This window comes from Ranitomeya variabilis, chromosome 5 (assembly GCF_051348905.1).
Source record: "Ranitomeya variabilis isolate aRanVar5 chromosome 5, aRanVar5.hap1, whole genome shotgun sequence".
NCBI lineage: Eukaryota > Metazoa > Chordata > Amphibia > Anura > Dendrobatidae > Ranitomeya > Ranitomeya variabilis.
The window spans coordinates 244,923,656-245,067,834 of record NC_135236.1 but is presented as its reverse complement, the minus strand read 5'-3'; the positions used below and the strand labels follow the sequence as shown (position 1 = coordinate 245,067,834).

Here is a 144,179-nt window from a genome sequence, read left to right as displayed (position 1 = left end):
AGTATTCTGTCCTATCTTTCCCTATTTAGCTAGAGTGGCCTCTTTTGCTAAATTCTGTTTTCTGCCTGTGTGTGTCTTTCCTCTCCTATTCACAGTCAATATTCGTGGGGGGCTGCCTATCCTTTGGGGTTCTACTCTGAGGCAAGGTAGTATTCCTATTTCCATCTATAGGGGTATTTAGTTCTCCGGCTGTGTCGAGGTGTCTAGGGTTTGTTAGGCACACCCCACGGCTACTTCTAGTTGCGGTGTTAGTCCAGGGTTTGTGGTCAGTACAGTTTCCACCTACTCCAGAGAAAGTTTCATGCGGCTCCAAAGTCACCGGATCATAACAGTTACTGCAGTTGCTGATCAGGCTGCTAGCGTTTGTCCACTGCCACCCCTGCTCCGACATTATCCAGTTTTCCGTTGCCAGACAAGTTTGCTGGTGAAAGTAAGCTGTGTAGGGGATTTGTGAGCCAGTGTGCTATACATCTTGAGCTCCTGGGTGAACATTTTCCAATGGGGGTGGGCTAAGGTGGGATTTATTATATCCCTCCTGTCGGACAGGGCGTTGGAGTGGGCTACGCCGCTGTGGGAGCGTGACAATCATGTGGTGCAGAGTGCTCCACGGTTCTTGAGCACTCTGAAGCAGGTCTTTTTGGGATCTCGTGTCACACATGATACGGCGCTCCAACTGCTGGCATTGACACAGGGTTTGGTCAGCCATTTTGACTCCACTTCCGGACTTTGGCATCTGAGCTGGAGTGGCCGGATAAAGATCTCATCCCTGTATTCTGGAGGGGACTAGCTGACCATGTGAAGGATTCCTTGGCCACTAGGGAGATTCCTGCCACACTGTAGGAGCTAATAGCAATATCTACCAGCATCGACCTTCATTTTATCGAGTGACGATTGGAGCGAGCCCAGTGTAGGCAGAGGTTTCGGCTGGCTCCCACCTTCACCAAACCTCTGGAATCTCCGGCCCAGGCGTCTGAGCCACATGAGACCATAGAGGAGACACGAGCTGGGTTTAAGTCCCGGACTGCTCGTGTACTCAAGGTTTGTCCTCCCTGTCAGCAATCGGGACATTATGCCAGAAAATGTCCCCAGCGGTCGGGAAAACATCAGCGTCTAGTGGTTGTAGGAGGAGGTACACTAGACACTGTGACGTTTTCCTCCAAATTGTCCTTCAAGGGGAAAATTACCATAGGCCCATCCACTCTTACGGTAGAGCTTTGCGTAGATTCTGGGGTGGAGGGCAACTTCATGTCTTCTGCCTGCGCTCCACGGCACGCAATACCCCTGGTGATACTCGCCAAACCTGTGACCGTACGAGTGGTGAATGGGTCACTGCCCTCACAGATAACACACCAGACCATCCCATTTACTCTTTCTATGTCACCTGTTGTGAATTCCGTTCTCGGGCTCCCTCCTGTGGTCATGAGTGGTACTGTGTGAGTTCTGTTCTTGGGCTCCCTCTGGTGGCTTTTAGCTATACGGCTGGTCGGTAGCTGGGTTCCAGCTGCCTCGTTTTCTGCTATGCTGGCTCCTATTTAACTCCACCTGGATCTTTACTTGTTGCCTGCTGTCGTTGTATTCAGTACTGGTTCTGGTCTCTCTTGGACTTCTTTTGTGACCTGTCTCCTCCAGGAGAAGCTAAGTTTTGCTAGTTCATGTTTGCTCATTGTTTCCTTGAAAATGTTTCTCAGTATATGATGAGTTCAGTCCAGCTTGCTTATATGTGATTTTCTCGCTTGCTGGAAGCTCTGGGGTGCAGAGTTGCTCCCCTCACATCGTGAGTCGGTGTGGGGGTTCTTGTTTTCTCTGCGTGGATAATTTTTGATAGCATTTTATACTGACCGCACAGATTCCTTGCTATCTTCTGACTATTTAGTGTTAGCGGGCCTCATTTGCTAAAACCTGTTTTCATTTCTACGTTTGTGTTTTCCCCTTTACTCACCGTTATTATTTGTGGGGGGCTGTCTAAACTTTGGGGTAATTTCTCTGAGGCAAGTGAGGCTTTGCTTTCTCTCTAGGGGTAGCTAGTTTCTCAGGCTGTGAAGAGGCATCTAGGATTTTAGGAACGCTCCACGGCTGCCTTTAGTGTGTGTTGATAGGATCAGGGTTGCGGTCAGTAAAGTTCCCACATCCCCAGAGCTTGTCCTAATTTCTGTTTACCTATCAGGTCAGTTTTGTGATCCTAACCACCAGGATCATAACAGTACAGCAGGCCACTAAAGTGTTAATGCATCGCAAAAGAGGGATAAGAGAAGTCCTGAGTTCATTTTTTTTCCTCTGCAGTGTGTCTAGCCTCTCTCCTCCCCTTAATCTCTGGGTGGTTCAGAATTCAGCTGCATATATGGACATTCAGAGTCTGTCTTCTAGTGTGGATCATCTTACTGCAAGGGTACAGAGCATTCAGGATTATGTAGTTCACAGTCCTATGTCAGAACCTAAAATACCAATTCCTGAGTTGTTCTCTGGAGATAGATCTAGGTTTTTGAACTTTAAAAATAATTGTAAATTATTCCTTTCTCTGAGACCTCGTTACTCTGGTGATCCTGTTTAGCAAGTTAAAATTATTATTTCTTTGTTGCGTGGTGACCCTCAAGATTGGGCATTCTCCCTGACGCCAGGAGATCCTGCATTGCTAAATGTGGATGCGTTTTTTCTGGCGCTTGGATTGCTTTATGAGGAACCTAATCTAGTAGACCAAGCAGAAAAGGTGTTGCTGGCTCTCTCTCAGGGTTAGGATGAAGCTGAGGTTTACTGTCAGAAGTTTAGGAAATGGTCTGTGCTCACTCAATGGAATGAGTGTGCCCTGGCAGCGATTTTCAGAAAGGGTCTTTCTGAAGCCCTTAAGGATATTATGGTGGGGTTCCCCACGCCTGCGGGTCTGAATGAGTCCATGTCTTTGGCCATTCAGATTGATCGGCGTTTGCGGGAGCGCAAACCTGTGCACCATCTGGCGGTATTTTAAGAGCAGAAGCCTGATTCTATGCAATGTGACAGGATTCAGACCAGAAGTGAACGGCAAAATCACAGACGTCAGAAGGGGTTGTGCTTTTACTGTGGTGATTCTGCTCATGTTATCTCAGATTGTCTTAAGCGCACAAAAAAGTTTGCTAAGTCTGTCACCATTGGTACTGTACAGCCTAAATTCATTTTGTCTGTTACTTTGATTTGCTCTCTGTCATCCTACTCAATTATGGCTTTTGTGGATTCAGGTGCTGCCCTGAATTTGATGGATTTGTCATTTGCCAGGTGCTGTGGTTTTATCTTGGAGCCTTTGCAGTTTCCTATTCCACTAAAAGGAATTGATGCTACGCCATTTGGCCAAGAATAAGCCTCAGTACTGGACTCAAGTGACCATGTGCATGACTCCTGCACATCAGGAGGTGATTCGCTTTCTCGTGTTACATAATTTGCATGACGTTGTCGTGTTGGGTCTGCCATGGCTGCAGGTCCATAATCCAGTCCTGGATTGGAAAGCGATGTCTGTGTCAAGTTGGGGTTGCCAGGGGATTCATGGCGATGCTCCTTTGGTGTCAATTGCTTCTTCTACTCCTTCTGAAGTCCCTGAATTTTTGTCGGATTACCAGGATGTATTTGATGAGCCCAAATCCAGTGCCCTACCTCCTCATAGGGATTGTGATTGTGCTATAAATTTGATTCCTGGTAGTAAGTTCCCTAAGGGACGACTTTTTAATTTATCAGTACCAGAACATGCCGCTATGCGGAGTTATATAAAGGAGTCCTTGGAGAAAGGGCATATTTGCCCATCCTCGTCCCCTTTGGGTGCGGGGTTCTTTTTTGTGGCCAAGAAGGATGGTTCTCTGAGACCCTGTATAGATTATCGCCTTCTAAATAAAATCACGGTCAAATTTCAGTATCCTTTGCCACTGCTGTCTGATCTGTTTGGTCGGATTAGGGGGGCTAGTTGGTTCACCAAGATAGATCTTCGAGGAGCTTATAATCTTGTGCATATAAAGCAGGGCGATGAATGGAAAACAGCATTTAATACGCCTGAAGGTCATTTTGAGTACTTGGTGATGCCTTTTGGGCTTTCTAATGCCCCTTCTGTGTTTCAGTCCTCCATGCACGACATCTTCCGTGAGTATCTGGATAGATTTATGATTGTGTACCTGGATGATATTTTGGTCTTTTCTGATGATTGGGAATCTCATGTGAAGCAGGTCAGGATGGTATTTCAGGTCCTGCGTGCCAATGCCTTGTTTGTGAAGGGCTCTAAATGTCTTTTCGGAGTCCAGAAGGTTTCCTTTTTGGGCTTTATATTTTCTCCTTCTATTATTGAGATGGATCCAGTCAAGGTCCAGGCTATTTAAGACTGGACTCAACCTACATCAGTAAAGAGTCTTCAGAAGTTCTTGGGTTTTGCTAATTTTTACCGTCGCTTCATTGCTAATTTTTCTAGTGTGGTTAAGCCTTTGACAGATTTGACCAAGAAGGGTTCTGATGTGACGAATTGGTCTCCTGCGGCCGTGGAGGCCTTTCAGGAGCTGAAACGTCGGTTTTCTTCGGCTCCTGTCTTGCGTCAGCCGGATGTTTCTCTTCCTTTCCAGGTCGAGGTTGATGCTTCTGAGATTGGAGCAGGGGCTGTCTTGTCGCAGAGAAGCTCTGATGGCTCTGTGATGAGGCCATGTGCTTTCTTTTCAGGAAAGTTTTCGCCTGCCAAGCAGAATTATGATGTTGGTAATCGGGAGTTGTTAGCAATGAAGTGGGCATTTGAGGAGTGGCGACATTGGCTTGAGGGGGCCAAACATCGTGTGGTGGTCTTGACTGATCACAAGAATTTGACTTTTCTCGAGTCTGCCAAACGGTTAAATCCTAGACAGGCTCGATGGTCGCTGTTTTTCTCCCGTTTCGATTTCGTGGTTTCATACCTTCCGGGTTCGAAAAACGTGAAGGCTGATGCCCTTTCTAGGAGTTTTGTGCCTGACTCTCTGGGAGTTTCTGAACCGGCTGGTATCCTCAGAGAGGGGGTGATTTTGTCTGCCATCTCCCCTGATTTGCGACGGGTGCTGCAGGAATTTCAAGCCAATAGACCTGACCGTTGTCCACCGGAGAGACTGTTTGTCCCGGATAGATGGACCAGTAGAGTCATTTCCGAGGTTCATTCTTCGGTGTTGGCGGGTCATCCTGGGATTTTTGGTACCAGGGATTTGGTGGCTAGGTCCTTTTGGTGGCCTTCCTTGTCGCAGGATGTGCGTTCCTTTGTGCAGTCCTGTGGGATTTGTGCTCGGGCCAAGCCTTGCTGTTCTCGTGCTTAGGATTGCTTTTGCCTTTGCCTGTCCCGAAGAGGCCTTGGACGCATATTTCCATGGATTTTATTTCGGATCTTCCAGTCTCTCAGAGGATGTCTGTCATCTGGGTGATTTGTGATCGTTTTTCTAAAATGGTCCATTTGGTGCCCTTGCCTAAGCTGCCTTCCTCCTCCGATTTGGTTCCGCTGTTTTTTCAGAATGTGGTTCGGTTGCATGGTATTCCGGAGAACATTGTGTCTGACAGAGGATCCCAGTTTGTGTCCAGATTTTGGCGGTCCTTTTGTGCTAAGATGGGCATTGATTTATCTTTTTCGTCGGCCTTCCATCCTCAGACGAATGGCCAAACCGAACGAACTAATCAGACCTTGGAAACTTATCTGAGATGTTTTGTTTCTGCTGATCAGGATGATTGGGTGACTTTTTTGCCATTGGCTGAGTTCGCCCTCAATAATCGGGCTAGTTCTGCTACTTTGGTTTCACCTTTTTTTTGTAATTCTGGTTTTCATCCCAATTTTTCCTCAGGTCAGGTTGAGCCTTCTGACTGTCCTGGGGTGGATTCTGTGGTGGATAGGTTGCAGCAGATTTGGAACCATGTAGTGGACAATTTGACATTGTCACAAGAGAGGGCTCAGCGCTTTGCTAACCGCCGTCGCTGTGTGGGTCCCCAACTTTGTGTGGGGGATTTGGTATGGTTGTCTTCTCGTTATGTTCCTATGAAGGTTTCCTCTCCTAAGTTCAAGCCTCGTTTCATCGGTCCTTATAAGATTTTAGAAATCCTCAACCCTGTGTCATTTCGTTTGGACCTCCCAGCATCGTTTGCCATTCATAATGTGTTCCATAGGTCATTGTTGCGGAGGTATGTGGTGCCTGTGGTTCCTTCTGTTGATCCTCCTGCTCCGGTGTTGGTCGAGGGAGAATTGGAGTATGTGGTGGAGAAGATCTTGGATTCTTGTATTTCGAGACGGAAGCTTCAGTACTTAGTTAAATGGAAGGGCTATGGTCAGGAGGATAATTCCTGGGTTGTTGCCTCTGATGTCCATGCGGCCGATTTGGTTCGTGCCTTTCATTTGGCTCGTCCTGATCGGCCTGGGGGCTCTGGTGAGGGTTCGGTGACCCCTCCTCAAGGGAGGGGTACTGTTGTGAATTCTGTTCTCGGGCTCCCTCCTGTGGTCATGAGTGGTACTGTGTGAGTTCTGTTCTTGGGCTCCCTCTGGTGGCTTTTAGCTATACGGCTGGTCTGTAGCTGGGTTCCAGCTCCCTCGTTTTCTGCTATGCTGGCTCCTATTTAACTCCACCTGGATCTTTACTTGTTGCCTGCTGTCGTTGTATTCAGTACTGGTTCTGTTCTCTCTTGGACTTCCTTTGTGACCTGTCTCCTCCAGGAGAAGCTAAGTCTTGCTAGTTCATGTTTGCTCATTGTTTCCTTGAAAATGTTTCTCAGTATATGATGAGTTCATTCCAGCTTGCTTATATGTGATTTTCTCGCTTGCTGGAAGCTCTGGGGTGCAGAGTTGCTCCCCTCACATCATGAGTCGGTGTGGGGGTTCTTGTATTCTCTGCGTGGATAATTTTTGATAGCATTTTATACTGACCGCACAGATTCCTTGCTATCTTCTGACTATTTAGTGTTAGCGGGCCTCATTTGCTAAAACCTGTTTTCATTTCTACGTTTGTGTTTTCCCCTTTACTCACCGTTATTATTTGTGGGGGCTGTCTAAACTTTGGGGTAATTTCTCTGAGGCAAGTGAGGCTTTGCTTTCTCTCTAGGGGTAGCTAGTTTCTCAGGCTGTGAAGAGGCGTCTAGGATTTTAGGAACACTCCACGGCTGCCTTTAGTGTGTGTTGATAGGATCAGGGTTGCGGTCAGTAAAGTTCCCACATCCCCAGAGCTTGTCCTAATTTCTGTTTACCTATCAGGTCAGTTTTGTGATCCTAACCACCAGGATCATAACAGTCGCCATCCCATCAGGAGATTATCTCTTTACTGGTCATTCCCGAGGGAAGTCCTGTTAGACTCTTCCGCCTCACCACCCCTATGACTGTCCTATTGACCTCTTGCCTGGTGCTGAGCCTCCCCTGGGTCGAGTCTATCAGTTATCTCTCCTGGAGATGGAGGCAATGTCTCAGTACATCCAGGAAAATCTGGCAAGAGGATTCATTAGGAAGTCAGAGTCACCCGCAGGGGCTGGGTTCTTCTTCGTGCAGAAGAAGAACGGAGAATTACATCCCTGCATAGACTACAGGGGTCTTAACACCATAACCATTAAGAATAAGTACCCTCTACCACTTATATCTGTGCTTTTTGATAGGTTGCGGGGGGAGAGGGTATTTACTAAGCTTGATCTGCGGGGTGCTTACAACCTGATTTGCATCCATGAGGGGGATGAATGGAAGACGGCAATTAACACCAGGGATGGGCACTATGAATACCTGGTGATGCCCTTCGGGTTCTGTAATGCTCCTGCCATTTTCCAAAACTTTATGAACAATATCTTCCGGGATATGCTCACCACCTCGGTTGTAGTCTATCTGGATGATATTCTCATCTACTCTCCAGATATAGACTCCCATCGGAGAGATGATTGCAAAGTCTTCGACATCTTACGGGCAAACTCCATCTATGCCAAGTTGGAGAAGTGTGTGTTTGAGCAGGAGTCCTTGCCTTTTCCTTGGCTATATCAGCTCCACCCGGGGGTTGGCCATGGATCCTGCCAAGCTACAGGCTGTGATGGACTGGCAGGAACCCAAGCGGTGCAGCGCTTTATGGGGTTCATCAACTATTATCGCCAGTTCATTCCCCACTTCTCAACCTTGGTTGCTCCCCAGGTTGCCCTCACCAAGAAGGGAGCTAATCCCAAGTTGTGGTCGGAGGAGGTCTCCAAGGCCTTCCTCTCTATCAAGTCACACTTTGCTAGCGCTCCCATTTTACATTGCCCCGATGTTGATAAACCATTTATCATGGAGGTGGATGCCTCTTCTGTTGGTGCTGGAGCAGTCCTCTTCCAGAAGGATGCTCAAAGTCGGAAGCATCCTTGCTTCTTCTTTTCCAAGACCTTCTCACGGCAGAGAGGAATTATTCCATCAGGGACAGGGAGCTTCTAGCCATGTAGTTGGCCTTTTCGGAGTGGAGACACCTCCTGGAGGGGGCTCCCTATCCTTTCCAAGTTTTCACCGACCACAAAAATTTGGTATATTTACAAACCCAGCGGCTAAACTCTTGCCAGGCCAGATGGTCCCTGTTCTTCTCCCAGTTCCACTTCACCCTCCATTTTCTCTTCGGGGAGAAGAACACTTGTGCCATCGCTCTCTCCCGCTCCTTGGTGTCATCAGAGGAGGAGGAGCCTCGGATTATTGTCACTTCTGAGAGCCTTAGAACTGTATCTCTGGTTTCGCTAGAGTCTGTGCCTCCAGGCAAGATTTTTGTTCCACCTAATTTGCAACCGGAGGTTCTCTCTTGGGCCCACTCCTACCGTGGGTGGAGTTCGTGCTGAACAACGCCATAGCCGACTCCACTGGGCAGACCCCATTCCTCCTTAACTATGGCCAGCATCTGCGGATTCTGGTGCCTATGCCCGTGTCTTCCGCCAACTCCAGGGTGGCAGACTTGGCTGTAGAGGCATGTGACATTTGGGACCACACACAGGATGCCATCCTGGCCTCCAAGGAGAGAATGAGGGTCTCTGCTGATAAACATAAGCACCCCGCTCCGACCTTTGCTCCTGGCGACTTAGTATGGCTCTCCGCCCATAATATCAGGCTGTGAGTTGAGTCCACTAAGTTTGCACCTCGCTACTTAGGCCCCTTCAAGGTTCTTGAACAGGTTAACCCTGTGGTCTATCGTCTGGCCCTTCCTCCGCACCTGGGTATCACTGACACCTTTCATGTCTCCCTCCTAAAGCCAGTTCACATGTCCGAGTTTTCTGAGTCATCTGCCGGGACATCGTATTCGTCCACGGACGAGTACGAGGTGAATGCTATTATGGGGTGTAAGGTGGTACGTGGCAAAAAATTCTATTTGGTGTACTGGAAGGGTCATGGCCCAGAGGACAAGTCCTGGGAGCCTGTTTAGCACCTTCGGGCTCTGCAGCTCATTGCTGCCTTTGAGCGTAGCAAGGCCCAAGGAGGGGGGTAATGTTGCCACAGCAGGTCATAGGTAATTACTTCACTGACATTTCCCTGTCTCTGTTTTGTGACTATTCACTTGACTGATTGTTATTTTTTTGATACTTTTCACCTTTAGTAATTATTTCAGTCACATTTCGTCAGCAGGAGTTTTTTTCATTTCAATCCCTTCTACAAATACCTTGCTGTTGGCACCATCTTGTGGCTAACTCTTGTGTATACACATATTTTTACCTTTTTGTTTTTGGTATTTATCTTATTTACCTCAATAAAAATATTCTTTTAATATATTCCATTTGTAATTTGGTTTATTCACACCTCTTTTTTTATATGATTACTGTATCTAATTAGCAGCGACCGCCAGTGCGGCGCCGTGCGCATATAGTGCGCTTTCCTGGCACTCCTCTCCATGAGTCACCCACCTCTGCTTCCAGCATTGATATCACAGTACAGTCCTCGGGTATCTGAGTCTCATCAGGATCAGCTCCAAGCCCGCAGGTTAACGCCTGGTGATGAGGATCTAGATTCTGCTCGGACCCTACTTCGTCTAGCCCCGGATCCAACTGAGAAAAATTTTGGGAATCGGTACAGATACTTTCTTCCTCTTGAGTTTGTGAATCTTTGGAGCAAACCTGTGATATCCATGGAATAGAATATGTAAACAGCTCTGCTCACTCTCCCATCTGTGGTTATCCACAGTCGTTTGGGCGGTTGTAGAGTTGTGATGTGGGGGAAAACAAGAGTGAATGGGGTGCCACCTCTGAGGACTTTACTGTTTGAAATGCTTAAGTGGAGGAAGAGGAGGACAAGCCACTAGATACAGTGCTTGCCATCCACTGGAGCACATGCTTTTTCTAGCCCTGGCTCTCAAGGTGTACCACTGTGCGGCTGCCAAAGAAAGGAAGTCAAGTAACCCATCCAGTAACAGCAGTTGGCAGTTGTGTTTGGATAGGACTAGCAGTTGTTTGTTCAGTAGAAGTTTCAGTAACATTACCCCCTACCCAAGTACACTTTGAAATCGAAGCCTATTCCCCCTTCCACCACAACCTCATTTTTTCCCCCTCATGTCCCTTCTTTTAACTAGCTGTTTCACAACCTTAGGCCCAGACCTGTCTGTCACCTGTCACTAAATTAACAATCAGTATTTATTTGCTGAGGTAGTGTGGCTGGACCACAGAATTAGTACAAAAGATTCATATGCTGAAATGTGGACTTTTGGCTTGACCACACAATTAGCACAAAGAATTTATAAGCTGAAATGAGGACTGGTGCGGGGACAATAAAATTTGCACAAAGGATTTATAGCCTGAAATGAGGACTGATGGCTGGACCACACAATTAGCACAAAGGATTTTGATGCTGAAATGTGGTCTGGTGGCTGGACCACACAATTAGCACAAAGGATTTATATGCTGAAGTGGCAACTTGTGGTTGCACCACAGAATTAGTACTCCAAATTTATATGCTGGAAGGTCAATTTGAGACTGAATCCTATCTATCTGAACTATGTGAGAAAACACCGCCTAGCTAACTATTTGACTACCGGCAGCAGCAACCTCACTACTCGATTAGTCACAAAATGGTGCTAAAGCCATATGTCTGCTTTTTATATGGAGGACATGTGACTTCGGCAGCCAATGACACAAACTCTTGTGTTTGGATGTTGTAGATGGTTTCTGCGCCTTGATTGGCTGCAGGAATTTAAAAAAATAAATAACTGTCTGCTGCTTCTCAGACTGCTTCCTATCCCCTTTCATCATCAAACATGTCCCCTCACTCATCATACAGCACCAATATCCTAGCCAAAGTCCTAACAAAAGCATTAGCGGAAACTAGATCATTTGCTGAATATTAGCCTTATCTTGCTGATTTTGAGGAAAATGCTTGGGAATCCGAATGTGCAAGGTTTGTGCCGAATTTGAGATTGGTGAACGTTTTCCAAACAAGTTTGCTCATATCTATACAGTACGACTATCCTTGCCAAAGTCCTAACAAAAGCATTAGTGGAAACTCGATCATTTAACTAACTTTTGCAGAATTTTGCCAATTTGGGGGAAAATGCTTGGGAATCTGGACACAAATCCGGATGTGCAACGTTCTAATTTGAGAATGGCGAACATTTTCCGAACAAGTTCGCTCGTCTGTAGTGGGATATATTCATTTTTTGCATCAACTAATTTGAGTAAAATTGAATATTTTGTAGTGAAAGTTGTATTATTAACTTTACTTTTATGTTAAAGGTTAAAAAAATATTCTATGAAACGGACTTGTCAATATCTGGGATATTGTTCTTGGGTGCAGTGAGATAGTTATTAAAATCTATTTTCAAAGGTGTGTACTCATTTATCCTGAGCACTGCATATATAAACATAATATTAAAAATGATCTAATCTTTTGAACTTCCTCTCAAAAATTTGATTCACAGCATATAAAATCACAAAAATTTACAGCTAATCCAATTGTCCAGAATGCAATACAAAAAGAAAAACAACCCGCAAATAGCTCTATTGCGTTTTTCTTTTTGGATTGCTTTATAGTTGACCTCATTACTTTTCCATGGCCAATTAGGCTTTATGCCCTGAATATATGTACAGTGGCTTGCAAAAGTATTCACTCCATGGCATTTTTCACGTTTTCCTACCTCACAACCAGGAATTTCACTGTTTTTTTGAGACTTTGCATCAGTTCATGTAAAGAACAACTGTGAACATTTGTTTTAATTTTTATTGTGAAGCAAACAACATACAGGTTTTGCTCAAGAATATCACTGTATTTCTCACTATCCATCTTCCTATCGACTAGGACTATTTTCCCTGTCCGTGCTGCTGAAACACATCTCCACAGCATAATGCTGCCACCATCATGTTTCACTGTGGGGAGGGTGTTCTTGGGGTGATGAGCTGATGGGGTGATGGTTTGGCGCCAAGCATACTGTTTAACTTAGTGGCCAAGAAGTTCAATCCAGGGGATCATCAGAGGTTGGGATTTTTTTTTAAAGGCCAACCCTGACTTGTACTTCTCGACATATTTGTCCCTGACTTGTTTGGTCATCTCCTTTGTCTAGTTTGGTTAGTGGTGCCTTTTGCTTAATGGTCTTGCAGCCTCTGTGGCCTTTCAGAAAAGGTAAATACTGTATGTACATGCAGACAGACCCTGTGACACTTAGATTTTACACAGGAGGACTTCGTTTCACTAAGCATGTGACTTATGAAGATGATTGCTTCACCAGAAATTTTTAGGGGCTTCATAGAAAAAGGGGTGAATACATATGCACATGACAATTTTTAGTTATTTGATCTTATACATTGTATATATGTCAATATTTTTCTCACTTCACTTTATCAACTTACACTATTTAATGATGATGCCTCACATACAAATTGCATTACAAAAATATTTAAACACGGGTTGTATGTAACAAAATAGGTGAACAGCCAAGGAGGTGAATATTTTTGCAAGCCACTGAATATACACTCTGGGATCTCCTACTATTGAATCCAGCCCTCTTCAATTCCATCTATGCAAGCACAGCCTTAGTAATGTCCAGGTGAGCTCCTCAGAGCAAAGGATGATAACCTGGTATTAACCCAAACCCCTTTTAATAGTACAGTGCACTGGTAGAATTTTCATGTTTTTGTTCAAGAAAAGATCAAAAAATTATGCCAAGTATGCCTCTTTGTCATTTTTGATTAAGCATACCTTTCTGTGAAAAATATTGACTTAACCTGATGGTGTTGCTGTTCAAGATATCATCCTGCTGTGAGTAAAATGAGTAGTGTGCCATACACACGGACAATTGCTGGTACTCATTATGTCCAAGTACGAAAAATCAACAATGGTCATGGAAATAACTTGAAACAGATAAAAGTAATTTTCAATTTACTGAATATCAACTAATGAAAATCAGATATTGGCTTTAAATAAGTAAATTAAAAAAACTATCAAAAATGGCCTGGACAAAAATGCTGGCACCCTTAGAAAAGTTTGAAAATAATTTGTCCATAGGAACATGTTAAACTAAAGTGTGTCCTGTAATTAGCATCATTGGTGTCTATGAAATTGTAATCCGTCTGTCTGCCTATTTAAAGGGTGAAAAGTAGTCACTGTGCTGTTTGGTATCATTGTGCATACCACACTCAACATAGAAGAAAATTAAGGAGAGAATTGTCTCAAGAGATTAGAAAGCAATTTAAAGTCAAACTTGTTAAAAGTAAAGAGCAATGGTTTTTTTTTCAGATGTGATATGCAGTTTTTGGCAGTTTCAAGTTATTTCAGTGGTTGTGGTTTGTGGATTTTTCTTACTTTACCAGAAAGTTTCAAAAATATGTGCTCCATGTGTGTACATTCCATAACACATTCTGCTGCTTCCCCACTAATGCACTTTCCGGAAGCATGGGAGGCAAATTGTGGCATGCACACGGCAGTATTGCTGTCTGAATGACCGGTGCCAGTAGTGGTGCTTCTGCTGATGCTTGCATTTTTAGTTGTTGTATGAGTTTTTCTTTTTTACACTACCCTGTCCATTATCACTTCCACTTTTTCCCATACTTTTTGTATAACACTATAATTAAGTTTGACAATCTTTTATACCCCAATTGAGACTTTGCCAAAAAGCACGTATCAAGAAATGCTACCTAGGTACATACATAAAAAGCACAAGATGGGAGCAAGTAGCAGTATAGCTGTGGCATATACAGTTGTTAAATTGGACTAAAAGCTCACAGACACAAAAAGAGGACTTAAAAATCCTCCAGAAAACTGAAAAAAATCACAGAGAAAAAAGCAGAGATGCCCACCTGTCAAAGCCTCCAAACAAATGCACTAGCAGGGCACATCGGACCCGATTAATGATGGCAAAAACAGAGGTGCAAAAAAATACCGATGAAACAACCACTTTCAATCCAGTGTTGGCTGTTTGGCATTAGTGCACAAAAAGATAAACGATAATAGTCTGTATGTGGCATTGTTCACACAGGCAATGCAGAGCATCTGGTTTACAGCCTATTACTAATGCACATACAGGCGGGCCGCCCAGTGCTACAAAATGCATACTGTGTGAATAGAGGCCTACAGTTTACAGAGCCATCTTGGTCCGACTGCGCCCTGCTAGTGCATTTGTTTGGAGGCTTCGGCAGATGGGCATTTCTGCTTTTTTTCTCTGTGATTTTTTTCAGTTTTCTGAAGGATTTTTAAGTCCTCTTTTTGTGTCTGTGAGCTTTTACTCAATGTTTAGCGTTAGGACTGGCAAAATGTAAGGACCCTTGATGCGGGTTGCCGGCTTACGTATTGAGGCCCCAATATAAACTAATACCTTACATACATTGATATGTGTTTTTTTTTGCATTTTATCTTGCAGGGCGCAGTCGGTGGGCATCCCTGCTTTTTTCTCTGTGATTGTTAAATTGGACTAGTAAAGTAGGTGGACAAAGACTGACAAGCAGTTAAACGTTTACATTCCAAAAAAAAATTCAACAAAATTTAACTATAAAAATGGCAAAAAAGTAAATCCTAGTTACATGTCCAAAACGCCAGCTGTAACAGTGTGCTGTATTAGTGTGACATGTTAGGATGTAAAGTCCGTCTCACTAGTATAATATACAGTATATACAAAAACAAATATTTTGCAATTCTTAGGGTCCGATTCATAAAATAATGTATAAATATTGATCGGTCGCGCTATTAGCTGGGCAGATGGCTTGTAGGTGTAAATACTGCTAAGTTTCCACCTAGCAATGTTTTAAATGCAGGAAAAAGTTAACATACAATGTATAAAGTGGGTGCAGGTTGATTGAATTGACGGAATGGGTTATACACCATGTAGTTACACTGTCCGACTGATTTCTGTGTAGACTCCGTGCTGCTAGAGAAAATATCCAGCTCACAAATGGAAGTGGGTGGATGCAGAGCATAGAAAGTCACAAAAGTACAGAGACTCAGAAGGACCAATAAGCTAACCAATGGGTTTTGTGGAGTACACGGCTCCCCTTCCTCAGGTGACAACCCTTCTGAGTCTCTGTACTTTCGTGACGTCACACACCATCTCTAAGCACTGTCGACCATTTTTCCTGCTGGTATCCAGGGACGCTACGGCCGGGTGCTCCTGGCTCTACAGTTGCATTTCCTGCTTCACATATAAATCCAACAATTCACTTGCTACGCTCTGCATCCACACACTACCATTTGTAAACCGGATATTTTCACTAGCAGCACGGAGTCTATACAGTATTAGTCAAAGATTCTGTCATTTTAATCAACCTGCGCCCTCTTTATACATTCTATGTTAACTTTTTCCTGCTGTTATAACATCGCTAGGTGGACAGTTAGCAGTTTTTACACCTACAAGCCTCCTGCACAGCTTATAAGGCGACAGATCAATATTTTTATATTATTTCTTTCTCTATTAGTTTGGATTTACCACACAGAATCCCAAATATGTATGCAGCATATTGCTTCTCCACTCCTCTATTTCCATATTATAGGCGCTGGTGTTCTTTGTTTTTAGCTCGATTCATAAAATCTTTTACCTATTATTGTAGTAGAATTTCTGGCGAGACCCACACCAAAGAGAAGAGGCACCAAATTAATTCAATTAATACGGCAGTTCAAACTCAAGTAAGCCATAAAATAAGACTGGCAAAATCAGCCCGTCCCTACGTTCATGTCAGCCTTCTGTGACTTGGGCTACTTTCACAGTTCCGTCTTTCAGCTCCCATCAAAATCCGTTGATTTTTGAGAATGCAGGATCCTGCATTTTCCCATAGACTTGTCTTAGCGACAGATCACGACAGATGGCCACACATCGCATCCGTCGTGCGACGGATCCGTCGTGTTTTTGAGGACCGTCGTTTGCAAAAAAACGTTCAATGTAACTTTTTTGTCTGCGTTGGGAAAACACGTAGCGACTGATCCTGCATCATACGTCATTCACTAGAATGGAAGCCTATGGACGCAGGATCCATCGCTGACCATCACACACTGGAATCCAGCGACTGTTACAGGTTTTCCCCTCTGAGCATGCCCGGAAGGATTTTCATGTCCGGGAAAAAAAGCCAGCCTCCCTCTCTCTCTCTCTCGTCCCCAGACATTTATTTTCCCGGAATTTGTGGACGACGCATCCATCATTACACTGGAGGCGTCGCACACGTTTTTCACTGTTTTCATGATGTCCGTCGATCCGTCATTTTGCTGCACTACGATGGACACAAAAAAACGGAAGTGTGAAAGAAGCCTTATGCAGTCTTCTGTGATGTGTAAAGTGGTGATGGGCATTTTTTTGGTGATTCCTACTAATCGCAATGTGTTTCAAATTTTATAAAAGTTTACTGAAATTTAATTTGCATTGAATCAGTTTGATTATCTCTAATATATAAGTACAGCATCTCTCTCTCTCTCTCTCTCTCTCTCTCTCTATATATATATATATATATATACACACAGTATATATATATGTAGACATATTTATATATTACAGATATATTTATTGTATATAAATATACTGTATGCACTGCATATACAGTAAATAAATCTTCTTATACCGTGAGTGCCTTACAGCGCCACAGATGTCTTAATTTTAGTAGTCTTTTTCTGAAAGTGACTATGTCCCATCATCTCTCGCCTTGACTACTGCAACCTCCTGCTCTGTGGCCTCCCCTCGAACACTCTCGCACCCCTCCAATCTATTCTAAACTCTGCTGCCCGACTAATCCACCTGTCCCCCGCTATTCCCCGGCCTCTCCCCTCTGTCAATCCCTTCACTGGCTCCCCATTGCCCAGAGACTCCAGTACAAAACCCTAACCGTGACGTACAAAGCCATCCACAACCTGTCTCCTTCATACATCTGTGACCTCGTCTCCCGGTACTTTCCAGCACGCAACCTCTGATCCTCATAAGATCTCCTTCTCTACTCCCCTCTTATCTCCACTTCCCACAATCGTATACAAGATTTCTCTCGCGTATCACCCCTCTACCACAACACATCAGACTCTCGCCTACCATCGAAATCTTCAAAAAGAACCTGAAGACCCACCTCTTCCGACAAGCCTACAACCTGCAGTAACCACCGATCGACCAAACCGCTGCATGATCAGCTCTATCCTCCCCTACTGTATTCTCACCCATCCCTTGTAGATTGGCCTTCGCGGGCAGGGTCCTCTCTCCTCCTGTACCAGTTATGACTTGTATTGTTTAAGATTATTGTACTTGTTTTTATTATGTATACCCCTCCTCACATGTAAAGCGCCATGGAATAAATGGCGCTATAACAATAAATAATAATAATAATGTCAAATTTGAAAAGTCAGGTTTGCTTGTTTTTTTTTCTTTTTTATTAGTAGCTTGTTATGGCAAATATACACATGAGAGTATTAACAAATTGAAGATATCTGTTGCCACACAATAGGAAATTACAAAGATTTTAAGAAATTAGCATGATTACAATATTTTAAAAAAATATAATAGAAACTTGACTATTTCTTCAGTCTGCCAGGTCCACGGAAACAGCCATTGATGCAATGCCACACTGGTTTATATTACGCTTCATTTTAATGTATCCTTTTTCTCCAAAACCTTCACCCCAGCTGTAAGGAAGTATAAAACAATGAGAGGAAGAAACTGGAAACACATAATGTATACACAGCCTGTTAAAGACACAATTAAGATGAATTATGCTGGAAATGTTGCTTCAGTTCTAGAACAGAGTACAGCTCACCAGTTTGCCAATTCCAGTACAATGATCAAAGTCTTCCTACCGTTAGTGGTGATTAACTAGGTAATGTGTTACATATATTATATACAGTACAATGATTATCACACCTGACTAGGGCACCCGGACACTTGCGCCTGGAACTTTTCTATTCTGTAATCACTATACACACCCTTGTGGTGGATTTCATCAAACATTCTGGTGCCAGAAGGTATTTTTTTGGGTGACTGCTGCTTTTCTCTTTCTACTGAGCTTCACATTGTCTCTTTCCTGGGGGTCCAAAAAGCTGAGCTTCACCACACAACCCCCTCCTGTGTTGGCCTTTGATCATAGATGGAAAATGCAACACAGAGCAGTCCATCCATGTTCAATTGAGAGTGCAGAGTTGTTTCTTTTTTCTTGATTGATATGCCAGTATCTCTTTCTTTGTCCATCTTTAACCCCCCCTCCCCCCAAAAAATGCACCTTTTTCTTCTGATTCAAGCCCTGCAGGAGGGCAATTGGATTTCTCATACTTTTAATTTAATTTAGCCCACTTCATCCACTCCTGGAGGGTAATATATCAGAATTTACTCGGCTGAGTCATTTATTTTTTTCATTAATCATCATTTACATCTCTCCTGTTGGGGGTATATCTTTCTATGTCCATCTTTAACCCCTCAAAACCTCAGCTTTTTCTTCTGATTCAACCCTGCAGGAGAGCAGTTAGATTTCTCATACATTGAAATTAATTTAGCCAAATTTAGCAGCTCCTGGAGGGTAATATACTTGAATTTTTGGGGCAGAGTTATTCATTTTTCTCATTAATCATTATTTACAATGCCTTGTCTGTTCTAGCACAGTCAAAAAGTAGGATCATGGAGATCATCATTCTTGGGTCAAGATGTGCCACCATTTCACATTTCATTGAACTGGTATGTTCATTAAAGCATGAAAATGCAGTGCTGTGACAGGAGGTAGTAAAACTACAACCAGGCTCCAGTTTTCCATACATATACTGTAATCCAATCCAATCTCTAGAAGATACTCATTATTAGATTATGTAGAGGAGTACCTTGGCCTTTGGTTTAAATTATACTGATACAGAAATTGTTGAAAATAAACAAATTCACTTTTAAAATAAAAAACACACCTTTATTATTATATGCAAGCAAAATATAAGAACATTACGAAAATACAAAATAAAACTTAGGCCTCCAAACCTGCCCCCTAGGAGAGATGTAGTGTAGAGATGTAGATGTCTGGCCAAGACAAAATTGTGGAAACATATAAGGTCTCCAACATAATGATTTACCCAACGTATGGTCTATTCATATTCATTAAATACGGGACCAAGATATTAGGACCGTTTGCTGCTTTTTTTCTCTAGCTGCGTTTATGTAGATGTCTGGACCACGACGCCTGAGGACACAGCACCACTGGTGGGGATTGTAACATCAGAACTGTGATTAAAATCTGTGAAGACTGCACACTGCTGTGTCCTCCAATTTATTTGCTGCGTCATTTTCCCTGCACTACAACCACCCTCCTCACCATATTTTGCATCTACAACTGCCTGGGGTTCAGCTCTACCTGTGGAGAGCTGTGTCAACTCTACTGCATCACCATCATCCCCAGCAGTCTCCTCAAGCAACGTCGGCTCCTATTTGCCGAATACCACAGAAGGCATCACAAGCTAATGTTTAGAAACTTTATTTCCCCTTTTTCATTATCACTTGCCCTTTTATTGGACGCCCAGGGCCACGGACCGGGTCACTGCTGCTGTGACACATCACCTTTAAGAACCGGCCCGGTACCGAGTATTCCCAAGGCCCTGGCGGGCGCTCCATTTGCCCATTGTAAATAGCACCAGACTTACCTGTTCTTTACTATCCAGTAATCTACATCCTTGCCTTCGTCAGAATCATGTTCTGTACCATATCCCACAACAATGACAGCATGATTTGTCTCTTCAGTACATTCACCATCAAAAATCCCTAAATTAATAGTGATATGTAAAATATTATAATACTATAAAGTATATAGCTATTTTCATTGCCACTGATTCCATTTCTCAGTAAAAAGTACAAGGGATTATCAGGCAAGTCCAGGGCTCAGCCACAAATAAGCTTATGGCTTCATTCAGACGTCAGTATTTTGTATCAGTGTTTGTATGCCAAACCAGGAGTGAAACTTACAGCGCAAAATTATATTTGATTATTTATACCTGTTCTGTGTTTTGGAGACTCAACTGGTTTTGGAATACAAATACTGAAGACATACTGATCAAAAATACTGATGTGTGAACAAAGGCTATGGTCGAACAGTGAAAAGCAAAGCTTATTCCAGAAACATATATCAGTCCTTAACCCCTTAAGGCCCCGTCTCACATAGCGAGATCGCTAGCGAGATCGCTGCTGAGTCACAAGTTTTGTGACGCAACAGCGACCTCAGTTGCGATCTCGCTATGTGTGACACGTACCAGCGATCAGGCCCCTGCTGTGAGATCGCTGGTCGTGTCGGAATGGCCTGGACCTTTTTTTGGTCGTTGAGGTCCCGCTGACATCGCTGAATTGGTGTGTGTGACACCGATCCAGCGATGTCTTCACTGGTAACCAGGGTAAACATCGGGTTACTAAGCGCAGGGCCGTGCTTAGTAACCCGCTGTTTACCCTGGTTACCAGCGTAAATGTAAAAAAAAAAAAACACTACATACTCATCATCTGATGTCCGTCAGGTCCCTTGCCGTCTGCTTCCTGCTCTGACTGAGATCCGGCCATACAGTGAGAGCACAGCACAGCAGTGACGTCACCGCTGCTCTCTGCTCTCACTGTACAGCGGCACTGTCAGAGCAGGAAGCAGACGGCAAGGGACCTGACGGACATCAGATGGTGAGTATGTACTGTTTGTTTTTTTTGGTAACCAGGGTAAACATCGGGTTACTAAGCGTGGCCCTGCGCTTAGTAACCCGATGTTTACCCTGGTTACCCGGGTGCTGCAGGGGGACTTCGGCATCGTTGAAGACAGTTTCAACGATGCCGAAGTCGTTCCCCTGATCGTTGGTAGCTGGAGAGAGCTGTCTGTGTGACAGCTCCTCAGCGACCACACAACGACTTACCAACGATCACGGCCAGGTCGTATCGCTGGTCGTGATCGTTGGTAAATCGCTATGTGAGACGGGGCCTTTAGTGACAGAGCCAATTTGGTACTTAATGACCGAGCCAATTTTTACAATTCTGACCACTGTCACTTTAATAGGTTATAACTCTGGAACGCTTTATCGGATCCCGCTGATTCTGAGAATGTTTTTTCGTAACATATTGTACTTCAAGTTAGTGGTAACATTTCTTCGATATTGCTTGTGATTATTTATGAAAAAAACAGAAATATGGCGAAAATTTTTAAAATTTTTCAATTTTCAAACTTTGTATTTTTATCCCCTTAAATCAGAGAGATATGTCACAAAAAAAAGTTAATAAATAACATTTCCCACATGTCTACTTTACATCAGCACAATTTTGGAAACAAATTTTTTTTTTGTTAGGGAGTTATAAGGGTTAAAAGTTGACCAGCAATTTCTCATTTTTACAACACCATGTTTTTTTTAGGGACCACATCACCTTTGAAGTCATTTTGAGGGGTCTATATGATAGAAAATAACCAAGTGTGACACCATTCTAAAAACTGCACCCCTAAAGCTGCTCAAAACCACATTCAAGAAGTTTATTAACCCTTTACGTACTTCACAGGAACTGAAACAATGTGGAAGAAAAAAATGAACATTTAACTTTTTTTTGCAAACATTTTACTTCAGAACCATTTTTTTTAATTTTCACAAGTGTAAAAACAGAAATTTAACCACAAATTTTGTTGTGCAATTTCTCCTGAGTACGCCGATACCCCATATGTGGAGTTAAACCACTGTTTGGGCGCACTGCAGAGCTTGGAAATGAAGGAGCACCGTTTGACTGTTTCAATGCAGAATTGGCTGGAATTGAGATCGGACGCCATGTCGCATTTGGAGAGCCCCTGATGTGCCTAAACAGTGGAAACCCCCCACAAGTGATACCATTTTGGAAACTAGACCCCTTAAGGAACTTATCTAGATATGTGGTGAGCACTTTGAACCCCCAAGTGCTTCACAGAAGTTTATAACGTAGAGCCGTGAAAATAAAAAATCACATTTTTTCTACAAAAATGATCTTTTTGCCCCAAAATTTTTATTTTCACAAGGGTAACAGGAGAAATTAGACCACAAAAGTTGTTGTGCAATTTCTCCTGAGTACGTTGATACCCCATATGTGGGGGTTAACCACTGTTTGGGTGCACCGCAGAGCTTGGAAGAGAAGGAGTGTCATTTTACTTTTTTAATGTAGAATTGGCTGGAATTGAGATCGGACGCCATTTCACGTTTGGACAGCCCCTGATGTGCCTAAACAGTGGAAACCCCCCACAAATGACACCATTTTGGAAACTAGACCCCTTAAGGAACTTATCTAGATGTACGGTGAGCACTTTAAACCCCCAGGTGCTTTACAGAAGTTTATAATGCAGAGCCGTGAAAATGAAAAAAATCGCAATTTTCTACAAAAATGATCTTTTTGCCTCCAAATTTTTATTTTACCAAGGGTAACAGGAGAAAATGGACACCAGAAGTTGTTGTACAATTTGTCCTGAGTACGCCGACACCCCATATGTGGGGGTAAACCACTGTTTTGGCGCATGGCTGAGCTCAGAAGCAAAGGAGCGCCACTTGACTTTTCAATGCAAAATTGACTGGAATTGAGATCGGACGCCATGTCGTGTTTGGAGAGCCCCTGATGTGCCTAAACAGTAGAAACCCCCCAAAAGTGACCCCATTTTGGAAACTAGACCCCCATGGAACTTATTTTTTTCCCACAAAAAAGATTCTTTAGCCCCAAAAGTTGTTGTCCAATTTGTCCTGAGTATGCTGGTACCCAATATGTGGGGGTAAACCACTGTTTGGGCGCACGGCAGAGCTCGGAAGGGAAGGAGCGCCATTTTGGAATGCAGGCTTTGATTGAATGGTCTGCAGGCATTATGTTGCGTTTGCAGAGCCACTGATGTACCTAAACAGTAGAAACCCCCCACAAGTGACCCCATTTTGGAAACTGGACCCCCCAAGGAACTTATCTAGATATGTGGTGAGAACTTTGAATGCCCCAGTGCTTCACAGAAGTTTATAATGCAGAGTAGTAAAAATAGAAAATATTTTTTTTTCCACAAAAAAGATATTTTAGCCCCCAAGTTTTTATTTTCTCAAGGGTAACAAGAGAAATTGGATGCCAATATTTGTTCTCCAATTTGTCCTGAGTATGCTGGTACCCCATATGTGGGGGTAAACCACTGTTTGGGCACACGGCAGAGCTTGGAAGAGAAGGAGCGCCATTTTGGAATTCAGACTTTGATAGAATTGTCTGTGGGTGTTATGTTGCGTTTGCAGAGCCCCTGATGTACCTAAACAGTAGAAACCCCCCACAAGTGACCAAATTTTGGAAACTAGACCCCCTAAGGAACTTATCTAGATATGTGGTGAGAACTTTGAATGCTCAAGTGCTTCACAGAAGTTTATAATGCAGAGTAGTGAAAATAAAAAAAAAAAAATTTTTCCCACAAAAAAGATTTTTAGCCCCCAAGTTTTTATTTTCACAAGGGTAACAGGAGAAATTGGACCCCAAAAGTTGTTGTCCAATTTATCCCGAGTACGCTGATGCCCCATATGTGGGGGTAAACCACTGTTTGGGCGCACGGCAGAGCTCAGAAGGGAGGGAGCACCATTTGACTTTTTTAGCGCAAAATTGGCTGTCGTGTTTGGAGACCCCCTGATGTACCTAAACAGTGGAAACCCCCAATTCTAACTCCAACCCTAACTCCAACATACCCCTAACCCTAATCTCAACCCGATCCATAATCCTAATCACAACCCTAACGATAATCACAACCCTAACCCCAAAACAGCCCTAATTTCAACCCTAACCATAACCCTAATCAAAACCCTAAATCCAACACACCCCTAACCCTAATCTCAACCCTAGCCTCAAACCTAACCCTAATCCCAATACACCCCTAACCCTAATCCCAACCCTAACCTTAACCCTAATCCCAACCCTAATCCCAAACGTAACCCTAATACCAACCCTAATCCAAACCCTAACCCTAATCCCAACTCTAACCCTAACTTTAGCCCCAACCCTAACCCTAACTTTAGCCCCAACCATAACCATAACTTTAGCCCCAACCCTAGCCCTAACCCTAACTTTAGCCCTAACCCTAAATTTAGCCCCAACCCTAACCCTAAATTTAACCCTAGCCCTAACTTTAACCCCAACCCTAACCCTAAGGCTACTTTCACACTTGCGTCGTGTGGCATCTGTCGCAATCCGTCATTTTGGACAAAAAACGGATCCTGCAAATGTGCCCACAGGATGCCGCCCGTAGACTTGTATTACCGACGGATGGCCACACGTCGCATCCATCGTGCACTGGATCCGTTGTGTTTTGGCGGACCGTCGTCACAAAAAAGTTCAATGTAACCTTTTTTTTGTACGTCGCGTCCGCCATTTCCGCGCTTGCGTGGCCGTAACTCTGCCCCCTCCTCCCCAGGACATAGACTGGGCAGCGGATGCGTTGAAAAACTGCATCCGCTGCCCACATTGTGCACAATTTTCACAACGTGCGTCGGTACGTCGGGCCAACGCATTGCGACCGCCCCGTACCGACGCAAGTGTGAAAGAAGCTACTTTCACACTAGTGTCGTACTCAGCCCATCGCAGTGTGTCGGGCCGTCGTACCGATGCTAGCGTTGTAAGCGCCGCACATCAGGTGCAGCGGTTGCTGTTTTTTCAACGCATCCGCTGCCCCATTGTGAGGTGCGGGGAGGCGGGGGCGGAGTTCCGGACGCGCATGCGCAGTCGGAATTGGCGGACACGTACAAAAAAAGTTACATGTAGCTTTTTTTGTGCCGACGGTCCGCCAAAGCACGATGCATCCGTCGCACGATGGATGCGACGTGTGGCAATCCGTCGCAATGCGTCGCTAATGCAAGTCAATGGAGAAAAAAACGCATCCTCCAAGCACTTTTGCAGGATGCGTTTTTTCTCCAACGACGCATTGTGACGGAAGCCTAAGAACGCTAGTGTGAAAGTAGCCTAACCCTAACCCTAACCCTAGCCCTAAAATTAGCCCCAACCCTAGCCCTAACCCTAGCCCTAACCCTAGCCCTAACCCTAGCCCTAACCCTAACCCTAGCCCTAACCCTAACCCTAACCCTAACCTTAACCCTAGCCCTAACCCTAACCCTAATTTTAGCCCCAACTCGTCTCTCCTGCCGGCTGGCAGATGGCAGCAGATGGCAGGCGCACTGCGCATGCGCCGGCCATTTTCTTTCCCTAGGAAAAAGCCGGCCGGCAGGAGGAGACGCAAGAGGACCCAGGGACACCGGGTGAGTATGATAGGGTCCCCGAATCACCCTATTTCTCTGTCCTCTGATGTGCGATCACATCAGAGGACAGAGAATTACAGATCGCTTTTTTTTTTTTTGCGGTCGCCGGTAAACAGTTAATTACCGGTGATCGCAAAACAGGGGTTGGTAAAAACCAACCCCGATCATGTTCTTTGGGGTCTCGGCTACCCCCGGCAGCCGAGACCCCAAAGATCTTCCGGGTGCCGGGCGGCGGGCGCACTGCACATGCGCCTGCCATTTTTTCCCCGGAAAAAAGATGGCGGCGCCCATCGGGAGCCACGAGGAGCACCGAGGGAGATAGGTGAGTATTGGGGGACTATCGGGGGCGATCGGGGACCCTATTTCTCTGCCCTCCGATGTGCGATCACATCGGAGGACAGAGAAATTAAATGGCAAATCGCGTTTTTTTTTTTTGTTGCGACCGCCGGTAAACGGTTAATTACCGGCGATCGCAACTCGGGGGTCGGTAAAAACCCCCCGAATCATGTTCTCTGGGGTCTCGGCTACCCTCGGCAACCGAGACCCCAGAGAAAATCCGACTCTGGGGGGCACTATTCACTTTTTCCACAGCGCCATTAATTAACGGCGCTGTGGTTTAAGTACCCTTAGCGGCCGCCGTTAAAAGGCGTATCGGCGGTCGTTAAGGGGTTAAATTAACTTGACTGGTATGTCCAATGATGACAACAGGACCATTCCTTGCCCTGAGAATAGTGAGGAGGAAAGCCCTCTTACTATTGACAAGGTCAGTCATAGTGATGAACAGAATGTTTTAGGCCATGTTCACATGTTCAGTATTTGGTCAGTGTTTTACATCAGTATGTGTGAGCCAAAACCAGGAGTGGGTGATAAACCCAGAAGTGGTGACGAGTTTGTATTGCACTTTTCCTCTGATTCTTCCTCGCTTGGTTTTAGCTTACACATACTGATACAAATAGGTCAAGTTTACGTGACCATATTGTCAGAGTGCTGCCGTGAAATAACAAACAGCACACGTACATATGTTGTTCAATGGGGCATTTGTTTTGTTTTTTTTCACAGACCAAATCTGCAGGTAAAAAAAAAAATTGCAGCACTACTTTTTATCATGCGCCAGATGAGATTCAACCACTCAGGTCTACAGGTGCGCAGAAAAAAAAATGAATTTCATATTTGGCCTGGAATTTTCTGGAAGAAACTTGGTTGATTTTTTATTCGGTCGTGAGAACTCACATAACCTCACTAAGAGAACATCATGCTATGGACAGGTCCGTACACAGCACTTTTGGTGAAGTGAAGGTGGAAAATGACTGTAAAAACTGTGCTCTGCTGGGAACTGATGATCTGTGATGGCCTCGGTACTGACCACCACTGTACAAGGTTCATAACATGTCATAGCTGCAGTGCATTATGGGCAGGCCTGCTCATCCACACAGAGAAGACATTAGCCTGCTCTCTGATACTTCAGCAGTGAGGGAAATGACGACAGGCAAGTTATTTTTTTTTTTGCGTAGCGCAAATTAAACTCAAAGTGTTCAAATTTGCTTGAAAATGCAAATTTCAGGAAATTTGATTCTAACCTGAGCCTCTGCACATCGATCCGCTCATCTCTACTGTTTTTATTAGGACATTATATACCTGTGCAATTAAGGGGTGTATTAGTATCTGATGTTTAACCACCTACCTGTAGTGTAGCCCATAAGGTCTTCACTTGCATCAATTAAAACAGTAATAGGTCCATTTGATGCTACAGATGAAGCCATATTATTTTCATTAGGCAGAATATAGTATTTGGTTACATTAAACATTATCGCCTCCTTAGGTTTGTACAAGCAGGTGAATTTCTGGAAGAAAATGTGGAAGATAATTGTTATATTTGGGATTAAATGTATAAACTATTGAAGTTATGTTTTTCTACAAGTTCCTAGTCATCAGGATGGATCTTAAATGGTATGGCAATTACAAGATTATATGTGGGGGTTAAAAGGACAAACACTATTTAAAAGATGATTCCCATCTTCGTAGATGGATATTGTCGGATAGTGCTCGTAAATATAATCACTTCTGAAATTTACTGCTTATTAAAATTTGCAGCTGTTCTTGAGATATTAAAGCTTTTCTTTTGTTCAGTTTGTAGACGGCCCATCTATCTAGCTTGTGAGCACTGTGTGGAAGCTGGCTAGGATTAGGGGGTAACAACGCGCTGTAGTGATCTAGGCTAGCTTCAAAGCAGTGCTTACAAGCTCAATAGAAAAACAGCCGTAAGTACTTAGCATTTTCTGCTGTTTAGCAATAGTGGTTAGTCTCTAAGGGAATAAGAGGTAAATAAGCCAAAAGTGTTAATATCTAAAGAACCGCTGAAAATGTTAAAAGGAATCTGTGAGGAGAATTTTGCAACGTAATCTGACAGCAGCAAGAGAAGGGAAAGAAACCCTGATTCCAGCAATGTGTCACTTAGCTCACTGGGTGCGGCAGTTGTGATAGAATGACAATTTTCTGTACTGCAGAGCTAGCAAAGCTGAGAATGCGAAGCTTTGTATAGCCTTGCCCACACCAATGATTTTACTGTGTTATGTGTAAAGCTGCTAATCAGTGGTGGGGGCAGGGATGGACCAGTAGGTATGCAACACCTAGCCCTCTAGTGATAATCTCCTGTGGATAAAACTTTAGTTTTATTGCAAAAGAAAGACACAGCCTAGTAAGTGACTCATCCCTGGAATCAGGATTTCTGACCCTACAATATGCTGCTCTCAGATTACATAGCAAACAAACAGCTGACAGGTTCCCTTTAATAAGCAGAAAATTGCAAAATTGCTTGTATTTACTAGTGCCCGCTGAGAAAATCCACCTATGAAGAATTGAAAAACTCTTAAGTCTCAGGCACACTATCGTACAATAAGGCTGAGTGCTATGTGATAAAACATCGCATAGCACTCTGCCTAGTGCTACTCTATGGGGCAGCTCCCATCTGCGGTTATTTTCTCATGCCGAATCGACATGCGAGAGCAATCGCAGCATGCTGTGATTGGCACCGAGACTCAGCTGAGTCTCGGCTCACTCGCACCCATATGAGTCTATGGGTGCAAGTGACACAACGCACATCACTTGGACATCATCCGAGTGTGGTGCAATATACGTTGATGCTGGCAGCAGAGATGATGGAGAAATTAGTTTCTCCGCCTCCTCCACAGTTGTGCTATGGTCCTCTGTGTGAGAGGCTCGGAGCACAGACACATGACACTCGGCTGACACTCACAGCAGAGCTGGAGCCGAGGGTCATTAGCATATCACAACCAATGCTCTTGCATCAGATCTCATATGCAAGTGTGACTTCGGCCTTAATCTCCAACTTCAGACCAGTGTGGTCATTATCCAAGATAATAGGACTCTTGAATCTCAATGTCTTATGTCACCTACATTCAATAGTAAACTGCTGCAAATGCATACGGTAACAACCTTCAAAGGCGAGATAGAAGATCCTGCTGCAGCAGAGATGGGACAGATTTGGGCACTTTATGACATTATTTGGGAATTGTATATTGGTATTTTTGGGTGCTGTGTGGTACTTAGTAGTTTGGTAGTGTATAATTTTTGACTATATTGTAATTGTCTATATGTTTCCATTTTCCTGTCAAATTAGGGAAGAGTCATCTATAAAATTATTTTCCCCAGACATTAATCAGCCATAAATGTAGTCATTGTAGAAAGCCAGGTACGGCAGGGTGAAATCCTCCTCCTGGAGTCCTGATTATGTGCACCTGGCTAGCTATGTCTAGAGCCAGGCCCTGCGCTCATTGTTAGTCAGTCAGCTGGGGTAAGCTGAGAAGTCTGTGTGTTGGAGCTGGTGAGTGACCAGCAAATGTGAGCTCTCTGGGGGGATGGTGATCACTTTTCTGTGGTAGTGGAGCAGAAGGGAATCTAGTGTTGATTTACAAACTGCCTGAGACAAATAATGCCTGTGCTGTGGTGTGAGTACAACCGTGTTACTTGTTATGACCCCAATGGCAGAGGGTCTCAGAAATAATTACTAAGTCTGCAAACACAAAAAACCAGCTCATAGGGCAGTGGTAACTGAGCTGACCATATATCTAATCCTAGCACCACAAATAGCAGCAGCCGGGGAACGTGCCTACGTTGGTTCTAGACGTCTCGCGCCAGCCGGAGAACTAACTAACCCTAGAAGGGAAAAGAAAGACCTTTCTTGCCTCCAGAGAAAAGACCCCAAAAGTTGGATACAAGCCCCGAACAAATAATAACGGTGAGGTAAGAGGAAAAGACAAACGTAAGAATGAGCTAGGTATTTAGCAAAGAGAGGCCCACTAGCTAATAGCAGAATATAGTAAGATGACTTATATGGTCAGCAAAAACCTTATCAAAATATCCATGCTGGATATTCAAGAACCCCCGAACCATCTAACGGCCCGGGGGGAGAACACCAGCCCCCTAGAGCTTCCAGCAAAGTCAGGAATCACATTTAGTACAAGCTGGACAAAAATAAGAGCAAAGCAAAAAAACCAAAAAACAAAGAAGCAGGACTTAGCTTAATTTTGCACGAACCAGGACAGCAGACAGGAGCAAACAGAAAGGATCTGATTACAACGATGCCAGGCACTGGACTAAGGATCCAAGAAGTTTATATAGCAACACCCCTGGACTAACGACCCAGGTGGGTGCCAAACTGAGGAAAGACAATCCCAGAGTCATATCACTAGTAACCACAAGAGGGAGCCAAAAAGTCTAATTCACAACAGTTACTATACTGTGTCTGCCCTGACAAAAGGACTGTGGGGTTTATTACACATTTTGGGCTGAAGAAAACCTGTTAGGTTCTGAATTTCTTATGCCGGAGAACGAATTTTCATTTGTAGTGCGGAGAAACGCAATAAACCTTACCCTGTTTTGCAGCAAGACCTGTGCCTATGCTAAGTGAGCGCCTACTGCTGAGCGTAAATCCCTACATCATATATGAAAATTCAGCAGAACTAACACAGGCTACTAATCATATGATGCCTTTTGTTTTATGAGCAACACAAAACTACAAATGACAATTGTAATCCCTGTATTTTCAGCAAATAACCCCTTTGTGGACTGTACTAATCCTCATGTATTATTTAACTGCTGCCAATCAATGGGGAAAGTCACTTATTCTTGAAATAGTGCATGCTGGATATCTCATTTATACACACCGTACATGCATATTACACTATGTATGTGCATATTACACTATGTATATTTGAATATAACTTTTTAGTTCCTAGATTGCTGCAACAACTTAGTAGCAGAGGATTAAACATTCCTTAAAGGGAACCTGTCACCAGTTTTTGAGCCTATGAACAAATGGCATCACCTTTAACTGTTCCTATGCTGCATCCCACAAATGTGTCTATTCGCTCCCAACTCCCCCTGCATACCCCCAAAATTACCATTTAATTTACTCCCACGCTGTATGTAAATAAGGGTTGTCCATGCTGATTGGCGTCCTCTTGCTGCGTCTGTCCCTCCTTTCTGCTCTTAATCAAGTCCTCCTGCTTTGATTGATGTGGATGCATACATCCACATTTCGAATGAAGATATTGCGGCTGCACAGGACCGCGTAGGTGCTCTCTGCTCTGCCATACTGAGAGCAGAGCATAAAACAGCACTGCGCAAGCGCCTGACCTTGACTGGTGTGAATGACACCACCTATGTCGATACGCAAATGCGCAGTGCTGTTTTATGCTCTGCTCACGATATGGCAGAGCAGAGAGCACCTACGCGGTCCTGTGCAGCTATTGTGTAGGCAAGAAATAGGTACAGACACTGCCCATTTGATTCCCATCAGACCGGACCACCCTTATTTTCAAACAGCACGGGAGCATATCAAATGGCATGTTTTGGTGTATACAGGGGGAGTTGGGAGCTGATAGACGTGTTTCTGGAATAGACAAGGAAGCTGATAGACACATTTGCAGCACAGGAGCAGTTAAAGGTGTTGCCATTTGTTCATAGGCTCAAAAATTGGTGACCGATTCCCTTTAAAAGGGTTCCCCGAAAAGCAATCCAAGATGGTCACCGTCACCAATTTCAGGTTGTAGCCTGTCCTAGGAACACATTAGGACATTTTTAAAGCTTGAATAAAAAAACCACCAGTATACAGGCAGAGATGCTTACCTGTCCAAGGCCTCCAACAATTGCACTAACCAAGGTGCAGCGGAGCCAAGTTAAGATGGCAAATACACAGGTGCAATAATAATTCCTGTGTGAACACGCCACATACAGACTATTTGTTTGCACAGGTGCACCAAGCGGCCAATTCCTGATTGTAGGGTGGCTGCCTTATCGGTATTATTGCACCTGTGTATTTGCCATCTTAACTTGGGTCCGCTGCACCTTGGTTAGTGCAATTGTTGGAGGCCTTGGACAGGTAAGCATCTCTGCCTGTATACTGGTGGGGGTTTTTTTTGTGTGTCTAGAATAGTGGAGGTCTTTCCTCTTATGGTGTTTTTTTTTAAAGCTTGAATAAAGGATGATCGAGACAGAAATTTGCTTTACTACCAGTGATGAGCGAGTATACTCATTACTCGAGATTTCCCGAGTATTTATGACTGCTCAGAGATTTAGTGTTCATCACGGCAGCTGAATGATTTACAGCTACTAGCCAGGCTGAGTACATGTGGGGATTCCCTAGCAACCAGGCAACCCCCACATGTACTCAGCCTGGCTTATAGCTGTAAATCATTCAGCTGCCGTGATGAAAACTAAATCTCTGAGCAGTCATAAATACTCGGAGGTCACCCGAGCGTGCTCAGGGAAAACCAAAGCAACGAGTACAGTCGCTCATCACTATTTACTACACCGTAGTTCAGAGACACCTGTCAGGCTGAGGAACAGCATGGTGAAGGAGCATTACTTATCTGCTCACTCAGCCTGACAGGTTTACAACAGAACATTTTTGTGCTGTACTGTAAACTCACAGTGAAAATAAGGTCAGGTGGAAGGCAGCTGAGTTGTGTGACCCCCATATATTTCTGGACATGAACTATACATATACCTTTGTGAGTAGGTGGGAACACGACTGTCTGTATGCGATTTGTATTATTGCAGTAACCTGCCAACAAGACTTCTGCTCTTTACTCAATTTTGTTCTATTGAGAGAAGCCAGGTGAGACTAGTCAGCACATGACTGCAAGTGTGCAAATTACATACATGTGGTCACGTGTCCACCCAGATACATAGAGGATACCGCAGAACCTTGGCAGTGTGCACATCGCACAGTGTCATGACATAGCATGGTGCACTCAAATAGACTGACCCCAGATTATCCACTTGAGACCAGACAATTGTTTTAACCCCTTAGCGACTCGAGCTATTTTTGGTTTAGCATTTTCATTTTTTGCTCCCCTTTTTTCCCAGAGCCATAACTTTTTTATTTTTTGGTCAAAATGGCCATGTGAGGGTTTGTTTTTTCTGTGAGGGTTTGTTTTTTCTGGATGAGTTGTACTTTTGAAGACACCATTGTTTTTACCATGAAGTGTACTCGAAAACGGGAAAAAATTCCAAGTACGGTGAAATTGCAAAAAAAGTGCAATCCTACACTTGTTTTTTGTTTTGCTATTTTACTAGGTTCACTAAATGCTAAAACTGACCTGCCATTATTATTCTCCAGGTCATTATGAGTTCATAGACTCCAAACATGTCTAGGTTCTTTTTTTATCTAAGTGGTGAATAAAAATTCCAAACTTTGTTAAAAAAAAATTGCGCCATTTTGTGATACCTGTAACTTCAACATTTTTTGCGATCTTGGGTTGGTTGAAGGCTTATGTTTTGCGTGCCGAGCTGACGTTTTTAACTTTACCATTTTGGTGCTGATACGATCTTTTGATCGCCCCTTACTGCATTTTAAAACAATGTAGCGGCAACCAAAAAAAACATAATTCTGAGGTTTTTACTTTTGTCGCTATGCCATTTAACGATCAGGTTAATCCTTTCTTTTATTGATAGATTGGACAATTCTGTATGCGGCAATACAAAATATGTTGTTTTTTTTTATTGTTTTGCTTTTGAATGGGGCGATTTGAAATTTTTTTTTTTTTTTATATTTCTAAAAGCATTTTTTTTAACTTTTGGCATGCTTCAATAGCCTCCATGGGAGACTAGAAGCTGCCATAACCTGCTGGGCTCTGCTTCATACAGGCTGATGATCAGATCACCTGTTTGTAGCAGAATACCTCACTTGCTATGAGCGCCGACCACTGGGCGGTGCTCATAGCAATCTGGGAGTGACAACCATAGAAGTCTTCAGGAGACCTCTGGTTGTCATGCCAACCCATCGGTGACCCGCGATCACGTGACAGGGATCACCGATGGGCGGATTTCCAGCATGATTGATGGAAGCGCACGTTAAATGCTGCTGGATTCCACCCGTGGCTGTCCCGGGTACATGCCAGCTGTTCAAAACAGCTGACATGTTCTGGGAAAGATGTGGGCTGCGGCGGTGAGGGAGGGATTTCGACATAGGGGTAAATTTATGCCCGATGTCAGAAAGGGGTTAAGGTCTAGCAGGTTATTCTAGGGCTATTGAGATATTATGGGTATATCAAGTACATATCCTATCCTACATATATATTTTATTTTGCAAGCGATTGGGCCTCGGTGCCCGGTGTTGACATTGCACATGTGTTACTGTGATTGTATAAAGTAATGAGAGTCGTCTGGATGAAAGCTGCAGGCTTGGTATACAGGATTAGCTAAACCTAGGAAGGGCCTGATACGTGGACTGAGGGTAATGACACTGATACACTATACCTCCACAATCTCATGTGGGGTCAGAGAAATGCCAATTCTGTGGACTAACTGTGCACGGTGCTAGACCTTATCACTTAGGCCGGCGTCACACTTGCATTTTAAACGGCCGAGTGCAATGCGATAAAAAAATCGCATTGCACTCGGACCAATGTTAAGCTATGGGGCAGCTCCCAGCAGCCGACTTTTTGTCAGGCGTTTTCTTCGGTCCGAGACAATCGCAGCATGCTGAGATTATCTCGGACCGAGGAAAACTCTCGGCTCACTCGCACCCATATAAGCCTATGGGTGCGAGTGAGACAGCGCACACCACTTGGATATAATCCGAGTGATGTGTATTATAAGCGGACCCCAGCAATGGAGGAGATGGAGAAATTCATTTCTCCGCCTCCTCCACAGCTGTGCTCCGATCCTCCCTGTGCGAGAGAATCGGAGCACAGACGCATGACACTCGGCTCCTGCTATGCTGCGAGCAGGAGCCGAGTGTCATTAGCACATCGCATCGGATGCAATATGCCAGTGTGACGCCGGCCTAAGTGTCTATGCAATAATTAGGCAAATACCTCATCTTAAGTGAGATGAGGAGCCATGGCAGGGGGTCTATGCAGAGCTGAAAAGAGTTGCCTTCTAGAGAGTGAGGAAGCCTTTCAGTTGAAAGCTCTATGGCTGCTTTGCCAAGCATGGCATACAGCTTGTGTTGCAGGGCAAACCATAAGCTAACAAAGTGGGCATTATTGATCTGTGTGTTGAATTTAGCCATTGAAGGAGTTCTTTCACACTAGCCACTAGGTTTTTTGTACTTCTACTTCCTGTCCTTTCAGGAAGAGTTTTCAGCATACTCATTATCAGCAAAGGCAGGATTACAATGACAGGTAGCACCTCTATACACAGCTGATAACACCTTTGGTGAATGATTTTTTTGTTATCACAGCTGACCTTACTCCCTTTCCCTTAACAATGACCTTTGCACATGCTTATTAGATGCTTCAACACAAAGGAATAACAGCAAGTTAGTCTAAAAAAAAGCCCCAGCGCCCAGTGTGAAAAAATACATTTAACATAAAAGCCTGATTTAAAAAAAAAATGTCCTTTTCAGATGGTAGATTTATTTTAAATATGCCATTGTGCTAATATAGCTGCAATTTAGTCTTTGTTAGTGTTCCCTTTTTTACAGGATCAATGATGATAGATCTAGTGGATCCTAATAGAGCCATCCTACGTATGTCTAATATGATTTCATTATGTTTCATTTTTTTCTCTTTACTCCGCAGGATATTGCTGCAGATAAGCGACAACAGGAATCTAATTAGAGCCTAGTATTAGTAAGTGAGACTAAAAAGGAAAAACCAACCTTCTCGGAATATTCATAGTCTTTGGCCTTCATTAATCCTCTCTGTGAAATATGCTCCAGGGCATCGGTTGGCAATCCTCCACAGCAGCCATCGTTTTTCTCATCACAGTCCACAAGTTGCTGCTCACTCATTTTAATCATGTCTCGGCTCCTGATGCAATACTGTGACTCCACCACACCCACCTTAAAAATGTTTTACAGAAAACATTAAAACAATATCACAATAGAAAAATGATTGACTTTAATGGATATTAATATAGTACATTAAAGGGGTTTTCTTACTGTTGCAAATGCCCAGCAGGAGCCACAATAATTTCCTTGATTTGTTACAGGGCCCACGCAGTTTGAGTCTCTCCAGTCAACCGATTCCGGAATATTGAGGTTTTTGACATGAGCCTGCACAGGACTCTTCTTAGGGGCTACTGATATTTTATTTGAAGTGAGGCAGCTCCTGGAACGATGTTCCTCTGATGTCTGGAAGAATAGAAAATTGTAATGAAAAAAGATTAATACAATTCACTAATAATAAAATTCACCGAACTCCTAATAGAATTTTTGAAGTTATACTACCCATAAAGATGATATATTTGTTAATAATCGGAAATATTACTAATGGAGGTGGCTCCAGAACCTTACAGAATTATTTGGATCTGTCAACAATTTTTGACACCAGTTTTAGCACAGTAGAACGTTTTAATGTTTGTCATTTGTATCTTGTCCATCTTCATACATTTGTAGTTGCTTATTGAATCTTCACTCACCATATCTGCAAACTCATGCATGCCCATTTTGTATTTGCTGAGACCCTGGTTTGCCAATTCATTGTGTTTCTGAACTTTATGCCATTTTGCTTCCCAAACCTGCCTTCGAAACAGCTCATCTTGTTCGGTGGCATATTTCTTTTCTGTATTAGGTTGATAAAAAAAATTAGACATCAAAGAATCTTTAAAGGGGATTTATCCCTCCCACCCTACCCTCAAACTATTTTTATGTGCATATAGTTCTTTTGAAGGCAAAATCCAGCAATTCCTTTACATGGCCAGTCCCTTCCTCCATGACTGAGAAATCAGCTTTTGAATTGATATGCAAATGAAGAGCCTCTATGCTGTGTGACCGCAGGCAAGAAACAGGTGATCTGTGAATAGAGCTGGAGTGACAGAGGGTTTAAATCTACCATTGCCTTTCAGCATCATTTGCATATCATTTCAAATGCTGATCACTCAGTGTAAGAATGGACAGGCCATGTAAAGATATTGCTGGACTTGTCTTTGAAAGAGCTACAATCACATATAGTCTGGGGGGTGAAATCATGTTGCCAAATTCCCTTTAATAATAAACAGACAAAATAGCAAAAATGTATTGAAATCTATTAGTCTATACATTTGGACATAAAAAATACATTTTTACTAAGTTTGTGAAGTTTTCTTGGCCCAACATGCATTTTAACCCCTTACTGACAAATGACGTACTTGTAGGTCATATGCAGACTCCCTAACTATGATGCGGGGTCACAAGCCGAGCCCATATCTTTCCAGGCAAACAATGGCTGTTTTATTCAGCCATCATCTGCTCTAATTTGTTAAATCTCTGACAGCAATATTTACAATGTGCATCATTGTTTTTGCCCATTGACTACCTATAACATGATCAAGGGGGCTGATGGGTAGCCATGACAGCCTGGGGCCTGCTGATGACCCCCGTGCCTGTCATCATGGTTATCCTGTGAAAACCAGCTTGCAGCTGACATTCATAGGAGACAGCAATTTTAATTTTTAATTTTATTCTTAGGGGACTAAAAAATACAATAAAAAATAAAAATAAATGTTTTAAAAAATAAGAAAAACATAAATGTTCAAATCACCCCATGTTAAATATAAAAGTAATAAAAAAAAACATATGTGGTATCGTTCAGAAAAATCTGATCCTTAAAAACATAAAAAATAATTAAACCAATTGATAAATAGCATAAATGTAAATAATTCAAGAATGCAAAAATTGTGTCTTTTTTGGTAGCTGCAATACCGAAAAAAATTCTGTAACATGCGATCAAAATGTTAAATCTACTGCCCTATTGCGCAAAACGATCGTCGTCCTTTCAGTTCCACATGTGATTCTCCTATCCTGGATGTCTTAGGGCTGTCCCACACGTCCAGATAATTCCGGTACCGGAATAAATCGGTACCGGAGTTATCCGTGTCCGTGTGCCTGGGAACTCACGTAGGCCATACGTGCGGCACACGTGTGCCGCCCGTATGGTGAGTGGGTACCACACGGAGCGTGTGGTACCCACGCATGTGGTACCCTGCATCGCGCTGAAGCTGCGATTCATATGTTCCCTGCCGCAGCGTTTGCGGCAGAGAAAATATGAATAATAGTGTTTAAAATAAAGATCTATGTGTCCGCCGCCCCCCCACCCCCTGTGCGCCCCCCCCCCGCTGTTCAGAAAATACTTACCCGCCTCCCTCGCTGCTTCCTGGTCTGGCCGCGGCTTCTAGTGTATGCGGTCACGTGGGGCTGATCATTTACAGTCATGAATATGTGGCTCCACCTCCCATAGGGGCGGAGCCGACTATTCATGATTGTAAATGATCGGCCCCACGTGACCGCATACAGTAGGAGGCGCGGGGCAGAGAGGAAGGAGTGACAGCCAACGTGGGAGCGGGTGAGTATTTTCTGAACAGCGGGGGGACGCACAGGGGGTGGGGGGGCGGCGGACACATAGATCTTTATTTTAAACACTATTATTCATATTTTCTCTGCAGCAAACGCTGCTACAGGGAACATATGAATCGCGGCTTCAGCACCATGTGGGGGGGACAGCGCTTACTGTAGCGCTGTCTCCTGCACGCACACGGACCCCAGACGGAGAATGTCCGTGTGAGGTGCGTGTTTTACACGGACCCATTGACTCTATTGGGTCCGTGTAATACGTGCGCTCCCACGAACACTGACATGTCTCCGTGTTTGGCACACGGAGACACGGTCCGCAAAAAATCAATGACATCTGAACAGATGCATTGATTTTTATGGGTCTACGTGTGTCAGTGTCTCCGGTACGTGAGGAAACTGTCACCTCACGTACCGGAGCCACGGACGTGTGAAACCGGCCTTAAAGGGAACCTGTCACTGGAATTTGGCGGGACCGGTTTTCGGTCATATGGGCGGGGTTTTCGGGTGTTTGGCGCAAGGCAATTAGTATGCTTTGCCCAACTGCAAATAAAGCCGAAAAGCATTAGTGCGCATGCGCCGGCGCACTGTGTCCCGGAACACAGCGAAATACTTCCGGGACATAGTGCGCCGGCGCATGCGCACTAATGCTTTTCGGCTTTTCCTGCAGTTGGGCAAAGCATACTGCGCGTGCGCAAGGCAAGATTGCCTTGCGCAGGCATGTACTACAGAGGACAGAGAATGAACTTCAATCCAATATTGCGGCCAGCATGCAGCCAGCGGGTAAGGAAAGAGTGAATCAACCACCCGAAAGCCCCGCCCATATGACCCAAAACCGGTCCCGCCAAATTCCGGTGACAAGTTCCCTTTAAATTGCAGTAATAAAGTGGATTTTATGGGACGGTGAGTGCCACCATTTTCTTCTTCTCGCAAGGAAAAATGTAATCTTGTTCCGCAAAAAAATAGCCATTACTCAGCTCCATCAACCGAAAAATGGAAGCATTACAGACATTGGAAAATGGCAGCACAATCTCCTAATGTATTTGTTTTTATATTTCTGTTTTTTCCTCATTACTAAAATAATAAAAAACTAGAAATGTTTGGTAATGCAGTAATTGTACTAACGAGGAGATTTATTGCGAGATCATTTTTACTATGCAATGAATAAAGTAAAAGCAATTAACAAAAAAAGAATTTGCCAGAATTATGTGTTGTTGTTTTTTTCCACAATTTCAGTACACTTTGATTTTTTTTTGCCGTTTTCCAGTACACTAGTGATTTGTGCATTAAAATTATAAGTTGTGCCTCAACAAATAAGCCCTCATATATCTATGCGGACAGAAACAAGTTATGGCCTTTGGAAAAAAGGGAGGAAAAAATGAAGATGTAAAAACGCAAATCGGCCATGTGGAGATGGGTGTAATAACAATAAATAAATACAATGATTTATAGTTTTCTTTGCCGTAAGTGACACATGTACATCTCTTTCTAAAATATGAAATTTAGAATTTTAACCTAAAGGTTTTTCTCTGTTATGACTCTTTAATGTGAGGTGCAGTAATAGTTATAGTCAGAATAAGTATCCAAAAAGAGGCATGAATTTCCTGTTATAATGTTGATCCTAAATGTAGAAGTCTGAACATTCTATCCAATATGTCGTCAGACGCGTTACCATATTTTTCTTTCCATGTATTCCATTCTTGGTCAAGAAAATGTGAGGAAGCCGCACTTATAGTAACAGCAGCCAGAAGCAGCAAAAGTTTTGCCAATTGCATCCTAAAAAGTGAAAACAACAGTTACCACGCACCTTACTGGGCAGTAGTTACATTTTGTACTATCCATTGTACAATAGGGCAGATTTAGCTAAATGCACTAGAATTCTGAATTTCTCCATAAACTAACATATATGCCATGCAACAGATTGCACGTGGTCTGGAATTGTGGATGTGTCCCGACTGTGTCCCTGCACGGTCAGACACGGCCATTACACAGTACACAGCAGGGGCACATTATAAGATTACCTCAGCACAAAACCATCAAATAACATGAGCTGCTATGATAAATTTAGAGCATTTTAAGATGCTACTACCACCTCTATTCACAGACATAAAACTAATATAACTCATTCATAAATAGGTTCTGGAATTATTGATGTAAAATAAACTAACGCAACGTTTCTGTTTATACTAAAGTAAAAAAAATCCTGATATTTACCAGGATACCCGCTCACTAACTGTTTTTCTTCTTTGCTTCTCTGTGACTTCACCACTCTGCAGACTGGCCGTGTCATGATGCGCTCTGTTCGGCCCATAAGTCCGTTTTACAATGAAAGCCTATGGAGCATCAGAACGAGGCCCTATAGACTTACCCTGTAAGGGCTCATACTCACCTGCGAGAAACTCGGATGAGTCTCGCATGTCAATACCCGGCACTCAGATTGGAGCGTGCGGTCGCATAGCAATACATGCAGCCGCACGCTCTGCTTCTGAGTGCCGGGTGTAGTGCCGGGTATTGACGTGTTTCTCGCAGGTGAGTATGAGCCCTTACATTGTCTTCCGGCTCATGCATACTGTAGAGAACGAGCCGGCTAGTCGCTATTGTGGTGATGTCACTCAGAAGCAGAAAAGAGGCGCCGGACACCGGAGAAAGCGGCTGTAGGTAAGTACATTAATAAACTCATACTCATGCATGCACATACACACATTTAATGATTTTATAAAGTTAGTGAGTGGGCTTCTTTAACCCCTTAACCCCCCAGGCCATTTTCAGTTTTTGCGGTTTTTGGTTTTTACTCCCCTTCTTCCTTTTTATTTTTTTTAATCAAAATGGCCATTTCAGGGCTTGTTTGCGGGACGAGTTGCACTTTTTAGCGACATCATTGGTTTGAACATATTGTGTGTTGCAAAACAGGAACAAAAATCCATGTGCAATGAAATTGCAAAAAAAGTGCAATTCCACAGTTGTTGTTTTTTTTCTTACCATATTCACTAAATGCTATAACTGACCTGACATTACGATTCTCCAGATCATTGTGAGTTATAGACACCAAACATGTCTAGGTCCTTTTTTATCTAAGTGGTAAAAATAAAATCCAAACTTTGGTAAAAAAAAAAAATTGACGCCATTTTCCAAGACCTGCAGCGTCTCCATTTTTCATGATTTGGGGCTAGGTGGGGGCTTATTTTTTGCGCACCAAGGTGACATTTTTATTTATACCATGTTGGTGTACATACGATCTTTTTATCGCCTGCTATTGCATTTAATTGCAAGGTAGCAGTGACAAAAAAAGTGTAGTTCAGGCGTTTTGACTTTTTTTCTCGATATGCTGTTTAGCGATTATTTTAATTTTATTTTTATGTTAATAGATCTAGCAATTTTGAATGCAGCGATACCAAATATGTGTATGTTTGATTTTTTAATTTTATTTTGAATGGGGCGATTGGGGGGGTGATTTGAACTTTTATTAATATTTTATATTTTTAAAAACTTTTTTTAACTTTTTTGCATGATTCAATAATCTCCATGAGAAGCTGCAGTTGTCCATTTGGCTCTGCTACATTCAGGCGATGATCAGATCACGTGTATGTAGAAGAAATGTTCACTTGCTATGAGCGCCGATCATCCGGTGGCACTCATAGCACTCTTGCTATGACAACCATAGAGGTCTGCTGACCTCTGGTTGTAATGCCAACCCATCCGTGACCCGTGATCACGTGACAGGGTCACTGATGGGCGAGATTTTCGGGGTGCTTCCCTGAAGCGCGAGTTAAATGCTGCTGTAAGAGATTGACAGCATAATTTAATGGGTTAACAGCCATGGGTGGATTGCAATTCCACCCATGGCTGATAGAGGCACATGTCAGCTGTTCAAAACAGCTGACAGGTGCTAGAAAAGATGTGGGCTCATTGCAAGAGCCCACATCAAACGGAGGGATTACGACATAGACGTACTATTACGCCCAACGTCGGAAAGGGGTTAAGCTGGATCTGGGCTTCTTCTCTGAAAACTCAATGAAAAAAGTCAGTTTAAGCACAACTTGAGGCAAAGTTTACAAGACCATATATTCGGCCCCAATGCTGTCCATGAAAAACTGCTCATCTGAGGAGCCTGAATTGAATAACATTCGTCCTCGTGCTGTTTGTGTGATGTCAGTTTTTTCATTGATAACATTTGGACCAAAACGTGGCCTTCAGATGACAGTACAGGATATGTATATTTTTTTTTTATGAAAAACTTCTTTGTTGTTCATATATTCAGGCTTTTAATGATTTTTTTAACTGCTTCATGTTTTTAAAAAGAATTGAGGGAACCATTCTTAAAGGGAACCTGTCACCTGAATTTGGCGGGACCGGTTTTGGGTCATATGGGCGGGGTTTTCGGGTGTTTGATTCACCCTTTCCTTACCCGCTGGCTGCATGCTGGCCGCAATATTGGATTGAAGTTCATTCTCTGTCCTCCGGAGTACATGCCTGCACAAGCAATATTGCCTTGCGCTGGCGTGTACTTCGGAGGACACAGCATGAATTTCAATCCAATATTGCGGCCAGCATGCAGCCAGCGGGTAAGGAAAGGGTGAATCAAACACCCGAAAACCCCGCCCATATGACCCAAAACCGGTCCCGCCAAATTCAGGTGACAGATTCCCTTTAACCCATTTCTGCCATCGGATGGAACAGTACGTCGAATGGCAGATCCCCTGCTTTGAAGCGGGCTCCGGCGGTGACCCCTCATCAAAGGAGAGACATGTCAGCTGTTTTGAAAAGCTGACATGTGCCCAATATAGGCGTGGGTGGAATCGCGATCTGCCTGCACCTATTAACTAGTTAAATACCACTGTCAAACTCTGACAGCGGAATTTACCAAGCGCTTCCGGATATCTGACCAGAAATGCGCACACCGCTGACCCCCGTTACGTGATCTGAAGATAGGCTATGTACTTGATATAACCATAATATCTCAATATCCCTAGAATAACATGCTAATCCTTAACTTCTTTCTGACATCGGGCGTAAATTTACGCCGACGTCGGAATCCCTCCCTCTAATGTCGGCTCAGGCGGTGAGCCCACATGTTTCCCGGAACATGTCAGCTGTTTTGAACAGCTGATGGAATCCAGCAGCATTTAACATGCGCTTCCAGCAATAGTGCCAGAAATCCGCCCATCGGTGATCCCTGTCACCTGATCGCGGGTCACCGATGGGTTGGCATGACAACCAGAGGTCTCCTGAAAACATCTATGGTCGTCACTGCCAGATTGCTATGAGCACCGCCCAGTGGTCGGCACTCATAGCAAGTGAGGTTTTCTGCTACATACAGGTGATCTGATCATCACTCCCATGTAGCAGAGCCGATCAGGCTATGCCAGCTTCTAGCCTCCCATGAATGCTATTGAAGCATGGCAAAAATAAAAAAAAATGTGTTAAAAAATATTAAAAAAAAATCAAACATACACATATTTGGTATCACCCGATCTATCAATAAAAAAAGAAATAACCTTATCGCTAAGCTATGTAGCGAAAAAAAAAATTCAAAACGCCAGAACTCCTTTTTTTTTATTGCCGCAACATTGTAATAATGGGCGATCAAAAGAACATATCTGCACCAAAATAGTATCATTAAAAATGTCAGCTCGGTGCGCAAAAAATAAGCCCTCATCTGACCAGAGATACTGAAAAAAGGAGACACTATGGGTCTCAGAAAATTGCGCAATTTTTTTTTTTTTTAGCAAAGTTTGGAATTTTTTTTCACCACTTAGATAGATAAAAAAAGAACCTAGACATGTTTGGTGTCTATGAATTCGTAATCGGGAATCTCAATGGCAGGTCACTTTTAGCATTTAGTGAACCTAGCAAATACGCCAAGCAAAAACCAAGTATGGTATTGCACTTTTTTTGCAATTTCACTGCACTTGGATTTTTTTCCCATTTTCTAGTACACGACATGGTAAAACCAATGGTGTTATTCAATAGTACAACTCATCCTGCAACAAATAAGCCCTCACATGGCCATATTGATGGAAAAATAAAAAATGTATGGCTCTCAGAAGGAGGGGAGCGAAAAACAAAAAAGAAAAACCGAAAAAAAATTCCCGGGGTTAAGGCAATTTCTGTTATGAAGCTATTCCAGACATTACAATTATACCCAATAGGAAGGCAAAAAAAACAACCTAGTGTTTTTTGAGCATTCTGAAGGCTATGTACACTGAGTTTTTGGAGTTAAAAAACAGTTTTTCAAGTAGTAATTGCTTCTGTACTTTCAGGTTTTAAGGAATTTCTGGAGGTAGTTTTCTTTTTCTGAAACTGTATTTGACTATGTCCACATGGAGTCATCTTATTACATTTTTTGGAGTTGAAATTGAGAAGAAACGCCAAGCTTTTGAGGAAGTTTGCATTTTTCAAGGAGGATTTGGAGAGATTTCTCTCAATTTTTGCTCCAAAACCTCCTAAAAAAAAGTCATAGCCTAAGGCTAGGTTCACATTGCGTTAATGTGTGTCCGCTAGCGGACTGCGTTGCATGGTGAAATTGTCGCAATTAACGCCGTGCAACGGGTCCGTTAGCGCACCCATTGACAGCAATGTGATTTTTCCCTGTAGCGCATCGCTAGCGCATGCCATTTTCGGCACGCGCTAGCAATGTGCCGTTCTTTTGTGACGGACCTCGGACGCTACGTCAGAGGTGCGCCCGAGGTCCGTTCCTCGCTAGCGCAGATCGGGGAGCTGCGCTAGAAAGGATTGCGAACGCGGACACTAGAGAAACATTGCGTTAGCGCAATCCGCTAGCGCTATGCGCTTAACGGATTGCCCTAACGCAATGTGAACCTAGCCTTAAAGGGGGATTGAAGAGCTTTGGAACAGTAGTTTTCCCTGAAATGTTCTTTGCAGCCTTCTGATTGACCAGTGCATAGTTTGAAAAGGTTTCCGAAGACCACAATCACAGGTATTTTACATCAATATTTGTAAGCCAAAATCATCGGTGGAGCAATCAGAGGAAAAGCATAGTAGAAAAATGTTCACCACTTTTTAATTTTTCATCCACTCATGATTTTGGCTTACAAATACTGATGTAAAGTACTGACCAAATACTGAATGTGTGAGCGTGGTCAAAATGTGAGAAAATCAGTAAAAAAACACCAAACACCTAAAAAGAATAAAATGGTCAAGTTGTTAAAAACAGCTATAGAAAGTTAACAAAAAAATCCAGGAAACTTTGGCAAAATATGAACAAAAATGCTTTGGGAAAAAAACCCACTTAGAAAATGCTAGTCTTTCCTGGCTCGGTATCCACTTATAAAACTTGTTTTTGACTGCCTGAAAAAAAATTTTTGGTGAACACTGAAGAAAACATTAGTGATGTCGGCATAGGGTTTTACTTTTACCAGTGGATAAAAGTTTTAAAAATAGTTTCTGCTTCAGGAAACACTGGCATTTTTATTAACAATTTTTTTTTTGTTTATTGAAGCTTTTTGTTAGCATTTAATTGGCACTTTCTGTGAATGTTTTTGAGAACTTTTTAACCATTTCTTGGTGCAATTATTTTGCAATGAATAAAACAAACTATTTGTGAGTCAAAAATGCTAGCAAAATGCTCAAAAAGACTCTATAGCATTTTCTATGCTTTCCCAAAGATTTTTTCGAGGAATTTTTGGAGCAGAATCTGAATGAAAGCTCTCCAAATCCTCGTCAAAAATTCAAGACTCTTTAAAAACTTACAGTTTTTGCACATAGGATCCACTCAATTTTTTAGCTGCTTGGTGTTTTTGGAAACTTAAATTGCTCAAATGCCTAAAGGTATGAACAGCAATGTAGCTTTATAACAGAAATGAATATATAGAGTCTTTCAAACATTTTCTGAGCACTGTTTTTCGGGTTTGACCTGCTTGAAAAATGTATGAAAAAATACAGTGGAAGCATACCTGTAGTGACCATTGCTAATGACCTTAAGTATTTGATCCAATGACAAACAATGTATTATTAATTTCACACTTCTACAAGATGTCAAATTTCCTATCTAATATATAACATAATGCATTCATTAGAATGTGATACTGACCTGAATGAGGTGAAGTTCTTGTTTGAGCATGAACGTCTACAAGGACATATTAGTATATATACACTATTTCCACTCAGTTCTAATCACTTCATCATTTGTTTGGTTAACGGTTTACTGAACAATAAGATTACTAGCAACTGTTAACTACTAGATAAGATGTAAGATTAGTTTTAATACACATTTGTGAGAAAAAAGAGACGAATATTACATACATTCGTAAAACCATGTTCAACCAAAAATGACTGATCAAGCCAGAAAAGAGGCCTTTTGAAGTCCAAAGTGACTGCCTCATTACAAAAAAATTGTTCAATTAGGCGTTTGGCCTTAAGCACATTTCTTACATGGAAGCCCCAATGTGAGTGCTAAGTGTACAGCACAGTGTAAATGTGAAAGTATTGTGATTTGTGAGAGGCAGAATGAACAAATATTAGCAGCTGAGAATTTTTTCTTTTACCCCGTTCACTGTGAAGTTTTAAGGTATGTGCACATGGTGTCTTATTCAGGCAGATCCCCTCAGAATCTGCCTGACAAAGCTTCTGATAAAGTGAATAAAATGCACAGCAATGTCAAAACTAGTGATGAATGAATTTGTTTCAGAAAACGATCGCCAAACATAAATTCAGCATGAATATGGCATTCGTGATCGGAAACCCGAGCAAAATTTTATAAAATCGGTAGAAATCGGTAACATTCAGTAAAAGTGCGGGAAAATATTTGCGTTGCCGCAAAGATATTTTCTGCACTTTAGCAACGATAAGGGTGGTGTATCATGAGCTTTTGGCACATGTTTGATGAGTGGAGGGGGTTTGCAGAGCTCAGCATAGCAGTCATTTTTTTGTTCCCTAACTTTATGGGTGCACATTGCCACTAGCCAATCAGAGCGCAGGAAACACCAACCATGTTCTTACACAATGGCTTGTGTCATTGGCTGCTGAAATCACATGTCCTTCTCCATATAAATAGCAGACATCTTGTTTTAGCACCATTTTGACACTGCAACAGTGCAGAGAGGCTGCTGCTGATGCTGCCACCGTTAACAGCAAGATTTTAGCTAGTTAGTTCAGCAGTTGTATATCAGTCAGATAGAGTAGCTAGATAGTATCCAATGTGGCTGTAAAATTTGCCTTCCAGAATTTTTTTTTTGGGTGGGGGCCTTTACTGAGGTCCACAGACAAAGCCAGCAGGGCACATGTCCTACAAGTGTTGTGCACTGCTTCTTATTTTTCTCTCATATTTTTTCAGTAGCTAAATGTGAAAAAGCCTGCTGTATCCCACCTTGTCATTTAATGTTGTGGTGATATGAAACTGTCTGCAGACCTAAGGCACATTAAAAATGGTATATTTTTTCTGTTGCTGAATGTGATGCAGCCCCCATATCCCACATTTTCATATTGTGACGGTAATATGAACCTGTCTGCAGACCTAGCGCGCATTATTTTTTTTTCTGTTGCTAAATGTGAAACAGTTTACTGTATCCCACCTTGTCATTTAATGCTGTGGGGATATGAAACTGTCTGCAGACCTAAGGCACATTAAAAAAGTTCTAATTTTTTCTGTTGCTGAATGTGATACAGCCCACTGTATCCCACATTTTAATTTTGTGGCAGTGATATGAAGCTGTCTGCAAACCTGAATACATTAAAATATTTATTTTTCTCTGTTGATAAACGTGATACAGCCTACTATATCCAACCTTTTCATTTAGTGACATTGAAATTGTTCTGTTTGCAGAGCTGTAGCACATTAAAATTAATTATTATTATTTTTTTTTATAAACGTGATAAAGCAGCTGAGATCTGAGTTTGAAATTGTTTTGAGCCTATCTTCTAGATTATGTTCTTCTTTGGCATCCAATTTCTCATGGGCATCTTTTATACCTAGCTTGAGAAATGCATCTGTTATACCTATTATCTGAAGAGCATCAAATGCTCTCTGGTAATTGGTGTTGGGTAGAGGAGTAATAGTTGTAGGCTGGATCCTGGATCTCATACTTCCCATAGCCGCCCTGATATTGATCCTGTTGTACATTCCCATTACCGCCCCCCAAAATTCTTCTGTTACTAACATCATACAGAAGGGGACGTGTCACTTTTAGATTGTTTTGAGCATCCACTCAATCTTATACAAGCCTTATTGACAGGCCCCCCAAAATTCTTCTGTTACTAACATAATACAGTAGGGGACATGTGACTTTGAAATTGTTTTGAGTATCTACTCAATGTTAGACAGGCCTTATCGACAGGCCCAAAAAGAAGATTCTTCTGTTACTAACATCATACAGTAGGGGACATGTCACTTTTAATTTTTTTGTACCATCTAGTCATTGTTATACAGGCCTCATACACACCAAAAAAACAAAAAAAAATATGTTACTAATGGCATAAAGTAGGGGACATCTCACTTTTTTTTGGAGCAGATCTTTGTCATACAGGCCTCATTGACACTGAAACAATTCTTTCTGCTGTGAGTATTCAGGCCAGGTCACATGTTGTGCCGACCAATCACAGCCATGCCAATACTTTGACTGGCTGTGATGGCTCCGGAAGTGCCCACAGTCTAAAAACTTGTTGATTGAGTGGCCTGTGCCTTTTTACAAACCTTATTCAGCACCAAACCCGAACAATGAAGCGGATTTCCAGGAAAAAGTCTGTGTTTATAGTTCAGCATCTGACACTAAGTGTCCGGTATGAACTACAAACTTTACAGTTCAGGTTCAATCATCCCTACTAAGAACAATGCACCAGGCTCCATCTAATTATCAAAAGTGGAACAAATTGTGTAAAAAAAAAAAAAAAAAATATGTCAAGCACAAAAATAAATTAAGATCATATAAAAGAAGTTGTGCAATAATGACAAATATGGATATATTTCATAAGGTTTTATTAAAGTAACAAAATAAAAATAATAAATAGTAATAACAGCTGGATCGAATAATATACATTTTATATAAAGTGCATAATATTAAGAGAAAATATAATAAACATGCCCAATAAAAAACGTTGAATAATACCAATAGTAAATATATGTATGATTCACAGAAAATGCTGTGAATATGATAATAAAATATTTTTATTTTGTTACTTTAATAAAACCTTATGAAATATATCCATATTTGTCATTATTGCACAACTTCTTTTATATGATCCAGGCTCCACCTAAGTACAGAGCTGCTTTTTTTTTTCCTGTACAACACTTATTTATGACCATTGCCGGAGCAGTTTTCAGCTAATTGGTAGGTGTGCAAGGTGCCAGCACACCACCAACCTCATATCGATTACTTATCCAATGGAGTTATCATTAATCATTAAGTACTGGAAAATCTCTTTACATGAGTTCTCACCTCAGCATGTTAACTGTAGTCTGGGTACGCAGCAGGATTATGAAAAGGGGGTCATTTCACTTTGGGATGATAAATTTTACTGTTTCGTTTTTTTGGGAGCCATATCGCTTTTCCAGAACATTTGAGCTACTAGTACCAAGAAAACCTGTTTTGCCGTTGAAAGATGACAGATCTGAGTGGGAGCTTTTCCATCTGGGACGAGATGAGGTTTTTAGTGATGATACCATTTTTGTCCCATATAACTTTTTGATCACTTTTTATTCCATTTTATGTGTGTCAGTATAATGAAAAAGCTACATTTTTTACATGTTTTTTTTTTTTTACGATGTTCATTGCATGGGTTATGGTACAGTTTTATAGCTTGGATCAAGCCTGATGTGATAAAAACAAACTTGTTTTCTTTCTTTTGTTTACTTTTGGTTTTACATAAACGATCATTTTTAGTGGCAAATGCATTTTCCATAATTTTTTACATTATTTTGTATTTTTTTTACTTTTACACTCAGTGATGTGACTTTAACTTTTACTTATCTGATTGCTAATCTAATATTCATCAACACCTCTGTACTGCAGAATATTAGATCTATTAGTTTTGCTCTTATACTTTGCCTATTAGACCCAGCTTATTGCAGGGCCTTACAGGCCACAGTAGCTGACTGACCTCTAGGGAATTCCAGGTGCATCTATCAAAATTATAATATCATCAAAAACTTAATTTATTTCAGTTTTTCATTACAAAAAGTGAAACTCATATATTAGATAGATCACTCAGTTTGTAATGACTCTATTCCAAGTGTTTATTTCTGTTAATGTTGATTATGGCTTAAGGTACCTTCACACGAAACGACGCTGCAGCAATAGCGACAACGATGCCGATCGCTGCAGCGTCGCTGTTTGATCGCTGGAGAGCTGTCACACAGACCGCTCTCCAGCGACCAATGATGCCGAGGTCCCCGGGTAACCAGGGTAAACATCGGGTTGCTAAGCGCAGGGCCGCGCTTAGTAACCCGATGTTTACCCTGGTTACCAGCGTAAAATGTAAAAAAACAAACAGTACATACTTACATTTGCGTCCCCCGGCGTCCGCTTCCTGCACTGACTGACTGACTGAGCGCCGGCAGTAGCAGGGCACAGGGGTGACGTCACCGCTGTGCTGTGCTTTCACTTTCACTTTGCGGCACTCAGTCAGTGTGCGAAGCAGACGGCGGGGGATGCGAATGTAAGTATGTACTGTTTGTTTTTTTTACATTTTACACTGGTAACCAGGGTAAACAGTGGGTTACTAAGCGCGGCCCTGCGCTTAGTAACCCGATGTTTACCCTGGTTACCAGTGTAAAATATCGCTGGTATCATTGCTTTTGCTGTCAAACACAACGATACACGGCGATCGGACGACCAAATAAAGTTCTGAACTTTATTCAGCGACCAGCGACATCACAGCAGGATCCTGATCGCTGCTGCTGCGTGTCAAACTAAACGATATCGCTAGCCAGGACGCTGCAACGTCATGGATCGCTAGCGATATCGTTACAAAGTCGTTTCGTGTGAAGGTACCTTTACAGCCAATGAAAACCCAAAAGTCATTATCTCAGTAAGTTAGAATACTTGATAACACCAGCTTGAAAAAATGATTTTAAAATCCAAAATGTTGGCCGACTGCAATGTATAAAAGCATTTAGTACATGGCTCCATTGGCATCAATGGAGCAGCCGTTTACCAGGAATTTGTAGAGCACTTTGTGCTTCCCTCTGCCGACAAGCTTTTTGGAGTTGGAAATTTCATTCTCCAGCAGGACTTGGCACCTGTCCACACTGCCAAAAGTACCAATACTTGGTTTAAAAACAACAGTATCACTGTGCTTGATTGGCCAGCAAACTCGCCTGACCTTAACCCCATAGAGAATCTATGGAGTATTGTAAAGAGGAAGATGAGAGACACCAGAACCAACAATGCAGACGAGTTTAAGGCTGCTATCAAAGCAACCTGGGCTTCCATAACACCTCAGCAGTGCAACAGACTGATCACCTCCATGCCACGTCGCATTGATGCAGTAATTGATACCACAGGACCCTGACCAAGTTATGGCTTACATTTCAGTAGGCCAACATTTTGGATTTCAAAATCAAATCACTTTTTCAAGCTGGTGTTATAATTTACTGAGTTAATGACTTTTTTGTTTTCATTGGCTGTAAGCCATAATCATCAACATTAACATAAATAAGCACTTGAAATAGATCACTCTGTTTGTAATGAGTCTATACAATATGAGTTTCACTTTTTGTATTAAAGAACTGAAATAAATTGACTTTTTGATGATTTTCTAATTTTGTGAGATGCACCCGTACATGGTCTCAGGTTGCAATGGCAAAGACAGTCTCCTCCCTCAAATAACCATCTAGAAACAGCTGTTACTATTGACAGCAGTATCTTAGGGATTAAACGGTCACAATTGGTGCTTATACTGATTGTGGCTGTTGCAGCAGGATGTCAGCTATGGTATACAGCTGACAACTGCTGATGACAGTGCCAGCTCTGCTTGTGAACCAGCACCATTGTCACGCCATACTTGTACTGTGGTTTGTTGGAAGTCACCTCCTGCTGTGCCATACATGTACAGTAGATGTCTGGAAGGGGCTAAAAAAAAAAATATTTCCATATTGACCTGCAAACCCAGCAGTCCAGCGAAAAGAAATGCCTCCATTCCAACACACTGTCCTCCCATATGATGTAATTAAGGGGTGCTGCCGCGTTCCTCCTTTGGTCTGCTCTGTCCTTTTACCAGAATGACATGGGTGCTCCAGTGCCCAAAGGCAGCAAATGACAACATCAAGAGAAGCATGCTGCCCACAGGCCATTTGTTTGAGACCCCTAGTCTAATGTGTATGGGGACCTTTAGTTATAATGGTGCATTTTAGATTGGCCACTTTTTAGTTATTAATCCCTTCAGAAACTTGGATGTGTCCATATGTCCTAGTTGAGAAGGGATTCCCAATCTACAATAAAAGGATACGTCCTGGCAATCATGCGTGCACAGGAGCTATGCTCGCATGATCGCTGCCTGGAGTTCAGTTTTCTTTACAGTACTGTACAGGCAGATATGGGGCATGTCCAAATTCTGCCGAAATTGTGTGACAAATTTTCGGGCTATTTTTACCCATTTTCCTGTGTCAAAATGCAAAATCTGGGGCTAAAACAATTTTTTTGTTGTAAGAATGTAATTATTTGTTCTTCACTTCCCAATAGTATAAAAGTCTAACACACCTGTGGTATCAATATACCATAATCACTGCACTCTTAGATGAATTCATTGAGAGGAGTAGTTTGTAAAATAGGGTCATTTATGGGGGGTTCTACTGTTCTGGCATCTCAATGGCTCTTCTACTGGGTCATGGCACCCCCATACCATAACAGTAAAATCTGCACTATAATATGGCGCTCCTTTCCTTCTGAGCTTTCCACTGTGCCGGAAAACTAGTTCCCGATTACCTGTAGGGTATTGGCGCACTCAGGAGAAATTGTCATTCCTGCAAAAACTGAACTTTAATATGGCGCTTCTTACCTTGTGAGCTTTGCATTGTGTGGGAAAAAAATAAAAAGAAATTTCCATTTACACTGCTCAAAGTTAAAAAATTCTGTAAAGCACTTGTGGTTTCAAGGTGCTCACCACCCATCTAAATACATTTCTGGAGGGTTCTAGCTTCCAAAATGGGGTCACTTGTGAGGGACTCTGCAAACACTACATGGCAACCGCTATCCATTCCAGACAACTTTGCCCTCCAAAATTCAGATGGCGCTCCATCACTTCCAAGCCCTGTTTTGTGCCCCAAATAGTAGTTTTCCATCACATATGGGGTATCAGTGGAGACATTGCATATCAAATTTCATGGTGCATTTTTTTCCTGTTACCCTTGTGAAAATGCAAAATGGGGGACTAGATAAAAAATTTTTTGTTCCACATTGCTTTAATTTCTATGAGCACTTGAAGGGTTAATAAACTTCTTTGATATGGTGAGCAATTAAAGGTATGCAGTTTTTAGAATGGTGTCACTTTAGTGTATTTCCTGTCATATAGGCCTCTTAAAGTCACTTCAAATGTCTTGTATTCCCTAAAAAAATGATTTTGTAAATTTTGTTAGAAAAATGAGAAACTGCTGATAATCTTTTAACCCTTCTAACTTGCTAACAAAAAAATTATGTTTAAAAAATTGTGCTGATGTAAAGTAGAAATGTAGAAAATGTTATTAACTGTTTTGTGTGACATAACTCTCTGGTTTAAGGGCATAAAAAAACAAAAAAATTAAATTGCAAAATTTGCAAATTTTTCACCATATTTCCAATATTTTCACAAATTAACACAAGTCTTAACAAACAAATTTTACCTCTGTCATCAAGTAAAACTTTCTGAAAAAAAGTCTCATAATAATCTCTGGGATCCATTCAAGTGTTCCAGAGTTATTACCAAATAAAGTGACACTTGTCAGAATTGTAAATTGGCCTTGTACCATATATACTCGAGTATAAGCCAACCCCCCCTAATTTTGCCACAAGAAACTGGGAAAACTTAATGACTCGAGTATAAGCCTAGGGTGGAAAATGCAGCAGCTACCGGTAAATGTCAAAAGTAAAAATAGATACCAATAAAAGTAAAATTAATTGAGACATCAGTAGGTTAAGTGTTTTTGAATATCCATATTGAATCAGGAGCCCCTTATAATGCTCCATAAAGTTTATGATGGCCCCATAAGATGCTCCATATTAAAATATCCTACATAAAGGTTAATAATGGCCCCATAAGATGCTCCATACCGACACTTGCCCCATATAATGCTCCACAAACGTTAATGATGACCCCATAAGATGCTCCATAAAGATATTTGCCCCATATAGTGCTGCACAAACGTTGATTATGGCCCCATAAGATGCTCCATAAAGTTTATGATGGGCTCCATAAGATGCTCCATACAGACACTTGCCCCATTTGCTGTTGCTGCAATAAAAAAAAAAATCATATTCACCTCTCCATCGCTCAGGTCCCCGACACTTTCAATATTCACTTGACTTTGTTCCAGCGCCGCTTCATCTTCAGCGTCTTCTGCACTGACGTTCAGGAAGAGGGCGTGCACTAACCACGTCACCGCGCCCTCTGACCTGAGCGTCACTGCAGAAGACGCTGAAGACAGAGCGGCGCCGGAACGAGGAGCATGTGAATATCGCGCAGTGCTCCCCTCCCCGTTATACTCACCTGCTCTTGGCACGGTGCAGTCCCTGCTTCGCTGATGCCGTAGCTTCTTCCTGTATTGAGCGGTCACTGTTACTGCTCAGTACAGTAATAAATATGCGGCTCCACCCCTATGGGAGGTGGAGCCGCATATTCATTACTGTAATGAGTTGTACCATGTGACCGCTCAGTACAGGAAGAAGCTGCAGCGCCGGGGAAGCAGGGACCTGCAGGGACTGGGCCAGGAGCAGGTGATTATTATTAAACAGTGCCTGCTCCCCTCCCCTGCCGACCCCTGGGTATGACTCGAGTATAAGCCGAGAGGGGGACTTTCAACCCAAAAAAATGGGCTGAAAATCTCAGCTTATACTCGAATATATGCGGTAAATGAAAACGAGCTGTGGGGTGTGTGTATGAAAGAGTTAAATGACCACCAACATAAATGAATGATTAATAGGATCATTCTGCGTGCATAAACAAATCATTGTTAAAGGTAAAGTGTCATCCAAAAATTACCCATTGTTTATTGCTTTCAGACATATCTTGAAAGACCTTATCCTTTGTATTGAAACTCTCATGAACTTGTAAATAATAGGGATTTTTAGAATGACATCACCTGTTGTGAATGGTGGAACCTGTGTTTTCAGCTGTGTATAGATGTATTATTACTAGTGTTGAGCATTCCGATACCGCAAGTATCGGGTATCGGCGGATATTTGCGGTATCGGAATTCCGATACCCAGTTCCAATACTTTTGTGGTATTGGGAATCGGTATCGGAACCATATTCATGTGTAAAATAAAGAATTAAAATAAAAAATTTGGATATACTCACCTCTCCGGTGGCCCCTGGAACTTACCGCTGTAACCGGGAGTCTCCGTTTCTAAGAATGAGCGCGTGAAGGGCCTTCGATGACGTCGCGGCTGACGTCGCGGCTTCTGAATGGTCGCGTAAGCGGTCACATGAGCGGTCACGCGACCAATCAGAAGCCGTGACGTCATCGAAGGCCCTTCACGCGCTCATTCTTAGAAACGGAGACTCCCGGTTACAGCGGTAAGATCCAGGGGCCACCGGAGAGGTGAGTATATCCATATTTTTTATTTTAATTCTTTATTTTACACATGAATATGGATCCCAGGGCCTGAAGGAGAGTTTCCTCTCCTTCAGACCCTGGGAACCATTCCGATACTTTGCGTCCCATTGAAATGCATTGGTATTGGGTATCGGTATCGGCGATATCCGATACTTTTCGGGTATCGGCCGATGCTATCCGATACCGATACTTTCAAGTATCGGATGGTATCGCTCAACACTAATTATTACCTGTCATTGTAATCCTACTTCTGCTGATAATGAAACTGTTAGAAAAGAAGTTTGGGTCTAAAGTAGCCTTAGTGTTAAGTGTGTAATCACAAGATCAAAATTTTTGTTTTTTAGTAATTGACGTGAAAAAAAACATTGCCAAATACACAACAAAATACAAAACACAAAAGCCTGATTTAATCATTTTCCAGAAACACATTTCCTTTAACAATCATTTCACATTTTGCTGGTTATTGACAGCCTGTTTAGATAAAAATACTCAAATAAGAAATCTTGGAAATATGTATTTGCACCCATAAAGGGGTTGTCTGGACTTAAAGGGAATCTGTCACCTACTTTTTTGTATGTAAGCTAAGGCCACCGCCATCAGGGGCTTATCTACAGCTTTCTCTAATGCTGTAGATAAGCCCCCAATGTAACCTGAAAGATAAGAAAAACAAGTTAGATTATACTCACCAAGGGGCGGTCTGGTGCGGTCCCGTCCGATGGGCATCACGGTTCGGGTCCGGCGCCTCCCATCTTCATGCGATGACGTCTTCTTCCTTGCTTCCTGTCGCGGCTACTGCAGTACTTTGCGCTACCCTCAACAGGGAAGATAAAGTACGCCTGGGCAGAAAAAGTAGGTGACAGATTCCCTTTAAACTACAACTCTGCAGTCACTCTGTGTAACTGCAGACTTGCAAATCCTCACATTGAGCGCATTGCACTCTGTGAGTATTCTCAAGTGCAAGTGGTTGTGTGACCACAAGCATGCGATATGCCTACGCATGATGTGAGGATTTGCAAGTCTGCAGTTACAAAGAGTGACCTCAGACTTATAGTTTAAGGTTTAAACCGGACATCCCTTTTACTCTCATTCAACAGCCAGCAAAAAGCATTAAACGTCAAATGGTGCGAAATTAAAAAAAATCATATAGAAAAATTATATTTAGCCCCAAACACATGCATTTGGGTAAAGAAAAAAATGCCCATCCCCAAAGGAGCTAGGATGCTTTAAGAAACTCCAGTCTAAAGAGTCACGTGGTTTATGGATCTATGAACAGATTGCATATTGCTGTCTATAATGTTTGTCAAATTCTAGATTTATGTTGTGAAAACATATTAAGTGTTTAGTTTAATGAAGAACCAATAAAAGAAATTAACCTCTTGTCAAAAAAGAAAGTAGCAGTCATGTCCTAGCAAGGGGTCCTTACGTGAAGAGGGGGATCGTGAACTGACCTTCCACAACATGCTGCAGATACAGGCTATGGTTTTAAAAATTACAGCCTTTTCGCTCTTTTAACAATAAGGAGAAGAGAAAATAAATAAACATATTTATCATCACCATATTCATAAAAGTTTGATCTATTAAAATATGGAATTAATTAACTCAATCAGTAAATGTCGTAAAAGAGAAAAAAAAAACAAAATGACAGAATTACCTTTTTTGGTCAAATCACCTCCCTAATTAAAAATGTAATAATCAAAACATTGTATGTGAATAAAGTTTGTATCAATAAAAGCATCAGCTCACCAGGCAATGAACAAGCCTTCACTCAGTCAAATTGACAGAATGATAAAAATGTTATGGGTCTCGGAAAATGGCGGTATAAAGCAAAACATTTTTCTTTACAACTTTCTGAATTTTTTCATCACTTAAATATTTTTTTTTTAAATGATGCTTGTCTGGTATTACTGTGATCAGGCTGAGTTGGACGATCATGTTTCCAGGTCATTTTTGTTGCAAAATGAACACCTTAAAAATGAAATCCAAAATACCATTGCTTTTTGTGTTCACCATTACATCACGCTTTCATTTTTTTTCCTGTGTTTCAGGACACTGTATGGTAAAAATGAATGGCTCCATTTAAAACTATAGCTCTGCCTCTAAAAAATCCCCTATAAAAAGCCGGCATCCCTGCATACTTCCTCTCTATCCTCGTGGCATGGATGCCATCATGCTCACCACCCCGGCTGCTTCCTCTGCTCTTACTGGTGTTCTGTGCAAGTCAGAAAAGTCTCCTGGCTCCATGCTGAGGGAGTGCGCACCCTGACTCTGACAGAGACAAAGGACACTCTTTATGTGTCCTCAGCTAATAGCTGGGAGGCACTGAGTATTTAAGGCACAATCACCTGTTGGGAGCAACATTCGTGCTTTTTTAGTCTGCAAGCTGCAAAGTCCATTTTCAGCTCCCCATTACTGTACTTAGTACTAGTTCTACCCATCTCAATCCACACTGTCTAAACCAGCACCAGTTTCCATCCTGTCTGTGATCCAGAATTCCCACTGCCTGAACTAGTACCAGTATCTGACCCATCTGAACATTCGGTTCAGTGCAATCCTGATCCTGCTCTGTCTGAACAGGCATTCAATCAGTGTTACCAAATCCTGCACTTCTAGTGACTCTGAGTCTGCCTGTGTTCCTGACCCTTGGGGTTAGCCGCTGCAGTATCGAGGACTGCCCTGGAGTGGTACCTGGTGGCTGCCTGCAGCTCAAACCTAATTGCACCATCAGGGGCTCTAGTGAAAAACAGGCAGCCTCTTAGCCACACCCCTCCAGGGTAAGCCCGGCCCATGGCGCTCTGAGTCTACGATCCACCAGCGTGACACCCTAACTAAGCTATATAGACATAAAAATAAAAATCATATGGCTCTTGAAAGAAGGCGAAGAAAAAACAAAAGCTTAAAAATGAAAAATTCCTTGATACTTAAAGGATTAATCACTATTTTGAAATACATATACAGTAGATTTATGAACATAAACAGGGTTGCATCATTTCAAACAATAAACTTGCTAAAATAAAATACCACGCAAAAGTATAGCAAAAATGAACTTAAGCCAGGGCAACAACCCTGCTCGTGCCTCTGCCAGAAGGTCCTGACTCAGCCCTGGACATACAAGACAAGGCCCACCTGCCCACTCCATGTATACTTCTCCCTGAGGAAGACTCCTGGGGCTGATGGAAAAGGACAAAAGGAAAAGGGGTTAATTGTTAGCTGAGGCTGTTACCTTATCTCAACCAAGCCAAATCTTAACAAGAGGAATAATCAACTGTCAAAATGGAAAGTGAGTAATTACAAGATTTCCAGTCAGCTGCCAGATGAAAAGTTCTGTAGGAAATAGAGAACTGGCCAAATCTAGCTATACAAATAAGGCGCTATCTTGATGATTTTTTCTCAGAAAGTTGTATCGCTTCAATGGATTAAGATAAGCTATCACTGCAAAAAATATTGACTGATCTCAAGTTGTGTCAGATAACACTTTTCTAGGTCGTGATAAGACAGTGCTCTGTTATCTACTATTCTTTAGCCATGACCACATCTGTATGACATATTTCATTGATTAAAACTATTTTCTGTACATGATTTTGTGGCAGCCATCTTGCCTTTGCTGGTTATTAATTATGGGGGGACCCCACACCATTTTTTCCATAAAGTAATCTTTTATTAATTGCATACTGTATGGGGTTCACTCGCTCAGGTGCAACGGCTGACACGCAGGAGACACGTTCCTTTAAAAGTTCACCGGGTTTATTGCCCCATAAACCACATAGCAACATGAACAACAGGTAAACAGTCTTACATCAGATGGATGAGACCTCAATGTCCATAACAGGGCTCCGCTCTCTCAGGTCTGTAAGCACACAGACTGTGCTATGTCCAGCACGCAGGCCCAGTTCTGGAGCCTTAACACACTGTGGAGGCTTTCTCCTCCACGCACACAGACTCCTGTCTGCAGTGTCCCGCCTGGACACAGGGATCTCTGTCCACACTCACAGACTCCCAAAACACTCACAGCCATGTGCCAAACACACCTCCATTATGTAGCCTGAAACCACACCCAGGTACCTGTCACATGATTAGACATGTGGTTCTGACATCACCACAGGTCCTGAAACAAACATAGATAGGCATGGTTATGCCGCCTACCCAGGGGTGAGGTATATGGGTAGCCAGACCCTCCCATCTCTCATAGCTACCCGTAACCCGGACCCAAATATACTAAACAATTCCTTATTGCTTTATGTGCATTACAGAAAACACTCTGGGTTACATCACAGCGACAAGCCTTCTCTGTGATACATACCTCCCGTCGACTATCCAACCTTTAGCCATGCTACAATACATATTCCCTAATTTACACACACACACACACACTCACACACACACACACACACACACACACACACACACTACTAATTGTATTGGTCACTAACATCTATATGTCTACCTATTCTGCATCTATTTACTGTATGGTAAACCATGTCTTCTATGCTGTCTGCTCCTGTAGTGATTTTACAGAAGCCGACAAATGAATTACTGGCTATTCTTCTATCTCTCTATGAAATATAAAGATATATAAAGCACAGACCAAAAGTTTGGACACACCTTCTCATTTAAAGATTTGTCTGTATTTTCTTGACTATGAAAATTGTACATTCACACTGAAGGCATCAAAACTATGAATTAACACATGTCGAATTATATACTTAACTTCAGTTATTTCACACTTTTTTGTTATGTCTTATATTCTAGGATCTGTATCTAGGGGTAGCCGAGACCCCAGAAAACATGATTCGGGTCGGTTTTTACCGACCCCCGGGTTGCGATCACCAGTAATTAACCGTTTACCGGCGGCTGAAAAAAACCCCGCAATTTCCCATTTAATTTCTGTCTTCCGATGTGATCGCGCATCAGAAGACAGAGAAATGAGGTCCCTGATAGCCCCCCGATATTCACCCATCTCCCCCGATGCTCCTCGTGGCTCCCGATGGACGCCGCCATCTTTTTCCGGGAAAAAAATGGCGGGCGCGAGCGCAGTGCGCCTGCCGGCCGGCACCCGGCAGATCTTTGAGGTCTCGGCTGCCGGGGGTAGCCGAGACCCCAAAGAAAATGATTGGGGTCAGTTTTTACCGACCCCTGTTTTGCGATCACCGGTAATTAAACGTTTACCGGCAACCGCAAAAAAAAAAGCAGTGTGTCATTCTCTGTCCTCTGATGTGATCGCACATCAGAGGACAGAGAAATAGGGGGATTGGGGACCCTGTTATACTTACCGGTGTCCCTGGGTCCTCCTGCATCCCCTCCTGGCCGCCGGCTTCTTCCTCTGGGAATTCGCCCACCATGATGTGCCGGCCTGTAGAGGAAGATTCTTCCTCTTGTTTTATTTTGGTCACTGTGAGATCCTATCACAGTCATCAAAATAGAAAAAATAATAAATAACCCCCCTTTATCACCCCCTTAGTTAGGAAAAAACAATAAAATAAAAAAGTATGTATTTCCAATTAGGGTCAGGGTTAAGGCTAGGGTTAGGGTTGGTGCTAAAGGTAGGGTTAGGGTTAGGGTTGGGGCTAAAGTTAGCATTAGGGCTAGGGTTAGGGTTAGGGTTGGTCCTAAAGTTAGGGTTAGGGCTAGGGTTAGGGTTGGGGCTAAAGTTAGGCTTAGGGTTAGGGCTAGGATTAGGGTTGGTGCTAAAGTTAGGGTTAGGGTGGGGGCTAAACTTAGGGTTGGGGCTAAAGTTAGGGCTAGGGTTAGGGTTGGTGCTAAAGTTAGGGTTAGGGTTGGGGGTAAAGTTAGGGTTAGGGCTAGGGTTAGGGTCAGGGCTAAAGTTAGGGTTAGGGCTAGGGTTAGGTTTGGGGCTAAAGTTAGGGTTAGGGTTGGGGCTAAAGTTAGGCTTACGGTTATGGCTAGGATTAGGGTTGGTGCTAAAGTTAGGGTTAGGGTTGGGGCTAAACTTAGGGTTGGGGCTAAAGTTAGGGCTAGGGTTAGGGTTGGTGCTAAAGTTAGGGTTAGTGTTGGGGCTAAAGTTAGGGTTGGTGCTAATGTTAGGGTTAGGGCTAGGGTTAGGGTTAGGGCTAAAGTTAGGGTTAGAGTGGGGGCTAAATTTAGGGTTGGGGCTAAAGTTAGGGCTAGGGTTATGGTTGGTGCTAAAGTTAGGGTTAGGGTTGGGGCTAAAGTTAGGGTTAGGGCTAGGTTTAGGGATGGGGCTAAAGATAGGATTAGGGTTTGGGCTAAAGTTAGGGTTGGGGCTAAAGTTAGGGTTAGGGTTAGGGTTGGTGCTAAAGTTAGGGCTAGGGTTGGGGCTAAAGTTAGGCTTAGGGTTAGGGCTAGGATTAGGGTTGTTGCTAAAGTTAGGGTTAGGGTTGGGACTAAATTTAGGGTTGGGGCTAAAGTTAGGGCTAGAGTTAGGGTTGCTGCTAAAGTTAGGGTTAGGGTTGGGGCTAAAGTTAGGGTTGGTGCTAAAGTTAGGGTTAGGGCTAGGGTTAGGGTTAGGGCTAAGTTTTGGGTTGGGGCTAAAGTTAGGATTAGAGTTGGGGCTAAAGTTAGGGTTACAGTTGGGATTAGGGTTAGGGTTGGGATTAGGGTTTGGATTAGGGTTAGGGTTGGAATTAGGGTTAGGGTTGGCATTAGGGTTAGGGTTGGCATTAGGGTTACGTTTGGGATTAGGGTTAAGTTTGGGATTAGGGTTAAGTTTAGGGTTGGGATGAGGGTTAGGGGTGTATTGGGATTAGGGTTGGGATTAGGGTTAGGTTTGAGGTTAGGGTTGAGATCATGATTAGGGGTGTGTTGGGCTTAGGGATTTGATTAGGGTTGGGATTAAGGGTGTTTTGGCGTTAGGGTTGAGATTAGCGTTATGGTTAGGGTTGGGATTAGGGTAAGGGGTGTGTTGGGGTTAAGGTTTGAGTTAGAATTGGGGGGTTTCCACTGTTTAGGTACATCAGGGGGTCTCCAAACGTGGCAGCCAATTTTGCACTCAAAAAGTCAAATGGTGCTGCCTCCCTTCTGAGCTCTGCTCTGCACCCAAACAGTGGTTTACCCCCACATATGGGGTATCACCGTACTCAGGACTAATTGGACAACAACTTTTGGGGTCTAGCTTCTCCTGTTACCCTTGTGAGAAAAAAAAATGCGAGCTAAAAAATAATTTTGAGGAAAAAAAATGATTTTTTGTTTTCACGGGACCGCATTATAAACTTCTGTGAAGCACCTGGGGGTTTAAAGTGCTCACCACACATCTAGACAAGTTCCTTAAAGGGTGTAGTTTCCAAAATGTTGTCATTTGTGGTGGGTTTCCACTGTTTAGGTACATCAGGGGGTCCCCAAACGCGACAGCCAATTTTGCTCCTAAAAAGTCAAATGGTGCTCCCTCCCTTCTGAGCTCTGCCGTGTGCCCAAACAATGGTTTACCCCCACATATGGGGTATCAACATACTCAGAACTAATTGGACAACAATTTTTTGGGGTCCAGTTTCTCCTGTTACCCTTGCAAAAATAAAAAAATTGGTGGCTAAAAAATCATTTTTGTGGAAAAAAAATGATTTTTTATTTTCACGGCTCTGTGTCAAACTTCTGTGGGCATTCAAAATGCTCACCACATATCTAGAAAAGTTCCTTGGGGGTCTAGTTTCCAAAATAGGGTCACTTTTGGGGGGTTTCTACTGTTTAACTACATCAGGAGCTCTGCAAATGCAACATGATGCCCACAGACCATTCCATCAAAGTCTGCATTTTAAAACGTCACCACTTCCCTTCCGAGACCCGCTGTGTGCCCAAACAGTGGTTCCCCCACATATGGGGTATCAGCGTACTCAGGACAAACTGGAAAACAAATTTTGGGGTCCAATTTCTCCTGTTACCCTTGAGAAAATAACAAATTGCGAGCTAAAAAAAATCATTTTTAAAGAAGAAAAAGGATTTTTTATTTTCATGGCTCTGCATTATAAAGTTCTGTGAAGCACTTGGGCGTTCAAAGTGCTCACCACACATCTAGACAAGTTCCATGGGGGGTCTAATTTCCAAAATGGGGTCACTTGTGGGGGGCTTCCACTGTTTAGGCACATCAGGGCTCTCCAAACACAACATGGCGTCCGATCTCAATTCCAGCCAATTCTGCACTGAAAAAGTCAAATGGTGCTCCTTCTCTTCCAAGCTCTGTCGTGCGCCCAAACAGCACATATGGGGTATCGACGTACTCAGGAGAAATTGCACAACAACTTTCGTGGTCTAATTTCTCCTGTTACCCTTGTGAAAATATGAATTTGTGGGCGAAAATATAATTTTTGTGTAAAAAATGCGATTTTTTTTATTTTTACGGCTCTACGTTATAAACGTCTGTGAAGCACTTGGGGGTTCAAACTGCTCACCACACATCTAGACTAGTTCCTTAAAGGGTCTAGTTTCTAAAATGGTGTCACTTGTGGGGGGTTTCTACTGTTTTGGCACATCAGGGGCTCTCCAAACGCGACATGGTGTATGATCTCAATTCCAGCCAATTCTGCATTGAAATAGTCAAACGGTGCTCCTTCTCTTCCAAGCTCTGCCGTGCGCCCAAACAGCAGTTTATCCCCATATATGGGGTATCGACGTACTCAGGAGAAATTGCACAACAACTTTCGTGGTCCAATTTCTCTGGTTACCCTTGTGAAAATAAGAATTTGTGGGCGAAGGTATAATTTTTGTGTAAAAAATGCAATTTTTTATTTTCACGGCTCTACGTTATAAACTTCTGTGAAGCACTTGAGGGTTCAAAGTGCTCACCACACATCTAGACAAGTCCCTTAAATGGTCTAGTTTCCAAAATGGTGTCACTTGTGGGTGGTTTCTACTGTTTTGGCACATCAGGGGCTCTCCAAACGCGACATGGCGTCCGATCTCAATTCCAGCCAAATCTGCATTGAAAAAGTCAAACGGCGCTCCTTCACTTCCAAGTCCTGCACCCAGACAGTGGTTTACCCCCACATATGGGGTATCAGCGTATTCAGGAGAAATTACACAACAAATTTTGTGGTTCAATTTCTCTTTTTACACTTGTGAAAGTAAAAAAAAAATTGGTTCTGAAGTAAAATGTTTGCAAAAAAAAGTTAAATGTTCATTTTTTCCTTTCACATCGTTTTAGTTCCCATGAAGCACGTAAAGGGTTAATTAACCTCTTGAATGCGTTTTTGAGCACCTTGAGAGGTGTAGTTTTCAGAATGGTGTCAAGTTTGGGTATGTTCTGTCATGTACACCCCTCAAAGTGACTTTAAATGTAAGATGGTCCCTAAATAAAATGGTTTTGTAAATTTTGTTGTAAAAATGAGAAATCGCTGGTCAACTTTTAACCCTTATAACTTCCTAACAAAAAAAAATTGTTTCCAAAATTGTGCTCATGTAAAGTAGACATGTGGGTAATGTTATTTATTAACTATTTTGTGTGACATACAGTACAGACCAAAATTTTGGACACACCTTCTCATTTAAAGATTTTTCTGTATTTTCATGACTATGAAAATTGTACATTCACACTCAAGGCATCAAAACTGTGAATTAACACATGTGGAATTATATACAACAAAAAAGTGTGAAATATCTGAAGTTATGTCTTATATTCTAGGTTCTTCAAAGTAGCCACCTTTTGCTTTGATGACTGCTTTGCACACTCTTGGCACTCTCTTGAGGAGCTTCAAGAGATAGTCATCGGGAATGGTTTTCACTTCACAGGTGTGCCCTGTCCAGGTTTAATAAGTGGGATTTCTTGCCTTATAAATAGGGTTGGGACCATCAGTTGTGTTGTGCAGAAGTCTGGTGGATACACAGCTGATAGTCCTACTGAATAGAATGTTAGAATTTGTATAATGGCAAGAAAAAAGCAGCTAATTACTTTAAGAAATGAAGGTCAGTCAGTCTGAAAAATTAGGCTAACTTTGAAAGTGTCCCCAAGTGCAGTGGCAAAAACCATCAAGCGCTACAAAAAAACTGGCTCACATGAGGACCGCCCCAGAAAAGGAAGACCAAGAGTCACCTCAATGTCATGGAATGGACATTAGACCAGTGGAAATCTGTGCTTTGGTCTGATGAGTCCAAATGTGAGATTTTTTATTCCAACCACCGTGTCTTTGTGCGATGCAGAAAAGATGAACAGATGAACTCTACAAGCCTGGTTCCCACCATGAAGCATGGAGGAGGAGGTGTGATGGTGTGGGGATGCTTTGTTGGTGACACTGTTGGGGATTTATTCAAAATTGAAGGCATACTGAACCAGCATGGCTACCACAGCATCTTGTAGCGGCATACTATTCCATCCGGTTTGCGTTTAGTTGGACCATCATTTATTTTTCAACAGGACAATGACCCCAAACATACCTCCAGGCTGTGTAAGGGCTATTTGACCAAGAAGGAGAGTGATGGGGTGCTACGCCAGATGACCTGGCCTCCACAGTCACCAGACCTGATCCCAATCGAGATGGTTTGGGGTGACCTGGACCGCAGAGTGAAGGCAAAAGGGCCAACAAGTGCTAAGCATCTCTGGGAACTCCTTCAAGATTGTTGGAAGACCATTCCCAGTGACTACCTCTTGAAGCTCATCAAGAGAATGCCAAGAGTGTGCAAAGCAGTTATCAAAGCAAAAGGTGGCTACTTTGAAGAACCTAGAATATAAGACATAACTTCAGTTATTTCACACTTTTTTTGTTAAGTATATAATTCCACATGTGTTAATTCATAGGTTTGATGCCTTCAGTGTGAATGTACAATTTTCATAGTCATGAAAATACAGAAAAATCTTTAAATGAGAAGGTGTGTCCAAACCTTTGGTCTGTACTGTATCTCTCTGATTTAAGGGCATAAAATTCAAAGTTTGAAAATTGCAAAATTGTAAAAATTTTCGCCATATTTCCGTTTTGTTTCATAAATAATCGCAAGTAATATCAAATAAATGTTACCACTGACATGAAGTACAATATGTCACGAAAAAACATTCTCAGAATAAGCGGGATCCATTAAAGCATTCCAAAGTTATAACCTCATAAAGTGACAGTGGTCAGAATTGTAAAAATTGGCTCGGTCATTAAGTAACAAATTGGCTCTGTCACTAAGGGGTTAAAGGGAAAAATGTATAAAAATTTCATTAAGCACACAATAATCAGAAAATATTATTTCTTCATCTTGTGGTGTGAACACCAGCATACAAAAAGCAGTAGAAAAAACACAGAATTTACACTACGTGTGAACGCGGCCTCAGGGTTACATTTGTATTACTTTTTTATGGGTTTAAAGGAGAAAAAAATCAATCAGGCCACATACCGATCACCATAAATAATCTGATCACTGGCTTGTATGAGATGTTATGATTACATGGAAACCAAATATGTTCATGTTATGTAATTGTTTTTTGTTATTTCTTAGTAATTTTATAGGAAGAAAAAATTCTTACTTTTATTCCCCCCCCCTAGAATAAAGGGACATAAAAATACTATGTATAATGTAAGGACAGACTCAGACTGGCTTGCCACAAGCATATAACTTGGAAAAGTGCTATCCAATGTTTTATCGGATAGCACTCTCTCCAATGTTAAATACTATGGAGCAGCGCCGACTAGTGTTTGTTTTCTCATGCCGAGTTGGCATGAGAAAAAAATTGCTGCATGCTGCGGTAGGCAGTGTATATCGGATGACATGTACTCATGCAGGTGTATGGGTGCATGCAAAACATCAGACTTCAACTGAATGTCATCTGAGGACACCAGCAATGTAAGAGGTAATTTGCATATAGTATCCAATTCTCTTTAAAAAATAATCAGATGATAAACGCCAGTCTGTTCGAGCTCTCACTCTATGTATCAGTATAATCTGCCAGTGGGCTCATGTCCTTGAAGCTGCAAAGTATAGAAAATTCTCATTTACTTGTCAGCACAAGTTGTGGCTTATAGCTTTAAGTGCGATTGCTGGGGAGACCAGATCGCAAGAAAAGTGAGTGAATTTTGGGACAAAACTCTGACCTGTCAGGACAGCAAGATTACCCCATCAAATTGGGACAGTCCCATGGAATTCGGAATGGTTGGTAGCTACAGTGGGGAAAAAAAAAGTATTTAGTCAGCGACCAATTGTGCAAGTTCTCCCACTTAAAGAGATGAACGAGGCTTTTAATTGACATCATAGGTAGACCACAACTATGAGAGTCAAAATGAGAAAACAAATCCAGAAAATCACATAGTTTGATTTGGCTAGATTTATTTTGCAAATTAAGTTGGAAAATAAGTATTTGGTCATTAACAAAAGTTCTTCTCAGTATTTTGGTATATATCCTTTGTTGGCAATGATTGTGGTCAAACATTTTCTGTATGTCTTCACAAGGTTGGCACACACTGTTGGTGGTATGTTGCCCCATTTCTCCATGCAAAACTCTTCTAGAGCTGTGATATTTTGGGCCTGTCCCTGGGCAACACAGACTTTCAACTCCCTCCAAAGGTTTTCTATGGGGATAAAATCTGGTTATTGGCTAGGCCACTCCAGGACCTTCATATGGCTCTTACGAAGCCACTCCTTCATTACCCTGGCGGTGTGCTTGGGATCATTGTCATGCTGAAAGACCCATTCACATTTTATCTTCAATGCCCTTGCTGAAGGAAGGAGGTTTGCACTCAAAATCTCACGATACATGGCCCCATTCATTCTTTCATGGACATGGATCAGTCGTCCTGGTCCCTTTGCAAAGAAACAGCCACAAAGCATAAAGTTGCCACCCCCATGCTTCACAGTAGGTATGGTGTTCTTTGGATGCAACTCAGCATTGTGTCTCCTCCAAACATGACGAGTTTTGTTTCTACCAAACCGTTCTACTTTGCTTTCATCAGACCATATGATATTTTCCCAATATTCTTCTGGATAATCCAAATGCTCTTTAGCAAACTTCAGACATGCCCGGACATGTACTGGCTTAAGCAGGGGGACACATCTGGCACTGCAGAATCTGAGTCCCTGGTGGAGTAGTGTGTTACTGATGGTAGCCTTTGTTATGGTGGTCTCAGCTCTATGCAGGTCATTCACTAGGTCCCCCCGTGTGGTTCTGGGATTTTTGCTCACTGTTCTTGTGATCATTTTGACCCCACGGGGTGAGATCTCTGGCGTGGAGCCCCATATGAGGGAGATTATCAGTGGTCTTGTAAGTCTTCCATTTTCTTATTAGGGTATGTGCACACATTGTGGATTTTGCTGCGGATCCGCAGCGGATTTGGCCCTGTGGATCTGCAGCAGTTTTCCATGCGGTGTACAGTACCATGTAATCCTATGGAAAACCAAATCCGCTGTGCACATGCTGCGGAAAATTCCACGCAGAAACGCAGTGGTTTATTTTCCGCAGCATGTCAATTCTTTTTGCGGAATTCGCAGAGTTTTTACACCTATTGCATTATAGGAATCTACAGGTATAAAATCGAAGGCAAAATACACACAAAATCTGCACAAAATCTGCAGAAAACCCGCAGGAAATCGGCAGGTAAAATGCTCATTTTACCTGTGGATTCTGCAGAATCCACGCAGAAAAATCCATAATTGAATCTGCAACGTGTGCACATACGCTTATTGCTCCAACAGTTGATTTCATCACACCAAGCTGTTTGCCTATTGCAGATTCAGTCTTCCCAGCCTGGTGCAGGGCTACAATTTTGTTTCTATTGTCCTTCGACATCCCTTAAGGTACCTTCACACGAAACGACTTTGTAACGATATCGCTAGCGATCCGTGACGTTGCAGCGTCCTGGCTAGCGATATCGTTTAGTTTGACACGCAGCAGCGATCAGGATCCTGCTGTGATGTCGCTGGTCGCTGAATAAAGTTCAGAACTTTATTTGGTCGTCCGATCGCTGTGTATCGTTGTGTTTGACAGCAAAAGCAACGATACCAGCGATATTTTACACTGGTAACCAGGGTAAACATCGGGTTGCTAAGCGCAGGGCCGCGCTTAGTAACCCGATATTTACCCTGGTTACCAGCGTAAAAAGTAAAAAAAACAAACAGTACATACTTACATGCGTCCCCCGGCGTCCGCTTCCCACACTGACTGAGCGCCGCAAAGTGAAAGTGAAAGCACAGCACAGCGGTGACGTCACCGCTGTGCCCTGCTACTGCCGGCGCTCACACAGTGCAGGAAGCGGACGCCGGGGGACGCATGTAAGTATGTAGTGTTTGTTTTTTTTTACTTTTACGATGGTAACCAGGGTAAACATCGGGTTACTAAGCGCAGCCCTACGCTTAGCAACCCGATGTTTACCCTGGTTACCCGGGGACCTCGGCATCGTTGGTCGCTGGAGAGCGGTCTGTGTGACAGCTCTCCAGCGATCAAACAGCGACGCTGCAGCGATCGGCATCGTTGTCGCTATCGCTGCAGCGTCGCTTCGTGTGAAGGTACCTTTAGGCCTTCATCATAGTAGAGTGTGACTGTTTGAGGTTGTGGACAGGTGTCTTTTATACTGATAACAAGCTCAAACAGGTCACATTACTACATGTAATGAGTGGAGGACGGAGGAGCCTATTTAAAAAGTTACATGTCCGTGAGAGCAAGAAATCTTGCATGTTTTTAGGTGACCAAATATTTATTTTCCACCACAATTAGCAAAATAAATCTTGCCAAATCAGATAAGGTGATTTTCTGGATTTGTTTTCTCGTTTTGACTCTCATAGTTGTTGTCTACCTATGATGTCAGGTACAGGCCTCTCTCTTCTTTTTAATGGGAGAACTTGCACAATTGGTCGTTGACTAAATACTTTTTTACCCCCCACTGTATGCATTTAGGGCTGTTTTCTTAGAAAAAAAAGTACCTTTTTGGGTCTGGTTTTGGTTTGGGTACAATTGCCTTTTTTGTGTGGTCTAGGGCTGTGGAAGGTTTTCTATGTAGTGGGTGACAATGACTAACTTACCTAAAGGCTTCTTTCCCACAGTGAGCTTTTGGTGAGGTTTTGATGTTCAAAATTTTCTGCACCATTTGTTCACCTCTTAAGTAAATTAGGTTACTTGGGTTTGTTCATTGCATTTTTGAGTACTGTATATACTCGAATATAAGCCGAGACCCCTAATTTTGCCGCAAAAAACTACTCACAATCCAGGCGCGTTCCCTGCTTCTCCGATGCGATGGTCTCTGATGCCGGCAGCTTGTTCCTGTATTCAGCGGTCACTGGTACCGTTGATTAAAGTAATGAATATGTGCTCCACCCCTATGGGAGTGGAGTCACATCAATATTCATTACTTTAAAGAGTGGTACCACGTGACCGCTGAAAAAAGGAAGAGCTGAGGGTGCTGGAAAAGCAGGGACATGCAGAGACGCGCTGGGAGCAGGTGAATATGATTTGACAGCTGCCGCTCCCCCTCCCCCAACAACCCCCTGGGACAATGACTCGAGGATAAGCCAAGAGGGGCACTTTCAGCCTAAAAAGATGGGCTGAAATTCTCAGCTTATACTTGAGTATATATGGTACATTTGTATACATGCGTTTTTATTGTGTTTTTGATGATGCATTTTTTGTCTATTGTTGGTATGTCATATTTGAAATAAAGATGATTTATTTTGATACTTCTTGGTTTTTGGTTTTTTCAAAACGTTACTGATACAGACATGTTAAGAATATATGCATTTTTTATGCATTTCTGGAGTGGAAACACACAAAAACACATGTGCATCTTTTGCTTGTAGATTTTCCACATCTAATGCAAATTAGTGATGAGCGAGTTTACTCGTTGCTCAGGTGGACTCCGAGTATGTTGGCGTGCTCGGATATTTAGTTTGTGTCGATGCAGCTGCATGTTTTGTGGCTGGTAGACAGCCTGAATACATGTGGGGATTACCTAACAAACAGGCAACCCCCACATGTATTCAGGGTGTCCAGCAGCCGCGAATCATGGAGCTGAGGCGAGAAAACTAAATATCCGAGCATGCCTAAATACTCAGAGGACACCCGAGCGTACTCGGGAAAACCCGAGCAATGAGTATACTCACTCATTACTAATGCAAATATAAGGGAAAAATGTACACATAAACTTGGTGTACCCGCAAAAGAAATTGACATATAGCAGATTTTAAACATGCACCTCAGGTCAGTTTACTCTGAATAAAAAAGAAGCTCAGTGGGCAGGAGATTTCTATAAATTCCATCCACTCCATCCAGATTCTGCAGCTTTGCACCAGCGAAAATACAAAGTCAAAAACTCATAGTGTTTACACAGCCTAAAGGGTTTTTTGTATTAAAAATTATTGACTATGTTTATCAATTATTTTTAATATTTTTTTTTCTGCAGCTCCTGGTCTCTGCCATTTTTATTCACTGGTGTGAGCTCAACAATTACACACTGCAAATACTGCGGGCCCTGGACATAGGAAACTGTGGTCAGTGTCCAACCGCATCTTCTACACTGTGGCCACCACAGCTGTGAATTGGGAATGCCCATAGGACTTCCCAGTTCATAGCTGTGGGAGGGTTTGTGCGACATTTTATTGTAGTCCAGAGCTGTGATCTGAACTTCAATTTCGCCCTGTCACCACTCACACATTATTCTGCTGCGAGTGGTGACAGGAATGGTGAGCAGTGAGCGGTGACATTGAAAGGAGAAGATCTGGACCAGGCCTACCTACTCCGTGACAGATCCAGAACTGTCGGGGCTGTCACCCAGGTTTCACGGGGGAAAGCTTAAAGCCCCAGACCGACCTCTGCACCTAGGAGTAGGGGGCGTGGCTAAGATAAAAGGGACACAGCACACGGCAAATCAGTTAGTTGCCGTGGGAACATGCATCGCGCAGCGGGGGGCAAAAGCCAGAGCGGGCAAAAACCAGCAGAGGCTAAAAGCCGTTAACAGAGACTGCCGACAACGACATACCTGGTCCCCTCTGACATCGCTGACCATGAGTGACAGGACGCCCAGTCAGGGCATAAGCCTGCGCATGCACCGCCAGCAGAATTGAGACACCAGCTGTGAGGGGTTTCCCTTTGTACCTGAATTGAGTTGCTCATTGTCCCTGTATGCTGACAGGGGGAAAGACTGTGCTCTGTCCGGCTCATCATTTCCTGACACACCAATCACCGACCGGACCATGAGGAATCACCGTCGCCGCCAGGAGCCAAGATGTGATCTTTTCCAGGACTACACTGGACCACGAGGAATCGCTGCTGCCACCAGGATCCAGGACGCCATCTTTTCCAGGGCCATACTGGACTGCTTATGCGCCACTGCTTTGGCGCCAATGTCCACATCCTGAACTAACCGCATTCTGAAGTTGTCAGACTGATAAGTTTGCTATCCTTGAACCCTACCCTATGCTTCCCCTGAGTTACGTCCCCTGTGTTCCTTTATATTGTTTTATCTGTTTTCTCCCTGTGAGGAGTATACCTGTTAAATTAAACCCCCTGGTTAACACTTGTTCTGCCTCCGACCCGTTACTGCATCTTCCTGCCTGCTCACAACATGATGGAGGCAGCGTGTACAGGACGACCTTTGGCTTTGACAGGAGGTACGAGACGGCAGTGATGAGTGCTGGTCAGCAGCCTGATATCCTACTATTAATACCAGGCTACCACGTTGTTCTCTCCACTGGAAGAAGTTACTGCCACAGTGCTGCTCTGAATGAAGACAGCAGTGCCGCAGCAATAACTTTCTTCATTAATGAAAGCAACTCTGTAGCCTAGAATTAGTAGCCCAATGTCAGGCTGCAGGATTGTGTTCAATGCTGTCACCCCAGTGTTCAGAGCACAGCAGTGTAATCTTCACACTACTATTCACTAAACAATGACTTAGCTCAGTCAGTGTAATGCCTCATTCAGACATCTGTGTGCACAGGGACTTCATGATGAGAATATACATTGGAAGTCAGCAGTAAAGTCTGCTGTGTATCTAATCCTATCATATGCAACACGTTCTGCTCAGCCATGCATCTAATCACATCTTCAGTGACATGGTACACTGAGCTGTGCATCTAATCCCTTCGTATGATATGGTTTGCTGACTCGTGCATTTAATCCCATCGTTTGTGATACTCTGTGTATATCTACACTCCCCTGAGCCTAGTATCTAATCCCATCATGTGATACCTTCCGCTGAGGCCTGTATGAAATCCCATTGTATGTGACATACTTTTTGTATCAAACCCCATCCTATGTAATACACTCTGTGCATCTAATCCCATCCTCTGTTATACACTCCGTGTATCTAATTCCATCCTGTGTGATACACTGCTCTGAGTCCCTGTACCATACCTCCCAACCGTCCCGGATCCCGCGGGACTGTCCTGATTTTGACAGCCAGCCCCGGGATCCCGGGCGGGACACTAATGTCCCGTGCCTAGGGCAGGGACAATGCAGGGGGCGGCCCCTGAGTAGCTTAGGTTTGTGGCTGTTTTTTTTTTCTTATACATGCTGGGTCTCCTCCCGACCGATCCCGCCCCCCCCCCGCCCCCGCCCCCGCCCCCTGTGTGTGCGGCGCTGCCACGCTGAGGAAGAGAGCCAGCAGCGATCAAGATGAGAGGTCAGCGACTCACTTCCTCCTGTGTGTGCACGGAGCTCCGGCGTCTCCTGCTCTTAGCTGCTATCCCGGCAGAGAAGGAGAGACGGGGGAGGTGCCGGGACAGTGCAGAGCTGTGAGCAGCCGGAGAAACTGAAGAGCTGCAGTGCACATGGACAGATCAGCCGCCCCTGCACCACAGAGGAGATTGTGTGTGTGTGATGTGTGTGTGTGTGTGAGATGTGTGATGCTGCATTTGTGTGTGTGTCATGTGTGTATGAGGTATCTGGTGTGTGTGATGGCTGGGTGTGTGTGATGGCTGGGTGTGTGTGATGGCTGGGTGTGTGTGTGTGATGGGTGTGTGTGTGTGATGGGTGTGTGTGTGTGATGGGTGGGTGTGTGTGTGTGTGTGATGGCTGGGTGTGTGTGTGTGATGGCTGAGTGTGTGTGTGTGATGGCTGGGTGTGTGTGTGTGTGTGATGGCTGGGTGTGTGTGTGTGTGTGATGGCTGGGTGTGTGTGATGGCTGGGTGTGTGTGATGGCTGCGTGTGTGTGTGTGTGATGGCTGCATGTGTGTGATGGCTGCGTGTGTGTGTGATGGCTGCGTGTGTGTGTGTGTGATGGCTGCGTGTGTGTGTGTGATGGCTGCATGTGTGTGTGATGGCTGCGTGTGTGTGTGTGATGGCTGCGTGTGTGTGTGTGATGGCTGCGTGTGTGTGATGACTGCGTGTGTGTGTGATGACTGCGTGTGTGTGATGACTGCGTGTGTGTGTGATGGCTGTGTGTGTGTGTGTGATGGCTGCGTGTGTGTGTGTGATGACTGCGTGTGTGTGTGATGGCTGTGTGTGTGTGTGATGGCTGCATGTGTGATGCATTTGTGTCAAAGCTGCATGTGTTTGTGAGCTGCGTTTGTGATGCTGCGTGTGTATGTGTGATACTGTGTGTGTGATGCTGCATGTGTGTGAGCTGCGTGCCTGTATGTCATTATACAGTATGGAGAACTGTGGCCATAATACAGTATGGAGCATCATGTGGGGTCATTATACAGTATGGAGCATCATGTGCAGTCATTATACAGTATGGAGCATCATGTGCGGTCATTATACAATATGGAGCATCATGTGCAGCCAGTATACAGTATGGAGCATCATGTGTGGTCATTATACAATATGGAGCATCATGTGCAGTCATTATACAGTATGGAGCATCATGTGGGGTCATTATACAGTATGGAGCATCATGTGCAGTCATTATACAGTATGGAGCATCATGTGCGGTCATTATACAATATGGAGCATCATGTGCAGCCAGTATACAGTATGGAGCATCATGTGTGGTCATTATACAATATGGAGCATCATGTGCAGTCATTATACAGTATGGAGCATCATGTGCGGTCATTATACAATATGGAGCATCATGTGCGGTCATTATACAGTATGGAGCATCATGTGCGGTCATTATACAGTATGGAGCATCATGTGCGGTCATTATACAGTATGGAGCATCATGTGCGTTCATTATACAGTATGGAGCACTGTGTGGCCATATTTTTTTGTTTATAACTATTGTATATGAAACAGTGTGATCAGCAGTGCTAAATGGGTGTGCTTGGGACGTGGATATGGGTGTGACTAATTATGAATGGGTGTGGTCAGAGGCGTGGCCTAAAATTTGCCGCGGGGCGCTTCGCGCGCCACAAACTTTGTCCCTCTTTACCATCTTCAAAAGTTGGGAGGTATGCCTGTACTATCATCTAATGGTTATGTGGTGCATAGGCGCTATTTACTATCCTTGTCTCACCTTTCTGCAGTGTTCCTTCCAATGATTTAGCTGCCTTATATTGACAGCACTATTCTGTGTTATTTGAACATACTATTTAGGTGCTATTTGTACTAATATCTGTGCAATTATTTATTTGATAAAAGTAACACTGCTGTTGAATTTTGGTAACAATTTTTGGGGGTTGGCAGGGGCATGACCCTAATATAGCTCTGTGACAAGTTTTGTCTGCATCATGCAGTTTTAATTGCTTTTAACTTTTGTAGTGCAGTGTTGTCTTTTCAATAAAACTATTCTTGATATTAATATCTTTGGTGATCCCTGGTATTTGCATGCTACTTTTTTTGTTCTTGTTTGCTTTCATATTATTTGCACATGCACTAGGTGATCCCTAGTAGTGCTTCCCTCCAGTGCTTCCCTACTCCTCTGAGTCCTGTATCTAATCCCTCCATGTCATGCACTCTGCTAAACCCCATACCTAATCCCATAATCCCATCATATGATGCACTCCGCTGAGGCATGTATCAAATCCCATAGTGTGTGATACACTAGGCTGATCCCTGTATCTAACCCCATCCTGTATGATACAGCCAGCATTTCTAATCCCATTGCATGATACAGTCTGAATATCGGTGTATGATACAGTCTACATATCTAAACCCAGCTCAAGATACAGTCCGTGTATCTAATCCGAGTGCATAATACAGTCTATGTTCCTAATCTGAGCATTTGATGTGGTGAAGAGCACCAACTAACAGTAGCTGCCAGCTGTCCTCAGTAACACTGTCCACATTTCAGTATCACTTTTCAGTCACCAAAAAAATGGGTCCATACAATGATCCTAAACGTCATCCTTCCTTATTCTTTTGCATAAGGGGAGGGGAGTAGTGACCATCACACATGTGAGTAAATCCCACCTGCACTACTGATCGCAATGTGAGCGAGAATTTTTTCAGCTGATGGGTTTAGTGTAGAGATGAGCAAATCTTTTGAAATACAAATGCGACATTTAACCAAATTTTCCCCAAAAAATTAATTAGGGTCTACCTCTTCTCAATGACCATATTGCCCCACATAAAATAATAGCAGCCTTATTCTCACCTCCACTGCTGGCGCCATTCCAGTGATGCCAGAGCCGAGTCTCACATGTGATGTTATGTCCTGTGTGCCCAGTTACTGGCTGCTTTGGTCAAAACTGACATCAGAAGAAGTAAGACCTGCTGCTGATCTCTGAGTAGCGCCATATTTCAGGTACGTCTGAAGTAAGTGAGCGTGAAGGGGCCAAATAGCAGCCGTTGATTGGCTACAGTGCTAACATGACATAAGACCATCATGCAAGCCCCAGAAGACCCAGCACCAACATCGCTGGAACAGCGCTGGCACTGGAGGTAAATACAGGTTGTTATAATTTTACATGGGGGAATATGGTGAAGAAGGGGGTGTCCAATCAATCAACAACACCTTTAACGCATACACAGCCTTAGTAATGGAAAGAATTTATGACTATGGGTAAATGGATGTTAGCTGTTCTTTACTACTGTGTTGTCACACACATTATATATAGTTTCTTCAGTGTTTTATGGTTATATCTCCCTATTTCTATGGCTAAGCTGTAAGCTATAATGTACTCTCACTAACCAAATTCACCACAAAATGGCTGCTACATTCTCTGCCTCTGCTTTCATACAGCCTATAATAGTTCCTCCTGATTGGCTGTGCTATAATATGATGTGTTAGCTGTAAGGCATTATGAGAAAGCCTGGCCACGTCTGAGGTCATGTGATCCTTCTCTGCATGACGCAATGTGAAAAATTCTGGCTACCATTTTAAGTGACTTCTCTGAATCAAAGCACAAATTGTTAAAATTTTCCAGGTCCAGCAAATTCCTGAAAATTTTACACAAATTTGATTTGCATTGAACTCATTTACTCATCTTTATCAGAAAGTGCTTTTAAAAACAAGTGCTTTTGTAATGTTTTATTTATATCCCCCGCAATTCCCTGATAATTACAATTTAAATTTTTAATGGGTAGGTCTCGTTGCCCAAAGAACCGACCACTTCTACAGAAAACTGAAAATCCACAATGCCCACAAATTGTTTGCAGTAGAGCTTGTAAGCACTGCACTGAGGCTGGCCAGGATCGCTGGAGTGTATTGTTGGCTCCTGATCCCAGCCAGGTTTAGTTCCACAGTTTGGACGAGAGGTGTACGATAGTCTGGTACATTTGTGACCCAGTTCAGTGGTGAAGGATTCTGAGTCTAATGTAACTCCGGTATAGGTACCAAGGTCTTTGACTTCTGAGCTCAGTTCAAAAAATTATAATATGAAAAGCAAATACCAAAACACAATACAATAAAACAGAATTGATGCTTTAGTTTATTTATGCACATAAGCAGTTTTAAAAATATCAGTAAAATTCTACTAAATTCACCTCTACATAAATCTAGAATAGAATACTGACTTTTAATAATTACTCCAGGAAGTCAAAACTAGCTGAATATTTTGAAATGGAGCACTTATCAATATTTCGCTGGACTTTTGCAAAGCCTTTTTCTCCCCATCCTTCACTCCAACTGTGAAAAGAAATGAAAATACTGATTATGAGATGACAGTATCTGTGAATATAAAATCACTGAAAATCTGAATTCAGTATAAAATATATAAAAGCCACACGTATAAAACTAGTGCAATGGCAAAGTAGGTGAGTGGGGTATAAAAAGTGTATGTGGTAGAAGTCCAGCTCATGAATGAAATCTTCCAGACTATTTGTATATTATGAAAACATCTCCACATCTCCCGAGTCTCCGCAAGATAAATCTCACCCGTACAATGTATTGGACACGGTGATTCCACACGGTTCAATGAGCACATGCGGAATCACCTGTGTTCACAAGCTGGCAGTGCTTTGGTCGCAGTGGGCAAGTGCTTGTCGAAAGCGCTGCCGATTACTGACCGTGTGCACCTACCCTTACCTTTTGATTAGTTTATTGCAAACAGCAGAAAGTTTGAAAATGTTGCTATTAAACCTGACCTGCAGTGGGGGTTGAATAATTATGACTGCAAATGTATAATATGTGCATGTGTGTAACTGTATAAAAAATGTTATAATCAGTACAAGTATAATACACATTATTACCATATATACTCAAGGTGAGTTTTTCAGCACAATTTTTATGCTGAAAAAGCCCCCTTCAGCTTTTATCCATGTCAGGGTCCCACGGAGGAGCAGCAGCGGCAGAGCAGTGGGTCACAGAGGCAGGAGGCGGCTGCTCCGGCTAACTCCTGTGCCTGCTGCTAAAGAGAAATGAATATTCACTGTGCTCACATTGAATATTAATTTCTCTTTAATAGCGGCCACAGTAGTCGCAGCCGCCGGCTTCCTGCAGTGGCCGGGTAATCACGTGTGCCCGCTACTTATGGGTATGAATATTCACTGCACTCCATTCCCATGGGCATGGAGAGTAGTGAATATTCATTCCTTTTAGTAGTGGGCACTTGTGATCACCCAGCTGCTGCACCTGCTGGCATCGGAACAAGACTCTACGAGGGAGCACAAAAAAAGATAAGTATGATGTTTTTTTTTTTATTGTTTCTCTGATAGGGGCCATGCAAACCAGGATAGGGATGAGGGGGCCATGCATACCAGGATAGGGATGAGGGGGCCATGCATACCAGGATAGGGATGAGGGGGCCATGCATACCAGTATAGGGATGAGGGAGCCATGCATACCAGTATAGAGATGAGGGGGACCATGCATACCAGGATGGGGATGAGGAGGCCATGCATACAAGGATGGGGATGAGGAGGCCATGCATACAAGGATGGGGATGAGGAGGCCATGCATACCAGGATAGGGATGAGGAGGCCATGCATATCAGGATAGGGATGAGGAGGCCATGTATAGCAGGATAGGGATGAGGGGGACCATGCATACCAGGATGGGGATGAGGAGGCCATGCATACAAGGATGGGGATGAGGAGGCCATGCATACAAGGATGGGGATGAGGAGGCCATGCATACCAGGATAGGGATGAGGAGGCCATGCATATCAGGATAGGGATGAGGGAGCCATGCATACCAGTATAGAGATGAGGGGGACCATGCATACCAGGATGGGGATGAGGAGGCCATGCATACAAGGATGGGGATGAGGAGGCCATGCATACAAGGATGGGGATGAGGAGGCCATGCATACCAGGATAGGGATGAGGAGGCCATTCATATCAGGATAGGGATGAGGGAGCCATGCATACCAGTAAAGAGATGAGGGGGACCATGCATACCAGGATGGGGATGAGGAGGCCATGCATACAAGGATGGGGATGAGGAGGCCATGCATACAAGGATGGGGATGAGGAGGCCATGCATACATGGATGGGGGTGAGGAGGCCATGCATACATGGATGGGGATGAGGAGACCACTTATCGGGATGAGGGGGCCATGCATATCAGGATAGGGATGAGGGGGCCATGCATACCAGGATAGGGATGAGGGGGGGCATGTATACCAGTATAGAGATGAGGGGGCCATGCATAGCAGGCAGTCATAGGTTTTCCTATTCTTTTGTGGTAAAATTAGGTGCCTCGGCTTATACGCTGGTTGACTTATACTCGAGTATATACAATATATATCTCTGATCTATGATTTTATAAATACATTTGTGCAACTGTATATATATGTCTGACAAGCCAATTGAGTGAGTATTGAGATATACAGTGGGGCAAAAAAGTATTTAGTCAGTCAGCAATAGTGCAAGTTCCACCACTTAAAAAGATGAGAGGCGTCTGTAATTTACATCATAGGTAGACCTCAACTATGGGAGACAAACTGAGAAAAAAAAATCCAGAAAATCACATTGTCTGTTTTTTATCATTTTATTTGCATATTATGGTGGAAAATAAGTATTTGGTCAGAAACAAAATTTCATCTCAATACTTTGTAATATATCCTTTGTTGGCAATGACAGAGGTCAAACGTTTTCTGTAAGTCTTCACAAGGTTGCCACACACTGTTGTTGGTATGTTGGCCCATTCCTCCATGCAGATCTCCTCTAGAGCAGTGATGTTTTTGGCTTTTCGCTTGGCAACACGGACTTTCAACTCCCTCCAAAGGTTTTCTATAGGGTTGAGATCTGGAGACTGGCTAGGCCACTCCAGGACCTTGAAATGCTTCTTACGAAGCCACTCCTTCGTTGCCCTGACTGTGTGCTTTGGATCATTGTCATGTTGAAAGACCCAGCCACGTTTCATCTTCAATGCCCTTGCTGATGGAAGGAGGTTTGCACTCAAAATCTCACGATACATGGCCCCATTCATTCTTTCATGTACCTGGATCAGTCGTCCTGGCCCCTTTGCAGAGAAACAGCCCCAAAGCATGATGTTTCCACCACCATGCTTTACAGTAGGTATGGTGTTTGATGGATGCAACTCAGTATTCTTTTTCCTCCAAACACGACAAGTTGTGTTTCTACCAAACAGTTCCAGTTTGGTTTCATCAGACCATAGGACATTCTCCCAAAACTCCTCTGGATCATCCAAATGCTCTCTAGCAAACTTCAGACGGGCCCAGACATGTACTGGCTTAAGCAGTGGGACACGTCTGGCACTGCAGGATCTGAGTCCATGGTGGCGTAGTGTGTTACTTATGGTAGGCCTTGTTACATTGGTCCCAGCTCTCTGCAGTTCATTCACTAGGTCCCCCCGCCTGGTTCTGGGATTTTTGCTCACCGTTCTTGTGATCATTCTGACCCCACGGGGTGGGATTTTGCGTGGAGCCCCTGATCGAGGGAGATTATCAGTGGTCTTGTATGTCTTCCATTTTGTAATTATTGCTCCCACTGTTGATTTCTTCACTCCAAGCTGGTTGGCTATTGCAGATTCAGTCTTCCCAGCCTGGTGCAGGGCTACAATTTTGTTTCTGGTGTCCTTTGACAGCTCTTTGGTCTTCACCATAGTGGAGTTTGGAGTCAGACTGTTTGAAGGTGTGCACAGGTGTCTTTTTATACTGATAACAAGTTTAAACAGGTGCCATTACTACAGGTAATGAGTGGAGGAAAGAGGAGACTCTTAAAGAAGAAGTTACAGGTCTGTGAGAGCCAGAAATCTTGATTGTTTGTTTCTGACCAAATACTTATTTTCCACCATAATATGCAAATAAAATGATAAAAAAAACAGACAATGTGATTTTCTGGATTTTTTTTTCTCAGTTTGTCTCCCATAGTTGAGGTCTACCTATGATGTAAATTAGAGACGCCTCTCATCTTTTTAAGTGGTGGAACTTGCACTATTGCTGACTGACTAAATACTTTTTTGCCCCACTGTATATATATATATATATATCTGTTAGCTATCTGCTAATTCCTGTTTTTAGGAATTTTATTGGGTGTTGGGCAGCAGGGTCAGTTATTCCTTCCTGGCCTGGTTTTCTCCGTGACCCTCAGTCAGTTCAGGTGTTTTGGCTGATTCATTACTGGATTTAAAACCATGTGCAGTCTGTGCAGTATTTGGGTGAAAATTAGATGAAGGGACAGAAGGTCTCTGTTCAACAGACTCTCTTAGGGCTCTTTCACACGTCCTGATATTTCCGGTACCGGAAAAAAACGGTACCGGAGATATCCGTGTCCGTATGTCCGTGTGCTCAAGTGGCACATACGTGCGGCATCCGTGTGCCGCCCGTGTGCCGCCTGAGGACCACACGGACCGTGCAGGAGAGACAGCGCTACACTAAGCGCTGTCCCCCCCCGCATGTGGTGCTGAAGGCAGAATTCATCTCTTCTCCCCCAGCGTTCGTTGGAGAGAAGAGATGAAGGATCTTTTTTTTTTTTTTTTTTTTGGGGGGGGGGAAATAAAGTTTGCATGTGCGTCCGCATCCCCCCCCCCCTCAGTGCGCCGCCTGCCCCCTTGCCGCAGAAATACTCACCCGGCCAGCTCCTGCGATGTCTCCTCTGTCCTCTCAGCGCCGGCAGCTTCTCCTGTGTGAGCGGTCACGTGGGAGCGCTCATTACAGTCAGGGAATATTCCCTGACTGTAATGAGTGGTACCACGTGACCGCTCACACAGGAGAAGCTGCCAGCGCGGAGAGGACAGAGGAGACATCGCGGGAGCCGGGTGAGTATTTCTGCGGCAAGGGACCAGGCGGCGCACTGAGGGGGGAGGCGGGGGGCACATGAAAACTTTATTGTTCACAAAAAAAAAAAAAAAGAAGATCTTTCATCTCTTCTCTCCGGCGGGGGAGAAGAGATGAATGCCGCCTTCAGCACCACAGCGGGGGGACAGCGCTTACTGTAGCGCTGTCTCTCCTGCGGGCAGTACGTGCACACGGAGGAGAGTGCACACTGTTCTCCGTGTGCACGTGTGCTGTCCGTATTGTGGACCGTGCTGCCGGTAGAAAACGGACATGTCGACGTGTTTTCAGCACGGACATACGGTCCGTGTGAAAACACGCACATGTGCATAGACCCATTCATTTAAATGGGTCTACGTGTGTCAGTGTCTCCGGTACGTGAGAAAACTGTCACTACACGTACCGGAGACACTGACATGTGAAAGAGGCCTAATGGAGGATTGTTAGTGCTTTTATTGTTTTTTAATTCTCATGGGTGGTCGATAGTAAGGGTACCGTCACACAGTACCATTTTAATCGCTACGACGGCACGATCCGTGACGTCGCAGCGATCGTATGAATATCGCTCCAGCGTCGTAGACTGCGGTCACACGTTGCAATCACGGCGCTGGAGCGATGCCGAAGTCCCCGGTAACCAGGGTAAACATCGGGTAACTAAGCGCAGGGCCGCGCTTAGTAACCCGATGTTTACCCTGGTTACCAGCGTAAATGTAAAAAAAACAAACAGTACATACTTACATTCCGGTGTCTGTCCCCCGGCGTTCTGCTTCTCTCCACTGTGTAAGCGCCATAGCCGGAAAGCACAGCGGTGACGTCAGACGTCACCGCTGTGCTCGCTTTCCGGCCGGCGCTCACACTGCAGAGAAGCTGAGACGCCGGAGGACAGACACCGGAATGTGAGTATGTACTGTTTGTTTTTTTTACGTTTACGCTGGTAACCACGGTAAACATCGGGTTACTAAGCGCGGCCCTGCGCTTAGTTACCCGATGTTTACCCTGGTTACAAGCGAACACATCGCTGGATCGCTGTCACACACAACGATCCAGCGATGTCAGCGGGTGATCAAGCGACGAAAGAAAGTTCCATACGATCTGCTACGACGTACGATTCTCAGCAGGATCCCTGATCGCTGCTGCGTGTCAGACACTGCGATATCGTAACGATATCGCTAGAACGTCACAAATCGTACCGTCGTAGCGATCAAAATGGTACTGTGTGACGGTACCCTAAGGCACCTGAGTAGTCAAGGAAGCTGATGTCTTGTCAGTGCTCATCAGGGGTTACTTTATGTTTTGTGCCTGGATGTAAAGGCTTAGAATTAATTGTTTACACCAACAATAAAGAACAGAAGAATCAGTGTTTGTATTAAGCTTCTTTGTCACTGTCTGACTGCATTGACCCCATTATGTCTCCTGCAATGCAGCTGATCTTCCAAAATATTCATTATTGAAGTATATTCATTCTTGACTTTGACAATTTTAATACATGAGCCATACTAATTATCCTACACTTATCCTTGGTGTCCCAAATGGAAAATAAACAACATTTTTTTATTTATGTATCCTATCTATCTATCTATCTATCTATCTATCTATCTATCTATCTATCTATCTATCTATCTATCTTTAGAAATGTTTAAATGTCCATAAATGTCATACGTTAATGGGAAACTAATTCTGTTGGGATATCTTGTTTGGATTACTATTGTGTGCTAGTAAATATGATTTGAATGCCATCTCCCACAGCAGGAAAGTATCTTTGCCATACTATGGAAAAGGTCACTGTGCCAACATAAATGCAAATTGCATATCAGAAATTCAAATATTTAAAAGTGTAATGAAGTCATATGGACATGACTTACCGGTAGGTAAATTTTATGGATATGATCTTAGTAGCTCTGTAGGTTGGCTTGCTGTAGTGGTTCTTTTACCAAAGATCATAAGCAAATAAAACTCACCACTTCATTTGACTTACAGTTGAAACCAGAAGTTTACATACACTGTATAAAAAGACACATATGCATGTTTTTCTCAATATCTGACATGAAATCAGAATAAACTTTTCCATTTTAGATCAATTAGGATTACCATAATTATTATTGGCCAAATGCGAGAATAATGAGAGAGAAAATGTTTTTAACGCATTTTTATTACTTACTGCAAAGTCAAAAGTTTACATACACTGAGATTACTATGCCTTTAAACAATTCTGGACTGTCCATATGACGATGTCATGTGTTTGGGAGCTTCTAATAGGCTTTTTGGCAACCATTGAGTTAATTAGAGACACACCTGTGGATGTATTTTAATACACACTTGAAACACACTGCTTCTTTGTGTAGCATCATGGGAAAGTCTAAAGAAATCAGCCAAGATATCAGGAAGAGAATTGTGGACTTGCACAAGTCTGGCTCATCCTTGGGTACAATTTCAAGATACCTGAAGGTGCCTTGCTCATCTGTGCAAACAATTATACGCATATACAAACAAAATGGGAATGTCCAGCCATCATACCACTTAGGAAGGAGATGGGTTCTGTGCCCCAGAGATGAATGTGTTTTGGTCTGACATATGTATATTAATCTAAGGACAAATGCAAAAGACCTTGTGAAGATGATGGTGGAAGCTGGCAAGATTTTGTTAATATCCACAGTGAAACAAGTACTGTATCAACATGGGCAGGAAGGCCACTGTACCAGTAGAAATGATTACGCCAAAAGAAGCATTAAATAAGCCAGATTAATGTTTGGAAATGGACACAGGAACAAAGACCTTAATTTTGGAGGACATGTGCAGCGCCCCAGAGTCCTGGTCGTTGCAGTAGTGTCATTCTTCCACCAGGGGGAGTGAGTGAGTGATATTACGTCTGATGGCAATAAAGGAGATCTTCCTACCAGGTATCACAAACCATGCACCACACTTCACACTCCAGACCACCAGGGTGAGCCTTGCTCCTATCTACTAGGGCACTCCTCACAGAAGGGTAAAACTGGTGGGCTGGATAGAAAGTTAGAGAGAAGCTGGCTGGGCTTTGTCCAGGCAACACCTGTCAGGCAGACAGGGGGAAAGGAGAAACATCGGAGCTGCAGACAGAGGGTCCCTGACAGGGGTGGGATCCTGTCAGAGGCCTAGCTAGACAGAAAGACATGGAGCTGTGCATGCCCCACATGCGGCAGCATCCTAAGAAAGGACACAAAGATAATTGTGTTGTAGAGGGTGAGAAACAAAGTCACAGCACAAGGAGGAAACACCAGAAGGAGTTCTGCCCTGTAAAGGCTGCCTCCTTCTGAGGCACGAAGCCGATGGCCGGAAGACCGAGGGGGCAACTGTCTCCAAGCCTTGCTCCGGAGACCAGCAGGACAGTCATTTCCAAGTTGGCTGCCCGACCTTAATACCTAGGAAGACACGGTGGCAACTTGTGGGGGTCGGGGCGTCTCTAGGGTCCCTATAAACAAGCCTCAAGCCATCAGTCATACGGGTTTGTCCTATCCATACCATCTGGGGGACAGAGAGGAAGAAACATCATCTAGAACATCTACAACAGTTGTGAGGACCTTACCGAGAAGCTCAGCAGGGAGGTACTACAACACACAGGCGCTAGAGGAAGGCTACTGATTTCCACCTGGATAAGGGAACTCTGGATTTGCTTTCAGACCGGCTGGACTCTGCCTACCCCATGGTCTGTACCCTGGACTGTGGATGTTGAAGCCTCCAGTAAAGGTAAAGAGACTTCAACCTTGTGTCCTTGTTATTCACTGCGCCTTACATCATCCACCATCACCACTAGTGTTGAGCGATACCGTCCGATACTTGAAAGTATCGGTATCGGAAAGTATCGGCCGATACCGGCAAAATATCGGATCCAATCCGATACCGATACCCGATACCAATACAAGTCAATGGGACTCATGTATCGGACGGTATTCCTGATGGTTCCCAGGGTCTGAAGGAGAGGAAACTCTCCTTCAGGCCCTGGGAACCATATAAATGTGTAAAAGAAAGAATTAAAATAAAAAATATCGCTATACTCACCTGTCCGACGCAGCCGGGACTTCAGCGAGGGAACCGGCAGCGTTGTTTGTTTAAAATTCGCGCTATTACTTGGTTACGTGAATTCCCAGCTTGTGATTGGTCAGGTCGGCCATGTTGCCGGGACGCGGACCAATCACAGCAAGCCGTGACGAAATTACGTCACGGCTTGCTGTGATTGGTCCGCGTCCCGGCAATATGGCCGCCCTGACCAATCACAAGCCGTGACGTCACGGGAGGCTGGACACGCGCTCATTTTAAAATGGGCGCGTGTCCAGCCTCCCGTGACGTCACGGCTTGTGATTGGTTGCGCCGCGGTCAACCAATCACAAGCCGGGAGGCTGGACGCGCTCATTTTAAAATGGGCGCGTGTCCAGCCTCCCGTGACGTCACGGCTTGTGATTGGTTGCGCCGCGGTCAACCAATCACAAGCCGGGAGGCTGGACGCGCTCATTTTAAAATGGGCGCGTGTCCAGCCTCCCGTGACGTCACGGCTTGTGATTGGTTGCGCCGCGGTCAACCAATCACAAGCCGGGAGGCTGGACGCGCTCATTTTAAAATGGGCGCGTGTCCAGCCTCCCGTGACGTCACGGCTTGTGATTGGTTGCGCCGCGGTCAACCAATCACAAGCCGGGAGGCTGGACGCGCTCATTTTAAAATGGGCGCGTGTCCAGCCTCCCGTGACGTCACGGCTTGTGATTGGTCAGGGCGGCCATATTGCCGGGACGCGGACCAATCACAGCAAGCCGTGACGTAATTTCGTCACGGCTTGCTGTGATTGGTCCGCGTCCCGGCAACGTGGCCGACCTGACCAATCACAAGCCGGGAATTCACGTAACCAAGTAATAGCGCGAATTTTAAACAAACAACGCTGCCGGTTCCCTCGCTGAAGTCCCGGCTGCGTCGGACAGGTGAGTATAGCGATATTTTTTATTTTAATTCTCTCTTTTACACATTTTAACATTAATGTTGTTGCGATACCCGATACCCGATACCACAAGAGTATCGGAATCCCGGTATCGGAATTCCGATACAGCAAGTATCGGCCGATACCCGATACTTGCAGCATCGGAATGCTCAACACTAATCACCACCTACACTTCTGGGAAGCCCTGGGGATACAATTCACCTGTGGGAAGGTATACCATCTTGCTGCCATAACATCACCCCAGCAGACCCTTAAGCAGCGTCGGTCACCCTGACCGAATACCACAGGTGGCGTCATGAACTTCCCCTTTAAAGACCTTTCCCAAAACCATAAAAACTATTTTTTTTTATTGGACGTCCCTCTAAGGGCCACGGACCGGGTCGGGCCACTGTGACATCCCCCGAACCAAAGGACGCGGTGCCGAGTACCCCATTGCCCTTGCATGAGGGCACTCCACATGTCCTGTGGTCTGATACAACTCCAATTTAACTTTTTGGGCATAATGACCATCGTTACGTTTGGAGGAAAAAGTGAGAAGCTTGGAAGCCTAAGAACACCATCCCAACTGTGAAACATGGGGGTAGCAGCATCATGTTGTTGGGTTATTTTGCTGCAGGAGGGACTGGTGCACTTCACAAAATAGATGGCATCATGAGAAAAGAAGATTATGTGGCAATACTGAAACAACATCGCAAGACATCAGCCAGGAAGTTAAAGCTTGGGAGGAAATGGGTCTTCCAAATGGACAATGACCCAAAGCAAACTGCCAAAATGGTAGCAAAGTGGCGTAAAGATAGCAAAGTTAATGTTTTGGATTGGTCATCACAAAGTCCTGATCTCAATCCTATGTATATATGGTCAAAGCTGAAAAGGCAGGTGCGAGCAAGGAAACCTACAAACCTGGATCAGTTACACCAGTTTTGTCAGGAAGAATGGGTCCAAATTCCAACCAACTATTGTGAGAAGCTTGTGGAAAGATATACCAAACCCAATTGACCTAAGTCATTCAGTTTAAAGGCAATATAATAATAATAATTTTTATTTATATATAGCGCCAACATATTCCGCAGCGCTTTACAACTTATAGAGGGGACTTGTACAGACAATAGACATTACAGCATAACAGAAATCACAGTTCAAAATAGATACCAGTAGGAATGAGGGCCCTGCTCGCAAGCTTACAAACTATGAGGAAAAGGGGAGACACAAGAGGTGGATGGTAACAATTGCTTTAGTTATTTGGACCAGCCATAGCGTAAGGCTCGGGTGTTCATGATGGCAATGGTAACAAATACTAATGAAATGTATGTAAACTTTTGACTTTCCAGTAACTAATAAAAATTCTTTAAAACATTCTCTCTCATTATTCTGGCATTTGGCAAATATTAATAATTATGGTAATCCTAATTGACCTAAAGCGGGAAAGGTTTATCCTGATTTCATGGCAGATGTTGAGAAAAACATGTATATGTGTCTTTTTATATAGTGTATGGAAACTTCTGGTTTCAACTATAATTGTAAGGATGGCAGTGTGGGAATGTTATCCAATTTTCTCGGTATATAGTACAATATTTGCTTATTTTTTATCCAGCAAATTGAGGGTTTTTTCAAGAAAGGCAAATTTACTAGTACATAGTACTCTGCAGTTCTAAGGGCTTGCTCACACCACCATATTAATTGGCTGAGTACTATCCAATTTTTTATCAGATAGTCCTCGATATATAAGGGGGCACTGTTGAGCAACAATTTTTTTCTCATACCAATTCGTCACGTTACAATTTGACCTGTAAATCGAACAAAACTCGCCCATTTATGTTTATAGTTGGTCAGAAATAATTGTGCCGCAATCGAATGCCATCCAAGTGCAGTCGGATTTCCGCAGACTCACAAAATGAAGAAGTTGGAGAAGTTTTGTTTTCCATCTTCTTCTCACAGTGTGCTCTGATTCTATGGTAAAAGTCTGCACATAAAACTCAGTGTACCCACAAGAGAAATTGACGTGCCGTGGATTTGAAGCATACACCGCTGAGTGAACAAAAGTACATTGGGCGTGAGATTTCTATACATCACATCTGCTTTACTGGAATTGTAGCCTAACAGAGCAATATTACAAAATGGGTGTGGGTCAGGGATGGTTTTAGGAGGTTGCGGATTGGGCAATTACCCGGGGTTCCCATTTTCTTCAGGCACAAATGAAAATCACCCAGTACTATTTAGTAAGTGCATTTTCTATAAAAACTACATTTATATCTCCTAATATATAGTCACTATAATGTTAGCTCCTTAGATGTATCCATTCATTGTAGATGTTTAAGAAAGGTGTATTCTTTACTCACCTATTCTTTATTATCCAGTATGGCTGTTCCTCACCATCTTCATTTTTTTCACTGCCATAACCGATAGCAATAATGGCGTGATTGGCATTTTCTGCACATTCCCCATCAAATATTCCTTGTGTTAAAAAAATAAGATGATCTAAGTTTGTGTAGAGTTTAAGAAAACTGTAAAAGAAGACAAAAGCCTGCTAACCCTTCACTGACCGGTAGCATGCTGCTAAGCTATTGTTCTTAGGCTTGGCCCACTGGCATTTTTCTTTTGCTGTTAACACCTTCCCAATGGTGACAATTTCTGATTTTCATTTTTGTTATTTCCTCCCCTTGTTCCAATTGCCATTAGTTTTTTTATTTTTTCTGTCCATATAGACACATAAAAGCTTGTTTTTTTCAGGATAAGTTGAACTTTTGAGTGACACCATTCATTTTATCACATACAGTAGTGTACTAAAAAATGGGGAAAAAATTCCAAGTGCAATGAAATTGTGGAAAAAATGCAATTGTGACATGAATTTTTATTCTAGTAATGAAAAGAAACAAAACTTTGGAAAAAAACTATTCTTTTTATTGTGTTGCCATTTTCTGAGTCCAGTAACCTTTTATTTTTCAGTCAATGGAGCTCTATGGGGGCTTATTTTGTGCGGGGCGACACAACATTTTTAATGACACCATTTTGGAATAATCCCATTTTGATCGCTTCTCACATTTTGATTGCATTTTTTGTGGTATTGCAGCTACCAAAAAATTACAGTTTGGGCAGTTTTGATTTTTTTCTATGTTTACGATGTTTATTAATCAAGATAATTATTTCAATATATTTTTATAGATGTGACCTTTATGGACACGGCGATACCATATATGTTTTTTTTTTGTTATCTCTATTTTAAAGACGGGATCAGGGGTATGATTTGAACTTATGGTTTTTATTTTTTTTAAGATTTTTTAAACTTTTTTTTACTTTTCATTGTATTTCTTATTCCCTTTAGGGGATTTGATCCAGCGATTGTTTGATTGCTTTTACTATACACAGCAATACCATAGTATTGCTGTATAATAAAAATCACAGTCTCCTTTGAAGCCTTGCCACAAGCTCGGTTTCAGGGTAACTCCGTAATGACAGGCATGGAGGTCTTCACCAGACCCTAGCTGTCATAAGAACCTATAAGTACCCCTCAATCACGTCATGGGTGCGCCGATGGGCGCATAGAATGAGGCACTTCATGCTCGCACGTCGTTAATGCCGCTGTCAGAGATTGACAGCAACATTTAACAGGCTAACATGGACAGCGGCAGCGCTCTGCTCAACCTGAGAGTAGGTCCTTTCTGTAGCACACAGCCCTTACCTGCTAAATATGGGACAAGCTCACCTCGTGAGCCCGCTCCATACAACCGCTATGGACTTGAACCGTACCTGAATGGTGGATGTCGGTAAGTGGTTGGTTTTTTTCAGTGAAGAATTCTCATTAATTTCTGCAGGATTTTAGTGCCATCAAAAGGCTTTAGCTTTCTATTGCTTTCAATTACACAATATTGTAGGGTGCAATGTGACTGACCCAACATGAGGCAGCAACTTAACCACTTAACTTTTTTCTCTTTTCTATTGATTTGGATAGATCTTTCCTTTTAAAGCTATTGCAGAGGAGCATATTATGATGACTGATCAATTTTAGGAAGAAAAACATTAATGCACTGTAGAAATAATATATTGCTATGTTACCATGGCTATACATATGGAAATCCTGAGCAACTGCAAACCCAACAGTCACGGGTCCTTCTAGTGCCACTGAAGACACGATGCTTTCTTCATCTGGCAAGTTGTAGTATTTGGTCACATTCAGCGTTATTGCTTTATCTTCATTATATTGACAATCATTTTGCTATTTTAAAGAAAAAAAAAAGAATCATTAATAATATTTCTGTATAATAATAATAATCTTTATATAGCGCTAACATATTCCACAAATAGCACAACCTCAATGACATCATATGAATGCCACACATGTCATTTAACAAAAATATGACAAAACAACGACAAAAATACCCACTCAATGGAGAATATTGTCAATCAGGAGAACAAAAAAGAGCAATCAGGTATTATAAAAATATGAAAAAGTTTTATTAATATACACTCACTGGCCACTTTATTAGGTACACCTGTCCAACTTCTTGTTAACACTTAATTTCTAATCAGCCAATCACATGGTGGCAACTCAGTGCATTTAGGCATGTAGACATGGTCAAGACAATCTCCTGCAGTTCAAACCGAGCATCAGTATGGGGAAGAAAGGTGATTTGAGTGCCTTTGAACGTGGCATGGTTGTTGGTGCCAGAAGGGCTGGTCTGAGTATTTCAGAAACTGCTGATCTACTGGGATTTTCACGCACAACCATCTCTAGGGTTTACAGAGAATGGTCCGAAAAAGAAAAAAAATCCAGTGAGCGGCAGTTCTGTGGGCGGAAATGCCTTGTTGATGCCAGAGGTCAGAGGAGAATGGGCAGACTGGTTCGAGCTGATAGGAAGGCAACAGTGACTCAAATCGCCACCCGTTACAACCAAGGTAGGCCTAAGAGCATCTCTGAACGCACAGTGCGTCGAACTTTGAGGCAGATGGGCTACAGCAGCAGAAGACCACACCGGGTACCACTCCTTTCAGCTAAGAACAGGAAACTGAGGCTACAATTTGTACAAGCTCATCGAAATTGGACAGTAGAAGATTGGAAAAACGTTGCTTGGTCTGATGAGTCTCGATTTCTGCTGCGACATTCGGATGGTAGGGTCAGAATTTGGCGTAAACAACATGAAAGCATGGATCCATCCTGCCTTGTATGGAGCATCTTTGGGATGTGCAGCCGACAAATCTGCGGCAACTGTGTGATGCCATCATGTCAATATGGACCAAAATCTCTGAGGAATGCTTCCAGCACCTTGTTGAATCTATGCCACGAAGAATTGAGGCAGTTCTGAAGGCAAAAGGGGGTCCAACCCGTTACTAGCATGGTGTACCTAATAAAGTGGCCGGTGAGTGTATATTAAACAAAGTAAACCAACAATCAATTACATGATAAATAGCAGGGGAAAACCCCAAAAGGGAAACACAGGACTCCAAACTTTGTGCCTAGCCACTAAGTGCTGAGTGGAATGCTTACCCGACAATCAAAGTTTAGGAATCCTGGGCCAGGGGCACGCACACCTGGCCCAGGATTCCTAAACTTTGATTGTCGGGTAAGCATTCCACCCCCAGGGGTTATTTATCATTACAGCACTATGCGATTATTCATGGGGTAAATGGATATGCTGCCCATATGCGGCTTTGATATTGCACTTTGCACTTTATGCCATGCTTAGAATTTGCCTTACACTCAGCACTTAGTGGCTAGGCACAAAGTGTGGAGTCCTGTGTTTCCCTTTTGGGGTTTTCCCCTGCTATTTATCATGTAATTGATTGTTGGTTTACTTTGTTTAATATATATTAATAAAACTTTTTCATATTTTTATAATACCTGATTGCTCTTTTTTGTTCTCCTGATTGACAATAACATATTCCGCAGCGCTCTACAGTTTTGCACACATTATCATCGCTGTCCCCAATGGGGCTCACAATCTAAATTCCCTATCAGTATGTCTTTGGAATGTGGGAGGAAACCGGAGTGCCCGGAGGAAACCCACGCAAACACGGAGAGAACATACAAACTCTTTACAGATGTTGTCCTTGGTGGGATTTGAACCCAGGACTCCAGCGCTGCAATGCTAACCACTGAGCCACCGTGCTGCCCAATATTACTATAACAGTATTTTACCCACTAGGGTCTGTTCACATGAATCATATCCATTGTGGAATTGCACAACAGCCAAATTCTGTCTGAATTTTTTTGCAGAATCGCTACAAATGAATATGAATATGAATGTTCAATTTACCCCCCAGGGTTTTCCTTTCAATATGCAGCTGAGATTTCATAAAATCTCATCTATAAATATTTTTACTGCACGTAGCAGATATCTCCTTATTATGGAGTGCATATGTCCCATGCTCAAATACTGTTGGAATATTTTCATACACAGTAAAGTCTTAGGTTGTAGTAAAATATTTTTCAGCGTGCGTTTTCTCGTGGCAGCTGTGCTAGCATCTTTGTCGTTGTTCTTAGTTTATACTGTTAAGCATTGTGAGCGGTAAGCTTCAGAGCGGAAGCCACCCAAAGAATGACCACATCACTTCCTTTAACCACTTGACCGCGTATCGCCAATGCAGGATCCTGTTAGTCATGAATCCTCAACCCCAACTACCTTGCTCCCTATTAAAACCATACCCTTTTACCTACCCAATGAATTGACACAAGACATAAATTTCTTTTGGATAATTTGGCCACAGCGGCCATTTTATTAACAAACAAATACATTAATAACAAATGTAAACATTGTAAATATAAAAACCTCGAGGGGAGGGTTCTTGGAGCAAAAAATCTGGCTCATAATAGGCCGAAAGCCTACCACAAAATTTAACCGAAAAACACGTATTTACCCTCAGCCGTAACCACCAGCTCGAGGGCACCATGTAACCCGTTTCGGGCAAAAACCAACCCCAAAGCTCCCGAGGTAAACACCCCGTCCAGAGCCTGTAACAAAAGCCAGATCAACCCTCTAAGCATCATCACCAACTCCAAGAACCCCACCCCCCGCCAAACCGCCACTGTGACGATAATAACAAAAAATTAGTTCACCTGATAAATAGAACATAAAAAAAAAATTGCAAACAAAATTAAAAATAACAAAAACACGAAGACCCCCACCAAAAATATGTTCCCTCGGATTGCCACCAAACAAAGGGAGGGTGGGCGGGACTCACTTCGGCTGTATCTAACTGACTGACCCCCTTTCCCGCACTTTTCCCAGGTCCCCCCCTCCCAATCCCATAGAATTCCCCGCCCCAGTTGCTATCCACCAATCCTGAGCCTCCCATTCTAACTTTTAAAAGAAAATTACTACCCTGCTCCCCATGGCAACGCAGTCATGTGGGGGCTTCCTTTTAGCTGCGCCCCATACAGCCCCCCCTCTTGAAAGTTTCCGAACCCCGAAGTAGTTAAAAGAAGTGATATAAGATGGGACATGCGCACAGCAATGTTGTTTTGTCATTGCGGTGCACTATGGTCACTTTATAGGACAGTTTTGCAGTCCTTTTTCAGGTGTATTCTGGCTATAATATACACTGTGTTCAAATACCATTATACTAATGCTTGAGAAGATTTTTTTATTTTGTAACATTTGTAAAGTATTCATTGTCAAAAAATTTTTTAAAGTTCTATAGAATTTGTACGTAGAATAATGCTGTATGTTGTGTTTTAACAAAAATACCACTGATCTATAAAACTGTTATAAGAATATCCAAAAAAAAAAACTACATATGCAGACATTAGAAATGAAACAGCGAGTAAGAGATGTGTGTGACTCGGGCATAAAAGTATATTTAAGTTTTGGTAACTTTTGGACTGATTACTAATGTGAATTGCAGAATTTGTTGCAAGCAATCTTTATTTTCCCCACTGCTTTACTAGTCAAATTTTACATCTGTATACACCCCCCCCCCCCCCAATACAGCTCCCATGTCATTTTAGGGAAGAGCGTTTAATTTTGTTGCAAAAACAGAAAAAAAATGTTTGCAAACTTGTTTTATTAGTCTAATATTTAACCACGCACTTCACACCTATAGTGGTGTTTGCGGTCGCATTTTACCTTCTGTGCATGTCCCTACCCGATATTTTTAGATATGTCCTTTTTTGGCAAAGGCTGAATAATTGAAATATATGGCGTATGTCTAATCTCAGTTACAGCAGAATTAAGTTACTGTACTATTAACAGTGACACTGCCAGTTTGAGTCAGTGTAATGCACAGAACAACCTGATCATAAATGACTAATAAGGAACATTTTTGGACTGTTTTTTAATTTTAAAAAACACGAGTCTGTCAGTGCCCTGTGTTATTAAATGAGCTTTTAGTTACTACTGTGTTTAAGATCTGTTTCTATGGTAAGGTAATTTTAACATTACAAAGACCGTGTTTATTAGTGTTGAGCGATACCGTCCGATACTTGAAAGTATCGGTATCGGAAAGTATTGGCCGATACCGGCAAAGTATCGGATCCAATCCGATACCGATACCCGATACCAATACAAGTCAATGGGACTCAAGTATCGGACGGTATCCCTGATGGTTCCCAGGGTCTGAAGGAGAGGAAACTCTCCTTCAGGCCCTGGGAACCATATTAATGTGTAAAAGAAAGAATTAAAATAAAAAATATTGCTATACTCACCTCTCCGACGCAGCCTGGACCTCACCGAGGGAACCGGCAGCGTTGTTTGCTTAAAATTCGCGCGTTTACTTCCTTACGTGAAGTCCCGGCTTGTGATTGGTCGAGTGCCGCCCATGTGGCCGCGACGCGACCAATCACAGCAAGCCGTGACGTAATTTTAGGTCCTTCAGGATTTTAAAATTACGTTCTGGCTTATGATTGGTCGCGTCGCGGTCACATGGGCGACGCGACCAATCACAAGCCGTGACGTCACGGAAGGCTGGACACGCGCGCATTTTAAAATGCGCGCGTGTCCTGCCTCCCGTGACGTCCCGGCTTGTGATTGGTCGCGTCGCCCATGTGGCCCCGACGCAACCAATCACAGCAAGCCGTGACGTAATTTTAGGTCCTTCAGGATTTTAAAATTACGTTCTGGCTTATGATTGGTCGCGTCGCGGTCACATGGGCGACGCGACCAATCACAAGCCGTGACATCACGGGAGGCTGGACACGCGCGCATTTTAAAATGCGCGCGTGTCCAGCCTCCCGTGACGTCACGGCTTGTGATTGGTCGCGTCGCGTCGCGACCAATCATAAGCCAGAACGTAATTTTAAAATTCTGAAGGACCTAAAATTACGTCACGGCTTGCTGTGATTGGTCGCATCGCGGCCACATGGGCGACGCGACCAATCACAAGCCGTGACGTCACGGGAGGCAGGACACGCGCGCATTTTAAAATGCGCGCGTGTCCAGCCTCCCGTGACGTCACGGCTTGTGATTGGTCGCGTCGCCCATGTGACCGCGACGCGACCAATCATAAGCCAGAACGTAATTTTAAAATCCTGAAGGACCTAAAATTACGTCATGGCTTGCTGTGATTGGTCGCGTCGCGGCCACATAGGCGGCACGCGACCAATCACAAGCCGGGACTTCACATAAGGAAGTAAACGCGCAAATTTTAAGCAAACAACGCTGCCGGTTCCCTCGGTGAGGTCCAGGCTGCGTCGAAGAGGTGAGTATAGCAATATTTTTTATTTTAATTCTTTCTTTTACACATTTTTACATTAATGTTGTTTCGATACCGATACCCGATACCACAAAAGTATCGGATCTCGGTATCGGAATTCCGATACCCGCAAGTATCGGCCGATACCCGATACTTCGGTATCGGAATGCTCAACACTAGTGTTTATGTTAAAGAGGGTGAATACAGCCTTAAATACATGCTTATCTGCTTATCCAGAGGATTCCTTATTGACTGTATCCTTGTGCACACTGTAATCTGTCTGATTGATGAACGTCATTATATGACAGAAACAACTTCTTTATTTTTGGATTGCCTTCAAACAATAACATTATTTTCTTACAACATTTACGTGAATGTCAATATTTCTACAAGATTTACATGGGATAGAATCCTACTTGGGCACCGTCCACAGGAGTGCCATAATTACTATTTTGCTTAGAAATAGGTATAAGTGGCACCACCTCCCTCTCCTCTCATTTCTGCTGAAGACTTTGCCTCTTTCTTTAAGCAGAAGATCGATACAATCAGAGAAAGCTTTGGCCCGCATCCCCCAATGTCCGTCTTAGCTGCTCAACCCTGTTCCTCCAAAACTAACTTCTCCACCATGATAGAAGATAGCTCTCCACCCTCCTGTCAAGATCACATCTCACCACTTGCACGCTTGACCGGCTCCCGTACCACCTCATCCCTAACTTCGCCACAGTCATCATCCCAACACTAACACACCTCTTCAACCACTCACTCACAACTGGTGTCTTCCCCTTCCTCCTTCAAGCATGCCTCGATCACACCCATCCTCAAAAAGCCCTCCCTCGACCCATCCTTTGTGTCTAGCTATCGCCCAATATCTCTTCTCCCTTATGCCTCAAAACTACTGGGACAACATGTCCATCTTGAACTGTCCTCCTACCTCTCCTCCTGCTCCCTCTTTGACCGGTTACAATCTGGCTTCCGATTTAATCACTCAACTGAAACTTCCCTAACTAAAGTCACCAATGACCTACTAATCGCCAAGAGCAAGCAACACTACTCTATCCTCCTTCTCCTGGGTGTCTTCTGCCTTTGACACTGTGGACCACTCCCTCCTGATACAGATTCTCTCATCTCTTGGCATCACAGACTTGGCCCTATCCTGGATCTCATCATATCTAACAGACCGAACATTCAGTGTCTCCCTCCCTTGCATTGACTAAGATCGGGTACGATCGAAACGCGTCGCATGTACTCTGTACTAGGACTTTTGCATCAAGGCAAGGATGTATTGTGCTGTATCAATTTTTAATGGAGAAATAAAGCATTTGAATTTTATGGAGCTGGAACGCTTTCTTTACTTTGCCATGTATATCCATCTCAGTCCAAGATGATGTTCCGTGCACCTGCCTAAATCGGTGAGCTGGCTGTGGCTTCTTATAGCCTTTTCTTTTTGCATATTTTCTCCCTCTCCCACACCACCTCCTCACCTCGCCCCTTGTCTGTTGGTGTTCTCCAAGAATCTGTCCTAGGGCCCCTGCTCTTCTCCATCTACACCTTCAGCCTGGGGCACCTCATAGAATCCCACGGTTTTCAGTATCATCCCTATGCTGATGACACGCAGATCTACCTACAGTATCTGGACCTGACCTCACCTCCTTACTCACCAAAATCCCACAATGTCTGTCTGCTATTTCAGCTTTCTATTCTGCTCACATTCTAAAACTGAACAGGGGCAAAACAGAATTCATTATCTTTCCCCCTTCTCACTCTACCCCTCCACCAAACCTATCCATCAATGTCAATGGCTGCTCACTTTCCCCAGTCCCGCATGCTTGGTGCCTCGGGGTGATCCTCGACTCTGCACTCTCTTTCAAGCCTCATATCCAAGCCCTTGCCTCCTCCTGCCAACTCAAACTTAAAAATATTTCCCGGATCCGTGCATTCCTTGATCATGAAACCACACAAATGCTAGTGCATGCCCTTATCATCTCCGGCCTTGATTACTACAACCTCCTACTCTGTGGCCTCCCTTTCAGCACTCTGGCAACACTCCAATCCATTCTAAACTCTGCTGCCTGATTAATCCACCTGTCTCCCCATTATTCCCCAGCCTCTCCTCTCTGCCAAGCCCTTCACTGGCTTCTTATTGTCCAGAGGCTCCAGTTCAAAACCCTTACTATGACATACAAAGCTATCCACAACCTGTCTCCTTCATACATCTGTGACATGGTCTCCCGATACTTACCCACAAGCAACCTTCGATCCTCTCAAGATCTCCTTCTCTGCTCCCCTCTTATCTCTTTTTCCCACAACCACATACAAGACTTCTTCCGTGCTTCCCCCATCCTTTGGAACTCTCTAACCCAACACATCAGACTCTCACCTACCACGGAAACCTTAAAAAAGAATCTGAAGACCCACCTCATCCGACAAGCCTACAATCTGCAGTGATCCTTAGTCTGCTGAACCACTGCACGGCCAGCTCTACCCTTTGCTAGTGTATCCTCACCCATCAACTGTAGACCGTGAGCCCTCACAGGCAGGGTCCTCTCTCCTTCTGTACTTGTGTGTGCCTTGTATTGCTCATGTTTATTGTGCTTGACTATATTTGCCCCTTTTCAAATGTAAAGCGCTGGAATAAATGGCGCTATATAAATGTATAATAATAATTATTATTCTACTTGCTAATAATCCAGAATGCCAAGGCTAGCCTGATTGACAAGCTTATATTAGAATGTTACGCTTATTAAAGCTGCCTTTAGAACGGAAAAATTAAAAGATGTACCTTTCCTTCATATTCATAGTCTTGAGATTTCATGAGTCCAGTGTGTGTTGCATACGTTAATGCATCAATTGGGAGCCCTCCACAACATCCCGAGTCAGTTCTATCACAGTCCACCAGCTGTTGCTCACTCAGGGTCATCAGGTTATGGTTCTTTATGCATAATCGGGATTCAATCACACCCACCTAAAATGACAGAGACATTCTTGTAACTCTAATTATTAAAGGTATGTGACAAAAATATTGAAAATATTTAAAGAACACCTACTGTTGCAAATGCCCAACAGGATCCACAATACCCTTGATTCTTAGCAGGTGTTACACATTTGGACTCTCTCCAGTCAACATGATCAGGTAGACCTTCTTTTAATCCGTAGGAGAAAGTAGGAGCCTGAGTTTTAGGCCCATTTGTCATTAAACAGCTCTTCCTCTTGACTTCTTCAGGTGACTAGTGTACATTTAGAAACCAGTTACAAACATGCATACTTCACTTTTTACAGTCAGTGACTAGAGACAGTCTGCTTTACATCTATGTGCTTTAAAACCTGTGAATTGTTCCTCAGATTTTCCTTTTATACAGAATGTTTTGATTCACTACGTGAAAACAGAGATCTTGAATATAGTAGGGAATTGGAGCAAAACATAAGTATATTTCAGTTATAGAATGTTGAATAATGATTGCTTTATTTACAAAGATAAGATACAAAATCCCCTTTCACATACCCTTAGTAATGGCTGTGTCTAACTGTACAGGAACATGGTCTGATCATACCACATCTCATGGGCAGGTTAGGAAGTAAGAGACAGGACAGAATGGGATTGCAGCTATCTGGGCTAGCACCTAGTGCCCGAGGTTCTGGGGGGTCCATGGCTACATTGCCCTCATCACACTCATTGGCAGTGTGCATTACTGAGAAGGGAACAGGATAAAAGAGGTGTTTAAGAGATCATTTGGAGGGTGTGAGGCAATGACTGGTGTTACATGAAGGGGTCAAAGGCACATTGAGGCCATGGGAGATCATTGCAGTCACAGGTGTAGCTGTGATTGCAATGCAGAATGAAAAGTGAGTATTGGTCCTGGGCATGCTATGTATCCAGGGCAGATTTAGGGAAAACCTGCTCTGGGCTTTTGGGTTTTGAAACAGATTATAGAATGGTAGTTGTGCAGTACATTTAATTCCTGGCCGGGTTTTCCTTGTGGCTGAAGGCCACAGCTTCCAGTTAAAAACCCTGCAGTATAGGGTCTGGGTGCATCAGGTTCAGAGTCAGTGACAGTCTGGTGTTTGGAGGAGTACAGATCAGAAGTCATTGCAGAGCTCCACCTGTGTGAGGCAACACAGGTAAGTGGAGCCAAACAGCCAAGGCACCTGAAAGGCCTGGCTCCCACAGCGCACACAGCGGTGCAGTCACCTACGGCAACAGGTCTCGGAGGTATATGTTTCCCGGCTGCGATCCGGAGGATATCGTGTGCTGTGTATTTTTGTGAGACACAGCAATGCAGTCGCCCACAGCAACTAGTCAAAGAGGTGAACTGGCATGTTTAATGGCTGCAATCCAGAGGATATGGTTCCCGGCTGTGATCTGGAGGAAATCGTGTGCTGTGTTTTTGTAAATTGAACATTAAAGAGACTTTTGTTTTGAACTTTGTTGGGTCACTGCCTCTTCACTGCACAGTGCGGATAGCACTGCACTACAAGGGGTAAGTGATTCCTTTTTTTAAGACAGTGGAGAAGAGCATGATATGGGTGGGATGGCGCTAGGAGAGAAGACATGTAATTAAAGTTAATGGGGGGTAGGAGAGAGGACATGTCATTGCAATGAATTGGGGAAGGGTTGGAGAGACATGGAATTTTAATGAATTTTGGAGAAGTAAAAGAGAGGATATTGAATTGGGAGAGACATGGGACAGAGACATGGAATTGTAATGAATCGAGAGGGAGGGAGAGAAGACATGAATTAATCTAATGAACTGATGGGTCATGTAACTGTAATGAATTGAGGTTGGGGAGGACATGAAATTGCAATAAATTGGGTATGAGAAAGTAGAATTGAAATGACTTGGGGCAATTAGAAGATAAGGAAATGAAATTAATTGGTGGGGAGAGAGGACATGGAATGGTAATTAATTGAGAGGGGAAATGTGAAGGATTATGTAACAAATTACATTGAATTGGGAGAAAGAAGACATGTAATTGTTGTGAACTAGGAAAGTGAGTAGGATAGAGGACATGAAATTACATTGAATTGGGGGATAGGACACAGGACTAGAATTTGTAATGAATTAGGGGTGAGAGTCACAGGGCTTAATTCATTTACAATTTTATTGGTCAAGGGAAAAGTGGCTAATTATAGTTAATGGGGGCACAATGCTGGCTTATCAATTTATATTTTGAATGGTATATTGCACATTGGCGCAAATTATATATCAATAGTGTGGTGCATATCTTTATTCAGGGGTACAGTATGAGGAACATAGAGGCAGCTTTGTTTTCTGACGTTCGGGTCACACTTGTGTCGGAAGCTCCCTCACATGTTCCGTCATTTTATTGGAAGAAAAGATGAAATGTACTGCACTATTTTTCTGTTAAAAAGGCGGCGACCCAAACAGAAACTATTATAGTCTGGTGCCTTTTGTTTTTGTCATAGGATGTATATTTTTTTGCAGAAGCGCCCTTTTTCTGTTCCTATAGTACAACAGCAAAATGGAAATTCAAACACCAGTGTGAACGTAGTCTCATCTTGCACAACTATTTATTATAGAGTATCAACTCAGGAAGATGCATATATATTTTAAAAAAACAAACTTAAAAATCAACTTTCATCCATCACCATAATTGGCAGGATCTGGTGGAAAATATTAGGCAAATGCAGTCTTCTCATATATATGGATGAACTTACTATGTCTGCGAAATGATTCATTGCCATCCAGTATGTGGAGCGGCCTTCGTCAGCAAGCTTGTTATGTTCCTGTACCTTATGCCAAGTGTTCTCCCAAATTTTTCTCCGGTGTATCTCCTCTCTGGTGGATGAATATTTTTTATCTGGTATAAAATATTTGTACACGACTGTTACTGGCATGTCGACAGAAAAGGTTAGCTATTCTTAGACTATAAGCTACTTTAATTTGATATAAAATTTATTATTTATATACTTACTACCTTATAGATTTTAAGCTCTTCCAAGAAATTCCCTCACTCCTCTTGTTTGAATTTCTGAACTATAATCCTATAAGTTTACTATTATTTAATTATGAATTTCAAATTAATTACTATTTCACATCAACTTTCCAAATCTACACTTGAAATACATAGTTTTGATACCAGAGTTGTTTTTCTAAAATTTATTAACTGGGTGTTTTACCTCTGAGTATCATACAGCCACCACTTGTCTGATAAATATCCTAACATTTCTGGTTTACATCTGTGATATGGCAGGATGTTATGAACTGAGTACCTGGCCCATCCTGCTCAACTAAACCAAACTTACATCACCATATGATTTTATAAAGCTCAGTTTCACCACAAGTACAAAGTATTATGGTCACTATTAACTAAAAGACATGTCTCATAAAAAATTACCTACTGTTTAAATTAGATTTTTATGATACACTAGATGGCAGCCCGATTCTAAAGAATCGGGAGTCTAGAATCCATATATACTTTATTTATTCAAATGTAAGAATAATACAATTAATAAATAATAGTAAGAAAGAACAAAAAATGGCTGCACTCACCAGCTCTTGACAATTCTTGTTATTTAAGGTACAGTTACACAGGATCCATGAACATGCTTATGAGGGGAGTGATGAAAGACATCAGACAACAACTTTGCGCGTTGTGGCAAATGCCACAACAACGGTTCTTTGCTTAAGAACAATAATGTAAATAATAAATAATATGTATCAATAACTATGTATATTGGTATGTTCTATGACATTTTAAAATATTTCATTATTATGTGGAAAAGCTCTTCGTACCCATACTGGCGCATACTTGTGTGCCCATCAGGTATTTTCACAGTAATTTTACATCTGATGGGTTGGTATGAAACGTTTTTAATCATCTCTTGGGCTTAGCTAAGCCTTCATTTTAAATAATTCTAATAAGTACAACAGAAATAAAAGCCTTTTTGTGTATCCAAATTTTTTGTGTTTATTTTTACAGAAGTGTAAAATTTAAGAAATCAACGTTCATAGTACACCGATGGGCTAATATAAGCATGCCCATCAACCACGTCACGGTAGCCTTTGAACTGATGGGTCCTAACTAACTGATTCCTATTTCTTAATACTCAAACCTCTTTCACATCTGCATGTTTCTGATATTTGCAGAAGTAATGTTAAAAACAATACAACTTCCACACTTGGCACCAAAGAACTGACCTACAACACACTTTCAGCAAGTGCCATGCAATGTAGATGAAGCTTGGAGTTAACTTGCAGTAAATGCGGCAAACGCGGCTTCGTCAATTGCATTAAATGCAGCCACAACAAAAACACTGGTAAGTGGAGATTTTGTGGCGAAAACTGCAGAAACCACATGTGCCGCACCTGCCGCAAGTGAAGTACAAATTCCGTATACATTGCATGCAACTTACAGCAAGAGTGGCGTGGGTCAGCCCTTAGGCAGGAAGTGCAGAAATAGCCTTTTTTCCACCATAAATTCTCCAAATAGCAGAAAAATGTTGATGTGAAAGCAAAATCTCTATTCTTTCCCTATCTATCTAAATATGTACCTATCTACAGTTAGGTCCATATATATTTGGACAGAGACAACATTTTTCTCATTTTGGTTATAGACATTACCACAATGAATTTTAAACAAAACAATTCAGATGCAGTAGAAGTTCAGACTTTCAGCTTTCATTTGAGGGTATCCACATTAAAATTGGATGAAGGGTTTAGGAGTTTCAGCTCCTTAACATGTGCCACCCTGTTTTTAAAGGGACCAAAAGTAATTGGACAGATTCAATAATTTTAAATAAAATGTTCATTTCTAGTACTTGGTTGAAAACCCTTTGTTGGCAATGACTGCCTGAAGTCTTGAACTCATGGACATCAGCAGACGCTGTGTTTCCTCCTTTTTGATGCTCTGCCAGGCCTTCACTGCGGTGGTTTTCAGTTGCTGTTTGTTTGTGGGCCTTTCTGTCTGAAGTTTAGTCTTTAACAAGTGAAATGCATGCTCAATTGGGTTGAGATCAGGTGACTGACTTGGCCATTCAAGAATATTCCACTTCTTTGCTTTAATAGACTCCTGGGTTGCTTTGGCTTCATGTTTTAGGTCATTGTCCATCTGTAGTATGAAACGACGACCAATCAGTTTTGCTGCATTTGGCTGGATCTGAGCACACAGTATGGCTCTGAATACCTCAGAATTCATTTGGCTGCTTCTGTCCTGTGTCACATCATCAATAAACACTAGTGACCCAGTGCCACTGGCAGCCATGCATGCCCAAGCCATCACACTGCCTCCGCCGTGTTTTACAGATGATGTGGTATGCTTTGGATCATGAGCTGTACCAAGCCTTTGCCATACTTTTCTCTTTCCATCATTCTGGTAGAGGTTGATCTTAGTTTCATCTGTCCAAAGAATGTTCTTCCTGAACTGTGCTGGCTTTTTTAGATGTTTTTTAGCAAAGTCCAGTCTAGCCTTTTTATTCTTGACACTTATGAGTGGCTTGCAACGTGCAGTGAACCCTCTGTATTTACTTTCATGCAGTCTTCTCTTTATGATAGATTTGGATATTGATACGCCGACCTCCGGGAGAGTGTTGGTCACTTGGTTGGCTGTTGTGAAGGGGTTTCTCTTCACCATGGAGATTATTCTGCCATCATCCACCACTGTTGTCTTCCGTGGGCGCCCAGGTCTTTTTGCATTGATGAGATCACCAGTGCTTTCTTTCCTTCTCAGGATGTACCAAACTGTACATTTTGCCACTCCTAATATTGTAGCAATTTCTCGGATGGGTTTTTTCTCTGTTTTCACAGCTTAAAAATGGCTTGTTTCACCTTCATGGAGAGCACTTTTGACCGCATGTTTACTTCATAGGAAAACCTTCCAAATGCAAGCACCACACCTCAAATCAACTCCAGGCCTTTTATCTGCTTAGTTGAGAATGACATAATGAAGGGATTGCCCACACCTGTCCATGAAATAGCCTTGGAGTCAATTGTCCAATTACTTTTGGTCCCTTTAAAAAACAGGGTGGCACAGGTTAAGGAGCTGAAACTCCTAAACTCTTCATCCAATTTTAATATGGATACCCTCAAATGAAAGCTAAAAGTCTGAACTTCAGCTGCATCTGAATTGTTTTGTTTAAAATTAAATTGTGGTAATGTCTATAACCAAAATGAGAAAAATGTTGTCTCTGTCCAAATATATATGGACCTAACTGTATATATCTATTTCTATGTACAGAACACACCTGGAGATAGAGATGTGTGTGAACAGCCATCCCACCCGTCTCTTACCTGTTCACAAAAACCTCACCCTTTTTAAAAACAAAATGAAATCTCTCAGCAGCTATACTGCTGGAGCTTCAAATACAGGTTCCTATCACCAAATACAGGCATTTGGATGATACACATCTTACATCTTGTACTTAATGTGTGTTCTACTTACCTATAAAAATATGTATTGATATATCATATTTCTAAATTTATGTAGATATGATATAGAGTTATTAACCCTATATGCTAATGAGTACGTATGTTATATACGTATCTATATATATAATTGTCTAAGGGTTTTTCCGTCTGTCTCTCTGTCTGTCTGTCTTTCTGTCTGTCTGTCTGTCTGTCCTGGAAATCCCGCGTGTCTGATTGGTCGAGGCCGCCATGGCAACGATGATGTCATAAAGGTTGCCTCGACCAATCAGTGACGGGCACAGTCTGCCGTGAATTCGCCTCGACCAATCAGCGACGGGCACAGTATCGACGTAGATGTCATAATGGTTGCCATGGCGACGATGATGTCATAAAAGTTGCCTCGACCAATCAGCGACGGGCACAGTCTGCCGTGAATTCTGGAATCATCATTGTCCATATACTACGGGGACATGCATATTCTAGAATACCCGATGCATTAGAATCGGGCCACAGTCTAGTTTCCTACATAAGTACTTAAAATCTATATGTCTATGGCTACACTAATTTTTTTTTGTTTTTGTTTTTTTTCCTTATCTCTATACATAGAATTTGCCTATTGCTGTCTATGTTATTAGAAAAACTGAATAATGAAAAAAAAGAAAAGTAACTTTAAACTAAAATATTTTTGTAGATAATATTACGTGTGAAGACTTTAGTACTATCAGCCAATAATTGTCCTTGAAGTGGTGTATTAACCACTTTAACCCTCACATTGCAACATTGCTTCACCCTGGAAAAAGCAACATACAATTGACCATGGGCAAAAGCAGGTTCTGGTAGATAAATGCCAACTCGATGGAGGGTCTGGCCTTGAGATTTATTTATGGTCATTGCAAATGCGGGCTTGATGGGAAATTGTCTCCGTCTTAATTTAAAAGGTAATCCAGTCTCTGATGGACACAAATCAATTCGTGGAATGAATACCACATTTCCTGCTGCTGACCCACTAATTACTTTAGCCAGTATGATATTGGCATGTAAGGCAGTGACAATGAGCCGCGTACCATTGCAGAGACCTTTGTTCGTGTTCAGATTACGTAATAACATGACAATGGTGCCAATTTTAAGTTTCAGCCGATGTGAAGGCATTCCAGTTGGTGTTAGTGAATTCAAAAACTCAAGTGGGTATTGATCGAGGTCATCAGCTTCATCAGGATCGATGGAATCATCACTGATATATTCAGTATAGTCACCTATCAATAAATCCATGACTTGGGAATTGACTTTCTCAACATCCTCATTTTTTGGACATAAAATTGCATGAGATGCAGCTGTATTTATGCTTTCAGTGTCATTCACATCAATACAAAGATTATCTCCAAAAATTTCAATTATTAAAGAGCCAGTGCATACCATGTCTGGAGGAATTTCAATTACATCATCTCCAAGGTTATGTTCATTAGATAGTTCACCATTTCCCAGTTGAAGCAACCAACTGCTGTAGTGAGGATCAATGGAGCGCATGTTGTTAATAAGTGGCAGGCGAGTAAAATGTTGCCAGTGTTGTGAATATTTTATACAGCTCTCTACAACATCAGTTCTTGTCCCATGAGGGATGACAAGAAGACATTGTCTAAAGTCGCCTCCAAAAACAATCACTTTACCTCCAAACGGTGTTTTTTCTTTGTGAGCTACATTTGTTGTCATGACATCACGTAAAACTCTATCAATGACATGCAATGCATATTTGGATAGCATTGTGCACTCATCAATAATAAAAAGTTTAGTGCTGTGCAAATCTTTTGCTGCATCGGTATCATTCTTAATCCTGGAAACAGATGTTTCATTCACAGGAATTGGAATCCCATAAAGAGAATGAATGGTTCGTCCACCTTGTAGCAAGTTGGCGGCAATTCCAGTAGTGGCAGCAGGTGACACAATGTCTCCTTGTCCTCTTAGCTGATGTAGGAGTAGATGATATAGGTACGTTTTTCCGCTGCCACCAGGACCATCAAGGAAAAAACACTTTGCTGTAGAATTAGTGTCTTCTAAAGCTTGAGTGATAGCATCAAAAGCAAAAAGTTGGTCCTCATTTAGAGTAGCTTTCATTTCAGCAGCTGCTGATAACTCATAATCTTTATCATACTGTGGGAGGAGGTGTTGTTTCTTGACTGGACGTGGCAAATTAAAATCAGTATAAGTTTTGCCATGAGCTTTAAGAACATGTTGGACATCTGTCATAGCATAGCCTTCACAATTGACACACTCCAGAGTGTCGGAGTGGTATGCATAGCAGTAGTCTTCTACAAAGTGTTCCTTAAATTCATCCCATAAGTCCCGAGGTTTAGCTGGAGGACCAAAAATACAAATGTAGGCAAACATGTCACGTAGCTGTGCTGGCATGTTGAGAATACTGGCATCAAGTAATGTATTTCTCCACAGACTATCATCAAATAGTAAGCCAAGAGCTAATGCCGCATCTTTGAAGGTTTCATGTGTGACTCCGTGTACAGTTTTTATGCTGTCAAAACTGGTTGCACATTTGACATGTAACAATAACAATCTTAAATAGTAGCGTTCTTGGTCTTTCACACTGACAGTATACATTCGTCCAATCACAGAACCACCTGCTCGCTTTCTAACTTCCCAAGAACCTTCTTTCCAAACATAGTTTTCGGGAATTTCACGGTATAAATAAATATGAGCATGATGGTCGTTCTGATTAAGCTTGAAGTAGGCCATAAGTGTAGAATTTTGATGGAGCTTTTGTTTGATGTTTCCAATAGAGTCATCCTCATGAAAATAGAGTGGCTGAGAATGCGGTAGATGTACAGCAAGGCGAATGATGCTATGAGATTGTTTATGCATTGGATATGAGAATATTCGCCAAGCTGCCTCTGGTGCACTGACATATCTTGAATCCATGAATTGGTGTGTTTCATCATGTTGGATGTTAGTCTGGCAGATTTCAAGATTGGCTTTATCATGTCCTTTGTAGACGTATTTAAATAAATATTTCACAGCCTGAATGGAACCACAAACTTCGACATTTATATGGCACTTGTATTTTAATAGCAGGAACGGATTATATGGAACCACCCACGAATTGTCAATCATGTTAGAATGGTGTTGAAAAGATGGGCCAAAGTGTCTGCGATAAGTAGGATAGGCGTCCTTAGCTATGATGGTTCTTGGTTGCAAATCTTTAGGGAAACCTTTTGTACACTTCCCCAGATCCATACAGGGAGAATTTGGGTTGTGTTCTCCACACGGACCATGAATCATATGTTGGAGAACAATTTTATGGAGCTGAGGGTAGTGGGTAGGATTGGGAATTTCAGCCCACACTGTATTGTCTATGTCCTCCTCAGTCCTTAATTTGGAGTTGCTGTCCAGAATAATCAAAATGTGAGCGTGTGGAAGGCCACGTTTTTGAAATTCAATTACATGAACCATAGCGCAAACTTTCCCAAATAATCCGTTGTTAATGTCTTTTAAGAGTGCTTCCAGTTTTATTTTGAAAACACGTGCCACCAAATCAGGTCTATGTTCCACACGCTGCCAAGGTTCCAAATTCTCAGTAATCTCATTCCATTTCGGATTACAGGTCATGGTGATGAATAGATCAGGACGACCATATTTAGTCACAATAGCCATGGCATCCTGGTACCGCTGCTGCATATTCCTGGGACTGCCTTCAAACGAAGATGGTAAAATGACCGTTTTTCCAATGGGGATGCCCTTCTCAATGGATTTTTTCTGGAGATGTTCCTGGAGTACACAATAATCCTCTACTTTCAAATCCTTTTGGTGTTGACGGATATAATTTAGGCGATTTGCCTCGATTTTCACATAAGCATCCACTAAGTACTGCTGAGTGAGTTTGCCACCATTCAGGAGTGGATTAAACTGATTACGGACAGACAGCACATAGCAGTAATATTGCAGTTGTGTAACTCTGCGTGGACTTTGCCCTTGTTGCTTGAGGCCATCATGCCAGCCCTGGTCTCCGTAAGGGAAAAATAAAGGATAGAGTAAAGCATCTAAATTACTGTGTAGAATGCTGACCTGTTGTGTTCTTGGCACCAAAGGATTTTTGGGGTCCGGTTGTAAATGTATTAAAATATCACAATTAAATGGTGGCTCTCCATTGTCATTTTCAAATACAACAGCAACTTCATTGACAGTTGGATTATTATATCGGCGAGGGTCTTGATTCCGATCTTGTTTAAGGGCCATGATGATATTTGGCATGAGAGTGCCATTAGCTTCAGCTTTAAGATGTTCTTCATGTTCCACATCTCGTAACATTTTGTAGGCAGCAACAAAGGGATTCACATTGTCTAACTGAAGAGCAATTATACTCATCAAAGTGGGATGACATTTTTGATTTTGTTCACAGTTTAAACGTTGTTCATTCGCGGTAGCGGTATCCAAAATATACAGTTGGGCATAAGCTGGAACTTGATCATCACTGGGATATAGGGTTCCAGTACGATGATATATTTGTCCATGTATACGGAAACAGTAAGGGCCATGTCCAGGTGGAGGGGATATATTGGCACCCATGGAGGCGAAAGCAAATGAGCTGTTAATACTACGAATATTTTCCATGAGATTCTTACTGAACTCACTCTCCCCTGTCAGCAATCGTTTAAAGACCTCGGGATATTGGGGTATAGGTATATGCACTTTACTCTTGTGACAACACAGAGTAAAATTTTTATCTGCTGGTATCTCAGCATTAAAATGTAATGCTTGACAATGTTCACATAAATAGTTCATAGGACCACAGGAGTGTTCTACTATGGTACTGTCATCATTAGTAAAACCTGTAGGATGTTGAGGTACAGGTTGTGGTAACGGAGCATTGGAATGTTTCTTTAAGCCAACATATATAAAGCGTGGACCTGGTAGAGGATCTTCACTGTCCACAGATTCAATCACTGAGGAGTTGGAAGGTGTATCGTGGTCAGGGTTTATTAATATGGAGGTGCAAGCGGTTTTTTTGCGCCGTTCACGGCGTGCACCAGCTGCATTTGGTAATGGTTTGTTTGTTGCCTTAGAAGAGTCAGGTGTGAAGCATGTCTTATAAGCAGACTTAACGGTGTACAGGCGACGGCGTTTATCATTTGGAGTGTAAGTAGGACAGTGTTTGCGCTTACGTGCAGATTTACCAACGGTTAAAGGAGCTTCAGGCTGCACACATTCTATGAATGGAGACAAAGAAGCTGTATTGTGGGCAGAATCTATGACTGAGGACGTGGAAATATTATGTTTGCAACGTTGAGAGCGTGCAGCAGCAGCAGCTTTATTACTTAATCGATTAGTTTTTTCCTCAAAAGACTCATTAGTAATGCGTTTATTGCAAGCAGCATTAACAGTGTCCAGGTGCTTCTGTCTGTCCTCTGTAGTCTCGTTAGCACGCTGTTTGCGCTTACGTGCGGCATCGGCGGCTTTTCGCTCTGCGTCATTGGTATACTTATTATCAGACCTGATGTTACGTGCGCCATCAGCAGCTTTGGGCTCTGTCATTAGTATACTTAACAGTGTCCAGGCGCTTGCATCTATCCTCTGTACTCTTGTTAGCACGCTGTTTGCGCTTACGTGCAGCATCGGTGTCTTTTCGCTGTGCGTCATTGGTATACTTATTATCAGACCTGATGTTACGTGCGCCATCAGCAGCTTTGGGCTCTGTGTCATTAGTATACTTAACAGTGTCCAGGCGCTTGCATCTCTCCTCTGTACTCTTGTTAGCACGCTGTTTGCGCTTACGTGCAGCATCGGCGGCTTTTCGCTCTGCATCATTACCATACTTTATATCACACCTGATCTTACGTGCGCCATCAGCAGCTTTGGACTCTGTGTCATTAGTATACTTAACAGTATCCAGGCGCTTGCATCTATCCTCTGTACTCTTGTTAACACGCTGTTTGCGCTTACGTGTGGCATCGGCGGCTTTTCGCTCTGCATCATTACCATACTTTATATCAGACCTGATCTTACGTGCGCCATCAGCAGCTTTACACTCTGTGTCATTAGTATACTTAACAGTATCCAGGCGCTTCCATCTATCCTCTGTACTCTTGTTAACACGCTGTTTACGCTTACGTGCGGCATCGGCGGCTTTTCGCTCTGCATCATTACCATACTTTATATCAGACCTGATCTTACGTGCGCCATCAGCAGCTTTGGACTCTGTGTCATTACTATACTTAACAGTGTCCAGGCGCTTGCATCTATCCTCTGTACTCTTGTTAGCACGCTGTTTACGCTTACGTGCGGCATCGGCGTCTTTTTGCTCTGCATTATTAGTATACTTTATATCAGACCTAATCTTACGTGCGCCATCAGCAGCTTTGGGCTCTGTGTCATTAGTATCCTTACTATTAGAGCTCATGTTGGCTAAGCTAAACAGCTTTAAGCGTGGTGGTGGCAAACAACAGGTTAATAAGAGGCAGTGTCAGGTAGTAGGAAAATAGCCAGTTAATAATAGGCAATAGTTCTTTGCAGGAATACAGATATTAATAAATAGGCAGTTTATATTGCAGAGAAATTGCTGGGCAATAATGGACAATGTCCTTATGTGGCAAATAATAGAGCAATATACCCAGTGTGGCAAAGAAGAGGTTAATAAACGGCAGTCTCTCAGTATAACAGTCAGTGAATAATAGGCAGTATATGGAGAAAACACCAAACAAAAGTTCAAAATTGGTGTGAAAATGTCACTGAACCACTTCACAACTAAATATATATAGTTTTGGTAAATGGTATTATCATTTTTTTGATGAAATTCGGCAGGAGCTTGAAGAGCGACGTCACTGGGACCGCCTCCACGCAGTAAAAACTTGCTGTGAGGTAAAAATTCAAAAATCACACCAAAATGGTGGGCGGAGTGTGTCACAGTACGGCACATTTCTGATTGGTCGCTCGCGGCTGGCGGCAACCAATCAGAAAAGTGCCGCGCACCACGAAGGCATATATCTTTGTCCACCCTGAGCGGGTGTAGGACGCTGGTGACGTCACTTATCTCCGGACATTATCTCCGGACAAAGCCACGGAAGTTGGCACAAATTGCCGGAAGTAGTATTCTAGGCAATTATATATTAGATTTTAATGTTATCAGTGTTTACCTTTGAACGTTTATATTGTATTGTCCTGTCACCAGCCATGTGTACGATTATCGGCCGAAAGCCTCTCTGGAACCAATAATCACCCCATGTAAAGGTATCTTTATAAGTTAAAGATTCAGAATACTATGACTTTTATCATATCCTGAACAGTCAAGTTTTTTATGAACCGTTAAGGTTTTCTGGTTGAAGTAAAAAAAACTCTGAGTGTTTACAGTTTGAAACCATAAAATGTTGAAAAATTATGTCATTCTTGAGTATATCACTCAATGGTGCTCATAAACGTGTCAAATATGATCTATAATATACTTTAATATACGTTACTTTAATCTTTAATATACTTAAGAACAGGGCCCCAGACATCACACAGGGGGTCTGAAACACCGCACAGTGGTCCAAAATATCGCTGTGCTCTGCCTGGGGCCCCATATGCTGCCTGGGGCCCCTGTGCTCTGCCTGGGGCCCCATATGCTGCCTGGGGCCCCTGTGCTCTGCCTGGGGCCCCATAGGCTGCCTGATGCCCCTGTGCTCTACCTGGGACCACTGTGCTCTGCCTGGGGCCCCAGATGCTGCCTGGGGCCTCTGTGCTCTGCCTGGGGCCCCTGTGCTCTGCCTGGGGCCCCATGTTCTGCCTGGGGCCACTGTGCTCTGCCTGGGGCCCCATAGGCTGCCTGGGGCCCCTGGGCTCTGCCTGGGACCACTGTGCTCTGCCTGGGGCCCCATATGCTGCCTGGGGCCCCTGTGCTCTGCCTGGGGCCACTGTGCTCTGCCTGGGGCCCCATATGCTGCCTGGGGCCCCTGTGCTCTGCCTGGGGCCCCATATGCTGCCTGGGGCCCCTGTGCTCTGCCTGGGGCCCCTGTGCTCTGCCTGGGGCCCCATGTTCTGCCTGGGGCCCCTGTGCTCCGCCTGGGGCCACTGTGCTCTGCCTGGGGCCCCATATGCTGCCTGGGGCCCCTGTGCTCTGCCTGGGGCCCCATATGCTGCCTGGGGCCCCTGTGCTCTGCCTGGGGCCCCATAGGCTGCCTGGGGCCGCTGTGCTCTGCCTGGGAACACTGTGCTCTGCCTGGGGCCCCATATGCTGCCTGGGGCCCCTGTGCTCTGCCTGGGGCCACTGTGCTCTGCCTGGGGCCCCATATGCTGCCTGGGGCCCCTGTGCTCTGCCTGGGGCCCCATATGCTGCCTGGGGCCCCTGTGCTCTCCCTGGGGCTACTGTGCTCTGCCTGGGGCCCCATGTTCTGCCTGGGGCCCCTGTGCTCTGCCTGGGGCCACTGTGCTCTGCCTGGGGCCCCATATGCTGCCTGGGGCCCCTGTGCTCTGCCTGGGGCACCATATGCTGCCTGGGGCCCCTGTGCTCTGCCTGGGGCCCCTGTGCTCTGCCTGGGGCCCCATATGCTGCCTGGGGCCCCTGTGCTCTGCCTGGGGCCCCTGTGCTCTGCCTGGGGCCCCATATGCTGCCTGGGGCCCCTGTGCTCTGCCTGGGGCCACTGTGCTCTGCCTGGGGCCCCATATGCTGCCTGGGGCCCCTGTGCTCTGCCTGGGGCCCCATATGCTGCCTGGGGCGCCTGTGCTCTGCCTGGGGCCCCTGTGCTCTGCCTGGGGCCCCATGTTCTGCCTGGGGCCACTGTGCTCTGCCTGGGGCCCCATATGCTGCCTGGGGCCCCTGTGCTCTGCCTGGGGCCACTGTGCTCTGCCTGGGGCCCCATATGCTGCCTGGGGCCCCTGTGCTCTGCCTGGGGCCCCATATGCTGCCTGGGGCCCCTGTGCTCTGCCTGGGGCCCCTGTGCTCTGCCTGGGGCCCCATATGCTGCCTGGGGCCCCTGTGCTCTGCCTGGGGCCCCATATGCTGCCTGGGGCCCCTGTGCTCTGCCTGGGGCCCCATAGGCTGCCTGAGGCCGCTGTGTTCTGCCTGGGACCACTGTGCTCTGCCTGGGGCCCCATATGCTGCCTGGGGCCCCTGTGCTCTGCCTGGGGCCACTGTGCTCTGCCTGGGGCCCCATATGCTGCCTGGAGCCCCTGTGCTCTGCCTGGGGCCCCATATGCTGCCTGGGGCCCCTGTGCTCTGCCTGGGGCCTCTGTGCTCTGCCTGGGGCCCCATGTTCTGCCTGGGGCCCCTGTGCTCTGCCTGGGGCCACTGTGCTCTGCCTGGGGCCCCATATGCTGCCTGGGGCCCCTGTGCTCTGCCTGGGGCACCATATGCTGCCTGGGGCCCCTGTGCTCTGCCTGGGGCCCCTGTGCTCTGCCTGGGGCCCCATGTTCTGCCTGGGGCCCCTGTGCTCTGCCTGGGGCCACTGTGCTCTGCCTGGGGCCCCATATGCTGCCTGGGGCCCCTGTGCTCTGCCTGGGGCCACTGTGCTCTGCCTGGGGCCCCATATGCTGCCTGGGGCCCCTGTGCTCTGCCTGGGGCCCCATATGCTGCCTGGGGCCCCTGTGCTCTGCCTGGGGCCCCTGTGCTCTGCCTGGGGCCCCATATGCTGCCTGGGGCCCCTGTGCTCTGCCTGGGACCACTGTGCTCTGCCTGGGGCCCCATATGCTGCCTGGGGCCCCTGTGCTCTGCCTGGGGCCCCATATGCTGCCTGGGGCCCCTGTGCTCTGCCTGGGGCCACTGTGCTCTGCCTGGGGCCCCATATGCTGCCTGGGGCCCCTGTGCTCTGCCTGGGGCCCCTGTGCTCTGCCTGGGGCCCCATGTTATGCCTGGGGCCCCTGTGCTCTGCCTGGGGCCACTGTGCTCTGCCTGGGGCCCCATATGCTGCTTGGGGCCCCATGTTCTGCCTGGGGCCCCTGTGCTCTGCCTGGGGCCCCTGTGCTCTGCCTGGGGCCACTGTGCTCTGCCTGGGGCCCCATATGCTGCCTGGGGCCCCTGTGCTCTGCCTGGGGCCCCATATGCTGCCTGGGGCCCCTGTGCTCTGCCTGGGGCCACTGTGCTCTGCCTGGGGCCCCATAGGCTGCCTGGGGCCCCTGTGCTCTGCCTGGGACCACTGTGCTCTGCCTGGGGCCCCATATGCTGCCTGGGGCCCCTGTGCTCTGCCTGGGGCCAATGTGCTCTGCCTGGGGCCCCATATGCTGCCTGGGGCCCCTGTGCTCTGCCTGGGGCCCCATATGCTGCCTGGGGCCCCTGTGCTCTGCCTGGGGCCCCTGTGCTCTGCCTGGGGCCCCATGTTCTGCCTGGGGCCCCTGTGCTCTGCCTGGGGCCACTGTGCTCTGCCTGGGGCCCCATATGCTGCCTGGGGCCACTGTGCTCTGCCTGGGACCCCATATGCTGCCTGGGGCCCCTGTGCTCTGCCTGGGGCCCCTGTGCTCTGCCTGGGGCCCCATGTTCTGCCTGGGGCCACTGTGCTCTGCCTGGGGCCCCATAGGCTGCCTGGGGCCCCTGTGCTCTGCCTGGGACCACTGTGCTCTGCCTGGGGCCCCATATGCTGCCTGGGGCCCCTGTGCTCTGCCTGGGGCCACTGTGCTCTGCCTGGGGCCCCATATGCTGCCTGGGGCCCCTGTGCTCTGCCTGGGGCCCCATATGCTGCCTGGGGCCCCTGTGCTCTGCCTGGGGCCCCATAGGCTGCCTGGGGCCCCTGTGCTCTACCTGGGACCACTGTGCTCTGCCTGGGGCCCAATATGCTGCCTGGGGCCCCTGTGCTCTGCCTGGGGCCACTGTGCTCTGCCTGGGGCCACTGTGCTCTGCCTGGGGCCCCATATGCTGCCTGGGGCCCCTGTGCTCTGCCTGGGGCCCCATATGCTGCCTGGGGCCCCTGTGCTCTGCCTGGGGCCACTGTGCTCTGCCTGGGGCCCCATAGGCTGCCTGGGGCCCCTGTGCTCTGCCTGGGACCACTGTGCTCTGCCTGGGACCCCATATGCTGCCTGGGGCCCCTGTGCTCTGCCTGGGGCCAATGTGCTCTGCCTGGGGCCCCATATGCTGCCTGGGGCCCCTGTGCTCTGCCTGGGGCCCCATATGCTGCCTGGGGCCCCTGTGCTCTGCCTGGGGCCCCTGTGCTCTGCCTGGGGCCCCATGTTCTGCCTGGGGCCCCTGTGCTCTGCCTGGGGCCACTGTGCTCTGCCTGGGGCCCCATATGCTGCCTGGGGCCACTGTGCTCTGCCTGGGGCCCCATAGGCTGCCTGGGGCCCCTGTGCTCTGCCTGGGACCACTGTGCTCTGCCTGGGGCCCCATATGCTGCCTGGGGCCCCTGTGCTCTGCCTGGGGCCACTGTGCTCTGCCTGGGGCCCCATATGCTGCCTGGGGCCCCTGTGCTCTGCCTGGGGCCCCATATGCTGCCTGGGGCCCCTGTGCTCTGCCTGGGGCCCCATAGGCTGCCTGGGGCCCCTGTGCTCTACCTGGGACCACTGTGCTCTGCCTGGGGCCCCATATGCTGCCTGGGGACCCTGTGCTCTGCCTGGGGCCACTGTGCTCTGCCTGGGGCCACTGTGCTCTGCCTGGGGCCCCATATGCTGCCTGGGGCCCCTGTGCTCTGCCTGGGTGTAGGACACTGGTGACGTCACTTATCTCCGGACATTAGCTCCGGACATTAGCTCCGGACATTAGCTCCGGACATTATCTCCGGACATTAGCTCCGGACAAAGCCACGGAAGTTGGCACAAATTGCAGGAAGTAGTATTCTAGGCAATTAATCTCCGAACATTAGCTCCGGACATTAGCTCCGGACATTAGCTCCGAACATTATCTCCGAACATTAGCTCCGGACAAAGCCACGGAAGTTGGCACAAATTGCAGGAAGTAGTATTCTAGGCAATTATATATTAGATGTATTTTTTAAATATTTTTTTTTTTTCATGTGATTTGCATTATGGAAAAAGTGACAAATTTAGCAATTTTCATACTGGCTACTATCGCTATTTTAAGCTCAAACTTCCTATTGTCTATAGATGATTTTTCAGGAGTCTCATTGTCATAACACATTGATTACAATGAAAGGTAGCACCGCTGTGCATAACTGAAAACACAGGATCCTTCAATCACAATATGTGATATCACAGCTCCCTCTCCCTTCACAATGATTGTTGCGCTTGCTCATTAGATGCATAAATATAAAAGATAGAGTCTGAGTCAGTGTACTGCTGCTGCTGGATAGGTGGCATTCCAGAAAGAACAGGAAGCAAAAGTATAGAATAGACTAATTGGCGAATATGATTTTTTTTTATGTATACATATCGTAATATGAAAAACAAAAAATACCAACAATTTTTAAAATATTACTATTATTATTATTTTATTATTTTAACCTGAATTAAAGCAAAGGTCTTTTTCTGATGATACATTCTTTTTATAGTGGTTTTCACTGGCACTGGAGTAGGAGAAGGTGAGTACAGCTGATTTTACTGTTTTTACACTGGGCAAGCTAATGGAGTTAAAAACAAATTGAACATGGAAACCTCTTTTCGCGACCTAGTACTGCGGAGGCCACATCTCTTCCTTTGAAGAAGAGCCTTTCCTCCGGCGCTGAGCCCACATCAAAGCTGGGACATGTCAGCTGTTTTGTATAGCTGACATGTGCCCCCAATATCGGCGGGTAGAATCACGATCTATCCGCCACTATTAACTTGTTAAATGCCACTGTCAATCTCTGACAGCGGCATTTAACGCGTGCTTCCGGCAGTCAAACTGGAAATACGTACACCAGTGACCCCCATTTTTAAAAATGTTTTTAAAAATATGAAAAAAATAAAAAAATATAAAAGTTCAAATCACCCCCCTTTCGCCTCATTGAAAATAAAACAATAATAAAAAAATCAAACCTAGATATATTTGGTATTGCCGCATTCAGAATCGCCCGATCTATCAATAAAAAAGGATTAAACTGATCGCAAAATGGCGTAGCGAGAACAAAAATCAAAACTCCAGAATTATATTTTTTTGATCGCCGCGACATTGCATTAAAATGCAATAATGGGCGATCAAAAGAACGTATCTGCCCAACCTGAGATCATGAAAAATGTAGACGCTATGGGTCTCGGAAAATGGAGCAATTTTTCTTTTTTTTTAACAAAGTTTGGAATTTTGTTTCACCACTTAGATAAAAAACAACCTAGACATGTTTGGTGTCTATGACCTCGTAATGACCTGGAGAATTATAATGGCAGGTCAGTTTTAGCATTTAGTGGACCTAGCAAAAAAGCCAAACAAAAAACAGTTGTGGGATTGCATTTGTTTTTCAATTTCACCACACTTTCACCATTTTCTAGTACATTACATGGTAAAACCAATGTTGTCATTCAAAAGTACAACTCGTCCTGCAAAAAACAAGCACTCACATGGCCATATTAATGGAAAAATAAAAAAGTTATGCCTCTGGGAAGAAAGGGAGCAAAAAACGAAAACTCAAGAAAGAAAAAGGGCAGGGTCTCTAAGGGTATGTGTCCACGTTCAAGTTTGCTTCAGGCTTTGGTCAGGATTTTATGCAGGTAAAATCCTGACCAAAAATGCACCTGAGGTCACTGGCAGGTGACTTGCGGTGTTCCTGCGTGTTTTGCTCATTGTAGCAACATGCTGCGTTCTGAAAAAACGCACTGCATGTCCGTTTTTGCGGGAAAAACGCATGCGTTTTTTAATGCACAGTGGAGACGGGATTTCATTAAATCCCCTCCACTATGCTGGAACATCTGGATGCTGCTTTTTTTTTACGCTGCGGCTCAGCGCTGCGTCAAAAACGCAGCGTTTCCTGAACGTGGACACATACCCTAAGGGGTTAATCTGCAGTTGATGAAGGATTTTTCTCACTAGAGCTTGTATTTTGAAAGTCTACCAAATACACAAAACCAAAAAATGTAACATGATGTACTGCAGTTTTGTAATATTGGTGTGTTTATATGAGTATTGAGGTCTATAGCCGAAGTCACACTACCATGTAACGCGGCCGGGTGCCATGTGACAAAACATCTCATAGCACTCGGCCCAGTGTCATACTATGGGGCAGCTAAGATGTGTCATTATTATCTCAAGCCGACTCTGCTTGAGGCCGGTTTCACATGTCAGTGGCTCCGGTACGTGAGGTGACAGTTTCCTCACGTACCGGAGACACTGACACACGTAGACACATTAAAATCAATGTGTTTCTGCACATGTCAGCATGTTTTCGCGGACCGTGTGTTCGTTGGGAAAACACGGAGACATGTCAGTGTTCGTCGGAGCGCACGTATTACACGGACCCATTAAAGTCAATGGGTCCGTGTAAAACACGTACCGCACACGGATGTTTTCCGTGTGCAGTCCGTGTGCCGTGCTGGAGACAGCGCTTACAGTAAGCGCTGTCCCGCCAGCATGGTGCTGAAGCCGCCATTCATCCATTCTCTCCAGCGCTCGCTGGGGAGAAGGGATGAAAAATCCTGTAATGAGCGGCACCACGTGACCGCTCATACAGGAAAAGCTGCGGGGCGGAGAGCAAGCGTCGAGGGAGGCGGTGAGTATTTTAATGCCGGCGGCCGGGCGCACAGGGGGTGGGAGGGGGGAGGATGCCCTAAAGTTTATTTTAAACACAAAAAACCCAAAAAACAAAATTTTTCATCCCTTCTCCCCAGCGAGCGCTGGAGAGAACGGATGAATGGCGGCATCAGCACCATGCTGGGGGGACAGCGCTTACTGTAGCACTGTCTCTCCTGCACGGTCCGTGTGGTACCCAGGCGGCACACGTGTGCCGCATGTGTGCCACACGGATGGCCTACGTGAGCTCATGGACACACGGACATGGATAACTCTGGTACCGATTTTTCCGGTACCGGAATTATCTGGATGTGTGAGACTGGCCTGAGAAAGTAATCACAGCATGCTCTGCTATTGGCAGTGAGACTTGGTTCACTCACACCCATACAAGTCTATGGGTGTGTGTGAAAAATCGGACTGCACTTGAATGTCATCCCACCATGGAGGAGATGCAGAAATTACTTTCTCTTTCTCCTCTACAGCTGTTTTGCGATTCTCTGATGTGAGAGGATTGCAGTCCAGAGCACTGACACTCGGAAAGCGCATCCGATGCACTCTCATCAGATGCCATACGCTGATGTGATTCCAGCCTAAAGGTGGGAAGCTGAGATCTGATTCTAAAAGACTTTATTCCATATTGAGAAGCATGTGATGCTTTTATATTAGTGAGTATGGGGAATAAAGCCTTTTTCCTATCCTCTTAACACAAAGGATGGTGGCTGTACTTTATCACCTTTATGAAAACTTAGGATTTAGGACTAATTTGGTAGTATATTCTGAAAGATCTAAAGTGGTAGCCCTGTAGGAATCTATCCAAGTTGGGTAATACCTAGAGGCGAGCGAATTGCAGTTTCTCTTAGAAAGAATGAACATACTGTCCATTTCCACACTCCAGAATGCAGCATCAGAGAAGATGGACAGGCAGGCTTGCAGACTCTGATCCAAGAGTGGTCTGAAAAATGTCTCCATTTTCTCCATTCAGTCTGTGTGTGGTCTGATTTTTTTCACGGACCCATGGACTTGAATGGCCAAATAGGATGCAATTACATGATGCAAATTGTGCATGCTGTGATTTTTTTTTTTCCCTTAGACCACTCCGTCCAAGGAAACAAGGACAAAGGACAAGTGCACGGCCTCACTAAATAACATGAGGAAGAATGCTATCTGTCAAAATGACGGATAACACTCATCCGATTATTTGGGTCTTGTGAACAAGCTCTAATGGTTATGGATGTGCAGGCTTCCCCATAATGCCTTACAGTTATGTGTGACAGCACAGCAGTGAAGATTAGTGTAGTGGGTGAGGAAAAGAGAATAGTGACATACACGTCTTTTAAGGGCAATTGGAGGTTTTAGAGTACATTTAATTTGCTGTGAATCGATTCACCACAAATCGAATTTCTCAGGAAAACTTGGTGAAGCTGTCAAACTTGAATTTCAAAAGAATTTCTAATCTCTAGTTATACAATTTTCCCTCATAGGTCATGTTCACGCATTCAATATTTGGTGAGATTTTTACCTCAGTATTTGTAAGCCAAAATCAAGAGTGGGTGATAAATACAGAAGTGGTGACGTGTTTCTATTATACTTTTACACCGATTGTTCCACTGCTTCAAATACTGAGGTAAAAAAACTCACCAAATACTGAATGTGTAAATGTGGCTATACTCTGATTGTAAAGGCCCCGTCTCACATAGCGAGATCGCTAGCGAGATCGCTGCTGAGTCACAAGTTTTGTGACGCAACAGCGACCTCAGTAGCGATCTCGCTATGTGTGACACGTACCAGCGATCAGGCCCCTGCTGTGAGATCGCTGGTCGTGTCAGAATGGCCTGGACCTTTTTTTGGTCGTTGAGGTCCCGCTGACATCGCTGAATCGGTGTGTGTGACACCGATCCAGCGATGTCTTCACTGGTAACCAGGGTAAACATCGGGTTACTAAGCGCAGGGCCGCGCTTAGTAACCCGATGTTTACCCTGGTTACCAGCGTAAATGTAAAAAAAAACAAACAGTACATACTCACCATCTGTTGCCCGTCAGGTCCCTTGGCGTCTGCTTCCTGCCCTGACTGCCGCCGTAAAGTGAGAGCACAGCGGTGACGTCACTGCTGTGATCTGCTCTCACTGTACGGCGGCTCAGTCAGAGCAGGAAGCAGACGGCAAGGGACCTGACGGGCATCAGAATGTGAGTATGTACTGTTTGTTTTTTTTACATTTACGCTGGTAACCAGGGTAAACATCGGGTTACTAAGCGCGGCCCTGCGCTTAGTAACCCGATGTTTACCCTGGTTACCCGGGTGCTGCAGGGGGACTTCGGCATCGTTGAAGACAGTTTCAACGATGCCGAAGTCGTTCCCCTGATCGTTGGTCGCTGGAGAGAGCTGTCTGTGTGACAGCTCCCCAGCGACCACACAGCGACGCTGCAGCGATCAGCATCGTTGTCTGTATCGCTGCAGCGTCGCTGTGTGAGACGGGGCCTTAAGAGGTAAAGGTGTTGAATGAAGCAAGGCTGCTTATTTAAGTTAGGCCGGGGTCACACTAGCATATGGCATCGGAGGTGACATGCTAATGACACTCAGATAAAACTCTGCTGTGGGTCTGAACCGAGTGTCAGTGTCCTCTTGCATGAGAGACTCACAGCACAAGTGCATAGTAGACGGAGAAAGTAATTTCTCCATCTCCTTTATTGCCAGCGCCCGCAACAATCGCACTGCACTCTGAATCAGCATGAGAAAATAGTCACAGATCTGAGCTGCCCCTAGAATAATACTGGTCCGAGTGCTATGTCATGTTATAAAATATGCACATTTTTTTAAATGGTATTTTTGCAAGAATTTTTTATGCATTTTGCCCATTCATTAGAATAGGTGCAAAACGCTGCAAAAACACTGAAAGAATGGACATACTACAGATATGAAACTGCTTAAAATCTACAAGGAAAAAATAAGCAACTTGCGCATAAGAATTCAGAACAGAAATCTCATTCATTTTGCTGACACTAGGAAATCCTTTAGTTTTTGTGACAAATCTGTGCCGAAAAATTGTGACCAAAAACGTAGCAAATACTTAATGTGTGCACATGCGCTTGGCTTGTAGAGGATGAGTTTGAATGGATCAGCCATCAAGCACCCACCCTTCTACTCCATCCAGTGTCCATGGGGCTGCTCCTTACCCCAATTGTGCAGTGAGGAGGGGTGGCGGACCCCAGATCTAATGATCTATGGGAGTCCAATGGTGGCACCTCCAGTAATCAGTCATTTATTAACTATTCTCTGAAAAAAATGTTAATTTAATAAATATAGAGGATGTATAATTTGTTCATATATTTGGAAAACCTTTGAGGGGAAAATGTAAAGAGAATGTACATGGAGTATGTTCATGCTGTGTACATTATATGACAAAATTATTCTCAACTTATAGATACTGTTCACATATTATTTTATCATATTACTTACTGTATTTTGTCTTCCATGTGCTCCATTCTTGGTCGAAAAAGGTTGAAGCCCAAGTGCAGAAGATGAAAGTGGCGAAAATACACAAACTTCTATTCAAATGCATTCTGAAAAATGACTTAAATTTATAAATCACTAATTCAGTTAATAAATATAATAAGAAATAAGTCTTATTGTTAGTAATATCCATTCAGCTAGGTTCTGCCATACCATATTTCACTAACCTGAAAGTTGTGCGCTGGCATATGAGTGTAATACCCCAGTCGCACCAGTCAATATATATACCTATGTATGCGTGCGTTTTACAAGTCATTTAAAGTTATCAGATTCATTTAACTGAATATCACCACCACTTTGAGCCTGTCACAATCTGATTACTGGAAACAGTTAAGTGAGATAAGATTATCAAATTGGACTCAACGGCTTTTTTTTTTAAAGTTTTTACTGGTTTATTATAAGAATTCATTCTACATTGTGGCATAAATGTGTTTAATTTTTTCACTTCTTAGAGTATAATAATTTTCCTGCAAGCAGAGATCTTGAAAATAGGTAGTAATAGAAACACAAAGTATAGTATTATGCTCTTTTATTTTACAGCTATTATATCGTGTCCCAGGATGAGAGACATAATTACTGGAAGGGGTCCAGGATTTAGAACATTATTCCAGGAAGGGGCCCAGGTTGGGGAACATTTAGCCAAGAAGTGGCCGACGGTCAGAGCTATTATTATGGGTAGGAGTCCAGGATGGTGGCATTATTGCTGGAAGGGGCCCAGGATGGGGGGCATTATTAGAGGAAGGATACCATTTGGGGGGACATTATACCAGGAATGGACCCAGGATGGGGGGCATTATACCACGAAGGGTAACATGTTGGGGGCATTTTTACAAGAGGGGGCCCAGGATAGTGAACATTATTACAGGAAGGAGCACCTGATTGGAAACATTAATACTGGAAGGGGGCAAGAAATGAGACATTATTAAAGGATGGGGACATTATTACAGGACGTCGCCCAGAATAGGGGACATTATTACAGGAAGGGGCCAGGATGGGAGTATTATTAATTGAGTATTAATAATTGAAGGAGTCAGAATCAGGACATTATTACAGGATGGGGCCAGAATGGGGGGCAATATTATTTAATGAGGGGACTGAACACATATATCTTAACAGGATCTAGAATGCTACAAAAAGGCCCATACATGTATGTGGGGGACCAGGTCCAAATTTTGCACTTGGGCTCATCGGACTCTAGTTACATCACTGTTTCTAATCATCCTATTATTTGATCAGACAACCCTTTTAGCAGCAACATCCTGCTCTGTTCGTAGACAGGTCTTGTTTTTTGTGTAATAGAAGTTAGTGCAATCGGATGATATTTAAGTCTAATTGAGTGCATTCATAACATGCTACCGGCCCCTGAAGAAGCCACGACAGTGGCGAAACGCATCAGGTTTTTTATCAGGCTCCTTTGACAATTTATTTTAGCCACCTGGTCTTGAGCTATGGGCATCTCTGTTAGGTATGTTTTGGTGTCACTATTATGTGACTCACTTCTATAACCATTCTTCCCCTGTATGCTCTTAGCAGGGATTATACCTCTTTCCCCTTACTTTTGTATTAAATGCATGTGTGAATAGACAATATCAAAGTTCTTTTTTCTCAGTTCTCTATACACACTCTTCGGGTTGTTTATGGGTATTGGTCATTAACCCTGTTTGTATTTGACCTCATTTGTATTGATAATACTTCCGACTCGAGTTCAGGTTGGCTTATTTTTACATTCTTGTCTGTTTACATTGTACATTTTGGATACTGTGCAATATTGAATATGATATGTTATATAGTGTTTGTTCCATGGGGTCTTATGGAGCTCAATGTTTTTAGTAGTTTATAAAGTGTGTGTTGATTGTTTTTTGTACACACTAAATACAAATAAATTACCTTATTATTTCTACACGGTTAGTCCCTGATAATGTGACTTGTCTCTTTAGACCTCAGCAATTTGAGAAAAAGTCAGAGTATTCACCGCAGTTCAGCTCAGTGAGTTCACTGCAAATCACCATGAGAAATGTTTATATAATTAAAAATATGATGTGGGGACCCTTCTATGTTTGAAAACTGGCCTTGCTAAAGCTGGCAGGAGTGTAATGCAGCTCCTCTCATAGAGTACAATGTAGCTCCCTCATAGAGTATAATGTAGCCCCTCTCATAGAGTATAATGCAGCCCCCTCATAGGTATAGTGCAGCTCCCTCATAGAATATAATGCAGCCCCTCTCATAGAGTATAATGCAGCCTGCCTTATAGAGTATAATGTAGCCCCCTCATAGAATATAATGCAGCCCCTTCATAGAGTATAATGCAGCCCCTCTCATAGATTATAATGCAGCCTCCTCATAGAGTATAACACAGCCCCCTCATAGAATAAAATGCAGCCCACCCATAGAATATAATGTAGCCCCCTCATAGAGTATAATGCAGCCCCATCATAGGGTATAATGTAGCCCTCACCATAGAATATAATGTAGCCCCCTCATAGGTTATAATGCAGCCCCCATAGAATATAATGTGCCATATTCAGCTTGTGTATAAAATTGCAGCATGCTGCGATTGTCACCAAGACTCTCCAATACAAGCCTATGGGTGCAAGAAAAATATCGCATAGCACTTAGACCATGCGTGTGCTGTCGAATTTGTATGCATTGGTGTCCTTTGAAAAGCCAGCAATTCAGTTGCCGCATACAGTAAAAACAATGAGTGACAGAATAGAAAAGATAGAATATATATATATGCACAGAGAATACATAGATAGAATACATAGATATATAGAAGTCAGTGACACACACATATATGTATGTATATATATATATATATATATATATATATATATGTATATATATATATATATATATATATATATTTTACATAGATCGATAGAAGAAAAGCCGGAAATTCAGCAGCCACATAGTGTAAAATCACAGCAATAGCCAATAGTAATGAATAAATTGATTGCACACAGTAAATACACATAGAATAGGTAGATATACACATGTCAGTGAGAAACACAATTAGTACAGCGTGTGCAGCTTACTGTAAATGTATTTAATTAATAAAAGATTTTTTTTCTGAAAAAAATGGAATGGACTCCCGAGTAATTTTCTTAACCAGCATAAGGAAAGCCGACAGCTGGAGGCCGATGTTTATAGCCTGGGAAGGGGGTGATACCCATGGAGCTTCTCAGGCTATTAATATCAGCTCACAACTGTAAACTTAGCCTTTTCTGGTTATTAAAATGGGGGACACTAAAAAAAAAAAGGTGTATGGTCCCCCTATAATTAATAAGCAGCAAAGGCTATGCAGACAACTATGGGCTGATATTAATAGCCAAGGAAGGGGCAATAGATACTGGCCTCCCAGGCTAAAAACACCAGCTCTCAGCTGCCCCAGAAAAGGCGAATCTCTAAGATGTGCCGATTCTGGAACTTAGCCTCGCTCTTCCCACTTTGCCCTGTAGTGGTGACAAGTGGGGAGATGGTTGGCATCATGGTTGACATCAAGCCCCAAGGTTAGTAATGGAAAGGCATCAAAAAGACGCCCCCATTACTAACCCCATAGTCATATCGTATAAAAATACACACCCAGAAATAAGTCCCAAAACAGCTCGAGCGCCATGGGAAAATTTCAAAGCACTGACAAGATTCATGGGCCTTTTGATGGAAAATAAATTGAACATCTTTACACTTTGAAAGCTGTATAAAGGCTTTGATTTAAGACACCTTAATTATTATTTTCTAATCTCTGTTATATATTCAATGATTCTAAGATTGTTCTAAAATCGTTAACAGGATGCATGACTGAAAAAGATCTCATTTATCTCTTAAGATAAGGATAAGAATCAGATGTCATCCGCTTGTTATGTCAGTATGGTTTAGAAATGTAAATGCCCAATATTTACAAAGATCAGACCACACAAAAAACATTCCTCACACACTTTCATCACTAATAATTTAAATATTTGAAGTGATTTTATATTAAATAGTAACAATCTGTTATAGCATGCTGGCATTAGACTTCTTAGCTTAATGTCCATCAGAAAATCCAATTTTAAGACACCATTACCAAAATCATTATGCAATATCTATTACATGAATAGACTTCTATTTTAATAAGCACATGATTGTGGAAAGCAGATGGACTATGTAATTCTATGTTATGAACCTCTTTTAAAGAGAACCTATCACCGGGTCAAAAGTAGCTAATATTTGTTATTTTTTTTTTCCCTACGGCTCCACTGAGTTTTCTGGAGGGGGTTGTTTGTTTATTTTTTTTTACGTCCCATATCGTGCCAGAGATAGTAAATTTGCATGGTCTTTAGAAAGGGGGCATTACTCACTGAATAATATTGCAGGTAAGCCTAAAGACACTCTCCAGGTAATTATGGGAGCCATGCTCCTTTGATAAAGATCATATGAATTAGCACTAAACAAAATGGCCCACATTTCTGGAATCGTATGGCGGATTTAAAAAAAAATCTGAATAGCCAGGGGAGCAGTGACATCAAAATAACAACATAAACTAGTCACTTTTGACCTGGACGTGGAGACTGGACCTATTTAAATACTTCCCTATGTTAAAGGAGAACTATACTTTCAGGTAACTTTTCAGAATAAGCTGTAATGTGTGCATGAGCAATAAAATTATTGTTGGTCATCATGTGACTTCATTTTTTAGGAGATTTTTCCATCTGCTCGCTCTATCTCTAATTTGCAATTGACGTTCAGCTAGCTAATATGATATTTCTAATGTACTAAACATATAGAAAGAAGAAAGCCTGTTTTTTGCCTTTTGTAGCACATAGAAGCAGCATAAGTATTAGAGGCAATAAACAGTAGTACTGAACATTGTAGCTGTGAATCCAAAACTGGTTTTAAAAGCTTGCTAGAAGCTGCACAATCTGTTTCCTTGCCTCTCACCCTTCTTGTAATCTGACACATAAACATGCTAGCAGTCTGTCTTTTCTTGAGGTAGAAGGATATGAGATGAAAAATGCCTTATAAGTAAACAAAGAAGCAAGTTTCTTATATTCATTAGTAGTATATATTTTAGCAAAGTTTGTTGAAAGTACAGTTCCAATGTAAATATTAATAACCTACTCATTTCAATAAAATGTTGAGCACACATAAAAATGTTAAAAAATAAAACAAGTATTTTACTTGTATACTATATGGAGTATGCAGGGTACATGTATGAAAGAATTGAGTCTCGCTTGTTTACTTTTGTAATCTACATTAATGTCAAGACACATCTAATTGTTAGTGTGTAATTTTGGATTTCTTGAGCTGGAAAAAAAATCACAGTGGCATTGCTTTCCTCATGGGGAGAGTGATGTCACGCTTGGAAGCGATGGAAGATTCCTTTTTGACAGGTAATTAGCACATACAACACCATTCTGACTTTAAGCCAGAAGGGGGAGCTCTACACCCAAAATCAGTGAAGCTGCTCTCTCTTTGGTCAGGAGGAGGAGTTAGTTGTTAGGCAGTTGCTAGACAGTTGGGAATATTTAGTCAGTTGGTGCCGGACAGCAGAATGGAGCAGTCTGAAGCAGAAGGTCCGGTGAGGGGCCGTACAGCCTTAGGTGCTGTAGCTCCTAGATAGCGAGATACAGAAGGAAGAACAGCCTTCGCCCTAACACCCAGGAGACACAGTGACACATAGAGCCCGGGTCATGATAGAGACCCTGTAAAAAGGCTCGAGTCACCTGTCATACGAGTTTGTGTCACACTTACACAAAGGACAGAGATAACTGAGAGGACCTTGCTACAAAGCCATAGGCAGTAAGGGACTATAACAACACAGCTCTAAAAGGAATGCTTTTAACTCCACCTGATAAAGCTGGACTCTGAACTCGCTTCCAAGCCGGCCAGACTCTGCCTGTACCTGTGATCTGGTACCCTGGACTATGGCTGCTGCTACCATCAGTAAAGAGACTTCACAACTGTGTCCTTCGTTCTTTACTGCACCACTCACCATCATCCATCTATTCTGGGGACCTACTGCACCTGTGGGAAGTTATACCATCTAGCTGCCATAAAACCACTCCAGAGGACCCCGTTAAGCAGCGCTGGTCACCCCTAACCGAATACCACAGGTGGCGTCACGAACTTTCCTTTATTTCAAAAACCCCTTTAAAGACCATCCCTTTAACATGGGCGCCCAGGGCCATGGACCGGGTCGCCGCCGCTGTGGCACATCCCTTTAAGTACCGGACCCGATACTGCGTACCCCACGGCCCTGGCAGGCGTTCCATTTGGCTGCGTAATCCCCTGTTAAGCTCCGCATACACTACGCAGAATGACGCAGGATGCATGCGGAAGTAGGCAGAGTGTAGGCGGAGCATAGGCAGAGCTTAACGGAGAATGTACGCAACCATACGCAGACCAGCCAAACGCAAGTGTGAAACCAGCCTAAGACCATGAGGAGAAAGTATACCATTCATATTGAGTGTAAAGGACTTCCAGTGGCATTCTTCAAATATAGTAAAATCTCTTCTACATAATGTAATATTAAAAGCAAACTGACAGGCAAAGAGAAAAATACAATAAATGTGCTGGACCATCTACATAAACTAAATTGTACCACCAAATTTTGGAATTTAAGTGATGACAGATTACTTGGATATGCTATCACCTTGTAGATGTTAACCTTATAGGACCATTCCTGAGAAAACTTCCTTGGCGTAGAGTGACCTGAAGGTCAGACATTGGCTATAGCCTTGCAGAGCAGGAATAAGTGAAATAAGTGCTGGAAAGAGTGTTGTGATCCCTTTACTCTCCACATCTGTGAAGGGTCTGTAGCTCATAGCTATAAGATGTCCGTCTTATTTATATAATATTACATATGATGGGAATGATCCTTTAAAGAGAAACTGTCAGCGCGATTTTGTAAAGTAAAGATATGGTGGTAATAGCGCTGTAACACAGATTAAATTGATAGCTTAGGTCAGTGATGGCAAACATTTTAGAGACCGCGTGCCCAAACTGTAACCCAAAACCCACTTATTTATCGCAAAGTGGCAACTCAGCAATTTAGCTTGAATACAGAGGTTTTAGTTTAGAAAAAACATCTCATGCAGAGAGCAGATGGGGGCAGCAGAGAGCAGACGGGGGCAGCAGAGAGCAGGCGGGGGCAGGAGCATGTGTACCAGACTGCAGATATAAAAGAATATGCATCCACATCCTGGTATATGCCCCGACATCCTGGTATGTACACCTCATCCTGGAATATGCTCTCACACTCATCCAGATATATACTCTCCTCATCCATCCTGGTATGTGCTCTCCCCATCCTGGTATGTGCTCTCCCCATCCTGGTATATGCTCTCCCCATCCTGGTATATGCTCTCTCCATCCTGGTATGTGCTCTCCCCATCCTGGTATGTGCTCTCCCCATCCTGGTATGTGCTCTCCCCATCCTGGTTTGTGCTCTCCCCATCCTGGTTTGTGCTCTCCCCATCCTGGTATATGCTCTCCCCATCCTGGTATATGCTCTCCCCATCCTGGTATATGCTCTCCCCATCCTGGTTTGTGCTCTCCCCATCCTGGTTTGTGCTCTCCCCAACCTGGTACATGCTCTCCCCATCCTGGTATGTGCTCTCCCCATCCTGGTATATGGTTTCCCCAACCTGGTATATGCTCTCCCCATCCTGGTATATGCTCCTCCAATCCATGTATATGTCTCAAATCTATGTATTTGACCCCAATCCATGCATATGTCCTCATCCTTGTATATCTCCCCCACCCATGTATATGCTCCCCACCCTGGTAAATATGCCCCCCTTCCTGGTATATGCCCTTCATCCAGGTATATGCTCTCACCATCCTGGTATATGCCCCCATCCTTGTATATAGCCCCCCAATTCACATATATATGCCCTTCATCCTGGTATATGTTACCTCATCCTGGTGTATGCCCTTCATCCTGGTATATGCTCCTCCCATCCTTGTATATTCTCCCCCATCCTTGCATATGCCCCCATCCTGGTGTTAATTCTGTCACACTAGGGTGCGACCCGTCTTAATTGTCTGCTGCCAAATTGGGTCTCTGAAAGAGATGATACGTGCACGGAGGAAAGAACACAAACACACAGTAGCTCAGGTGTCAGATGCTTCTCGCCTAATTTTATTCAGCAGCAGAATGCCTCCTTTTATAAGAGGAATCGGGCAGTTTCATTACATCATGGATTTTTCTAACATAACAATTATCACAATTAACTTTTGATTGATTATATTGTTTGTTGCTTATTCTGTACCGTTATCACCCTAATGACCTGTTCTAGGCCAGGTTGGCATCTGTCTGTGCAGGCACTCTACTGATCTTCAGTTTGGGAATTGCTCTCCTACATACAGGTGCATTTACTCTTGATAAGACTAGGTGAATTTACAAAGTCCATCTAGACATTGGCATATCTTGGCACATCCTGGGATGGAATAATAAACAGAATTAAGTCTTATATAACAGTGAAACAGAAAACCTTAAAGTGACATGAATCCAATATTCAGCAAAGCGTCCATATAAGTTTGATTTCAGTATATCTTCATATGCCATACATTCTCCCCTTAACAGTCCCCCCTTTGGAGATATGCAGAATCAAAACCCTAATCTCGTTGAACCCATCGATCTGTCCTCCTGGCCTACCTCACTAAAAATGCTGGAAACTGGCTAACTAATTTTCACCGTGTACACGAGACGGTCCATCTCTAGTAGATGGACCCCCTCCTAACGGACTTTGCACAGGAGGAAGTCAGATCCTAGTCTCTCCCTCATCAGTGTGCTTCAAGTAGGCATATTCCGAGGGGTGTGGATATGGCATTCCTTTCATGGGCTCACAGCAGCATTTTTCACAGCAGCATCTTTCATCTATGGGTAGTGTTGAGCGATACCGTCCGATACTTGAAAGTATCGGTATCGGAAAGTATCGGCCGATACCGGCAAAGTATCGGATCCAATCCGAAATTACGTCACGGCTTGCTGTGATTGGTCCGCGTCCCGGCAACATGGCCGCCATTAACCAATCACAAGCCGTGACGTCACGGGAGGCTGGACACGCGCGCTTTTTAAAATGGGCGCGTGTCCAGCCTCCCGTGACGTCCCGGCTTGTGATTGGTTGCGCCGCGATCAACCAATCACAAGCCGGGAGGCTGGACATGCGCGCATTTTAAAATTTTAAAATGGGCGCGTGTCCAGCCTCCCGTGACGTCCCGGCTTGTGATTGGTTGCGCCGCGGTCAACCAATCACAAGCCGGGAGGCTGGACACGCGCGCATTTTAAAATTTTAAAATGCGCGCGTGTCCAGCCTCCCGGCTTGTGATTGGTTGATCGCGGCGCAACCAATCACAAGCCGGGACGTCACGGGAGGCTGGACACGCGCCCATTTTAAAATGCGCGCGTGTCCAGCCTCCCGTGACGTCACGGCTTGTGATTGGTTGCGTCTCCCATGTGACTGCGACGCAACCAATCACAAAGCCGGGACGTAATTTTAAAATCCTTAAGGACCTGAAATTACGTCACGGCTTGCTGTGATTGGTTGCGTCGCCCATGTGACTGCGACGCAACCAATCACAACGCCGGAACGTAATTTTAAAATCCTGAAGGACCTGAAATTACGTCACGGCTTGCTGTGATTGGTTGCGTCCCGGTCACATGGGCGGCACGCAACCAATCACAAGCCGGGACTCACGTAAATGAAAGAAAAGCGCGAAGTTTAAACAAAGAACGCTGCCGCTTCCCTCGGTAAGGTGCAGGCTGCGTCGGAGAGGTGAGTATAGCAATATTTTTTATTTTAATTCTCTCTTTTACACATTTTTACATTAATGTTGTTTCGATACCGATACCCGATATCACAAAAATATCGGATCTCGGTATCGGAATTCCGATACAGCAAGTATCGGCCGATACCCGATACTTGCAGTATCGGAATGCTCAACACTATCTATGGGATCTTCGAAATCAGCATGTATGGTCATCATCACTTTGGTTTCCATGGTCCTCATCATCATTCTCTTAAGGCATGTAGCTATGCGGGTAAAGAATTAATGCTAATACAGATAGAATAGTTATTGAAAACTTAATGGGTCAATAAGTGCCTTTATGGTATCTCCAGTGTATTTTATAAACCGTTGTTGATTATAGTATAGGTAGTTTATCCACTGTATATTCTTATTTATGAGAATGATGGGTTTAAGCCCAACTGCTGTCTTGTTCCTGGCTTTGAATGTATCAGGTACCCCCTATGTGCCCCCACTGGTATCTATGCTTCTTAGAATCAAAATTTACCTTTTCTGCCACCATTCTCCCTCCCAAGTTTAGTACCTGAACCTAGGGCATATAACTTTTAGTCATTCTCTGAGGGGTTGTCAATGCTGAGGTACAGGACTATGCATCCCTCCTTGGGGCAATGAGTGGCAGGGATGTGGAGTATTGAATCTGGAAATGGGGCTTTGGACAGGGTCATGCGGGTTAATAGGCTGATTCCCCATCTGTCCCTGCATTGCAGGGCCTGGACTGGTTGATATCCCCAGTCACTTTCACCAGTGTGCCACCCGACAAGTGACCAATTCTCACAGTTTGAACCTTCCCGTTTCAGCAGTGGTGACACAGATGAATTGTGTGTTTAGACAGATGTCAAACTGTGCCATGGGGCCTAGGCATTTTACTATGAGGCAATGATCAAATTAATATGTTACTCTTGGGGTGAAGATATTACTCCAAAATGTCACTATACCCGCCTCATGAGTGACTACCCCTTGGTGACTGGCTACCCCTTGGGCTAGGTGAAGGATAAGTGTCAGATGGATGAAAAGTGTCAGCCGCCACTGCAATCTGGATCTGGCATCTCCTTGCAGTGGGAAGCGTGGACCCATGGACTGCTGTGGTAGTAGACCAGACTTGGAATGGGCTGTAATTTCTAGGTTCGAGGGTACATCTGATGAACCTCTTGGTGATGAGGAGTCAGTCATCAGGCAGGATCTGGTAGGCACCTTCTAGGTCCTCAAGATCTGGGATGGATGGAACTTGAGAACAAATTTAGTCACATGTCTTATTTAACAATAAACTTGGTCTGCATATAGACAACTGTAGATATAAAAGGTATAATCCTAAGCTGTGAATATTAGTAGGATCTGCTAGTGTGTGTGTGTGTGTGCACATGCGTATGTGAGACCCAAGGGAAAGAATAAAACTCTTATGCTATAGCTCCACTGTTTCCCGTCTAGCATTAAGTATGTAGGGTCTTTTGTTCGAGGCCTTCAATTTCCCTTGTTCATCCTTAGGCGTGTCCTTGGATTACTACCCAACCTCCTGAAACAGAATCAAAAAGTTATTCATGCATAAGCAACAGTCTCTCCCAGGACTCTGGACATGGCTATGAGGTTGCCTGGAAGGGAACATTTTCCTGTGACCTCAGTTGTATAACATTTTGTATTACCTCCCTGCTGCCTTAGCTTTTTGGCATCTGGAAGGCTTCTGGTCACCCTGGGAAGAGATCAGCACACACGAGCACATACATTGCTACCTGGAGGTAGTTGTATGAAGTCAGTTTGCAGTCATTGAAATGGGTAGAGAGGCTTGGGCATGTGTCTATGGTGCATTGCCTATACTATCTGTGTCGTGCAATGTGGAACATGCCTGAGTAGAATCCAGTAGGGATCATTGTGAAACCAGGAGTGACCCTCTCATCTACCAGGGCACATGTATCCTTGGACCGGTGCATTAGATTGTGAGCCACTTGGGTCGTCACAGAGCACCAAGATCTTGGCAGACACACCCGCTGTCCCACCCTCCACAAACCTTCATGGTCCCGAGTACCACTCTGCAACCAGACCTTCGACTCCTTCCCGGTGGATCCCCAAGACAAGAACCTGCAAGATACTTAAGGCCAGCTGGTTATACTCAGCGCTTACCATGGTCCATAGAGGTGCCCCAGGGGTCTCATGTCGCCTCATTCTTGCAGCTTCCTTGGCTGCTGGGTCCTTCTTGTTTGTGCCTCGTGCCTCGTCGGTAGTGAACTTTCTGTGTGCCTTTACCTTGACTATGGCAACCTCTTTCTGGAGCAGTAGTGAGTCCATCACCTGTTTAATGAGGTGCCAGTGTTTGACAGGAATACCTGCTGCTGTAAGAAAACCTCTTGCCCTCTATATGGGGCCAAAGTCATGGGTCACTCCCAAAAGATATCTTGACGTCACATTAATGTTATATCATTCCTCTTCAGCCCCTCTAAGCGCCTCAATGAGTGCCGTCAACTCCACCTCTTTTGTGGCCATGTGAGGAGGGAGTGGTTCTGCTTTTATTACCTCATGTTGTGTGACCACTGCATACCCAGCGTAGAGCCGTCCATCCTTTCCAATGCTCCTTGCACCATCTACAAAAAGCTCAACATCTGGATTAATGAGAGGTATACGAGAGACATGTGAGAAATCTGCAGTTTCTTGAGCCATAATGGCTATACAGCTTGCAAAAACACAGTGCTTTACTAGTACTCCTCCCCCCTTTTTAATCCACTACTTCAGTATAGAGAGTAGCTGGATTAAAAGGAAAATAATTTTTTACTGGCACATAGCCAAAAATTTTAAACTTCAATAACTTTTTAACTAAGCAAAAACAGAAAATTTTGTTTATAGGGCAACATGTACTTGGCACATAGAACCTATGTGCAAATTTTTGACAGTTGGCAAAGTGCCAAGTGTCCATACTTTACTGGGCGTCTTATCTTAGATAGATTTTCATTACTCTCGGAGTTCTTGCTTTCAAGACAACTTTCAGTTTCCTTCAACAATTTCTTTTACCCATTCACAGTGTACATTCTTTACAACCATACATTTGTTCCTACTTATCAACATACTTCATACATTCTAAATCAACATGACATTACCCTCTACTCATCTGTCTGGGTGACACAGACAAACAGTTCTACATTTTAAACCCACAGAGGAGAGCAAAATGTTTTGCAATTTGGATATAATCTTCTGGTTTCCGGTTGTTCAGGGGACACTTGAAAAGGTATGTTACTGGGATACCAGAGATTATTGTCCTCTATCTGACTCAACAATGTTCCAGGGGTCCACAGAATGGTCCAGTGAACGTTAAGTCGGAACACTTTAAAGGCGGGGCACAAAATTTACAGAATATGTGCTGGGGGTCGGCCTTTTATAATATTCCAAGTAATCCTAATTCCCATACACCATGCAAATACAAAAAGTCCCAGAAAAACAAAGGCAAAACCTTCAGGACAATATAGATTAACGTATTTCAATGGGTGTTCACAATATTTAGTACTATTTTCCATATGACAAAAACATCAAAACCTATATACGTATGCGTGTTAGAAAGGAGCTCTGTTTCTAACACATATACGTTTGGTGTGAAAAACCTGACCGTCTCACAGAAAAGTGCAGTGACGTTAGTCAAACATTAACTAAAGAGTAACCATGGACTTTGGATCTCACACTACCAGAGATATCTGTACAAGTGAAAGCAATTACCATTCAAGGAATTCTCTTCCTACATGAACAGATTGTAACACCTAACTTTACAATTCTAAAGTATGCAAAACAAAACCGGTTAACTAATCTCACAACATTTATATACAGAATGAATTCAAAACTTTAACCATATGCTTCCTGCCGGCAAACCATACACAATACAAACAGACTTAAGACAGCTTAAACTGGCACTGATATCAGATACTGCGAATCCCTGACAACAAAACACTTCACAATTTACCAATCTATATGGCAGCCTGATTTGTAGAGATAAAAAAGTCTATACCTGGGCAAAACACACTTTAGGTACACTCACTGGCCACTTTATTAGGTACACCTGTCCAACTTCTTGTTAACACTTAATTTCTAATCAGCCAATCACATGGCGGCAACTCAGTGCATTTAGGCATGTAGACATGGTCAAGACAATCTCCTGCAGTTCAAACCGAGCATCAGTATGGGGAAGAAAGGTGATTTGAGTGCCTTTGAACGTGGCATGGTTGTTGGTGCCAGAAGGGCTGGTCTGAGTATTTCAGAAACTGCTGATCTACTGGGATTTTCACGCACAACCATCTCTAGGGTTTACAGAGAATGGTCCGAAAAAGAAAAAAAATCCAGTGAGCGGCAGTTCTGTGGGCGGAAATGCCTTGTTGATGCCAGAGGTCAGAGGAGAATGGGCAGACTGGTTCGAGCTGATAGAAAGGCAACAGTGACTCAAATCGCCACCCGTTACAACCAAGGTAGGCCTAAGAGCATCTCTGAACGCACAGTGCGTCGAACTTTGAGGCAGATGGGCTACAGCAGCAGAAGACCACACTGGCTACCACTCCTTTCAGCTAAGAACAGGAAACTGAGGCTACAATTTGCACAAGCTCATCGAAATTGGACAGTAGAAGATTGGAAAAACGTTGCTTGGTCTGATGAGTCTCGATTTCTGCTGCGACATTCGGATGGTAGGGTCAGAATTTGGCGTAAACAACATGAAAGCATGGATCCATCCTGCCTTGTATGGAGCATCTTTGGGATGTGCAGCCGACAAATCTGCGGCAACTGTGTGATGCCATCATGTCAATATGGACCAAAATCTCTGAGGAATGCTTCCAGCACCTTGTTGAATCTATGCCACGAAGAATTGAGGCAGTTCTGAAGGCAAAAGGGGGTCCAACCCGTTACTAGCATGGTGTACCTAATAAAGTGGCCGGTGAGTGTAGACATGGAGAGAGCAATCACTCAGTCACATCAATACGGTAATTGTAATTACACTTCCACCCTTATAGAATAAAACCTATGAACTTATGCTGCATCCAAAACATCATCACCTTAGCCAGGTGATCTCCGGTGGGCATCCGCAAGAAGTCACCAACCACTTAGAGGTTGTAAAATCACTCAGAGTAATCAAGCCATTACTCCCACTTGCCCCCTGGGAGAGACACAGTTCAGACTTCTGCGACCATCGGTCAAGCTGAGAGCAGGACCGGAACCAGAGTGACAGTGAAATTGCTTAGTACGTCTCCCTATCTTTTTCCAGGCTGGTTGAGGTTGTACCACATATACAAACAAACAAAACAGCAAAGCAGAGAGGCAAAAGCAAAAACAGATAAGGCAGACAATTAAGGAAATCGTGACCAGGGTGGGTTTTTGGTGCTAGGACTTGTCAGAACGGTCACTATGTCCGAGTCTGACAGCCGACTGACCTTTATCTCAGCACGGAAACACTGGAGGGTTATAGGTAAGATGAATGATTTTCTTACCTAGTAGGAGGTGCACTTCTCCACCCTCGAGTGGTCCGGTCCAAGATTAGAGGTCTTCTTTGCGGCTGGTCAGGTTTGAACTTTCGTCCTAGCCCCACGTTGGGCGCCAACTGTTAATTCTGTCACACTAGGGTGCGACCCGTCTTAATTGTCTGCTGCCAAATTGGGTCTCTGAAAGAGATGATACATGCACGGAGGAAAGAACACAAACACACAGTAGCTCAGGTGTCAAATGCTTCTCGCCTAATTTTATTCAGCAGCAGAATGCCTCCTTTTATAAGAGGAATAGGGCAGTTTCATTACATCATGGACTTTTCTAACATAACAATTATCACAATTAACTTTTGATTGATTATATTGTTTGTTGCTTATTCTGTACCGTTATCACCCTAATGACCTGTTCTAGGCCAGGTTGGCATCTGTCTGTGCAGGCACTCTACTGATCTTCAGTTTGGGAATTGCTCTCCTACATACAGGTGCATTTACTCTTGATAAGACTAGGTGAATTTACAAAGTCCATCTAGACATTGGCATATCTTGGCACATCCTGGGATGGAATAATAAACAGAATTAAGTCTTATATAACAGTGAAACAGAAAACCTTAAAGTGACATGAATCTAATATTCAGCAAAGCGTCCATATAAGTTTGATTTCAGTATATCTTCATATGCCATACATTCTCACCTTAACACTGGTATGTGTCCCAAATCCTGAAATATACTCCCTCAATCTTGTAAATGTCACAGCATCACTGTATTACAGCGATACAAGAGTTATATAGTTCTTTTTTATGTTTTGCTGCTATCACACAATAAAATTGTTTTTTTCTAAAAAGTGAGGGTTTTTATCACCATATTCTGAGAGCTATAACTTTTTTATTTTTTGGCGATCAGAGCTGTACTAGGGCTTATTTTTTGCAGGACGAGTTGCAGATTTTTTTGGTACCAGTTTGGGGCACATAATATTTTTTGATCACATTTTATTCAAAAGTTTTAATACACAGAATGCACAAAAAAACGCAATTCAGGTATTGTTTTTATTTTATTTTTTTGCGCCGTTCACTGTGCAGTAAAATTAATAAGACCGATTTGTTCATGGGTCGGTAAGATTACAGCAATAGGAGATTTACATTGTGTTTTTCAGTTTTGCTCTTTTTACAGACTAAAAACAATATTTTACCAAATTAATTTGTTTTTGCATTGTCCTATTCTGAGAGCTGTAACTTTTTTATTTTTTTGCCAAATGGGCCATATTAGTGCTTATTTTTGCAGGACAGTTTGATGTTTTCATTATCATTTCTTTTTTACATATGTCTTTTTGATCAGTTTTTATTCACTTTATTGTGAGTGACTATGATGAAAAAGCGACATTTTTGGCGTTTTTTATTATTTTTTATGGCTTTCGCTATACGGAATAAATAACGTGTCAGTTTTATAGAGTGGGTCGTTACGAATGCAGCAATACCAATTATGTGTATTTTTTGTTTATTATTGTTTTATCATAAATGTTGCGTTTTGAATGACGAAACAGATTTTAGTGATTTATGTGCACATTTTTGTGTTTTTTCAACATATTTTATTTTTACTTTTTTCAGTTTTTTACACTTTTTCACCGTGGGACATGTATAATCTTTACTTTGATCACTGTTCTCATACACTTCTGTACTCATGTACAGCAGTGCATGAGAGCAGTCAGTGTCTCACTGGCACTCACTGTCACAGGCTACCATACCCTAGGGTCATCACATGACCTCAGGGTAGCATAGTAACCATCATTACCAATGATTCTCATCGCTGGGGTCCAATGGTTACTAAGGGGGTCTTGTCACCCCCTTGTAACAACTTAAATACCGCTGTTGCGATTTACAGTGGAATTTAAGGGGTTAATTGGCCCCAATCGGTCACAAAACCGGCTGGGGCCGATACTGCAGGGTGTCAGCTGTCATGTGCAGCTGACACCCGTGGGAATCGCCAGTGCTTGGCGGCACAATTCTCTTATTCCTCAGCGCCTTTAAAAAGCAGCGCTGAGGAATAAGTACCCTTAATGACCACCATTAAAAGGCATATCGAAGGTCATCTAGGGTTTAAAGTGGTCATCCAAGTTTGACATGAAAGACTTGTGATTGTGAATCCTTACAGTGCACTTGTCCGGAGTCTCCCTGCCAGCACAGAGAGCAGGGGGTCTTGTGATGCCAAGTATGCGCTATGCATACTCCTAGCCACATTCTGACTATATGTGCATTACACCCACAAAATACAAGTGAGTAGAGCGAGGCCGTGCACTTTTACTCGGAATGTTGATGGAAGTATGCATGTTGCATACTTGGGATAACATGACTGCCTGGTCTCACTGCCAGCACTGGAAAGTCCTGACAGTGAGTGTTGCATGTGATGTGAGGATTCACAAGTCTGTAGTCACAGAGAGAAGCTGCAGACTTTCATGCCGAACTTGGACAACTTCTTTTAGTGCTCTTCAGTAGGGTTGAGCGAAACGGGTCGTTCATTTTCAAAGTTCCCAGGCTGCAGTTCATGAGAACATCCACCAGAGGGTGCCTCACCGCGACTGAAGGAAATGTAGGTCAATGACCTACATTTCATTCATTCGCTGGGGAATTACAAGCAAGGAGCACAGCTGCATTTAGCAGGGCTCCTGCCTGTAATATTAGTTAACCCCTTCAGATGGATTACTTCGTGGGACGAGACGGTTCACCAGAAGGTATGTATCTTGTGCGTTTATTATTTTTCCAAGCGAGGGTGTTCCTGATGGATTGAGAGAACAATAAATTATTACAACAACCGCTGTGTTTATTTCATTAAAATACTTTTAAATCATGTGTGTGTGTGTTTTTTAACCCTTTCGTACTATTGGATTAATAATGGATAGGTGACATAATTGACGCCTCTCCATTATTAATCTGGCTTAATGTCACCTTCCAATAGCAAGGTGGCATTAACCCTTCATTACCCCATATCCCACCGCTACAGGGAGTGGGAAGAGAGTGGCCAAGTGCCAGAATAGGCGTATCTTCCAGATGTGCCTTTTCTGGGGTGGCTGGGGGCAGATGTTTTTAGCCACGGGGGGGCCAATAACCATGGACCCTCTCCTGGCTATTAATATCTGCCCTCGGTCACTGGCTTTACCATTCTGGTGGAGAAAATTGCGCGGGAGCCCACGCCAATTTTTTCCGCCATTTAACCCTTTATTTCAGCAGCTACAGCGCTGAAATTTTGCACATACACACTACTAACATTAGTAGTGTGGAATATGCAAAAAAAAAAGGGGATATGAGATGGTTTACTGTATGTAAACCATGTCTCATATCCTGTCGGGTTTGTGCAGGAGAAATGAAAAGCCGGCAATTGAATTACCGACTTTTCACTAACACCGCTGCGTATTTCTCGCAAGTCACACTGCTGGTCAGTGTGGAATCCGTATTTTTCTCGCCCCCATAGACTTTCATTGGCGATTTTTTTGCGCAATACGGTGACAAACGCAGCATGCTGCGATTTTGTACGGCCGTAGAAAGCCGTATAATAATGAACCGTAATATACGGCTAATAGGAGCAG

General features: G+C 43.5%; 2 protein-coding genes across 3 annotated transcripts; both read right to left on the bottom strand.

Moving 5' to 3' along the window:
- Nucleotides 1-17,687: 17,687 nt before the first annotated feature.
- LOC143775614 (cathepsin L-like proteinase) lies at nt 17,688-46,439 on the bottom strand. Of its 2 annotated transcripts, none has more exons than XM_077263957.1 (8): nt 46,375-46,439; nt 39,997-40,100; nt 36,419-36,561; nt 35,940-36,131; nt 35,658-35,840; nt 27,210-27,369; nt 19,946-20,063; nt 17,688-17,962 (listed from the first exon to the last, which is right to left on the bottom strand). In XM_077263957.1, exons 2-8 carry the CDS (start codon nt 40,097-40,099, stop codon nt 17,860-17,862), a joined length of 1,002 nt encoding a protein of 333 aa, XP_077120072.1. In that variant the 5' UTR covers nt 40,100; nt 46,375-46,439; the 3' UTR covers nt 17,688-17,859. The 2 variants fall into 2 exon arrangements, with proteins under 2 accessions (XP_077120072.1, XP_077120073.1); XM_077263958.1 differs by lacking the exon at nt 46,375-46,439 and adding an exon at nt 40,539-40,562.
- A 32,176-nt stretch (nt 46,440-78,615) lies between these two features.
- LOC143775613 (cathepsin K-like) lies at nt 78,616-125,652 on the bottom strand. The gene is made up of 8 exons (XM_077263956.1): nt 125,549-125,652; nt 125,328-125,431; nt 103,635-103,777; nt 101,005-101,184; nt 100,740-100,922; nt 92,390-92,549; nt 90,676-90,790; nt 78,616-78,830 (listed from the first exon to the last, which is right to left on the bottom strand). The coding sequence occupies exons 1-8, from the start codon at nt 125,635-125,637 to the stop codon at nt 78,728-78,730; spliced, it is 1,077 nt and encodes a 358-aa protein (XP_077120071.1). The 5' UTR covers nt 125,638-125,652; the 3' UTR covers nt 78,616-78,727.
- Nucleotides 125,653-144,179: the final 18,527 nt, after the last annotated feature.

Coding starts and splice junctions, on each gene's coding strand:
- LOC143775613 (XM_077263956.1), bottom strand. CDS start 125,637: ATGACTTGTAAAACGCACGCATACATAGGTATATATATTGACTGGTGC. Junction 101,185..103,634: donor TGAATCATTTCGCAGACATA/GTAAGTTCATCC, acceptor AATGTACACTAG/TCACCTGAAGAAGTCAAGAG. Junction 78,831..90,675: donor TACTGGATAATAAAGAATAG/GTGAGTAAAGAA, acceptor TTCTTTTCACAG/TTGGAGTGAAGGATGGGGAG.
- LOC143775614 (XM_077263957.1), bottom strand. CDS start 40,099: ATGCAATTGGCAAAACTTTTGCTGCTTCTGGCTGCTGTTACTATAAGT. Junction 36,132..36,418: donor TGCATGAGTTTGCAGATATG/GTGAGTGAAGAT, acceptor CTATTCTTCCAG/ACATCAGAGGAACATCGTTC. Junction 17,963..19,945: donor TACTGGATAGTAAAGAACAG/GTAAGTCTGGTG, acceptor ACTTCCTTACAG/CTGGGGTGAAGGTTTTGGAG.